The 144,179-nt window shown below is 46.2% G+C and overlaps 4 protein-coding genes and 1 long non-coding RNA gene across 7 annotated transcripts; 1 reads left to right on the top strand and 4 right to left on the bottom strand.

The window, feature by feature from the left end:
- Window positions 1-17,771: 17,771 nt before the first annotated feature.
- LOC142559640 (uncharacterized) lies at window positions 17,772-22,797 on the bottom strand. Its single transcript, XR_012823185.1, has 2 exons — window positions 22,697-22,797; window positions 17,772-18,090 (listed from the first exon to the last, which is right to left on the bottom strand). It is a non-coding gene; the product is annotated as an uncharacterized LOC142559640 (long non-coding RNA).
- A 5,195-nt stretch (window positions 22,798-27,992) lies between these two features.
- Window positions 27,993-31,793, bottom strand: LOC142559321 (post-GPI attachment to proteins factor 2-like). The gene is made up of 2 exons (XM_075670936.1): window positions 31,752-31,793; window positions 27,993-28,394 (listed from the first exon to the last, which is right to left on the bottom strand). Exons 1-2 carry the CDS (start codon window positions 31,791-31,793, stop codon window positions 27,993-27,995), a joined length of 444 nt encoding a protein of 147 aa, XP_075527051.1.
- Window positions 31,794-48,640: 16,847 nt separating this feature from the next.
- Window positions 48,641-117,932, top strand: LOC142560766 (uncharacterized). Of its 3 annotated transcripts, none has more exons than XM_075673094.1 (13): window positions 48,641-49,061; window positions 60,604-60,809; window positions 82,344-82,480; window positions 83,049-83,147; window positions 85,525-85,635; window positions 93,845-93,931; window positions 96,095-96,220; window positions 99,383-99,457; window positions 102,834-102,938; window positions 105,344-105,439; window positions 108,283-108,334; window positions 110,831-110,885; window positions 111,994-117,932. In XM_075673094.1, exons 1-13 carry the CDS (start codon window positions 48,871-48,873, stop codon window positions 112,001-112,003), a joined length of 1,350 nt encoding a protein of 449 aa, XP_075529209.1. In that variant the 5' UTR covers window positions 48,641-48,870; the 3' UTR covers window positions 112,004-117,932. The 3 variants fall into 3 exon arrangements, with proteins under 3 accessions (XP_075529209.1, XP_075529208.1, XP_075529210.1); XM_075673093.1 differs by having other exon boundaries at window positions 110,828-110,885; XM_075673095.1 differs by lacking the exons at window positions 48,641-49,061; window positions 60,604-60,809 and adding exons at window positions 74,056-74,352; window positions 75,660-75,787 and having other exon boundaries at window positions 110,828-110,885.
- A 6,291-nt stretch (window positions 117,933-124,223) lies between these two features.
- Window positions 124,224-133,013, bottom strand: LOC142560767 (tRNA wybutosine-synthesizing protein 2 homolog). The gene is made up of 5 exons (XM_075673096.1): window positions 132,616-133,013; window positions 132,043-132,193; window positions 131,601-131,710; window positions 128,296-128,453; window positions 124,224-125,490 (listed from the first exon to the last, which is right to left on the bottom strand). The coding sequence occupies exons 1-5, from the start codon at window positions 132,800-132,802 to the stop codon at window positions 125,152-125,154; spliced, it is 945 nt and encodes a 314-aa protein (XP_075529211.1). The 5' UTR covers window positions 132,803-133,013; the 3' UTR covers window positions 124,224-125,151.
- Window positions 133,014-135,913: 2,900 nt separating this feature from the next.
- LOC142560765 (uncharacterized) lies at window positions 135,914-141,820 on the bottom strand. The gene is made up of 3 exons (XM_075673091.1): window positions 141,615-141,820; window positions 140,462-140,740; window positions 135,914-137,781 (listed from the first exon to the last, which is right to left on the bottom strand). The coding sequence occupies exons 1-3, from the start codon at window positions 141,708-141,710 to the stop codon at window positions 137,578-137,580; spliced, it is 579 nt and encodes a 192-aa protein (XP_075529206.1). The 5' UTR covers window positions 141,711-141,820; the 3' UTR covers window positions 135,914-137,577.
- Window positions 141,821-144,179: the final 2,359 nt, after the last annotated feature.

The raw sequence follows: 144,179 nt of genomic DNA, 5'->3' as shown, positions 1-144,179 counted from the left end.
TGTGCGACACTGAATGAATGTACGGAATAGCCAGTACTCTTTTTTTTTTTTTGCTATTACTGGTTTCTGTAATTATGTCCGTCCGCCTCGAAACCAACTTCTTTAGGCGCTCAGCCACAGTGGCCACTGCTACACTAGGATAACCTGCTTCTAATAGGCGCCGGACCTACGCATTAAAACTTGCGCTCATTTTGTGCATGCAGGATCCGGTGAGGGAAGACTTAAGGCACGACATGGCAATTCCGTGTTTTAATACTTTGGAATGCTAGGATTGAAAATTTAGCAACGGCTTCGAAGATCTTGGGCAGTACTGCCAACAAATGTGATTTTGCTCGAAGACGAAGGAAATGTCAAGAAACTGAATTACACGTGGCTGAGGAAATTCCTTGCTAAACTTTAATCCTCCTCCATAAAGTTTAAATTGCTCATTTACTGAGGTAGCAGCGGAATCGAATTCTTCCCTATTGCAGAAAATCAGGTAATCATCAACGTAACGAAATATCTTGATAACGCTATCACCTAAGGCTTTCTCTAAGCAGCTGTCAACCTTACTCAGGTAAATATTGCTAAGAATAGGGGCAACCTTTGCGCCATGCCTGATTTCTGCAGAAAAACGTCATCTCTCCACCCAATCAGCGTCGACTTCAGGTACATAGAAAGAATTTCTAGAAAAGTTCCCGTGGAAACACCGCATCTGTCAATAAAAGTCGCCTCTTGCACTTGTTCTTTAATGCACTCATTTGCGGAATTTAGCAACCCGTCATGCGGCAAGGAATCATACAGGTCTTCGATATCCATACTAAAAGCTGTACAATCATCGGGATTTTCGTCTCTCAAATACTCAACTAGTATTTCCCTTAACTATTCCAGTGCCTCACTACCTATCCTATACTGCTGTTCTCTTCGCCCCGAGACTGTTAAACATTACTTTAATTTCCTGCAGATTAATTTTTAGACCCACCCTTCGGCTTTGCCTCTTCAGTTTAGTGCGCACGCATTGCAACTGATCCCCTGAATTACTAAGCAAGGCAATATAATCAGCGAATCGCAAGTTACTAAGGTATTTTCCATTAACCCTTATCCGCAATTCTTCCCAATCCATCATTTCCATCATTGTGTTCCATCATTTTACAACAAATTCGCGTTATGATATCGGTCGATAGTTTTCAACTGGGCTTCTCGCACAGTTTTTAAATATAGGTACCACTTTATTGGCCTTCCAATCAGTGGGCATCCGACCAGTTATTAGTGACTGCAGAAAAACGTGAAACAGAATGTTGCTGGAAGCCGACACTATATTTTGTAGTATTTTGGAATTAATATTATCGATACCTGTTGAAGTGGATAGCTCGCGGCTATTAATTAGGTGCACCATACCATCAGTGATCATGTCTATGAGTTTCATCTACTAGTAGTCTAGATCCGTAACCTGGGCGCAGATTATTGAAACCTTCCATCGTGAAAATGGATGAAAAGAAGTCTTTGAAAACTGCGGGACACTCGTTTTCTGGAAGACGAGACCAGTTAGCGTTGTGCAAGGTGATGTGATGATCGCAAAAATTAGGATATCAAATTTGCAGAATTTCTACCCTAAATTATATGTGAGTGATGTGTGCCGCGTGTGCCAGCGGGAGAGGGCCACCCTGACGCACATCCTATGGGATTGCACCAAGTTCCCCAATGAGGCTTCGACAAGTACAACGATTCCGCCGCGACTCGCGGCTGCGGCGGAATGCTACGACCACGAAAGTCACACCTGGGCTGTCCAGCAGGTCTCGGCGGCTCTTGAAAGACAAAGGCCGAGCGAAACCGACGGAACGTTGCCCCTCAGGGAGACCGACCGCGGGAGTAACACGCGCTGGAGTTGAGTAGAGACCACCCGCTGAGAAGACGTCAGAGCCCGCGTCACGGCGCCATTTAGTCATGGTGTCGTTCTGCAGGCGACTACATGAAGTTGTCTCTCTCTCTCTCTCTTGAGCTCGAAAGGCACGGACCCAGCGAGCCGGCAACGCCGAGCGGAGTCCCGCGCCGAGTAACGGCGACTTCGAGGATGACGTAGGCCCCGTCGGGGCGCGCGAGCGCCCAAGTGCAGGCATAAATAAAGTTGGCTCCAATCCAATCCAATTGGGGTCAGATTTGAGGTGTGAGGGAACACCTTGAGAAAAATGTTTACCTTTTGCAGCAGAAAGACCTTGGCAATAATTTTTTTGCGCAGTTGCTGTATTTTTCCCAAGATCACAGACTCTGCAAACGTTTTGCGGCTTCATATAAAAGCTTCTTATTTCGGAGATTGTGAAGATTTTTGGCTAACCATGAATTATTTTTGTCTGCTGTTATCTTTATTAGAGGCCCGTGTTGGTTAACCAACACGCATAGCTTGTCTATGAACATTAACGAGTTGTCCTCAATAGACCATGTGTAGAACGAGGGAAAAAGTGTACTTCTAAAGAAGTAATCAGGTTCTCAGTTAATTTCGCCTAATTTCTCATGTTGTAATTGCGCACCGTCTTTGTTGTAACTCCGACAAACTTTAGTGAAACTTTAATGGTTGTTTGGAGTAAATTTCGATCACTAAAGCCGTCTATATTTGTAACGTCCACCAAAGTCTCTGATGTGTTAGTAAGAATTAGGTGTTACAGGTTAGTGCCTCGAGTCGGTTGACGAATAATGTGGGATAAATTATAGTCTATAATCCGGTTGATGAAATCTGTTGATAAACTACACGAAGAATACAATTGTGGCCAATCACTTACATTGTACATAGCTTGTAAGAACCATTCTTTACCAAACAAGGTATGATTTGCATTGCGTAGATGTCAGTTCAATTTTTTTTACAACGTGGCCACTAGCGTTTCAATGGCAACGCATCAGAAAAAATGCGCGTACCTGTGCTATCATAAATGTGCTTACAAAGTGGGGACAATGAGGATGCAGGATTCGAAAGCAAGCAGTTAAATTGCTCGGGATGAACACTTTAAATAACATGTCTTTTGCGTTTGATTGCGAGCGCTAGTTGTTCATACTGTGAGCGCATTCAATTACAACAGATATTACACTTATTGTCTTGCCTTGCTTAATTTAAGCAACGTTTCCTCGAACCAATGCAAATATCATTTGGATCTATGCAGCTGGGCTTGTAAACGAGCTCGCGTACATAGCCACAAACTGTTTGGTACGCTTTGTCGCACTCATCCGTCATCTTGACTTTCGAATTCTAGACGTGCTGCTCGCACATGCTGATACCGCTCGCATCTGGAACAAAAGTAAAAAAAAATAGCGTCACATTTTTATCGTACTTTCTTCGTTTTCATAGCACGTAAATTACACTGCCAACCAATGCATTTGTGGTTCTCAAGCTCATTCACAGATCCATGTTCCTTGCAGTTTTAATAAGCTTTGACAATTTCACTTAGAAAGCTATGATTCTGCGTAAATGATGCGTCTCCTGCTGTGTAGTTTTCAAGCCACTGCTTCCTCAGAAAGATAATTAGTGATTTTCGGCAATGTAGATGGACCGTAAGTGAACAGACATAGCATAACTTGACATGCATGGATGACCCATATTGTTACCAACGGTGCCAATGAGCGTTCTGTGCACTTCTTTCTCGGATTACCGCCCAGCTGTCTTAACAAGGCGTGGTAGCGCCTTCATAATACACGTAGTGGCGAAGCTTTTAGAGTCGTGCAAGCGTTCAGAAATTGGCAGTTAATCAGTGGTTCATGGGGCTTAGTGCCATCCGTGTGAAGGTGATTCAGATCCTTTTCTTTAATTGTTACAGATGGTTACCAGAGGCGGAGCTCAGAGAAACCAATCGAGTACAAAGCCGCTTGTTGCATAACACACACAAAACTTGTAATGCAACTAGTGTACAGAGAAACACATAAAATAAACTGTAGCATGGCCATGGCGTGCTCGCAGTAACGCCAGACCAGTGAAGCACCAGCGTAGTCAGTAGAACAAAATGAACGTTTATTCAAAGGTGTAGAGCGTATTTGTAAGTAGCAGAGTGGCAGGAAGATAGGAAGAAGCACGTGTTAGTAGTGATAGTCCGAACTCTGAAGGGTCGCCAGATGAGGCAATAGAAAGGTGCGCGCACTTCGAAAACACGTGAAGTTGCCACATAAACACTCAATAAAACATTGACAGCAAAAGATGTGTACTCAGGGCTATGAAATTACCAACAGCACTTGAGTTCGGGACAGGCTATGAGTGCGAGCGCACGCAAGAATCCGACGTGGAGGGGCGGAGACGAGGCGCCAAAATAAGTGACGTCGGCATCACCACAGTGTCTATGTGCAGTTGAACGATGAGCCAGCGATCAGAGCGTGGCCGCTCTGTCTTCGAGAGGGAGTGCAGGCGGCTTCGCGGAATGGGCACACGGAGGTGGTGCCTGGCAGCTGCGCACAAACTTGTGCCCGTAACCTGACTGCTTACAATCTGCCTCCGCGTGCAGAAGTTCGCCGTCCTCGGCAGCGGTCCTTGCTCGGGAAGAGTAGCGGCGCCTGGAAACGGGTTGACAAGGGGGTGCCGATCGGCCGAAATCCTGGAGGCTCGGGAACCGAGAATCATGCCCCGTCTTCAGCTCCCGGTCCGATGGCCGCTCTTCACCCCTGCTTCGCTTCCTGGAACTCTCCGCCTCTTCTGCCAGCGCGCCACTGTTTTCTGCCACTCTGGCCGATTTTTCTTTGCCTGATTCACCCCTGGGAACTCCATGGACTTTCCCTATTGGGTCCCTTTCCATTTGTTCTATATTGTTACGGGGAAGACGCAGACGAAAAGCTATATAAAAGTATATTTACAAGCAAATACGCCGCACTTGGCCAAGAAGCAACAGCCCGCGCTAGCTTCTAATCGTCGTCGTCGTCGTCTTCGCACTGCTCGCCTCTTCGTCATCGCAAATACTGTTCCGCAGCACTACCCCCGGCGGCAAAAGCGCCGTCCCGGAGCTACTAAAGGCCGGACTCGCAAGCAGTGTAGTAGGCCTTGAGCCTACTGACGTGCACGACATCACTAGATGCCAGAGTAGAGGATGAGGTTGAACTCGCAGGAGCAATTTCGTACGTCACAGGCGTCACCTGGCGCAGCACGCGATAGGGCCCTGTGTATGCCGAAAGGAGCTTCTCTGAAAGTCCGACGTCACGAGAGGGCGCCCACAGGAGCACGAGCGCACCAGGCGAAAGCTGGCGCGCTGGAAAGGTGGCGCGCGTTGTACTGACGCTGCTGAGTGCTTTGCAAGGCCGTCAGTCGAGTACGGGCAAGCTGGCGTGCATGGTCGGCGAGGGCGATGTCGTCGCGCGCGTACTCACTTGTTGAGATTGCAGCAGGAGGAAGTGCCGTGTCAAGGGGCAAGGTAGGTTCGCGACCGTACACTAGATAAAATGGAGAAAATCCGGCTGTGTCTTGCCGGGAAGAATTATACGCAAATGTGACGTAAGGAAGGGTAATGTCCCAGTCGTGGTGGTCCTTGGAAATGTACTTGGACAGCATATCGGTAAGAGTACGGTTTAACCGCTCTGTCAGGCCATTGGTTTTAGGATGGCATGAGGTAGCGAGCTAGTCAGTTTGAGATGAGGGACTTGATCTCGCTGTTATTTTGTGACCCAGTTTAGGCGACTACAGCAAAGCGTAGGACGAGCCCACACCTGCTGCATCGGCCAATGACCGGAAATGAGGCACGCATATGGGTTCCACGAAGAGGGGACGCGGGCAACACTCACGCGTGAAGAGAAAGCGGATTAGTGGCTGCACCGTAGAAAAAGCACTAGAACTGCACCCCCGCTCGGAACAAAAGGGTAGAAGGGGAGATGCAAACCTGAAGGGGAGCGTTCGGGGAGACGAGCGTGAAGATGAAAGAAGGGGGCGCTTGAGGTCACCGCCACCACTAATGCCCATGCGCTCCCCAAATGTCCCGTCGACCGTCTCGGTCACGGAATTTGGGCGACGCGACGCTGCCCAGCCGGTTTGATGTTTGATGCTAAGGATTCCCGTGAAAATGGCGGTAGCTTTATCACTTAGCCGGCTACGGCCGAGGAATGCTTTTATGTGCTATTGCCATCGGGTCCCAATTATGGTGTTTGTATTTCAAGCGAACTGGCACACAGCTGCACGGGAGACAGATTTCTCAGTACTGGCAGGGTAGCCCGCTGCCCGGCGGATATGCAGTTAATAATCCGCGATATCACGGAACATTCTCGGCAGCTTGCATGGCGGCCGGTTGCAGGTGAAAGGAGGGAAGACATCAGGGGCCGATACTCGCAGCCCAACGTAGGGGAGAGGGAGGTGGCACGTGTGTTTGAGAAATCCTATCCCCTGGCGTGTTCTAAAGAGTGCCACTGTTTCCACCAATGCCGTGTGCGGCACGAAAGTGGTTGTGCTATTGGTTACACTGATGTGAACTCGCATGTGTGATTGGCTGGTTTGCGAATCCTTTGTACAACTGAGGGCTTAAAAAGTCATGTTTGGTTGTGTGAGAGAGAGCGGAGCTTCGGGCTTGGACCCGGACAGACGCTTCGGCGTTTGACTAAAACGTCACATCGTCGGACAACAGCTCTTCCTTCGCGCTGCCACCGTGCACTCGAATCATCGAGGGGCGCCGACTTCGGACCTTCATCACCTTCCCTCCTTGACTAGCGTTGAAGCTACGAGAGGACAAGGGAAAGGAAATTAACTGAACTTGTGTTGAGTGGAGCAGGAACGCACTATGTCGGCGATAACTTTCCAGAGGAAGTTACGACCACGGTCAGTAAGCACCTGTCACGGGGCGCCATGAAGTAAGATAATGCCACGCAAGAGAAAGTCCGCGACGTCAGTGGCGCAACTGTTAGGGAGAGCCCGCATGATAGCGTGTCGGGTGGCGTAATCAGTTGCAACGGCTACACATTTGTTCCCCGAGGGTGACTTGAGAAAGGGACAGAGGTAGTGTAATCCAACACGAAAGGACGGTTCCACAGGGACGGTGATCGGCTGGAGATGACCGGCAGGTACCATCTGAGGTGTTTTCCGACGCTGGCAGGGATCACAGGCAGCAACATAGCGTCGGACGGAGCGAGCGAGACCAGGCCAATAGAAGCGGCGGCGGAGGCGGTCGTACGTGCGGGTCACCCCAAGATGCCATGTAGGGGGTGCGTCATGCATCTCAAAGAGCACAATCTGTCGTAGATGTTTTGGCACGACAAAAAGATCAGATCCGTCAAGGAGGAGGTTCCTTCGGTGCAGAATGCCGCCCTGGAGGACATATCGGCGAACGGATGCACCGGTAGGTGTAGAGCGCAGACGCTCGATGAGCTCTCGCAGCGATAGATCTCGGTACTGCTCATCGGTGATGTTAGCGAAGGCAGACACAGGAAAAATACCGTTGGCGGTACTGCTGTCGGAGTCGTCAGGCTCGTCTACCGGGTAGCGAGAAAGGCACTCAGCCTCCTTGTGTAGTCGGCCAGATTTGTAGGTGACAAAATACGTATATTCTTGGAGGCGTGAGGCCCAGCGACCAAGTCTTCCTGTAGAGTCTTTCAGTGAGCATAACTAGCAAAGCACGTGATGGTCTGTGACAACGGAAAAGGTTCAGCCATATAAGTATGGGCGGAACTTCGCAACCGCCCAAACTAGGGCCAGACACTCACGCTCAGTGATGGAATAGTTGCGCTCCGCGGGCGAGAGGAGCCGGCTGGCGTAAGCGATAACACGGTCGTGGCCACGCTGGCGTTGTGCCAGTACTGCGCCAATTCCGTGACCGCTGGCATCAGTACGGACTTCGGTAGGCGCAGAAGGATCGAAATGGGCCAGAACGGGAGGCGTTGTGAGAAGGTCGATTAGATGCGAGAATGCAGAGGCCTCGTTATCGGCCCACTGGAAAGGGGCGTCTTTATTCGAAAGCTCGGTTAGTGGTCGTGTTATGGGCGCGAAATTTTTCACGAAACTGGGGAAGTACGAAAAACGGCCGATGAAGTTACGCACATCCTTGACACACTTCGGAATAGAGAATTGCGTAAGAGCATGAATTTTGCCTGGGTCCGGTTGCACTCCGTTTGCGTCAACGAGATGTCCAAGGACGGTAATCTGGCGAAGGCCGAATTGGTACTTCGATGCGTTGAGTTGCAGACCGGCTCGACAAAAAACGGCCAGGACTGCTGAGAGGAGCTCGAGGTGCATAGCGAACGTCGGGGAGACTACTATAACGTAGTCCAAGTAGCACAGACACGTGAACCATTTGAAACCGTGAAGAAGGGAGTCCATCGTGCATTCAAAAGTGGCAGGAGCGTTACATAGACCGAACGGCATCACTTTGAATTGATAAAGACCGTCGGGTGTTACAAAAGCAGTCTTCTCGCGGTCGAGATCGTCTACGGCAATCTGCCAGTAGCCGGAGCGAAAGTCAATAGAGGAGAAATAGCGAGAAGCGTGGAGGCAGTCAAGGGCGTCATCAATCCGAGGTAGGGGATACACGTCCTTTTTGGTAACCCTGTTAAGGTGCCGATAATCCTCGCAAAAGCGCCATGAGCCATCCTTCTTTTTTACCAGCACCACAGATGACGCCCACGGACTACATGACGGTTCAATAATGTTCTTGGCAAGCATTTTGCGAACTTTGGGGTGAATAACTTGACGCTCAGCCGGTGATACTCGATACGGGCGGCGATGAATAGGAGGGGCATCGCCGGTAATAATGCGATGTTTAACAGCTGTTGTTTGGGCCAAAGGATGATCGTTAAAGTCAAAAATATCTTGGTAGGAAATCAGAACGCGGTAGAGCGTACGAGCGTGTTCGGACGGCATGTCGGGTGCAATCATTTTCTGTAAGTCCGCGATGGTACAAGTTGCCGACTGCGATGAGAGAGGAGGATCGGCTGAATTGTCGTCTACTGCAGTAGACGATACTGAGTGTTCCTCGAATGAGGAAAGCTGAGCCAAGGACATCCCGCGTGGCAGCACTTGTGTCGTCAAGCCAAAATTGACCACTGGCAGGCAGACGCCATTTGCTGTAATAGATAAAACTGTATGAGTTACTGGGATGCCGTGTGTAAGGAGGACGTCTTTCATAGGAGCCGCGATGTAGTGACCGTCGGGGACTGGTGGGGATGATACTAAGTCAATGTAAGCCAGTGCCGAAGGTGGCAAGCCAACGAAGTCGACAGAACTGAGGCGACTGGTGTGTGGTTCAGCGGGATGCAGAACAGGCAGGTCAAGGCGGAGAGTACTGGCGGAACAATCGATGAGAGCAGAATGTGCGGAGAGGAAGTATAAGCCGAGGATGATGTCGTAGGGACAGTGGGCGAGGACTGTGAATAGCACAATAGTGGAGCGATCGGCGAAGGAGACGTGGGCGGCACACATGCCAATTACGGGGGCCATTCCGCCATCGGCGACAAGGACAAGAGGCGTCGTGGCGGGCTTAATTATTTTCTTCAGCCGGTTACGAAGGTCAGCGCTCATTACCGACAAATGCGCCCCAGTGTCTATAAGAGCAGACACAGAAACACTGTCGACATGCACGTCAAGTTGGTTCAGATGACTGGGCAACGTCAGTAAAGGTTTTGGCGGCGTAGGGAGTAATGCAGCGTCACCTCGAGGCGCTGCATCGTCTAGTTTTCCGGCTGGGAGCGGCGTCCGAAGGGAGACGGCGAATAGGGGCGACGGTGCTGGGGAGAGCGAGATTTTCGTCGTTGGGGCGAGGGTGAACGAGAATAGGGGCGGTTCGGCGCAGGAGAATCAGTGGCGGCATCATCGGAGCGGGCAGCATAGGGACGAGAAGGGCCACCTGGGGGGCGAGAGTTGGCAGTATAAGTATACCGGGTCGGGGAACTCCAGCGACTGCGACAGTGCCGAGAAATGTGCCCGATTCGACGGCAGTGAAAACATATGGGCTTGTCGCCAGCAGTGGGCCATTCAGATGGGTTGCGGAAACGTGGTGGGTAATAAGATGCGGGACGGGGCGGAATCGAAGAAGCCGGATGTGTATCAGGGCGATGGGCCGAGCAGATGGTGTGAAGGCCCATGTTTTCGAACTCCTGGCGGACAACTGCTTGGATCAGGGAAACGGTGACTGCAGGTGCGTTGTTGGGGCTGGAGTCCAATGCAGCCGGATAGGCGGCCTCGATCTCACGCCGGACAATCCTGGTAACATCGCCAGTGTTGTTGGGGCGAAGAGCGTCGGCACAGGAAGATGTCGCTGGGGTGTTGGGCAGACGGGCAAACTGCTGGTCGATACGTCAGCTTTTAGCGAGTTCCAGGCGGCGGCACTCTTTTATAACAGCATCCACCATCGCCACGTTGTTGAAAACGAGCAAGTTGAAGGCGTCATCGGCAATGCCTTTGAGGATGTGGGAAACCTTGTCGGACTCAGTCATATGTGCGTCAACTTCGCTGCACAGATCCAAGACGTCCTGAATGTACGTGACGTAGGGCTCCGTTGACATCTGCACACGGCTGGATAACACCTTCTGCGCGGCATGTTGGTGACCGTATGGGTTGCCGAACAAGTCTCGGAGCTTTTGCTTAAGCGAATCCCAACTGCTGAGCTCATCTTCGTGCGTCCGAAATTAAACTCGAGGTGTGCCACCGAGGTAAAAGACTACGTTGGTAAGCATGACCGTAGGGTCCCACCGGTTATTGCGGCTGACATGTTCGTACAGGCTGATCCAGTCTCGACGTCTTCCCCATCTTTGCCCGATAATGCGCCAGTATCGCGGGGAGCAGGGAGAGCGATGTAGGTCGTCGAAGTGGCAGCAGGTGTCGGAGTCAGCGGAGTAGAGTTGTTGTCGCCGGGAGCCATGAAGGTAGACTCGACGTACTGTCCACTGCGAAGCTCCGTGACGAGGTACTGGGAACGTCCACATCCATCAGATATGTTACGGAGGAAGACGCAGACGAAAAGCTATATACAAGTATATTTACAAGGAAATACACCGCACTTGGCCAAGAGGCAACAGCCCGCGCTAGCCTCTAATTGTCGTCGTCGTCTTCACACTGCTCGCCTCTTCGTCATCGCAAATACTGTTCCGTAGCAATATTTTTGCGCCATGCGTTCTCGCGTTTGACCCTCCTCGACGTCGTCGTCTACCATTCAGCACAAGACTCACCTTCGTGCGTCCACTCTTTGTCGTTCTCTTCTTTTATTCTCCTACCACGGCATGTGTCGCGCACTTCACACACCACTGCGGGTAGTGAACATTTTCGATCAAACTAAAATTACGCAGCAGTCACGCCATATCCAGAAAGCGATAAGAGTTACGCCATTTCTCTGAGCATTCTTTTTTTTTGCAGACTTGCGATTTTTTCGGTATTTTTACGCATCAAAGAACTCGAAACGAGTCCGCTCTTGAGTAGTCATCACAAATTTGAAACTACACTCGATGGGTGCTTTATGGGGATGCTGGCTCTTTACATTTAAAATCCTATCCAATTCGGAATCATGTCCATTAATTTAATTTAGACATATTGCCGTGCTGAGTATCCCGAATACATTGATGTCATAGGTCATGGAGAGAGCGGAAAACAGTGCTTCCTAGTGAAGTCAGAACAAATAGGCGGGGAGTCTACGGATAGACCACACCGCAAGGGCTCAGATTAGCAGGGATGGGGCACTAGCCGCAGTTGGAAAGAGCAGGGGTTTTACCAAAAAGCGAAGCGCTCTCTGTCATTCTGGTGTGCAGAAGAGATTGTGGGCCAGTCGACGGTCGGTGATGGAGAGTCAACCACAGGTGTACGAGAAAGGGCATCAGGGCTGGTGCTGTCGGCACATTGCACGTGAGGGATGTCTGTTGTAAATTCCGAAATATAAGCGAGATGGCGGTGTTCGCGTGGCACGTACTTTCATGAGTTGGTGCGGGAAACATACGTCAGTGGCTTAGGATTACGGTCAACACGCAAAACTGATATTCTTCCAGAGAATGCCGGAAGTGCTGTATCGCAGTCTAGATGGCTAGTAGCCCTCGGCCGAAGCCCCTGTAGCAGGTTCCAGCAGGAAGTAGCTTCCGATAGTAAAAAGACAAAGGTCTCCGCTCGGAGTTAATTCACTGTTTTAAGACACCACCGACGGCCACGCACGAGGCATCCACCATCACCAAGTTGAGGCGTTGCTGCGCGGATGGATAAGAAACACGGCGTTCGTGACTGCTTGCTTAGCAGCAGTAAAGGCGGCCTAGGCTTCTAATGACCAAGAAATGGCAGAGGAGGGGCCAGCGGTCGATCGAAGGAAGTCGGTAAGCGGGCGAAGCAGCTCCGCACAGGGCGGTATGAAGCGCCTGAAATAATTCAGAAGCCCCATGAATTGGCGCAACTGGTGCAGTGTTGTAGCCTGAGGGTAATCCTGGATGGTCTAAGCGTGGGACGGGACAGGGTGTATACCCTCGGATGATATGTGATGACGAAAAAACTCGAGCTCAGATGCGCCGAAAACACACTTGGAGGCGTTCACAATCAGGCCGTACAGCTGTAGAAGTAACAAAACACGTAGATGGTGCTCATGATCTCCAGGTGAAGTGGTGGCGATGAGGACATCAACAAGGTACGCGAGCGCAGTAGGAAGGCCCCGCGTGACCTCAACGATGAACCACTGCAAGGTTTCAGCCTAATTGCAGATCTCGAAAGGCATCCGCACGTACTCAAACCGAACAAAAGGCGCCATGATGGTGGTCTTGGGTATGTCGCTGGGTTCGACGGGAATTTGGTAGTACACTTTAACAAGGTCCACTTTGGCGCAGCCGTCGAGGCACGATGTAAAGTCCTGGATATGAGGCAGCGGATAGCTGTCGTGGACAGTCTTGGCCTTCTACGCTCGACAGTCTCCACAGGGACGCCAGTCACCCAGATCATGCTTGGGCACTAAATGCAACAGAGAAACCCTCGCACTGGGAGACGGGCGTTTTTTGCCGAGCTGCAGCACGTGGCTGAACCCCCGTTTGGCGATAGCTAGACGGTCCCCGAACAAGCGGCGTGGTCGAGCGCCCAATGGTGGACCACGGGTGACGATGTGGTGTATCACTGTATGTTTAGGCGACTGAGTGAGGTTGGTTGGCTTTACGGTAAATTCGCCAGCGTTTTCTCCAATGGAGAGAAAGGTATCAGCGTTGGGATACCCATGGAAGCAAGGTCGGACAGGCGTCCAGAGATGGAGAGAAGAGTGACACCGTCTGTGAGGCGACGACGTCACACGCTGACGTACAAGTCAAAGTATGAAAGGAAGTTCGAACCGATGATCGCTTGAACCACGTCTGCGATGACGAAGACCCGTCGAAAAGTCCTGCAATAGCCGAAGTCGAGGATGAGAGATTGGAGTCCGTACGTTGCTATAGACGAGGCTTTTTCACCGTGAAGCAACTGCCCTGATGATCTGGAACGATCAGCCTGAGTCGGCGGAGCTACGCCTACTTCCGCGCTCGTGTCTATAAAGGACCGGATGCCGGAGAACTTGTCGGTTACTATAAAGAGGCGGCTGGGACAACAAGTGAGACCATCGGCGGGCGTTTCTTAGCCACGAACAGGGAGGTGTGCCCTTCGTGGTTCGGTGTCAGAAACACCACTGGTACCAGCAGAGAGGCGAAGGGCTGGGACTCCGAACTTGACCTGTGCGCGGAAGAGCGCAGTAACTGAGACGAGGCGAACGGTTCTCCTGTGGGGGGCTCCTAAGTGCGGCGATTGAGGAGGCGAGCTCATCGATGCGGCCGTCAAGGCGCGAAATCGCCGGGTCTGTAGGCCGTAAGGCAGCAGTGACGGACAGAGAGGTCGCCTCATGAAACTGATGGGCAAGCTCCGCCAGGCGGTCGAGGGTGACGTCGCCGGGCGCTGTGAGGGCGAGGCGGATGGGCTGGGAAAGTTGTCACAGGAAAACCTCTGGAAGCAATGCTGAGTGGGTGGGGATGAAGCGCTCCACGAGAAGCTGTCGAATCCGGCGTAGTACTTGGGAGGGGCACCGGTCGCCAATGTCTTCCTCGGTAAGGAGCTGCTGGAGGCGGGTGCGTTCCAACGACATGAACCTCTCCATCACCTTGGTCTTGAGGTGCTGATATGTTGTGGCGCCCGTGGAGGCGGAGAGAATGACCATCTGCTACAAACGAATACCTATCCCACTCCGTCGCTTTTTCATACAATCTACCCGGATACTTACGCAGTTAGAACACATGCTCTGGCGGTGTGCGCGTTCACGCTCTGTCATCGATCACAGCTCAGCCAGATGGGACGCGGTTCTCCGCAGCCATCTTCGGGCTGACCAACTCTGGGCTGTCCAGCAGGCCCATGATGCGGCCGAGAGGCTTGGCCTTTTGGTTGCCACGTGGCAGTGGCTCGCTTCGCGATAGCTCACAATCTGAAGGACCTCAATAAAGTTTTACCCTACCATATCATACCTGGGGTTCTTTAACGTACACCTAAATCTAAGTACACGAATGTTTTTGCATTTCGGCAGTATGTCATTAGTCTATAGAGATGCATATACCGTGATACTGTTTTTGATATGTATAAAAGCGTAAAATTATTGTGTTCTCCATATTTGTACGCGTTTTTCATGTGGTGAAAGCATGACTGAATATTCTTTTTGCTTAAACCGTTCACCAAACTGCAAAGGGTCACAGGCCTTTGTCAGGCATTTTAAACGTATAGCCTCTGCCCCTTTAGCACGCTCTGCAACAAGTCTGTTGAAAACAAAGGAAAATTCAATATGTTCAGCACCAAGATTGTCTGTAAACTGATGTTACGAACACTTTCACCGTAAGGACGCTTTTGCAAATACGGGACAAGATCCAATATCCTAAGCAAAGAAATACGGTGATTTTTATGTCGTAACTTCCTCACACATTCAGAATTTCCTATGTAACGCTTAAAGTACGTATCTCTTGGAATGGTTAGCACCGAATTCCTGTTCTCCCAGTACTGTTGAAGCTATTAAAAAAGAGCTGCTCGATAATGCTTTGTTACCATATACTTGCTGAAATGCCCCCCCCCCCCCCTACGTTCTATATCTTACTACACGCTTTCACTAGGTTGTTTCTGCTTGGTTCTTGTGTCCATAACGTCAATTTCGATTTGTGTAGGTGTGCCAACAAGCCAAGAGTGGACTGATAAGCGCATGTCTCCCTCCCCCACCCCAGTGAGCTTACAAGGGATCTACTCCAAGGTTACGTCTGTTGTGGCGCATGCAAAGTGATACGGTTCCACGTATTTCTGGAATGCAAATAATTATAAAAAATGAAAGGAAATTTGTCCTTGAAGTTTTCACACGAAAGATATATTTCGCTCTTTGTAATGCTCTTAAACTTGAGCAAAATCAAAGCAAAATTAGTTTTATGTCACTGGCGTGTGCGTCCGATTCTTTTCACAATGAGATAACGAAACACTTAAAGTTACCAATTAGTTACCGTGCGGCACTCGTTCAAAGTGTCTGTATTGTTGTCCGAGTAACTGTTGAGACCGGAACCAAAATTAAGCTCAGCAAGCGCGAAAAAGAAATTACAGTCAGATCGATCTTCCTTGTCGTCAGTCCTTACTGCTTTGGAAGCAAAATCATGTAAATCGTGTAAGGTGGCGCGCTTAAAAATGTGCGCCGCGCTCCGAAAGCCACAACACTGCGCATTCGCGGTCGCGGAGAGCGGCGGGCAGGCGAGAGTCTCGCCCTCTCTCGAGATACATCGGGAGCCCGCGATAATTCCCGCGCGTCTCAGTTGGGCTCGGCGGGAACGAAGCTTGCCGAGAAAAGCCGGTCGGGCTCGCCGGCGAGAGCGTTGATCTCTAATTACCAACTCCGCCGCAAAGACGAAGAGGTGGTAAATAGCATCATCCGCTTGGCGTACAAGGCAGCAATGGGACTGCCCCAGTCCGCCAGCACACAGCGTCTCCTCCAGCTTGGAGTATACAACACCCTCACAGAGCTCATAGAGGCACACAAGGCTGCACAGATACACCGTCTTTCTCGCACGGAACGCGGCCGTTACATTCTTAACCGTCTTGACGTCAACCCTACAGGTGACATCCACCCCACTGCTCCCCTCCCGACTGGAGTCTGCAGTCGGCTGGTCATCAAACCCACGGCCAAGAATATGATGCCCGGCCGCCACGACAGGCGCCGCCAACTGAAGGCACAAGCCTTAGACGTCACCTACTCCGCCGACGAACATGCCATGTACGTGGACGCGACGAAATGCGACTCTAACACATACGTAGCCTGCGTAGCGACGCCAACCACCACTCTCATCAGCGCCGCTACAGTGCGCACACACTCCTCCACCGCTGCCGAAGAGGTTGCGATCGCACTAGCCATCGCGGATCCCCGCACCCGCACGGTTCTCAGTGACTCTAAACAAGCCATCCAAAATGTCTCAAAAAACTCACCTTCTCCCCCCGCCGCACACATCCTCCACAGTTGAGCTCTCGACAGAACTGTAAGCTTAGTGTGGGTACCTGCTCACGCGGGGAACAAAGGGGTCGACCGTTAAGCCCGAGGCCTAACTAACCGGGAGGCCGGCCCCTCGAATCCGGAGGCTCTCGCAGAGGCCCCCCAAATCCTATGGTGACGTTACCTACTTCTACAAGGAGACGAGACGCGTGTACCCGCCTCCCCACCTAGACCTCGACGGAGCGCGAGCCACCATGCTTCCCAGACTGCTGACCGATTCCATTCTCAGTCATTCTAGGCTTTATTTAATCACTGGCGGGGATTACGACCCCGTCTGTACTAAGTGCGATCATGGAGTGTTCGCCACTCGGGCACACATTCTCTGGGGATGCGAGGGTAACCCTCCCCCATAATGATTACTGCCAGCGCCCCCGAAGGGGGTTGGAACCAGCTGCTTACAAGAGCAGACAAGAAAACGCAACTCGCATTCGCCTCGTGGGCCCAAGACGTCGCCCCCATCTGGGGGCCGCACTAGGCCTACCTGCCCTAACGTCCTACCCTGCAGTGGCAAATGCAGTTTCTCTCTCTCTCTCTCTCTCTCTCTCTCTCTCTCTCTCTCTCTCACACACACACACACACACACACACCGCCCACGTGACGACTTCGGCGCCTGTGATTGGCTCGCTCGGTTTTGCGGAAACGCGGCGCCGCGAAAAAATGGGTTCGGGACCCATCCTCGCACGGCAGAGAATTCTTGCCGCAAAAGCGCCTTTCACGACGCGCGTTTGTAAAAAAAACTATATGACAACATACAAACGAAGCTTCAGCAACACTTTGCTTCGGAATGCTTGGCGCTGCAACATTATATCTGCACGAGGTCGAGTTCAAGAGACAACGCTAACAAAGCGAAATCGTAACAGTGAACTTTCCAGAAGAAGGTTATAGAGCCGAAAAAAACACAACACACAGCAAGCGAGACGGCGCCTGTCCCGTCCCGCTTGCTGTGTGCTGTGTTTTTTTCGGCGCTATAACCCTCTTCTGGAAACATGCGCCAACTAGCCCCCCAACAAGTGTTACTCGTAACAGTGAAAAACACCTACTTCCTTTCTCTGCAGCAAAGTGGCGCAATTTTGTGAATACTGAACATGCTGAAGTCTCTGCACCCTCCGGCGTAACCGAAAGCTGGAAGCTTGGGTCGGCAAATACAAGTTGCGGTTCCGCTCAGTTATGCTTAACTTGTTCAGCAATGCCATATATAACGCATGCAGCAGTCATCGTGCAAAATAACAGGGGACAAGTAGAGAACGTCCAACTGAAAACGAAACAGGAACAAAACAATTCAATAAAGGGTGTAGTTTTGGCGCTGTCTCGTTTGAAACGCAGCGAAAGCTCGGACGAGATCAACAAGTATTTACACTTCAATATTCTTTGTAATTCAATCTGGGGTGCTACTGACAACAAAAGCAAAGTTTATAACCCAAAAGAAACCTTTTCATTTTTATTCGTAGTCTACTAGTCTTGTCCTGCAATGTAACGCGGTTTTTGGGGAAATTAAACACAACAAAATGACTACATTCTCCGGCGACACCGGATCATGCGGGCGCGGGTGTCGATGATCACATTGGCCACGGCGCGTGGGCCACGCCGTCGGGAACGTCGTACAGGACGGTCAGGTCGAAGCCCATGGTGCAAACCATGAAGGCCAGCTCACTAATGCCGAAGAGGTCCTGCGCCGCTTGCACGTGCGCCGCCTTGTCTTCGACGCCGCCTGAGAATCGCAACAGAAATTTAGGTCCGAAGTCAGGACAAATATCGAGCAGCTGGAGACCTGAGCCTGGCTGAGCAGCTGGCGTGATACTCCAGGCTTTAGCCGAGAAATACGACAGACGTAGTGGCCACACACACTCGCAATAGGGGCAGTTGTACACACGGAAACGACCGGTGCGCATTAAAGCTATTCATAACGTCCAAAATATCCAGTCCTTAAAAGGAAGTTTTAGCTTTGGGCCAACCCCGATGCCGCCTATGCAAATAGATGTAAAACTGAAAATGTTTTTGAGAAAAAAGAACGGACTGAATTTAATACAATTTCTTGCATTTCTGAGAAAAAGCTTAGTTAGAGTGACTGTAAAGCAGAATTTTAATTCACGTTAGGGAATATCTTTATTAATTGCTGAAAACCAGTAAGTTTCAAAAATAGAAGTTATATATTTACAAATCCGTAGCTTTGCACGAAAACAGATATCGCAGATTTATAAAATCTATCAAATAGGGAATATAAAGCCGACCAATTTAATAAATCGCTGTACAACGTACGGGAATTTTTTACAGTGTTTACGAGGGTCTGGCAAATATCCTACTGACATATTTGGGGTTAGCTTCACGCCGATGAAAAATACGTTAACAGAACTGTGCTATCATTTTTCATTCTTGAATTACAAAGTTGTAAACTTGGTAGTCTTCCTTGTTCAGTGCACTGGCTGCTCAAAGAAACGATTTCTCCGTCTCCGTGTACTTAAGAGCTCCCAAGCTAAAGTGCCCCATCAAAGAAACAAGGACACGTAGAGTATACCTATTTCATTCCCCCGTTGTGTTTTTCGTTAGTCCGAACACCATTTCACCTAAGCTATCACTGCGATATGCGAGTTGCAAGCGGTGAATGTTACAAAAGGAATAGAGTAGAGTAGAAGTAATTTGCAATATACTAGCCCGAAAACACTTTCATAGCGTCCAGCTCGTACGTGTCGCCTGTCCACGGGCTGACAGCAACCCGCAGCTCCAAGTTCTAGTCAGGATGCAAATGTTCTGCGGCCTTATATGTATACCTGTCTCTCTGACAAGTAACGGAAGCAGTCACATGTCCAGAAATTTCGGACATTGCCCGTGCGGCAATCTGTTGAATTTTTCCCCAACAATACACCAGCATGACTCAATGGGTAATATCTTCAAAAAGATATAGTTCAAAAGGTTGGACGAGTTTCAAAAACCTTAAAAAAGCAATGTTAAGAGCGTAATATCTTCAAACGCACGCACATACGGACTTCGTCCTAACTTCGATGCTACATTATAGCAGTGTTCTAGTTAGGACCAAAACACCGCTATTACCAATTAGTAAGTGCAAAATAAGTGTCATAAATGCATATGTTTTTAGAAGGAAATACCCTCTTGACGTTGCTGACGAAAACTTGTTGAAACTAAGTCGATCTTTGGAATATAATTTTAATGCGTTTAGGATTCTCAGGGTACTTCTTGCACTTTCAGGGGACTGCTTATTCATCTGTTTATCTATGTATATATCTATCTATCTATCTACCTAAAAATTCGATTAGCATTCTATGCCTGCTTGAGGCGTTTTGAATCAGATATATATATATATATATATATATATATATATATATATATATATATATATATATATATATATATATACATATATATATATATATATATATATATATATATATATATTGGTCTACCTGTCCAGCCTTTTGCGCCGGACCTATGACCCAAGTTGTCCCCCGCTTGGGTTGGTCCTCTAGGCATGTGTGCGTGGTGGTAACGCCGTCGTAGATATTCCAGCGTTGTCAGTCCAGCATTGTCATCTCAACCTCGTCATGGCATCGTCGCCCCGCTAATATTGCCATACACTCATCGTGCATTCGCTGCCATGTCATCGTTATGAGGCCGTCATAGTCATTCCATCATCCTCACTCCAGCCTCCCTATTTGAGTTTCGTCACACCATCGTCGTCTTACAGACTTCTTGATGCACTTTTCCGCCATCTCGTAATACATTCGTCGTCAGCCATTGTCCTCATATAGATGTACAGCCATCGTCGTCATACCAATGTCATTGTGCCGTTGTTGTCACTTTGTAATTTCACCGGCTTCATCACTTCGTCATGTCGTCATGTCGCCTTCGTGGTTCCATCAGTGGCATTCCTTGTTTTTCATTCTATCGTAATCATGCTGTCGTCATTCAGTTGTGATTATGCAGCCGTTGTTAAACCAACATCGTTATTGCGTCGTTGTCCGGTTTTGGTTGCTATGCGTCCGTAATTATCCCGTTGCCGCCGCACCATCGTTGTCACACAGTCGTTGTGATAGCACTGCCGTCATGCCATCGTCGTCACGCTGTCATTTTCCCATCGTCATCGCTTCATAAATGTCATCCCATTGTCGTCAATTTGTTGTAGTTGTACCGTCTTCGCGCTCCATTAGCGTCACTCCTACGTCAACCTATCATAATCATGCTGTCGGCATTTAATTGTGATTCTGCCGCCGTTGCCATACCATTGTCTTCAATTCATCGTCTTCAGATCGTCGCTCACATTGTCGGCATGCCATTGTCGTAATATCACCTCAATCGTTCCATCGACATCATTTCTTTTTCGTCCTTCCATTGTCATCGCTGCGTCGTCGTCATACACTCGTCGTCATGCCGTCATGCTCATGATCGGCCTTGGCATGCGAGTACCATGGTAGACTGAGCCGATACCGGAAAGTATGTATGTCGCACATAGCCGAAGCAACCGAAGTCTCGTAATGTCAAGTACACATTCTCGAAAAACCACATTCGGCAATTCGGTGCCTGACTGCATTTTTTCAATGGTAATCATATTATAGTCGACAGTCAATCGTGAGATGTGTTCTGTCTGCCAAAATTTCTCTCTCTCTCTCTCTCTCTCTCTCTCTCTCTCTCTCTCTCTCTCTCTCTCTCTCTCTCTCTCTCTCTCTCTCTCTCTCTCTCTCTCTCTCTCTCTCTCTCTCTCTCTCTCGCTCTCTCTCTCTCTCTCTCTCTATATATATATATATATATATATATATATATATATATATATATATATATATATATATATATATATATATATATATAACTTAGGTCACTGGTTATGTGGCACTGGATATGTGGTGCTGTTCAATGAATGATTTTTTTATGCCAACTTGGAACTCTAGGTATGCGTCACTTGGCTTGTGTCGCTCTTCAGTGAACTTGACACCAACTTTGGGCACTGGGTATATGCCATTAGGTATGTGCTGCTGCCCAATGAGTCTTTTTGAGGCCTATTTAGGCAACTGAGCATGTGCCACTGCCTATATGGCACACTTCAATTATTCCTTTTAACCCGTTTCATGAAAACTCGCGCCTGAAACGTGCCAATCCTTGTGTGTCGCTTTTCAATGAACCTATTCCTCCCCAAGTTAGGTCACCTGGATGTGAAACTAGATATGTACCACACTTCGCGTATTCTATTTGTCAATTAGGCAATGAGTATGTGCCACTTGGCATGTGCTGTTCTTCAATTAACCTATTTACAACTCGGGTTGCATTGTATGTGCCAAAAGATGTGTGGCGCTCTTAAACTGATTTATTTTATCCTGACTTGTGTCTCTAGCTAAGTGTAACTGGATATATGCAGCTCTTCAACAATTTTTAGGCAAAATTTGATCACTGGTATTCGCTACTGGGTATGTCCCCCTCTCCAATGCCAAAAAAAAATTCACCGACGATTACGATACTCCCTCATGCGAAATGTGAGCGCAGCTCTATACGTGTTTTCATTTCGCGATTTATTGGCTGGCGTGGACAATCTGTTTTGTGCGGCACGTTCCAACGCGGGAGCGAAATGGCGCGCTAGTCGGCAGATCGCAAGAGGTAGCGCGTGGGCGACTCGTGGGTGCAAGCAGCCGCCGCAAACAGACCTCCGCTCGTGCAGCGCTTTGTCTCCATGCAGGCGATGTGCGCTACTCTGGCGCCACATCGCAGCCACCGTCGCCGCGTCGTCCCGGCGTGCGCGACACTACGCTTTTATTCTCACACTTTCGTTCCACCAACGACGAGAGCGGCCCTTCGTCGCGGGGAACCGTGCCACAGGTGTCAGCGGCGACAGCAGGAACATCACTCAAGGGAACGTCATACTGAGCCCGACTCGTAGCTGCTCTCCATCGCCTCTTGCAGGAGCATTGATCCCGGTCACACGCACTTGTACCGTGGACCTCTAAGCCTGGGCCTCTAAGCAGATGCCTCTGACAAGCGTAGCCCTCCCCACCTCTCGGCACTCGGCAACGGAATAAGCGTACTGGAAATGGTTTCACGACAAAGTACGCTAAATAATAGAGAAAGTTTGACTCGTCACGCAAGGACACTGGGCGAATGTCCATCAACGTCAGGCACTACGGAAGAGCGTCCGTGTGATTGTGTTCATCCATGCAAGGGCTACATTCCAAAGTAGAACGTGTCTCAACATACGCGAGTATGAGTGCCTCAAAAATTAACCAATGTGGTGCGATATGGTAACAAAACGTGTCACACTCGCAGAGTACGTCTCCTGTAATGGCAGATTAAGTACTTTCTTGCTCAGATACGCCGCTTACCCATCTCGGCGCAGTACCCTTTCTGAGCGGCGCCGAAGTAGGAGATCCCGATGCTTGCGGCTACCGAAAGAGCCAACAGGGTTTCCTTAAGGACTCGGGAACGGCGCATCTGTAGAGGGAAAAGTCTCCTTTACAAAAGAAAAACATTGCAGAAAACATCGACAATAATATACATGGTTTCCACCATTTGTCCATTCACTGTAAGTGAAGAGATAAATGCTGGAATTAAGGTGTTGTCATTATTTCAGAAGCAATGTTCTTAATTGTGTATATTTGCAGAAGGGAGGATATTTAGGCAGCATTCGTCGTTTCATTGTGTATTTCTGTTGAGGTCAGAGCCGTTAACAAGCAAACACGCAGTGGTAGTGTAAACGCTTTCATCACGTAGAGTGAGGACCTTCTCTCTGGACTACGGCGCGAGAGTACAACGACACGCGTGGCAGTGTCTGCAATGCTTTCGTGCGCGGGTTAAATTAGCATAGCCTAGAAAGCATTACGACGAAGACGCCCAGGAGGGCCCTCTCGTTTAAGAAGTGCATAGGTGGCTATACATATAAGCCTATTCGTCCTATGCAGTACGAGCGCCGGCATGGAACGTGACCCCCATGCTCCTCTTCGGCCACCGAAGCCCTCTCTCGCAACCGACACAAGGAGCCAAGGCAGCTGTTGAAGAACAAGGGATGCACTTCTCAAGCGCTCCAAGAAAGCATCTGAAGCTTCAAACGCCCAAAAGCAATCTTGCGCCGTAGCACGTGTCTCTCAACGATTTGGCGTTTGGATTCGGCCTTTGCATCGGCACAACTGCATGAGCGATGAAACCCGCGAAAACGTACGGAAGTGCCAAAGAAAGTTATTTCCTTTAAAACAGCATATAAGCACCTTCCTAGAAGAGGGTTGGCCCCTTAGCTGTGTATCTGAAATGGCTTCTAAAGGCAATCCTTAGCTGGTGCTTAAGTATTCACAGAAACTACATAATTATGGTACAAGTTAACATGAAGACTGTTGGACACAACGAGAGGGCTCTACACCACCTAATGTCATGCCCTCCCACTGCCAACGTTCCTCGTAATGATCAACTGGGTCGACTTTAAGCAATGTATATTTTTTTCTCATTGCATACTATTTTGTCTACTGCATTTCCCTTCCATTGGTACATACTTTGATTCTACGATAGACCACAGTTTGTCTGCTCTACGTCCCACGTGACCTTTCTTTTTTCTTTTTCTCTTACTTTACTCCTCTCAATGTTCGTTCCATCGTTCGTTGTGCTGCCCTGAGCTTCTCATGGTACTTCGTGCAGAAAATGTGTAGAAGGCTGGAAACTAGAGTAGCAAAGATTTGCCTTGCGGCAAGAAAAACACGAGATTGGTTGAGGTTGAGCAGATTCTCAATTTTTTATGCAAGCGCAGCCAGCAAGTACGCGAAAAATTGTCGCGCGACTGCCTGCTCGAGGCACTTTGCGTGTATTCGTGGGTTTCTTTCATGCTCGAAAAAACACTTTTATGAAGCACGTAATGAGCAAATAAAGCAGTATGGGGAGTGTGTGACGCTGCTCTACAATGTTCTCATGGACACTTTTCATCCAATTATAACACTTGAGAAGTTGAATTACAAATTAAGATTAAGTATGTAATGAAGCGGAATGCAAAAATTAATCTGAGTATCCTAAAGCGGCGGCAAAGAACATTACCTTGGTTTTGTCCAGCCACGTGGCGTTTGCATATTCTTAAACCTTGGCACAATTGACGGGGCACACCCTGCATAGGACGTGTTATTTAAAGGTCCTTCTATCCAACCCGTCGCTAAAACCTTCAATAAAGCAATCACTCGGGAGGCTCTCAAATCGTACATGTGGAAATGTTCCATAAGTGTGCGCAGGTGACGCTGTATGTTGACAATGTGTGTGCACAAGTTTAACTAAAGTCATTCTTGTGTCTGTTTGCTCATAATGAGGGTATATTTCTAACAGGTGAATAGATGCGAGCATACGCACAAGAAGGATGCGGGACGAATGCTGGACTTTTCACTAAGTTATAATCTGAAGACAATCACGCGACTCTCTGCCGCGCAAGCACAAAAAAATATCAAGACAGCGGAAGAGGTTCGAAGTTGAACCTGATGCCACAGATTTCGGACTCTCATCTAGCTACTGTTCACCAACTAGCGGAAAAGGTTCTGATGAAACAAAAAGACCGGGCTTTTTCGGAAGCTTTCGCTGATTTGTTGAGACCAAGAAACCAGTACTTTAGTAGTAATAAACTGAGCCCGTCGCAGTCCGACAAACAAGGAATATTTGTTGTTCTTCCAAGGATATCGTTCCCGAAAAAGCCTGTTCGGCCACTCAGAAGAACTAGGCCTCTTGATGTGCCGCTTAGGAGGGCTAGGTCTCGTGCAATTAAACTGCTCAAGAATCTGCAACTAGATTGGCTACGCAAAAGTGGCAAAGCAATGTGATAACTACGTTCTGCAGGTGTTCTTCGCTGCGAAGACTGACGTTCCGTTTAGTGTCATCACCACAGAAGAACACTCCCGGCGGATGTTGGTTGGTAGGTTCTTGCATCGGGCACTGCAAACTGTGGATCCCTTGGACCCATTTGCCATGCAAAGCTTCTTGGATGTCGTGGAGGGGTTGAAGGCTAACGAGCTCTGCGCCAAAGCCACGATGTCGGTCGTTATAAAAGTAGGGCGAGGTTGCCTTTACCATTCCTTGCTGTTTGTCAGTGGTTTCTTTTGTGGTGCTTCTCACGCTTTACTCATCAAGCACTGTCATATACTGCAACACTGGTCTCTTCATTCAAAGGAAAAGCACCTAATAGTTCTATTGTTGCAACGGTGTCGAGCCACATCTTGCTTAAAAGAAGTTCCACCGCAGTGTACTGCAAAGGCCGCAGGAAGAAGGCATTGTACGTGTTTCTAAATTTGCCGATTATTTATAGTGCCCTTATTGCTCAGTCCTGGTGACAAACAAGAAATGATTGCGGGTAAGACGTTAACTTGTTCTGAAGATTCTTCCCGGAATCAGGATCTCCTAAGAATTTGGTGAAGATAATTGCATTAGATTTCTTTATCTGCTTTGAACATATCAAGATGATAAAAGAGAGATACGAGCTTTAATAATACGCTTGAGATGTTTGCCTGGCTCAGCGTATGGCATAATATAATAAGCCTTTGTGCTGACGGTACTTCCAAAAGTCCAGGAAAGCGGTCCTTGCCTACGAATGTTCCCATTCAAACCTTGTGAAACGAATGCTTTAATTAAGAGTGCCGTACGCGTCATACTCGCCAGTTTTGAGGCGCAGCTACCCAGGTTAACTACAGCAGGCTACCCGGACACACTGTTGACGACTTTTGCCAAAACACTGTCCGAAAGAAAGGAAGAAGATCACTGTTATGAACTGCCTGCGGGGGCTGGCGAACTAGAGGAGAAGCGACCGACGAAACCTACCTGGCCTGCTGCGATGACCCACTTTGTGAAAACAACAATGCGCCGAGTCAACAGGCAAACGGCGCCACCATGTCTACTGCGGCGACTCGCTTTCTAAAGACGGCAATACGACAGTCCCCAACCAAACGGCGCCGGGATGTCTACGGCGGCGACTCGTTTTGCAAGGACGACAATACGACAGTCCACAACTGAACGTCGCCGGGATGTATACACGCAGTCGGCGGACCAGGTATTGTTAGTGGATTCGCCGTCACCGTCACAGTTTGTTTGAAGCGGTGGAGCTCCTGGAAGAAGGTGTTTTGCGGCGCCATCTCACCGGTCTTAAGAAGTCGTCAGTCAATGGGCAGACGCGGCGGCCACTGACTGCACGGTCAACACTGGAATAAAGAGGCGCCTACTGGGTTCAAGACCTCAGTCTGCGAGAACCCTCACACCTCGGTGGGGTTAGTCAAACCTGTGCGGAAGTGAGTTTGTAAACCCTCCCCTCAAAGGCGGGTCGGTTACGATAACTTTGGACGCTTCGAATTGGTCGACGGTTGAGCGGCAGTTTTCCCTCACCTAGGGAGCTAGAGAGGACAGTGTTTATAAGCAGCTGATACGCGGCTGCTCAGTGTGCATTCTCTTTCAGTCATGTTAGACTGATGAACTGTAACGTTCTCCATGTAGATACTGTAAATAAATCCCATATTCCTCGTTCTCGAGTAGAACAAGTCTCTCCCCTCAACAACGTCCTCAGCGTGGATAAGTTGGACGACGGCATGGGCCAGCTACCATACATGCCCGAACCCAACCCTTACAGTACCTGGTAAGAAAGCAGAAACCGTCAAAAACTAAAAAAATGACACTTGAGATGATGGCAAATTCTCATTGCCTGTCTCACAACCTAAGGCGTGTGGTGACCAGAACTCGCACAACGCTGATACTCTGCGAGCCGCATAGCTGGCTGGGTTGCAGAAACGCATCTTATAGGAAAAAGAAAGAAGCGACCACGAGGACTGTGACAAAGAACACTCTACGGATTTCAGAAAATGTACTTCTTCGATCTGATATAAGGGCATCCAATCACGCTACCGGCCCTATGTTAGCCATTGAGACCGATGTATCAACGTGTTAGCTGTGTAAGCACCGAAATCTGCTTGCCACGGGTAGAGGAGGAACTTCGCCCCTTACATTACAAGAGGTGTGGCCACAGGCCCGACTTTTCGCATGTGTCGATCGTGGGTAACAAGCGAAATAGACTGGAAATGCAGCTATGTGAAGTTTTCCGTATCAGAAAATGTGGCGCAGAAATAAGCGTATAGGTGGACCGTATGTCCACCTTACTGAAGAAGAGCGGAAATCTTTAAAACAGACACTAAAGATGCCCCGCTGAGCACATAGTTATAAGTAACCTATTTTCTTTTTTTTCTTCTCTTGGGCATTCGCGGCCGCTGATTCCTAGGATGGTCTTCGAATCAAAACTTAGCTGTAGATCCAACGTTGGTCCTGTGTTCTCCTTCTACTTGTGCTTGCGTTTTTTCATCTGCTAGATCTATCCTACCCTTATTACGCACGAACTCACCCAGCAAACCATCCTACCTAAACGCACATAAACGTGATCCTAATAATGTATATTTGATGCACCGTAAACAAGGGAGAAGCAGTGCTCCGAAGGGTCAGTTTCTTTTTTTTTTTTTCTTATGTACTGATCGGTGGTCCGTCTCTATGTAAAGCGAGTTCTAGTTAATTCTGAACTTATTTTTTTTTTTGTTTCGTCGCTATGTTTTCTTTTTTTTTTTGCCGAAACAAGGACTAGCATCTCCTTGTGAGTTTGTTTTTTGTAGTCGCCGTTCTTGTACCAACTAGGTCGCGTCAAAACTTTTTCGTTCGTACCAGGTAGCCGTCGCTCCGATGCTGGGACATGCGCAGTGCCAGGCACGTGCTGGCCATGTGCAGCAGCGACCACCACGTGCAGTTCACGAGCATCACGTCGTGCACGTTGGCGTGGTCGCGACGCGACGTGCACGCCATCATGAACAGCGAGCCCACCGAGGACGCGTGCACCACCGAGCAGAGGCACGCCAGAAGATCGAAAACGGACCGCAGAGGTGGCGCCACAAGCGCGGCGCGCCACCTCAGATACTGCGCGTAGTTGCAGACGAGCAGGAGCCGTGGCGCCACGTGCAACACGACGACCGCACGCCAGACGCAGCACTGTGGCCAGACGTCGGTGACGCTGCTCAACGATGGCCAGGAGTTGGTTACCGATACACCCTGCGACGAAGCAGAGTTATTCAGTTGTGCCTCTTACGAAACGACGCGGCGAAGAGTGCCTACGTGATCGGCGTGTCTGCACGCTATTTAATTCCGCCACCCGTATTGTCGAATTCGCCACCTTCTTTTTGTTGTTGTTGTTGTTGTTGTTGATAGCTCGTGTCGCTCGAGAGCATGACTGCGCCATCACTGATTAGCTCAAATAGCGACCTAGGTGGAGACTGACATCGCCGCAATATTGGATAGCGTCCAGCAGCGCTATACTGGACATCGCCGAATCCGGCCACTTTGTCTGCTCCTATAGTAACGGCACTTTGAGCCAATTGGAGAAGTTGTAACAGCCCTCTACGCTAATCAGAGCTGTTGATAATATGGCGGAATATGGCAGTGTCCCGAATAGCACGCCAGGTGTCAGTCTTAGGTGTGGAGATGTAGAGGAATAGTATATGATCTATAGCGATCATTACAATGATTACGATGTTGTTGACTATGATTATGATGAAGGCGTTCTCTTAGAAACGGGTTGGCTGCCTTTTTTTTACTCGTATGTTACTTTTCTTAAGGCTGGAAAAATTGCAACACAATATTCCAAAATATGCGAGGCGTTAAAGTGTTAGCAATAATTAGACCAACTGGACTGCTTTTTTTTTTTTACAGAATATTACAGAACATACAGATTTTACAGAAAATACTAGCCGGCAAATTTTCTATGACAGTGAAGTGAAATCTCTGCACGTGTCTTACTGAGCCAAGTATTGCGGCACCATGTGACAGCGCCTTTCGTTGCTTGGAACAGACACTAAATCAGCCTACGTTCACGTGTGGAAATTCTGCATTTGTCCAAACGCGGAATGAAAGAGCAGTACAATAGCTCATATTTAACACGCAGTAACCTCTTTTGTTTTATTTCGCGGTTGTAAATAACAGATTCGTGTCTCGTCTTCCACACTCTAACCTTTTCTTTTTTTTCAGAAGTTTTCTTATGCTATTTCTGCCACCGTAACTTCCCCCCTCAGTGCTACTGAAGGTTGTCCGTGAGTTTAGAAACACAACAGTTGACTTCAACAACACAAGAGAACAGGCTGGGTTTAGAAAGGGATATTCAACAATGGCTAACATTCACATTCATCAACCAGGTAACGGAAAAATCACCAGGACTATAAGCAGCCTCTCTGCACTGCATCCATAGATTACGAAGGGACGCTAGAGGCTTTATAAACGCCAGGCCCTACTGAATCGTTCCGTACGCTATTACAATAACTCCATATGTCAATAGAAACCTTATGGAATCTGTATGTATTAAATGAATATATTCCGTATAATCTTTATAAGTTCTGTGTGAAAATACATAAAAAAAATTGAAGTACATTTCGAACATTTCAGTAGGGCAGTCACAGAGGCATTTTGCAGACAATGAGTGCAAGAAGCATACGTAAATATGTTATCAAAGACCTACAAAGGCGTGACAATCACCTTAATTATTCAGGAGGAAAGCAGAAAAATACCACTCTACAAAAGGGTCAGGCAAGGTGGCACAATCTCTTCAGTTCTATTGACTGCATGCGTAGAAGTTTTTTAAGCTATTACACTGGGAGTGATTAACGAGTGAGGATCAACAACAAATATCTCAGCAACCTACAGTTTGCAAATCGCACTGTCCGTTTCAGCGACTCTGCATGTTACATGCAACGAATGGCTGTGGAGTTTAGTGCACATAGTCTAAAGTCAGTTTGAAGATTACTGAACAAGATCAACGTAATGAGTCTTGCAAAAGAACGGCAATTCATGATTAGCAGTCACGTCTAAAATGCGTGCAAGAGTACGTTTATCTAGGCCGCTTAGCAACAGACGAATCGGCATCGGGAGAAGGAACACTGCAGAAGATTAAATATGGGTCGGTAAACATACGGCAAATATAAACAATTCATAATTAGCCGCTGACCGATCTTTTTTTTAATGTGGTCATTTGCATTCTGCTAGCACTCACAGATGAAGCAGAAACTTGAGAAAAAGCTAAGGACTGCGCCAGCTGTAGCCTTTGGACATCTTACAGTTTTTTTTCGTCTGGATTTATGCTAAACAATTTTTATTTATATTAATTATTAACATTAGCATGAAATGAAATTCGTATGCGCTTATGTAATATTTGACTTAAGTAAATGGGTAAATGTAGCAGAACCCATGTCACGATGAGTGTTGGCTGCCATGCATTTAGATTTAGATTGGTTGAGAGGCAGGCCTGCAGTCTGGATTAGAGAGATTGAGAGATTAAGAAAAGGAAATAGAGTTGAGCGGGTCATGTAACTGCATAGGGCAATTAACGCTTGGTCTGCTAAAGTAAAAGAATAATTGCTAAGAGCATGGAAGTCTGGTCGAGCCCGGAAGGGCACTAGCACGATAACATGAAATTAAGAAATTCGACATATTGGATTGAGTCAGTTGTCGCGCGACGTGGGTAAATGGAGATCGTTGGGAGAGGCCTTCGTCTTGTAGTAGGCAAGGAATCAAGATGAGGATGATTACAACTACCGCGCTTATCGTCGTACAGATCCTGCTACCTTCCCACAAAACCTGCTCAATGATTTCGGACCAATGCCATTCTCTGTGTACGATCACAATCGGCGTGGGAATTTTTTTCCTACAATTTTGCGTTTTTAAACAACCTAGCCTGGTCATAATTAGAATTTAATTGACCTTTACATTACTATTTACAGCGGTAGTTTAGTCTCTATGGCGTTGCACTGGTGAACTTCTCAAGTTTGATGCCAGCCGGGGGGGCCACATTTCGATGGAGACGAAATCTAAAACGAGCCTGTACTTCATTTAGGTGAAAGTTAAAGAAATTCAGTTTGCCAACATTCATGGGCAGACCCCCACTATGACATGCCTCGTAATCATATTGATTTTTGACACGTCAGACTACTAGAATTTATTTACCAACTTTCTTAGGGGGTTCCTCCAAAACTTATCTGACCGATTTTTCTCTTTGCCGTTCAATACAGTTTTCTAGCCAGACCTTTTATTTTATTTTTGCCACTAACATTCAGAAAGTGTTGATACCAGAGGCGCGTCCTGCACCGAGCCCTAATTTGTAACCGATCAAATACGGTCACCAGAAAAAAAAAAGCAAGACAATGAATCCACGACAACAAGCTATCGTTAATATTACTAAATAATATGTATGGTAATATAGTGCTTCTCGAGTATCTCTCTTTAACGTTACTTCGGGTCGTTTCTCGACTGACAAGTGAACGGACACGATTGTTCCATTGTTAGCTTAAATACAACTGCTATTAGCAGTCAATTGCCGAATGCCTCCTCAAGCGCATACGTGTCAAAGGGTTACACTTGCTGTACCTGGCATATCGTCGTGGTGGTCTCGGCGCGCTGGAACGTCATCGCCGTTGCCAAACAGAAAGCCATGGTGAACAAAGGCAACCGAACTCCCAGGAGAAGGAGGCCGCTGTCGTCAGCATGCAGTGCAAGCTCTAGCAGATCCATTGAGACGTTCGCATATGACCGCGCGTTCTGAAGTCGGGACTTGTTCTTATGCTTGTTCCCAAGCATTGGAACCTACCCACTACTGGTGATCGGCAAAGAATCTTGTAATATGCAAGTAACAGCTGAAATTATATGTCAAAGTACCAGTTATAGCATTAAAGCAATGGCGTGCATAGTTTTCAGTGGGACTTTTCAAAATAAATTCTAGAGGAGCAAACTTCCACAAACGCTGCTGCGTGCAAATTATGATGATGCATACCCACTTAACTTTTGGGCACCATGTACTAGGAATCAGTGTTTGTCAGGCGTCCCAGTCCTGGCACCTCCCCCCCCACCTCCCTACGCGTGACCCTATCGTAAGTGGTCAAAACATGCAGATGGAACATACATGTTGGGATCTCTGTAAACAGAAGCTTTAGTATAGCGATCAATTAAAGGTTTTCTAACTACCGTAGATGCGTAAAATTTGCTTTCATCCATAGCAACGTGTGATATAATGCGATACTTGTGCGTTGGCAACGCAAGGATCACAAATGTATACTTATTCAATTTTTTATGTTTATTCACTGCATCGTTTACAAGCTATCCCGAAATTCAAACTCCAAATTAGGCGGATGACGTGTGAGAGATCGACGCGGCGATGTCGCAAGCACAAAGGCGATGCATGATACTTGTCGAGGGAAGAATGGGGATGACAGGTGTACGCACTGCATTGTACGACAGGTGTCAAACAACAACTAAGTACACTGTACCTCTTACGTCACAGTGGCACGTACCCATTCTGGAGGATTTTCCAATAACTGGCACACCCACTGGCACATACCGAATGCCTAAATCACAGAAAATAAAGGAAATAAAAAAAATCCGTCAAATATTTTCACGTCTTCTCTATGCCCACGGCAAAGCCAACCACGGTAGTGCGGAAGATCCGGAAACGAATACGGCTCTACGCTTGATCGACTTCTGGAAGATCCTCTTCGCCGACTTGGATTGGTCATTACGCTTCCTGTGATACTGTCTCTTGCTGCGTTGGGAGTAGGCCACTGCAATAGGAACGTATGTGATGCCATATTTAATTTTGTAAGTGAAACAACGATACCGCCGTGTGAATTTTATTGTTTTACTTTCCTCAATATCAACACAAAATTATTAACTTCAAGTTTTAAGATAATATAGCCTGAAAATTGATATCAATGACTGTTATTCATTTATTATCATTCTGAAATAACAAAATTTTATTTAAAATCAAGAAAGGGGCTGACAGATGGAATAGCACACTGTGGTATAAAGGCTATAAACAGGGATAAGGTGCCTCAGAAAGGATGGCCAACGTTTCAATAGGAGGACCTATCTTCGTCAAAGGCGGCCTCGTCATCCTCAGCATGCTAGCTTTAAAGGGTTAGTGCAGTGACGTCACGTGCGGTTGTTGTTGGTGGCGGCTGGCATATAACCTTTATAATACAGAGTGCTATTCCATCTGTCATCCCCTTTCCTGATTTGGGATTTCCATGCCAGCTGACGATGATGGAACAGGGTAAGTGCCTCTTGTTATCCTTTGTCCATGTAGCAGTCCTTGGAGATAACCAGTGCAGTTACCTGAAAGAACACTTTCCACCAGGCCCGCACGCGCCGTTGGGCGCAAACATCAGATATTCTCCCGCTAGTTTGTGATACGCCAGTTGACACCACGTACTTTATTCTCGATGTAGGCTCAAACGACCTCGGAAAAGCGCCGCTGAAACGATCGAGTTCATAAACGTCGTAATACGAATTATTCAAGCCGCTTGCCCAAACGCACGCATGCGAAATGCGAAAACACCCGTGTACTTAGATTTAGGTGCACATTAAGGAACCCCAGGTGGCCGAAATTTCCGGAGTCCTCCACTACGACCTGCCTCATAGTCAGAAAGTGGTTTTGGCACGTAAAACCCCATAATTTAATTTTTAATTTTTAAACGCACACATAACCGTAACAACTGCCGCTCCCCGTCTACAAAACAGACACCGCCCACTAATCTACCAAACATACTCATGTAGCATAATCAGGAGACTAGCAAGCTCAACTCATTCATTTTCAACTTAGAACACTTCCACAAGAATGTTGACAAGATGCACCGCGCAGAAATACACGAAGCACCGCACGAACACCTAGCTTGGGACGGTTTCCACTTAAACCACAGAGGAATACAGCTAGTTTCTCAACACATCAAATCCTTTCTTAAGGACAAGTACTGAAAAACACTCTTTAAATCCACCTCAAATATTACCCCCCCCCCCCCGACTCTGCCGACCGTGCCACCCCGAACAACACAACTGCGACAGTCACCTCAAGAACACTAGGAACAAGGCAGCGGAATGTGAAGCAAGCCACTGCAAAAGTGCAACAGTCACCTCAAGAACACCCGCCACACAGACAGCGGAATCTGAAACGAGCCACAAGACACACACTACTCCGAAAACGACATCAACGACAGTGCAAACAGACACAACTATAACAGACAACAGAAAATCCACTACCAAAGTTTTCACACAGACGCCCACACGCCTGCCTGCACGCGCACAAAGTCAAATAGAAACCGAGATCGAATTGAGCCAGGCATGCGATAATAAACCTGCCAAACAGAAACACGCCCCACGAAAATCTACCCGCAAAAAGACAAATAAGTGACAGACATCGCAAATCAATAACTCTTCTCTGCCACGAAGCACAGAATTCCTACAGGCTAGACAACTTACCAAAAAACATGTGAGCTACACCTCCCATCTGAAAACCTTCACAACCTGCACAGAAAAAATATAATTCCTAAAGGACTAAAAACAAAGGCTGTACCAGCTCTAGTTACAAACTGGCAAGAAACATTGCACAATGCCTCGCTTTTGAATATCCTCAAGGAACACTGTGAAGAACAAATCGAAAGTTTTACGCACAGACTTTTGAACATAGCTCTGACACCAGACGAGAAGAAAGATTTAGAGCATTATGACGGAAAACCTGTCTAGAAAATTGGTTCAAAAACAAAGGACAAGAGCAAACTTTAATCAGAAAACGACCTACCAGTCAAACAGCCACCTCAGGTCAAAAAGAGGGACCTCGCGTCTAGAAATACCAGACGTGACGGAAACTTCCACAAAATTAAACCAGTCGAATGTTGTAGACATTTCAAAAACATTGAGTAAAAAAGAAATGGGCGTGCTCAGCAAGGGCCTAAACTTTTCTGCCACGAACAACCTAATAAATGAAATCGAGCTTCACAAGGACCTCTCAGAATTTTCCCGAAGAATGCGTATCAGACACTTTTTCGCAGACAACACACCGGAAACCGGGAATACGCCACTTTAGAGCCCAATCCACTTGGACTCCCGAACAAGAACAAGCCATAGAACTTGACATATACCTTGAAACTGTCAGTAAATAAATTATAAGCCAATCCAAGACATCTAAGCGACCTAAAAACATAACTGCGTCGGAGAATCGTATCATTTCAAATCGTATAGTTGCCGGAATGACATTGTTATTAAGGAAGCAGATAAGAGTGGAAGTATAGTTATTTGGCCACTAGAAAAATACAAGCACGAGGCTTACAGACAACTAAACAACCAAGGGGCGCTATAACGTAAAACTATTCCAAACTTTTCTATTCCAATTCTGCAATCAGCCCTACGCGGTTGGTTAAGAACTTTTTTGGACCACCCCCACTTCGCCTTGCTGTCGCGGAACGTCACGAAAACCGCGATAGCTCCCCATCTGATATGACGAGTGCACACTGATTATGCATGATTTGACCGAACAAAAGCAAAATAGTTATTTCTAATTCGACGCCTTTTCGCCATTAGCCCTCGGCTATAGGTCAAAGGCTTTCGGGCTGCATCCACTTCCCCTGCCTTTCACGCGACATCACAAAACCACAAAAACTCACCGCGTCAGAGTGACGTGTATGAGTTAGAGATGCATTAATATGCCGAACAAAACTGAGTTTTCTTCTGAATAGCCGCAGGCTGCCCCGTTCCGAAAGAAATAAAAGATGGCTGCCGCCGACCGCCCAGGCACCGGCTATTCGCACCTATCGGGAAGCATGGGTTTATTTGCATACAATAAAACTTTTTGCGGGGTCGAGTAACGTTTTCGAGCACTTTCGGCACGTTTACTACCTCGTTCTGCCAGCTCTTCCTTGCTGAGGATCCATTTTAGTGTCATTCTGAAGCTTCCGTTACATGCCTCCGCAATTTGCGACCAACCGGCGCGAGTTAAATAAGGGAAAGCAGACTAATCACACACTCCGGCACCACCCTCTTCGTCCGGTTATCGATTTTCAGTGCAGTGGCTCGGCCCCATCAAATCCCTCTTCACTTGAGCGCGCTCCTCGTTTCTTGTCAGCCAATTAGATAAGACAAGCCGCTCAGCGTAGGCAATGTTATTCGTTTTCGAAGCAAGCAAAAGTGACCTCCTATAAACGAGGAGAGCGTTTGATTGGTCTGTTCAGACAACCCTGCGGGTGACCGAGCGATGCTTGTCTCGGTGGTTACGGAAATTTGACATCAGGAGATTGGAATAAAAACATTTTGGAATAGTTTTACGTTATAGCAACCCAGAACATTACCGTAAGCTAGATAACGATCCGACATTACCCTACACAGCGAAAATTACCAACAGCAGAAGTCACTTTTGGCTGATGAATTGTTAACACCGTCAGAGAACAAATTTCTTAAACTAAGCAACAAAACTGCCGGGCGCTTCTACCTCGTTCCAAATATTCATAAAATTCTATCCATTGAACTATACACCGCTATTATCCCAGGTCGCCCGATAGCAACAAACAACAACACCCCGACCGAGAGCATCTCCATATTCCTTAACCACTACCTTGGTGACTTGCCAAAAACACTTCAGTCATTTGTACAAGATACGCCCCACCTGCTGAGAATTGTGGAGGACATTAATACTAAAGGCACGCTACTCCACAACATAATTATCGCAACGCTGGACATCATGGCCCTGTACACCAACATTCCGATCCCCGATCGTTTATCTTCGATAAAACAAACGCTGTCGAAACACAATCCACAACACTCAACTGAAGTCGACTTGTCTCTCCTTGAATTAGTTCTAACACATAACTACTTCGAATTAGAAGAAAGTTACTACCTACAGATACACTTTACAAGCATGTGTACGCCTTTTGCACCAACCTACGCGAACCTATTTATGGGGATTCTAGAAACAGATTTCCTATGGCGCTGCACTGACAAGCCCCACACATACCTATGATACATAGAAGACATATTCATAATATGGGGACATGGTCAAGACAGTCTAGATAAATGTGTAGCATTTCTAAGCTCTTTTCATCCAGCAATAAAATTCACATCAGAATCTTCAACTGAGTGCATAAACTTTCTGGACACAACAATATGCATTTACAATGGGGCGCTAAAGACAACGCTGTACAGGAAACCTTTCGACAAACAACAGTACCTAGAATATACCCGCCACCATCCCAGACATTGCAAACAAGGCATCTTTAAAGGTCAAGCCACACGACTACGTCGCATTTGCGTTGAAAACCAAGACTCCATAGATAGACTCGATCACCTTAAAGAAACGCTATCAAACAGGAACCACCCAAACAGCGGCCTTCAAAAAGCCTACACCGCTGCAACCAAACTTGATCGAGCCGAGGTCCTCAAGCCCCGCCCGAGGATCACAAGAACAACAACGCCTCTTCTTACTACTAAATTCTCAAACGCACTCCCAAACGTGAACAACATATTCAGTAAATACTATCCAATTCTCACCAGCAACCAGAAACTTAATAAGATTTTCCCCGACCCACCCAGATTAGCCTACAGACGCAACACTAATTTTAAAGATATTCTTGTGCATGCCAAACTAAGGACAAAGACGAAGTTTCGAACCGGTCCCTAGGGCCGCCCCAGGTGCTCTACATGCAAACATATTCAATCTGCTACTACAGTAAAAAGTAAAGCGCCGAATTACTCGCACAAGGTAACTTCGAGTTTCACCTGCACATCAAGCAACGTAGTCTGCTGCCTAGAACGCGCCGCTTGTAGCAAACAGTACATAGGTGAGACTGGACGAAAAACTCATACAAGACTCAACGACCACTGCGCGGATACAAAACACAACTTACCTAAAGCAGTAGCCAGCCGCTTCAATGAACATGGTCATATATTCGACAAAGCAAGGCTCTATATGTTACAAACAAGTTTTTGTTCACTTAGCGAAAGGAAATATACGGAATCATAGCCCATACACAAGTTTAATTGCCTACACCCGACGGGAATTAATTTGGCACGTAGCAACTTGGAATCCTTAAAAACGATAACTTAAATCTGAAATTCTCATATCATTGCAACCATGGCACAAAGCACATTATGCCACCACCTAACCTTATTTCTTAACCTTACCTATTCCTCCATTTCAAAAAGAAATTTTCCTGCCTACTACAGAATTCAATATCCACTTTCATGTTCTTGCGTTTATATCGACTGTACGACCCCCTTTTCCCAAATACACCAGCCCCCGTCCGCTTCTGGGCACCTCACCCTCCTATTTGTTATTCCGGTTTCGGTTCCCAAATCCCTTTTTTTTTTTGTCTGTTTTTGTCATATATTTTTGAAACACCCTCACCAACACATTCCAAAGTCCCAGACGCCAGTATGCCTTCTTCGGCGCCTCAACAACACAGGGTATCGCCATTTCTGTATACCGCCGTAACGACACCTGCGTTGAGCTGCTGGGGCTAAGGAAGGAAGGAAAAAGTGGAGAAGGAAGGCAGGGAGGTTAACCAGTTTAGCCTAACCGGTTTGCTACCCTACACATGGGAGCGGGATGGGGGGATGAAAGATGGGGAGAAGATATAGAGAGCGCATAACACGGCACACACATCGTTGGTTACAGTCTGTCACTCTTGCGCGATACGTGACATCACTGTCACAGCCGTTTGTCCAAGCCCGTCTCCTCCATAAACCGAAGTAGTCCCTTCGTCGCCTTCAGCGGCGATGTCTTCTGTCGGCAGTATCGTCCCTTGAAAGACCATACCGCTGCCTTCCAGTTACCCCATGCATTACACCCAAGACTCCTTGTCGCCATCTTAACGCCTTCAAAATCGCTCGATGCATTGCTGCTACGCTACTAAAGTCACTCTTTCAACTGTTGTCTTCTTGGGTCGTTTTTGTTACTCGCGCATTGACCGCCTGACCGGCTCTTCTAAAGCCACAAAAACATGCTGCCAACGACGCCCATTAATGCTTCCTAACCTCTCGCTTCCCCAACACCCCCCCCCCCCCCATGCCCCTCTTTTTATTTTCTTGTTCTTTCATTTTTTCGCTGTCCCGCCCTTTTTTTCTCTCCTTTTCTTTCTTTTATTTTATCTGCGCCTTCCCACTCTCCCGCTCTTGTTCCCTCGTCTTGGGAACCACGCTCACAGACGTCAGGTGACAGCGCTCATTCTCTTTGAAATCTGCCCCTTTACAACCAGCCGCCACCGACAATAACCGCACGTGACGTCACTGCACTAACCCTATAAAACTAACATGCCGAGGATGACGAGGCCGCCTTTGACGAAGCTAGGTCCTCCTATCGAAACGTTGGCCAGCCTTTCTGAGGCACCTTATCCCTGTTTGTAAAATTTTATTTAAGAATTTCTCCCCTTTTACCTACTGTCACCCGATTCATGGCCGATCTCCCGCAGTGGGTTGAATCAAATCCGCAGGCACCAAACCAAACCAAGCTTATAAAGGCTGTTCTTGCGATGCATGTTCCCATATCTTGTTTGCGGTACATCCTGACTATATAACTCATCATTCCATTGGCAGTTTAGTGCGGCTTAGAAAAAACCAGTGCGCAGACATCACATGTTCAAGTTTTATGCAGGACTGTTGTTGTTGTTGTTGTTGTTGTTGTTGTTGTTGTTGTTGTTGTTGTTGTTGTTGTTGTTGTTGTTGTTGTTGTTGTTGTTGTTGTTGTTGTTGTTGTTGTTGTTGTTGTTGTTGTTGTTGTTCAGAACAGAGGTGCCCATACTTGCACTTTATATAAGCCCGTTGGCTAGTACTTTTATTCTGTGCTCATTTAACTTTTGTACAGATATCCAGAAATATATCAGCCGAGACGCTGAGCCACTCAGCCAGCAGGTACGCCAAACCCGGGCGGGTAGGCAAAGAAAGCTTCGCTTTAAAACCTCCGGAGAAAACACCAAGACCGAGGTTAGAAGAAGAGGTATCGTTAGTGTTGTGCGAATATTGGAAAAGTTCTATACAAATCAAATAGTTGCTGCGGTCATATTGGTATTTGATTTGGCACTTAAAAATACTAAATTGCCGAAAATTACTGTTTTTAATGTATTACATAACAATGCTTTGAGTACACAGGAACAAACACTCATGGAAATAGAGACTTTCATATTTCGTCTCACAGCAGCCGAAATTATCGTGCAACGCAGACGTTTTGTAGTAAACAAGCGGAGGAAATAAGTTGTGCTCTATAATTTCTAGTCATGAATATAACAAATATATCCTTTAGACAGCCTATAAATTTTTCGTCTCGATTGATGCTAAACAATTTCTTATTTACAGTAATTAATAACATTCGCATTAGTTGAAACTTGTATGCGCTGTTGCAATATTGCACTTATGTCCTTGGCTGAATGTAGCGCAACCCGCGTCACAATTTGTGTCAACGGTCGTGCATTTAGCGCTGACTCAATACAGCGACACAACGTATTGTCACCGTAGAAACGGGTTAAGTACGAGGCGCGTACTACAGCGGTATTCGTATTTCGCGCTTCCCTAAGAACACTCGGTGCCATCTTGCGGAGCCACCGCGAAGTCTGCGCGTGGCCTTTGAAATGCATGACGCGCCCGCGCGGGCAAAGAGAGAGAAAGAGTGATTGTGAAGAGGAAGAGGCGGTATCTTCTGCAAACGTTTTTAGGGAGCACGACTGAGCGACTGGAGCTTGCGAACGCTCAGAAACGCGTCATGCGGCAATAGGCGTTCTCTCTCTCGCGCTTCTTTCTGGACACATTGCGCCATCTAGTGGTACTGCCGAGAAGTCTGCGCGTGGCCTTCGAGACGAGAAGCGTGGCGCGCCGGTGCCTGCGAACGCTGCTAATTGCTCCTTCGCTGAGCTGCACACTCAGTGACACATCTTCAGTGACCCAATTCGGAGAGAGGTTCGTTGATGAACGGCACATGACCAGTATGGCGCAGCTCGCTAATGCGTCGGATTTTGCTCTCCTTGAGTAAACATTGTTGACGTGGGCTCAGTTCCGCTCAACATCGCAGAAATTTGAGGGCTCTTTTTCGGCATTGAAGAGCGGCATTTTCCCAGTGGCAAACACCTAGTTACCCAAGTAGGCGTCAAAGACGTTCATCGAAGAGCGCCACACACCTGTTGGCACATATCTAGTGAACCAAGTTGGCATTAAAGGGCCTCGCACCCGGTCCGATCATGTTGAGCTGACAAGCGCAGTGCATACAGTGCGTGCCAACGATCGTGTCTGCTAAGTATTACATCGCTACGCGGCGCGGAAGGAGGTCAAATTTTAAACACAACGCCGTTTGCCCTTCTTCACGTGAGCGCCACGCTCCAAGCCGAAGGGTTGACGTGCGTGCGTAAGTGAGCCCACGCACTTACGCACTCGCAGCTCGTGCAATTAAAGCCTCTCCAGCGACGCGAAAGTAAACAACGCTAAAAAACAAAGCGTCACTTCCACTCGGAACAGGAAGCTGCAGCTACGTAAGTTCCGCTTGCCGCCGGAAGCTAAGGGGGTGAGTGGGAGAGGAGCGTGGAGGAGGAGGGCAGGTTTGCGGTACTTAACCTGGTCGGCGGAAACGTGTATGGAGAGGCTTTAATTCCCATGACGGCACGGTGCCCCCTAACTCCCATAGACGGTGGCGCCAGATTTCCCTCTAGGTGTTATAGTGAGAAACTCTATGGTAACCAGCGCAAGAGTGCACACAGAACACAAGAAAGGCGACAAGAACAAAAGCTGACTCACAACTGGCGTCTATTACAAAGACATAACTATAATTTATGCCTTTTTGGCATAAATGTATGCCAATGTTTAGATTATGTTCAGATTCCCTAGTCGACTCGCCTAGGGAAGACGACGGTATTAGAAGCGGAAACTTTTCCTTCGTGCAGAGAGACAAACGGTCCTGATGTGAGCTCGGACGTTTATGGAGTGGACTTCCGTAACTGGAGCCGTGTAATAAGCTCAATGATCCCTTTTCCTTAATTCCTACTATTTGACGTATTCGTCGATGGGCTTGGTGGATTCCTTGCCCTAACGCCACGCTAAGCCGCAGCAGCACCTAGCGCACAACACAAGACAAGAGACAGTTTTAGTTTAGCGTACGCAACTTATAGCATACGCTATACGCTAAGTGTAGCGTACGCTAAGCAGCGCATGTTTTCTACTTTAGTTGGCCGGCGATATCTTCGAATCTCAGAGGCCATATGCCGTCGTTGCGGCTATTCGTAAGTACATAAGTAAGTGGTCCTGATCCCTTTTGACTCAGGGCAGGCGTTTGTCAGCGCCACAGGAGATGTTCAGAGTACATACAAGAAGGAAAGAAAGTAAGGAGAGAAAGAACATAAAACAGTTTTGTCACAGTCTGTGAGTCCATCTGTTTGGTCCGGTTTGTTGTATTCTAGGCTCCAGTCGGGGCCTCGGATTTCACCAAAGCCACGACAATCTAATCCGCCAGCGATGCCGGTTCAAGTCAGCGCGTCCCAGCTGCGTCGCTGCGTCGACGCCTGGTCGGCCGTCTGTATTTTAGGAGCTGTGTTGCTGAGGAGGTCGGCATGAGGTCGGCAGGAGGTTCTCAGCCAGGGGAATCGATCGAGATCGGGGAACTGCGGGAAGTCTCGGACATTGTTATGGCACGTGGAGAAGGGTTTCTTGTGGTGCACAGCATAAGTGGCACGTCGGATCCACGCAGAATAGTTCGTGTCGGCGTTGGTTTATGAGGAGAGCGCCAGTGCGGGCTTGACGGGCACGGTTCCGGCTTGTGGTGGTAATATAGTGCCAGGCTTTGCTTTTTTGCCACTGTCGTGCGCCAAATCGTTTTTTCAGCATCATTGATTTCCTTGATGACAGCCATGCGCCAATCTGCCTCCGTCTTAGTGTCGTGTTGTTTTGAATTTTCGCTGCATGTTGTGTCTAGGGACGTGTATTTCCGAATCCAAGCCGTCTTGATTGTTTTTGTATCTTAGGTGTAGGTACATTCTGCGACTGTAATTTGTGTTTGCCATGAATTTGAGTCTGCCGGCATAATGCAGTTTGGACCGCGCCTCCCTTGCCTCGTACGAGGACCAGCTCATTCCACCGCTTACTGCTGCGTTTGCAGTGGCTATGTTGCCCCCTAGCAGCCAACGGCCTAGTTCTGTTTGGTGACGCTGCAGGCATTTTATGGTTTCACTGGAGTGGGCCAGCACATCGTCTGCGTATGTTGTCGCTGGTACTGCTACTCCCTTCCACAGTGTGCGTCCGACAGTCTACGTACGGGTTGTATGAATGTCTGGCCAAGTGCCAAATGCGGCCTTTGAGGCGATTAGATTTTTTTACTGATGCATTTTGATGCGTATCCAGAAAGTTTGGTTGGTCACTGAGAGTTATGCCGAGGTATTTGTATTCCGATGTTTCTTTACGAGGTTCCCTTGGAGGGTGAATTCATTGTTAGTGTTGCTTGTACTTATCCCCATCCACTGTGTTTTCTCGGTGTTAAACCTTAGCTGGTCGGTTCCTGTGACTTGGGAGCAGATGTCGAGCTGGTGTTGGAGGTCAGCTGCTGATTCTGCTAGCAGCATAATATCGTCCGCGAATGCCAGACATGAAATTTTGGTGTATTCTTCTTGTTTGTCGGTTGTTATCGTGGACATGTAGGCGGAGGCCTGGTCCTTCATTGTCTAATGTTTTGAGTAGTTGTGTGATGTATATGTTGAATAATGTTGGGGACAACGGGCGTCCTTGTTTTAGTCCTATCTTGCTCGATTTTCTGTAGTGTGTACACAACGCCTCCTTTATATAAATAAAGGAGGCGTTGGTGTACACCATCCGCCATAGTGCAGCCATTTCGCGCCTGTAGCAATAGGTGGCGCTGACATCTCCAACGTTTCTTTCGTTAGGTTTTGACTCGTTCGAAACGAGAAGCGATCTCGAAAATATCACGAGGTTATCCATAATACTCTGTCGTCGAAGCGGCCTGAGACTAAGCGAAAGCCGTTTACACAGTCATTTGCTACGAACGAAGTGCATTTTACAAAAGCAACGCCAAATTCAATTCGAAGCGGGCAGCCGGGACCGCCGCCATGTTTCCCGCAAACTCCGTAAACCACGGAAAAACGCAAAACTCGTTTGCGTTGCGTACGCCCGCTATACCCGCTATTTCGTTTAGCGTTCAGCGCATGCGCAGCGACCACCCGCTATTTTTAGCGTACGCAATCGTATAGCGTACGCTATACTAAAACTGTCTAAGGACAAAGTGAAAACCAAAGAGGTTAAGAAAAAAATTGGAGGCTTATCAAGGTTAAGCCCAGTGGATGCTTCGCATCCACTGGGCTTAACCTTAGCGTATTCTTAGCGTTTGGAGGCATCTTGACCGCATACACGCCCGGCGCAAAGACGCTGGCGCGGTTGTGGGCACAGAGACTGACGCGACGGCGGGCGCGCGCCGCTTCATCCCTGGCGTGACGTCACATATCACGTGATGCAGCGATGGTGGCGCCGCCGCGTCGCGCGCGACGGCGCGAACCGAAGCGTGGAGGCCTCCGCCGGGCGACGTCCGACGGCGCGATATGAGGCCCCATCTGCAGCCGGTGTGACGTCATCACGTGACGTCACATCATGTGATCTCACTTCAGGGTCAATGGTGGCCACCGCCGGGAGGCGACCGACGGCGCGATATGAGGCCCCATCTGCAGCCGGTGTGACGTCATCACGTGACGTCATGTCACGTGACCCCACTTCAGGGTCAATGGTGGCCACCGCCGGGCGTCGCGCGCGAAGGCCCGAAACCTACGTTAATATGCTTCGCATAAAATTACTGGAGTGGAAGAGAGAGATAAATGACATATGAAAGGCAGGGAGGTTAACCGGAAGATAGATATCCGGTTTGCTACCCTGCATTAGGGCACCGTTTATAGCGGTGCATTAGGGAAGGGCCGGGTGAGGGCAGATAGAAAGTTAAAGAAAAATGCACACACATAAGAAGAGAGGGAGAATACAGAAAACATACACACGAAGGAACCCAGGAGTGTTACAGTCGCTCAAACAGGTCGCTTGACCGGCTGAACTTCGGTAGAGCCTTCATCGCCTTCTGGTGTGAAGGTCGCATCAGCCGGCACTCCGAGATCGTCGGCTCAGAAAGCGGCGCGGTCGTCGAGACGTGGCAACACCGTCACGAGCGACTGTCTCTGGGAGCTGTAGCGAGGACAATAACAGAGGATGTGTTCGATTGTATTTTTTTGTTCTATTATGGGGTTTTACGTGCCAAAACCACTTTCTGATTATGAGGCACTCCGTAGTGGATGACTCCGGAAATTTCGACCACATGGGGTCCTTTAACGTGCACCTAAATCTAAGCATACGGGTGTTTTCGCATTTCGCTCCCATCGCAATGGGGCCACCGTGGCCAGGATTCGATCCCGCAACCTCGTGCTCAGCGGCCCAACACCATAGCCAGTTCGATTGTTTCCTCACTGCCACACCTATCGCAGGCAGCGCTATCAGCCATTCCGATGCGACAAGCAAATGCATTCGTAAAAGACACTCGGCGCCCTAGTCGACAGAGAACCGGTGTCTCGATTCAGGAAAGTCCAGATGGAATGCGTAGTCCGAGGGCTGGGTAGAGGCAGTGCAATAGAGAATGCCGGAAACATGGCGTGTTCCACGTGGATCGTGTGACATCATGCGCGAGTATGCGAAGCTTTGTTGCTGCATCGCTTCTTGGTGGCGGGATGGGTTCCTTCCCAGCACTTTCGTGAGCCCTCCTGGCAGCTTCATCGGCATGTTCGTTGCCCATGATACCGCAGTGGCCTGGGAGCCACTGAAAAGTGATGTCATGTCTTTTTTCTGCTAGTTGGAGACATTGCTGCGTTACTTCCAGCACAAGTTGGTGTTGTGGTCCACGACGTAGAGCGGATAGCAGACAATGCAGGGCTGCCTTCGAATCGGGTAAATAGGCCCCATCTTCGTGGTAGATATTCATGAATCACGTAAAGTGCGCCGCGAATTGCAGCAAGCTCCTTAGTAGTCGACGTTGTCCGGCGAGAAGACACGGCTTTTTCGGGGGAGATCACGGCTCCTGTAGATCCTTCAACAGTTGTCAAGCCATCAGTGTAAATGTGAAGATGGTCCTTGCATGTCTCGCGCAGCATGAGTAGGGTAGCTGCTTGAGAGCTAGCGACGAGAGTCCAGCTTTCGTTCGAATTCATGGGCCGCTCTTTCGGCAGTGCAGCGAGGTGGTGAAAAGGGAGGCTGGTAATGTGCCTGATATACGTGCCCGGAGAACTTCCGATGTGATACGAGTTGTGACTGGGTAATCTTGAGCTATTGCAATCGTTTCTGATGTCGTTGCGCAGCGCAGCATTCCAAGACAAAGAGTGTCCTGCACCTGAGCACTGTCGATTGTGCGAATGTTGCTTCTGCAGATATTCCTCAATACAGGTAAGCTGTACTGGAGTGTCAGTCGCCTATACCGGCCTATGGCCTCGGGTGAAGCCGGCGGCAGTCATCCAGAGGGGGAAAGAAGGTGCCTGCGAAGAGCTTCGAATAACTGTTTGCCGACTTTTCCAGCGTTTTTCAATTGCAGTTCTAATTGCAGTTCTAATGCAACACTTTGGGCTATGATGCCAGCCATATTGGAAGTCTCCAGAACGCAGATATCCGAGTACTGGAGCATTTTTTTTTCCATTTTATCGGCATCGATATGCAGCTGCCCCAAGGCGGAAAAAATAGCACAATATTTAGTGTTTATTAGAAATCGATCGATCATGAAATTTGACGGAACAAAGAGGAATTAAAAACTGAAAATGTAGCGTGAGATTGAGTCGGTGAACGCGGCTTGCATGCTCCTTGCGGCGCGGCCATGCGGGCGCCGTATCTTGAAAGCGATCTGCGACGTTGGCAAAGTGCGCGGCCGCGCGGGCCTAATCTTCGAAGCGATTTGGTGTTTTTGAAGAGCTCGCGTAGTGCTGGTAGCTTCGTATGCACGGTGCTTTCGACGTTTCGTCCGCGTTGAAGCGAGAAATGTACTAAGGTCGATTAGCTCGCTGCTGCTGCCGCGATTCCTCCATCCAGCGCTTTGACAGGGAGTTTCCGCGGTCATTGAGCGAGATCGGTTCATGATTAACTGTGCGCGCGGGATACCATGAGTTTTTTTTTTCAGTTAGTAAGCGAATGTTTACGAGTTCATGCAGCCGATAAAACTACTCTCCTAACTTTGTATAGGTATCTACTAATTTGCTCTCGCAATCGGTGGTTCGCCTTTAGGGAGAAACTGCGACTGTTTCATCGCGATAGCAACAATATGGACACTCCAGGGGCATTTTTGCTGTCGCCTTCACCGCGATGTTCCTTATAAAGTCCGAGGCCGTAACACCGTCGCCGCGCGCCGTATGCTGCATACGCGAGTGAAAGCACGCGAGGGAAGCCGACGATCGCAGCTCAATCTGGCGCGCGGGAAAGAAGAAAGCGGGAAACGCGATGTCTTCCGTCACGCGATTGGTCGGGGGCGACGGGAGAGGGGGGCGGCAGGAACTGTCCTTCGGCAGGAACTGCGCATTTCTCGACCGAGCGCAAGGGAAACAGACCATCGCGGCTCAATATCGCGCGCTCTATATGTAGGAAAGCGGGGGAAGGGCAGCGCGGGAGGGAGAGGGGCGGCTTCGACTCCGCCAGCAAGTGCGTACTTAGGACAGCCGTGGCCTATCGCGCGCCCCGCATCTAGAAAGAGATCTGCAGACTGCCCATACCTTTGTGCGGACTGTGTTGCAGCCGCTCTTGCGTTGAAGCGATAATTGGCACGAAAGTCACTTCGCTCGCTACTGCTGCCGCGCTTGCTCCCACCAGCGCTTTGACAGCGAGCGCCCGCGCTCATCGAGTGTCACGTGTTCATGTTTGCTTGTGCGCGCTGACACCATGCTTGTCAAGTACTAAGTAAGCGAATGTTTCCAAGTTTATACGGCCGATAAAACTACTATCCTTACTTCATATAGCTGCCTACTAATTTGCTATCGTTTGCTATTGCTATTTTTGCGTTTGCTATTGCTATTGCTATTGCTATTTTTTATTTGCTATTGTTTCGCACTTCGGGCGAAACTGACTTCTTTCTTGAACCTCCTTGGTGTAAAACGACGAAGAGAAGTCCTTGTTTTGTGCTCTAAATGCAGTAATGAAACAGCAACATGTGCAAACTTACGTTATTTCTAGTTCCAGTAGGTCGTAATATACACTTGCGTTATGACCACAATGTTTTTAACATCACCCGGGTAGAAGGCATGTGTTCTCTAATGTTCCAGCACAAATTATTTTTCCGGAAACTCTATTGTGGGTGCTGTATTTACCAACGTTACAAGATAAGTGGTATTTACGGCAAAAGCTTTCTGTAGGCAATGATATACCGCGAAACATCATTAGTGCTTCATGCTGTCTGCGCCTCAAGATGTTTTATACGTCTACTTTGTGTAGCGTCAAACACTGACTTTGACTCAGGTCAACCCAAGTCGATCCAGACCGCACGACAATCCGATAAGGGCAGCGTATTTGTATTGTGAAAGTCTGAGAAGACAGATGTTGCGCTAGAATACGATGCAGTGCCCTCGCCTCGGGTGTTTGCGGATGTGTTTGTCTGTCTGTACCTGTCACCGTTGCGTAGTAAAATGTGCCGTGGTCTGACATTGCGACGGTAGCAGCAACAACGACGATCGCGGCCGTCCGAGCCCACTGCGACGGCATGTCCCAAGAGCTACCGTTTCAAGAGTGGACCAACAGCGGTGCGCCGACCACGGACTCAACGTTCCGACGCGATGGCCCCGCTCCCAACAAGAGCGAAGCGGCCAAGCTACTCGAGTTGTCGTCGGAAAGTGAATCCGAGCCGGAACCGCTCCAGCTTGTGCCGCCCAAGCGCAAAGTGCGCTTCCGAAAGTAAGTCGATCGGAGCGGGCGCTTCTAGAAAGCGTAGAAGTTCACACACGCTGCTGGTGCGTCGTGTAAACCTCAAGGTGTTCGGGCGATATTCGCTGCAATTTAGAAATACTGTCCTTCCGGAGTGAAAAGCCCTGGCATAGGTTCCCGTCACGGGCTTGATAAGCCTGACTCAATATTCGTTTGCTATCTCTGTACATAGAACTGCTCGTACTGCTTTATCATCGGCTCGAATCGTAGTTGTCATCTCCTTGGTTGTCTGGCACCTGTTGCGGTGAGCCATTCCTCTATGTGCAGCAACTCGTGCCTCAGGTCTGATAACTGCAAACTTAGTTTCGAAGATTGACCAATTCCCTCCTAGCATTTCCGAAAGAAAAAACTCTGAAGCCTGGGGCTTCTCCGTTCAAACAATTTGGCCTACTCGTTGGGATTCGCTGGGCACCTCCAACTGTTATATATATATATATTTTTATTGTCAGTGAAATGTGTTATCACAGTCCTCTTCTGCAACCTATGCGGCCTTCGGGCATTAGTAGAGCCTTATCGCCTCTCCAGTGAAATAGGGCAGGACTGTTGTTGTCTTGTGACAACAATACGCCCTTACGACGAGGCTGTACCTTTGAGATAAACTGAAAGGAGGTGTGCAACATTCACAAAACTTGTCGCGGGGAGCAAGAGGTTAAAATTTGGTGAATGCATGGGAAAATTTATCTGACGGGTACACGCCAAAGCAGGTTTAGAAAACATTACCTTCCAGGACGAACAAAAGCTAATGGACAACCTTTGTCAGAAACGTTCCAGCACAGAGCTTGTAAAAAAAGTCATTAATTCAACTTGCAAACTAATGATCCTGGGTCCTGTCATAGTAGTCCCCGTGGCCATTGGCATATAGGTGTCCTCATTTCTAGAGATCATGGAAGCAAGCAGAAAAAGCTTCATCTGGGTTGCTCATCAACTCATTAGGGGCAGCAGCTTAGGTTGCTGCCACACCTTCATGACATTTCCAATTCAGTGGCAATCTCGCACAATGAAAAAGACAAAAGAAAAGAAATCACACAATGGCAGGTTGGGTGAATGTAGGGGACATGGCAGAGCAAGAACATGATGCTTGGCCAGATATTCTTGGACTGATACAAAAGTGTGAGGTCTTGCATTGTCATGTAGCAAGAACTGTCCAAGTAATGATAAATCGGGATGCCAATGCAAAATTGGGCTATAGTACAATTTTAGCTCGTCAGAGTAGAAATCTTGGTTCATTGCTTCTCCTTCAAAGAGCAATTCAAGGGGCACTAAGCCTCTAGCATTAAAAATAAAAATGAGATCAACGTTTCCTTTCGTTTTCAGTGATTGTCACTTCACCTTTTTAGAGGTAGTTGAGCCGTGAACTCACTATTTGACACTTTGTCACTCTGTTTGAGGGTCATAATGAGAACTTATTCTTGAATTATCAATTTTGAAGGTAGTTTCACTCACGAAAATCAACACTGGACACATGCACATTAGGGCCTGGCAAATACGAGAAAGCAGTTCATTGGCTCTCTTGGGCTGAGTCTCGCAAAATCTCTCAGAAGAGAAACTATTGCCAAAAATGAACGCCTGAGTATACAACCCCTGGTAGTATTGGATTTCATCTCCAGCAGTAGTGCTAACCCAAGTGCGGGATCACTTCTGATGCTTTCCAAAAGTTTAGCAGCAATCGTTTGTCTGATGCCATTCTGTTCATTTGTCAGTGTGTGAGAGATGTTGTTCTCATTCAGTATTCATTTTCCTAAACCACTGTGTAAGATCTTGTGGCGCGCATCCCCGTTCAGTTAGTAACAGTAACTTGTTGATTTTCATGCAGTAGCTGACTCACACATTTTACATTTACAGTGGTATGTAATGTACACGGGCGGCTGACTCCGGGATCGTTTTGCACTGAATTTCTGCTCTTGGAAACCTTCGGTCCCATTCAAAGCCATCACTTCTCAATGATGCTTCATTGCCATACACTTTTCGAATCATGTTCCATGCCTCATTAGGGGTAATATCTAGCCCAACGCATAACTTAATGTTAACTCTCTGCTCAGAATTGGCGTCCATCGTGTCACTCCTGTAATGCTCAGCTAAATTGGCCAAGCCGAACGGCACATTGCTAAACATGGCCCTGCTGCCTAGGGAGTTCACGTGGAAACTCTTTTAAGGCCATGTTTTCTCTGAGCACATACAAAGGAACTCAATAATAACCATTCTTGGATTTATGTATCAAAGAAAGGGGAATGCGAAATCTGTCCTGTAGCATATGAGACCGACTTGGAAAGCTCCCCTGTGTGTGCTTCATTTGCCAAGTGTCATGTAGGGCAGTGACACGTCTTTCATAATCTTTTTCACTTTCATTGTCTCTTACTGCAGTGCATGGGTTCTTACTCATGGTTACTGTGAAAAAAGGTTTGTTGATATTGCATACATTGTCTCGCTACTTTCATGCTTTGAACTTTTTCACCCTTTACAACAGGGTCAGTGCACTTCATAAGTGACTTCATACTGCCACAATATTTCTTCTTGTGCTTGCTTTCAAATACTGCTAGCCATAAACTTTCCATGAAGCGTGCTTCTGCGAAAATGATTTGGTGTCATAAATGCCATCATATATTTTATTTATGTTTCGGGATCGTTGACTAAAAACTGAAATTGATTCTTAAATGTCAGTCAAGTCCAGCCTAGGTGAATGACTACAATTCATCGCAGGAAGCACGAACCAGCGCAGGACATGCGAAGTGGAGGCAAGTACTGTCGGAAAGGTTTATTCCAAAAGTAGGCAGTTTAACCCTTTGACTGCCACCCCCAAGTATGCTTGTTTTGTCATTTCACTGCATTCCCTGCCTCTCAAGAAGCAACTCACGTAAAAATGAATGCTGTGTGCCTGTTGTACAGTCTATAGAGAGGTTGTAAAAACACCTAATACTTAGTTAAATTTGCAATAGCAGGTGGAGCAAATGTCTCGGTGCTCTGTCGCTCTGTCTCAGCAGGACAGCCATGGCAAACCAGGTTGGCAGGTCCGTCTGCAGTTTGACAGACGAAAGGATTTGTAAACTAGTGGCGAATTCTGTGGCGGAATAAAGCGACCATGAAGAAGCAGTTTATGGGTAGCACAAAACGTCCACAAATCAAGCACAGGAATAAATCCGGCAGTCAGAGGGTTAAATGAAACCTTGAAGACATGAACTATTAAAAAAAAGAGCAAAGGAGAAACAACAGTAAGACATGACACTAAAACAAGTAAAAGTACAGTTCAGGTGATATTGTTTCCTTACACGTATGTAATGAACTAAGCCTAAAGCTTAATTGGGTGTGCTTTATTTCAGTGAATATTCTGCCGTAATGGAATAGAAAGATATGAAGACTGAGCTAACATTGGTTATAGTGAATCAAATACTAGTTCGCTCGGCAGCTAGAAGTATGTATTCTGATAGCAAGACTGCGAAATACTGAGCAAAAGTAACATGAAATGAGACATTCTGGACATGCACGGGCGTTTTAGCCAGTAGCTTGACACGGCTGTCCTGCAGCTGGGAAGCCAACATGCCGATCCCGCGTGATTGCACCAATCACATCTCTACATGTTCACAACAATGCAAAACGTGTTTGCTATTTAATGTCATTCATGTGGCATATACCGGCCTGGAAATTTACAGGAGACCTTCTGCTGGCCTGTCAGAGGCATCACAAACACTTGCATTTCTGTACACATATTTCCGGTTACGACATTTTTTTCAATGATGTCACTGGGTACACTTGTGGTGATTATGACATATAATAATGTTTATTTATTTATTTATTTATTTATTTATTTATTTATTTATTTATTCGCCTTTATATAAATGTGCTTACTTTGTGACTGTTTTATCATCTCTTGATGTGCATGATGTATATAGGTGTGTTGTTTGTGCAGTGTGCCTTATGTTTTAAAGCTTTTTGTCTTTTATGATGGCTATAAGAACCTTGGTGGGACTGACAGTTTTAATAAATAAAATGAAGCCATTTAGGTTAAGGTACGTACAGATGCAAGTAATACTTTATTTTTACGTGGTCAGGATTATAGGACAGTTTGTCTGCTATACCCTTGTACTGAAGTTTCGTAATTAAGTTTATTTATTTATTCTACCTGCCGGCCGTATTGGCAATAGAAAGGGAAGTGGGCTTGTAAGTACAAAATTAATGAACTGATAGCAGTTATCACAGTTACGTACCTTGGAATGTGCTTCTGATTAATTCATCTCGTAAAGCTACATTCACTTGCACTGGTAACATATCTATTGGCGATTCCAGGTTTATTCTGGATCGCCTCACATATTTAGCATCATGGTAGCTCTTTTAGAGAGCTGGCATTGTACGTGAAGTTTGGTGGAATGGTGCTGTGGCCACACATCGCAAGGCTCATTGAAGTTGGAGGAAGGAAGCCAAACTTTTTTTTTGTGTTGTCTTGTTACCAATGTGCAGTATTGGCCAAGCTTAACCCGCAGTGGATATGATGTATTTTCAAGGGTAATTAATAGGTAAATGACTTAATAATATTTGTTGTAGTAGAACAGGCTGCTTCCCAGGCACCACTAGAGTCAGGAACCATACTATAGTCAGTTACAATGCAGATACGTCGCCGTCCAACTCAAAAAGAAGTTATGTACATGCACTAGCCAATTATGTTTGTTCATTTCCACAACATCATAGCAAAGGCGAACTGCCTGCAGCATTGGTGTCTTACTAAAACTTTTTTTTTAATATGGATGCACAAAGCTCAGGTGTACTGTGACTGTGTAGATGGAACTTGTACTGAATTTTTAGGTTGGTGGTCGAATACATGTTCTGTGCCTTTACCTTCAAAAGGGGCGACGTAACGCTTTAGATTTCCTTTTCTCATTCCTTCTAAGCATTGGCTGATATGACAAGCTTAAGCTCATTTACATCAACACGATCACCTTTGCCTCACCTGTACGTACAGAGACCTGTGTTATCCGCTTAACAACTTCTAAGAAAAGATTTTGGGCTTACGGCTCCTTCATTCTTGCCCAAATGTCGCAGCAAGATAGCATTTTATGGTCCGGTTCATTCAGTATAACATGAAGCACATTTACTTGCCCGGTTTGTTCTGAAAAAAAAAAGAAGAATTTTCTTTTTTTGCCTTTATCCCAGCCTCTTGCTGTAAAAAATGTCCAAAACATGGCAGCTATGAGTCACTTGGTCACTTCTGTTGTCTGCTACATGGCAAAGCATAGTTTGCTGCTGCTTTGTGAATGCTACCAGTCTGATCTACCGTCTGGGACATAGAACAGGGAGAGAGAGAGAGAGAGAACTTTATTTATCCCATCTTAAAGGGAAAGGCGCTGCGAGAAGAAGGCGAGGGAGGTTATCCTACTCACAGTAGGCCTCCTCTGCCACCTCGGCCCACCTCAGGATAGCTTCCTGAAGTTCAGGGTTGTAGCTGTGCATGGCAGCCTCCCACATCTCCCTACTACTTAAAACTCTACAAAGGTTAGGGGGAGGGGAGGGGTTCTTGCATGGCCACATAATGTGGTTAAGGTCCACTCTGCTAGCAGGAAAGAACTTGCAGGCTGAAGTAGGGTATATTCCCAGGTGAATTTTGTGATGTAAGGCAGGACATAGAAAAGTGCGAGTCTGTAGTTTACGCCATAGTACCTTGTGCATGCGTGACGACCGAATCATTAAAGGAGGTAGGGTTAGGCGACCTAGGTGGTAATGCCCGCAAATGTCATGGCGTGTAAGTAATCTGTCTTTGGAGGTGAATGCTGGAGGGAGATTATTGGCATCTAAACCGTCCCCTAGTCTAGCCTGTGCTCGGTTCGTGAAAGCTCGAGCACTTGGGTGGGCCGCTTCATTGCTGTTTAGGCCTGTGTGAGCAATTGTCCAGATTAAACTCAGAAGTTGGGTTGGCGGATTGGGCGATAGAATGGCTAGGGCTGTCCTGCAAACCCTACCCGCTCCGAAGTTGTGTATGGCAGTTTTTGAGTCACTTACTATGAGAGAGTAATTGGGTATTGTTGCAACAAGTGCCACCACCGCCTCCTCAGCCTCCTCCTCCGAAGAGGGCATAATGAATGCTCCCATCGCAACACTGCCAGTGGAGTCAACGACTCATATGGAGAATTTGTGTCCACAGGGATACTCCGCGGCATCGACATAGTCTTTGTAGTTAAATAACTTTTTCTGCAGGACTCATTGTTGCCTTCTATGTTCGTGGTAAAGAGGGTGCATATTTTTAGGGAGAGGAGGGATATGAAAGTGCTCGTGTATCGGGTGGGGAATATTGAATTTCTCATTGGTCATGGGTGCTGGGGCAATAGTTGGGGAGTTTAGGATGTGCCTACCAGTGTGGGTATTCGATGAGCGCTGGTATTGAGCTGTCAGGTGGGCTTCTGCGAGCTCACTAAAAGTATTCAAGGTACCTGTAGCCAAAAGTCTCTCAGTGGAAGCTCTACTTGGCACTCCAAGGGCAAATTTGTAGTCTGTGTATCAGTGAGTTAACTTTATCTTCCTCGGTCCTAGTTAAGGGGACATAAGGAAGGGAGAATGTGATTTTACTGACAGAAAACGCCTGTACCAGTCTTAGCAATTCTGCCTCGTGGAGACCTCCGTGCTTATTGTACACCCTTCCTATAAGCCGTGTGGTGTAACCTGTGCTGGCAGTAACCGTTTGAAGTGTACACATATTGAGTCGGTTAGATTGAATGTGCATGCCAAGTAGACGGGTTTTGTTTACTACCGAAACTTGCTTCCCATTAATGTTAATCTGAATGTTGGGCGTAACCCGTTTATTTGCGGATAGAAGTAACAGCTCAGATTTGGCGGGCGAGCGCTCGAGGTTCATGGATCTGGCTCTCGTAGCCACTGCATCTGCAGCCTCTTCTAAAGTATCTTGAATGTAGCCATCCGAGCCACACTTAATCCATGGGGTAATGTTGTCTGCATATAGAGAATGTTGCAGATCCGTATTTGTGCCAGCTTCCCAGCAATAGACCTCATAGCTAGGTTAAATAGAAACGACGCGAGCACGGATTCCTGAGGAGTGCCAAAGCTAGCTAGGGTGATTGGGGGAGAAGTTTGATCATTGAGACTAATGATAGCTGTGCGATTGTTAAGAAATTCGCAGATGTAGTCATGTATTTTTCTACCACAGTTAATAACATTCAATTCACGTAAGATAGATCCATGATCTATGTTGTTCAATGCACCGCGAAGGTCGAGTCCTAAAATGGCTTGGGTGTCTTTACTAAATGTAGGAGTAAGAAGGTCAAGCTTGAGACTTAGCATGGCATCCTGGCAAGAAAGCGACTGGCGAAAGCCAATCATCTCTGGCAGAAATAACTGATTCTCTTCTGTGTATTCATTGAAGCGATTAATCATGACATGTTCGAGCATTTTGCCCAAGCATAACGTGAGGGAAATAGGTCTAATATTACCTATATCGGAGGGCTTATTGGGTTTCGGAATAAAGATTACTTTAGCAGTTTTTCATGCGTTCGGAAGAGAGCTGTTACCGAAGCAATGATCATAGTATTGTGTAAGGGCAGAGATAGATTTGTTGTCCAGATTTCGGAGTAATTTATTATTTACATTATCTATACCCAGAGCAGATGTAGTTTTAAGGGAAGCTAATTAATGTCAAACTTTTGTCTCCGTTATTGGGGTGTCGAGAAGTTCATTAACCTCGCCTTTATAATCTGAATTCTCATGAGTTGTGGTATGACGGAGGTGTAATAGTGCAGGCCCCTGAAAAAGATAGGGAATATTATCCTCGTGTTTGTACAATAATTGAGTGATGTAGCGACTATGTTGCGCGCACGAGGCCGAGAGATCAAGCATATGTCTCAGCAGTTGCCAAGTCGTTTTACTACTGAGATTACCATGCATGCTGTCACATACTTGGCCCCATTGTTGATTAACTAGTTGGGTCGCATATGCTTGTATGTCATCCTCAAGTCTAGCTACACGGATGCGGAGCCTGCGGTTATGGCGGCGTCTTTTCCACCGCTCTAATAGTGATTCCTTCGCTTGCCACATGTGTAGTAGTTTGGCATCAGCTGTTTGAAAAGGAGCATCAGGTGGCATAGTTGTATGATTGTCAACGTCCGTTTGGAGTTGACTGATCCATTGCTGTAGATCAAGTATGGAATCAGGAGCATTATTTGCATGAGTTTTCGGAAATTTGTCCCAATCCGTAAGTTTGGGAGGCAGAGTGGGAAAGGGCTTGGTGAGAGAAGGTAACAGAAATCTGAATGACGTAGTGATCGCTACCAAAATTGATATGAAGGTTTTCCCATTTAGTTAAGTTAACCCGAGAGGTGAGGGTGAGGTCTGGTGATGCGGGTATCTTTGGAGACACTCTTTCCTAAGCGAGTGGGTGTGTCAGAGTCATTGTGGAGGGTGAGTTGATGATCCAGAATGTGGTTCCATAAAGCTCGTCCTTTAGGTGTGGAAGTAGTGTGACCCCATAGCTGATTTGGAGAGTTAGAATTGCCAACAATGAGGAGCGGGTTTCTCCGAGCTTCCTGTTTAGCATGAGCAAAAACAGTAGTAAAACGGTTGTGTTTAGAGCTGGGACTGCTGTAAATGTTAAGGATGTAAATAGGAGCCAACCTGGTCTTTTTAGGAAGTATTTCTACGAAGTCGTGATCTATGTCGATACCCTCGAAATGAGAGCAAGAAACAGTGAAATGCTTTTGTGCTAGGATCGCGGTATTGGGACGTTCGCGTTTTCTGCATTGGAATGTGTTGTATCTGGGGGATTTAACATAACTATTTGTTTCTTGTAAAGCAACGACTGCGGGCAGTTGTGTGAGGTTGGCTATGTATTGTTGCAGACTGGCCTTCTTTTTCGAAAACCCCCTATAGTTGCAATGCCACACAACTAGGTTGGAGCGCTTAGGGGACGCAGCCATGCAGTCGATCGAGTCCTTCGATAATTTGATTGAATTGCACATCAATTTGGGTAAGTCGCGCGTCATCCTGGCGAAATTTAGCATATATATGGGTACTGAGCTTATGAACGTTAGTAGTGCAGGACTCAAGCTTGGCTTCTATGGCATCCATGCGTTTTTCAGGGCCTTCAAAAGCGATTGTTAGAGTTTCTAATGTGTGTGGCGAGTTCACGACTTAGCTTATCATGCTCCTCCCAAGTATCTCTCCCATCATCAATAGATTTGCGCTTTGTGGCGGTTATGGTAGTGGGAGGAGGAGTAGTGTCCATGGTTAGAGTAGGATCGTCAATCTCACTGACGGGGGGAGGAGTTACAGTGTGTTGTTCATCAGTAGAGGGTTGAGATCGAGTGATAGTAGTTGTACACGGAGAAGGGGTTTGGAGGTCGAGGTAGAGAAAACGATTTCCTTCCTGAAACTGCTGTAGGAGGGCGTAGATGGGGGCATCAGGTTGCTTAGCTTTAGGTAAGCTGGGGGAAGCTACCAATGCCCAGCCTACCTGAGGAAAGCTTGATTTGTTGTTAGAGGGAGCAGCGGATAGAAGAGGCTGATCTTCATCTTGTTTTTTCTTAGGAAGAGGTTCCTGCTTCTTGGGTGAAGGAAAAGACTTGGTCTTGGATTGAGGAGGAGTCTTGTCAGCCTTGAGGAGTGAGGTTTTAGGCTTATATCATAGTGCACATTGAATGGATCCAGTCTCATGACTTCCACTACATAGTACACACTTGGGAATGCACACATGATCATGCGGAGGATTCATAGTTCCGCATTTATGGCAAGTATCGTCAGTGTGCGTAGGGCACACGTCCGGTCAATGTCCAACTTTCCAACAGCGTGTGCAGGCCTCGATTCTTTGTCGAAAAGGCTGGCACCAGAGCATTGCCATTTCATATTTGAACCAAAAAGGAACTTTCGTTCCCAAGAAAGTCACGAGGATTGTGTCGGAAGTTTTTCCCATTCGTCTGGCTTCTAAAAAGTGCATTTGTGGGTTGCACTCACAAAGCATGGGTAGAATGTCTTTTTCGTAGATAACTTCTCCCAGGCATACTCTGTCGATGTAGATAATGCCTTTACACGTCTCGGAGTTTGAAACGCTGTAGGAGGTCACTTTCGTGCTCTTGGCCGTCGGCCGTGAGCGACTTGATGGCGAGATATTTCTTCAAGCGATCACAGCTTTCCGTGCTGAAGGTAACTGCGTTGGTGGTGAAGTTGATGGTAACGACGTCTTGTCGCAGCTCTGCAGTGGCTGGAAAGCCGGCTGCCATAGAGAGAAGCTTAGTGAGTTGTAAGTGGCTGAAGCGGGAGGCGTTGAAACCTCCGCAAATGTGAAAAATAGCCTTTTATGAGTCTTCAGGTAACTTGGGAGGCCTCACTTTGTCATTCCTGGAGATCATCTGTTTCCATACAGCGGCCTTGGCCGTGGCGGCGATGGCATCCTTGCGGAGTGAGTCTTGATATGCGGCGTCATATGTGTGCGTTTGTCACCACTTGAGCATCTTTTCCGGGGAAAGATCTTCCCCTTCTACTACCTCAACCTGGCTCATGACACCCACACGAGGCATGTCAACACCTATGGCATCAGAGAGCTCTCGTAGGCGAGGAACCACAAAAGTCACAATAAAAGGCGTTCTAATGGACAGACCTCTTCAAAAATAGTCTCTGAACGTCGCGGAACTTTTCACACATGTCGGGTGAAAGACCTACTAGGATATAACAAAAATAACGAGCTCAAAACTCATGGAGCCGATGAGACATGTTCACACGCAGCGACGCCACCTTGCGTTCCCCCCTAGAACAGGGAACTTTCACTATGTTGGCAACACCAACACTGGACTTTCTCTCCTTCCACTAATCTTTCCCTCCCCTTCCCTCCTGCAGGGTAGTCAACTGAGCCCAGTCATGGTTAACCTCCTTGCCCTTCATTTGTCCTTCTATTTCTCTCTTAAGCCTTTCAAGTAAATTCACCTGGTGGCTGATGCACACCTTTGGGTGAACTCGTGAACCTTAAACATCTGTAGATGGATTGCACCAATGACTCCAGAAGTTGGTTAAAATCACATTTTATGGTTGGTCTTGATTTTATATGACAGATGGCTCAACAAAGTTTACCCCCTGTCGGTGTTGTTCATATCTCTCGTTTTCTGACTTGGTTGAACAGTGCAAAAAAATCCACGCCTTTATTAACAATGCAGAAATTGAAGAGCTCCTTTTGAACGCCAATTCACAGGCCTTTGATGTTGATTATGAGGTCATGAGGTGACAAGGACGAAAGACCATGTTCCCTGTGGAACATTATCTGATAAAAATCATTAAGAAATATATGTATGTTCTTTTTTTACAGGTTTAAGTCTTTAAAAACTTGAGCAACATATCACCAATAGAAAGCATATGAAATTAATGTGTGCTGATGTGTTACTTTAACGGAAGTTGAATTCATTGCATTTCAGAAAGACACCCGGCACCCAAATGGTTAATAGGCATTCTAATTGTATGTGTGCACTAAAAAACTTCACCTACTCTGTGCTTCAGGCATGAAAGCACCTCTCATTGACGCATGGGGTCGCGATCTGTGCAGGCGGCTTCGTGGCGCCCGCGGCCTAGTGCTTACTGGTGGCCCGCACTCTGGCAGTGCGTGCTGTGGGGGCAGCAGTGACGGATGCTTATCGCTGGCCAAAGTTCTAGGCTTTCTGCTCGGGGTGGCCATCTTGGTGGCCCAGGCCTGGTTCCTGCTGAGCGTGCGCTCCCGCCTCGACCATCTGTACACAATCTACCGACAAAATAGTAAGTGTCCATGCTCAGGTCCCTCTGCTGATTGATGATGGTTTTGCAGCATGCAAGCAGCTGTGCTCCAAAAGCACTCTCGCGTGTGTATGTAACCTAAGTAGTGCTGACATGTATAATTTGAATTTGTAGAAACTACCATACACTTCTCACACATAAAAGGAGAACACTCAGCAAGTGTGAAGGGGAAGCACTTATATTTTACTGCAATGCTGAAGTTGGTCTCAAAATGTTATGACCTGGCATTATCGAAATTATTCGCCATCATGACACAGTGCAAAACTTTCTGGTGTCATGTTCGAATAAGGCCAGGTGTGATGATGTTGCTCGTAAAGAGTAATCAAGAGCGCCATGCACATTTTTTCTAGCTGCGCTTCCTTGTGTCGGCGTAGCTGCATCAATTGCGGGAACCGAGTGAGCAAGCGTATTACAACAGCATGACACGTCCACCTGCTGGGTACCGAAACGGAAACTACTTTGTAGAAAGAAGTCTTGCAGTAAATTATTCATGCAAAGCATTCTTCTCCGTCGACCCACTTTTTCTTGGGTATCTAGTATCTGGTCTCTTTCGTGAAGCAGCAAGTAAGAAGAAACTGCAGTTGGGGTAGGCTTCTGCCCAAGATAAGTTAAAGGCTTTGTGCACTGAAATAAAGGGCGTAGAAGTGCATAATTAACCATGACATCAATGCTCCTCTTGAGAACCTGCTTTGCATCAAAGGCTGGGCATCCCTTGTTCTAGATTTGAGGTCACACTTATAGTAATACAAGGGTTCACTCAAGTGCAGTCCTGCTCTACTCGGGTTGCTCCCAGTATGCTCTACTTATGCAATTTGCACACACTCCGCCGTTGTCACCTGCGAATTTCCCGAGATGCCGCTGGCTCTGTGGTATATATATATATATATATATATTACACGTAGACAGATCGCAAGAGCTGTAACACCTATATGATTCGTAACCATTTTCTACTAAACCAAGCACGCTTCGAATTATGTAGGTGTCAACTGGAGTTGAGTATGCTTAATATTTTAGGGTTCATCATTTAACACATTAAAGTGAGAAGTAGCATATGTCATCTCAGTAACCCTCTAAAGTGACAGGGAAAATACATGCTGAATCTATCTAGCATGGATTGATTGCCCTCTTATAAACCTCACAACTTTTGCTTTCTGCCAAAAGACAACTTAATTACAAAAGAAATCAGAACTGAAAATGACAATGCCATTCCTTCATGATTCAAATTAGCTCCCAATCAAATGGACTGTTTTGAGCAGCTCTGCTAGTCCCGAAGTTCATGCTCTGGTGAGCAATACTTCCTGCTTTGCTAGGAGGCCCCTACATAGTGTGTGCCACGCCTGTGTAGAGAGTGCCAGTAGGGCAGATAAAGAGGTGGCACTATTGAGTTTTTCTGTAGTAATAGGGCAATAAAGGTTACAAGCCACACTTCTTTTCATCCTCAAATGCACCATACAATGTTCAATTAAAATCGTGAATGGTGGAATACAATTTGTCAGTCATAAGTAGCACATACTACAACATGAGAGATTGTACTGCGCACTCACAGAGTTAAAGACTGATCCTATCTCACGTTTACATCATTTTTTTAACACTTAACAGATATTTTAACATGAGCAAATCATGTTTAACATGCTCTATTGTCTGTAAATATGATGATTTCGATATCTTGGAGCACTAATCTATCTCTTTAGTGTGACTTGATATTTCCATCAGGGTCCCTTCAAATTGTTCAAACAAGACTTGTGGATTTTGATCATTTACTGGGCTTATAGGAACAAATTTGCTGTGCTTGAGACCAGTTTAACTGCCACCTCATTCGCAGCAAATCATTAATCCAATCAGTCAATTTTATTGCAAAAAATAAGGAAGGGGATCACATGGGGTTTTATATTTTTTTATTTATTTAGGAATACTGTAGCCCTCACTTGAGGGTCATTGCAGGAGAAGAATTGTCAAACAAAAAGTAAATTTTGGCACCGGCAGTACAACATTATGCAGCATTGTCAAACGCAAATTACAGTGAGGATGAACAAGTGTACACATGTAAGGTATTTTAGAAATGCAAGAATAACAGTAAGCATGATCATTTCTTAATTATCCCATTGCCTGTAATACAATTCTAGTTGAGTATAAAATTTGTTAACATTTCGTGCTGTTACAGTGCAGTCCAGAAGGCCATTCCATATATTAATACACTGAGGAAACAACGAGTATTGAAAACCATCAAGGCTTACTTTATAAGGCTGTATACTAGCACTGTGGTTTAAACGCGCATTGTGTTTTAGAGGGTGGGGGGGGGGCAGATGCATGTTTGTTTGTTTATTCTTATTTGATTTCTGGTTATGTGGAAAAACAATTGCATTCATTGTTTTTCTTGTCGTGTTTCTAGCAGTTCCAAGTCTCAACGTGTCAACATGTGCGTTACAGAATTAGCTCACCGATAACGCAACCAAACGAAACGCACAGTGGCTCTCTGAATTTTTTTCGAGTTTATGTCGCAAGTACAGTTGCTGAGGGCTCCAAACTGGGGAGGAGTACTCCAAAACCAGGCGCACAAATGTTTTGTTCGCAATTAGTTTCAAATGTGTTGGTGCATGCTGCAACTTTTTTCTCAAAAAGAACAGTAAGCACTAGAGCAGACCTCCACCGGGAGGCGCCAGCATAAGTCATGATGAATGATCACCCCTAAGTACCTAAAGCTACGTACATTCAACAAAAAGTTTTCACCAGTTTTATCGTCAAAGGAAGGCGTGGTTTTCTTTATTGCTACATGAGCAAATGTCGATTTCGAATAATTTATTTCCATTCCTAATTTTATGCACCAGTCATGTAAACCTTGGAGGCATCGATTAGATTTCTTTTGGTCGGTTTTATCTGCCACTGTAGAATAAAGCAAACAATCATTGGCAAAAAGTTTTTTTAACAGGTGATTCCAGAACACTGGAAATACCATATTTACTCGCTTAATGATCACACTATTTTGTCAAGAAAATTTACTCAAATTGAGGGGTGCGATCATTATGCGCACCCACGATCAATCAATTTCCCACGAAAAGAAACATTTCCTTTTTTCATCCCGCATTTGCTGTGGGATGACACGCAGGCGGCTGCCGCTGTCAGTGCGGGACACCAAAACAAAAATGACGGCTGGAGGAGCAAACCGAACGCGCCGAACGCAATTTTTTTTTTCTCATGAGTACATTACATGCATTGAAACAATTTCTTCTGTATCAGTAATGAATATTATCGTTAATATCGGCAAGTTTGCGACAATAATGTAGCCATGTCCACTTTGAGGGAACAGAAACAGAGATGGGCGTGCTTAGCTGCCAGTGACATAGAAACACATGGCGGGCATGCTGCGGAAACTGCGGCATTTGTTTTCACTGCTATCCTAATACGGCACATTTCCAATAAGGGTGAGCGAATACCTTAGCTGCATTACAAGCGTCGGCATATGAATAGGGTACACTTCTAATGTATCAGTGTAAGCGTGGCCACTATCGTTGCCGATTGCGATTTATTACGTGCCCACAAGTGCAGACGAGAAGATTCGAAAGGCGCCCTTTATGATGTCGTTGAACAAAACCATAATGAAGCCTACAAATAATAAAGCCCAGGCAAGTTTGGTTGTAGCCTTTTTTTTCATGGAAGTGCAGAAAGTGATGAAAGGAATGAAATGGGGCATCTGCTTAAGTATGTGGCGTGTGCGCAGACCGCTTGGTATGTCTTCAAGAGTCATTTGAGTAGCATTCGACAGATGGTAAGCGCGATTATCATTAGCTAGACTTGGCACACGACACATCGCTGCGACAAGTGCAGGGTGCGATCATTACACGGGAAAGAAAAAAAATTGAATTTTGACGACAAAATTCAGGGGTGCGATCGTTACGTGAGTGCGACCATTATGCGAGTAAATACGGTATCATTGATTAAATCAAGAACAATAGCGGCCCCAATACTGACCCTTGTGGAACCCCAGACAGGACTTCTAGTAAATAAGACATTATGTTTTCAGTGCGGACGGATTGTACATGCCCGCTTTAATAGGGTGCAGTCCAGTTCACAATGTCTGGAGCAATACCTGCATTCTGAATTTTAAAAAGCAATTTACAATGCGGTACCTTATCAAAGGCCTTTGCGAAATCTATGCAGATGACATCAATTTGTTCGCAGCCATCCAGAGCTAGATAAAAATCATGAACTGTCTCAATGAGTAGCAAACTAGTGGATAATCCGCTTCGGAATCCATGTTGTGACGAAAAGAAAAAGTTATTGGCTTCAGGGAAAAGAAGGATATGCTTTGCTACGGCATGCTCTATAAGCTTACAAATCACAGCAGTAAGTGATATGGGACGATAGTTGCTAACTTGACTTTGACTGCCGGATTTAAAAACCGGAATCACAACAGTGCTGCGCCAATCTTGAAGTAGTGAACTGGTTTCCAAGGATTTTCTGAAGATTATCGTTAGGCAAAATGACACCCATTCGGCATATCTCCAACAAAAATTCACTTGGGATCCCGTCTGGCCCGCTTGCTTTCTTGGTATCAAGCATAAGCAATTGATGAAATATGCCTGCCTGAGTGATTTCTAGTGGGTGCATTTTGCAAGCGCCTAATTTACTGCGCTCATTGTTTCCTTGCTCTGTTCTCATCTTCGTAAGTACTGACTGGAAGAATACATTGAAGCAGTCTGCTGTTTGTCTTTTCCGTGATCATTTGAGATCTGCTTTTTGTCTATCATATCTCTTCTTTTTTCTCCCTCAAGTGCACCCAAAACTTCTGTGGTGAAGACTTCAGGAACCCAGGAAGCGTTATGTTAAAGTACTTTTTCTTAGATTCCGTTAACGCTACCTTTAATTGAGCACGCAAAGTGGACACCTGGGCTGGTTTATGTTTATTTTTGCATAAACCTTTTATTCTGCGTTTTATGTGCATTATTTCCCTAGTTATCCATGGGCTATGCTGCTTCGTTTTTTTCATGTGGGTAGGAATAAATTTATCTGCGCAATGCTTTACAATTCCCTTGAAACTTTGCCACAATTATTCTACAGATTCACTAAATGACCCAAGTTCGAGTTCACTAAATGATAGACTTAAGTTATCTAGTATTGTTTTATCGTCTGCCCATGCGTAGTCGTCTATAAGCTTAATAGCCGGTGATCGCCGGCGACTGAGCATATCGTTTGGTATATTGACGGATATCATTTTGTGGTCTGATATTCCTGGTTTGACTGACACACTATTAGCAGCTATTTTTCAAGATAGGAACACAAGGTCTAACAATGACATAGAATATAAAGTTTCTCGCGTATTTTCTTCAACGATTTGCTGTAAATTACGATAAATCATAATTTTCAGTAGTCTTTCAGCACTTGAAACTTCCATGTGTCCGGGCGAGAGAGTTTTCCAGTGTATGTGGGGTAAATTAAAATTTCCTGTCATTATTACCGTTGTACTATTATTCAGATGAGTGAACAAAAAAGTGTTTAATTTATCCAGGAACTCAGGCGTGGTAGCAGGGGCCCTGTATATGCCTCCCACTATGAACGCAACGCCACTTAATTAGATTTTGCACTACACTGCTTCTGAAAGACTACAGTCTATTCTTTTGGCCCTAACTGATCATTTCAAAACTACAGCTACCCAGGAAAGTGGACAGGGAAACGGCGCTGCGGTAGCTCAATTGGTAGAACATCGCAAGCGAAATGCGAAGGTTGTGGGATCGTTCCTCACCTGCGGCAAGTTGTTTTTTCATCCGCTTTCATTTCCATTAATTTATTGTTTCCTTATTTCGTTTATTAAGCACAAGTAATTTCCCTTATGTTGTTCTTGGTGTCAGTGTTTGTTGGTTTCTTATGATATGACTAATAAAAATCGAGCCCCTCGGTTAACCCCCTTTCTTCACGTTTATTACATAACGAGGGTCTCGAATCCAGCAACATTGATGTCTTCAGGTAGCATGTGTGGGTTTATTGACCGGCTGCCTTCACCCAAAAAGATCACGTTCTCGTGACGCCTGCGGCAGAAAGGATGTTCCACGTTCGCCACCAAGGTCTGTGAGTGGTGGCTCTGGCTAACACTCCCATGGTCCTACTAGGACACATAAATACCCAAGAAAGTGGATGGGAAAATGACGCCGCGGTAGCTCAATTGGTAGAGCCGCGCATGCGAAATGCGAAAGTTGTGGGATCGTTCCCCACCTGCGACAAATTGTTTTTTCATCCACGTTCATTTCCATTAATTTATTGTTTCTTTATTTCATTTATTAAGCACAAGTAATTTCCCTTATGTTGTTCTTGGAGCCAGTGTTTGTTGGCTTCTTATGACTAGCCATTAACAGTAACTCTTACCTGTACTGGTTAGCCAGGGAACCAGTGCACGTGTTTTTATAGAAATCGCGACATGGTGCAGCGAAAAAATGTTCAAATTCGCTGTCCATGCAGGGTAGTGGCCCTGGTACTTACAGTTAGTGTGGTATCAAAACAGTGTGCTTTTGCTGTGTTCTAAGTTGGACGTTGCTCTGGTGCCGTGGCTAAAGTCAAAACATTGTTTAACAATTTATGTATCCTGAAAAAGGCAAATCCATGCTATTTTAACTCTTCAGTGCTGACACATAAAGCACTGATGCATTTATGTGTCACCTCTATATGTGTTTATGGTACCAGAATTTCATTTAACGTATCACCTTAATGCTTGAGTGATTCCACGTTCTTAAACATCATTAAAGCTATCGAGCTGGTTTCGGCTATCTGGCTTATTCTGAAACTGTAGAACAGGGATATGTCCATCCTAGCTGTGCACGTCCCTTGTTCGTGTGTTTTCTCTTGTGCAGATGTCTATGCTCACATGAGCACAACTGCTTATATTTCAGCTTGCACATTGCATGACTAAGCTGGCCTACGAAAGCCATTATGCACCTGTCACTCTATAGTTTTACCAATGCATCTAGGGAAAGAAAAATCTTGAATGAAATGAAGCTGTAATGGCATAACGTAAAAAGCGGCAAGTCATGGTAGCATTATGAGGCTTTATGCATTCCTATCAGGTACACTTTTTTTTTTTCAAAAGAAATTAAATCATCTAGGAGCATTTAGGGTGGTAAGTCTTGATTGTGTCGTGTTGTGCGCATAGAACTCCTGATTCCAGAAGCAATAATTTGTCTCTTCAAAGCTTCTGGCCGATCTAAATGCAATCAGAAGCTAGCTTGGTGTCAACCACAGTTATGCATACAGCAGTCCAAGTTATTTTGACAAAAGCTGTACAGACATAAGTCTATATCACTGGATATTCCACTACACCAGCAGCAAGAACTTGCTTATAATTGCTGCATGCATTTCAGTCAGCTGCGAGAAACTTGCCATCGTCGTTACGAAATTTGATGCAATATTGATGTTGACGCATAGCATTAGGAGTAGTTAAGTGACACTACACAAAAATATGCTATTTGGACACCCTCCTTTCTGCATTCATTTAACCTTCGATTTTGGCCATGGCTTTCCGTGTCACATATTTTAAGTGCCACTTTTGAAGTGCTGCCACTTGTGTTTATTTTAACTTGAGTGAAGCATCTAGCCCCTACTTCTGATAAGAGCCAGATGTACCATTGCTTGGAGTTCTATGAAAGGTGCCTTCGTCACGATTCGCAATGGCACTATTGAGACCTTAGAGTTTTTTTATAATTACCTAGAGGCAAAACTGGTGCTGCGGTACAGGTGTAAGTATGGGATTGCCAGGAATTGGTGGTTCTGGGGTGGCACCTTTGTCTGAAAGACAGGACATCTTGAAGGCACATGTCTTACTAACAGCATTCTGTCTGTCACAATGGTCCACTTTTCACTAAAGCAGCATGCAAAATGCAGTTTTTCTCTTGCTACTATACAAAAAAACACTTGTTAATAAATTATGAGAACTTATGCTGATTCTGTAGAATTATATGAAAGATGAAAGAAAAGTGTACAGGAGAAGCCATGCATTAACATTGGTCCGACTTCGCTTCAGGCTGTTGACCATGCAACATTTCTTGGGGTTGAACTCGACAATCATTTGAAATTTACAACTCACATATCCTTATTAAACCATAAAGCAGCATATGTTATCAGAATATTAATCAAAGTCCGCCCCTATTTTCCTATACATATATTAATTTCACTCTACTACGCTTTTCTTCGCAGCCACATCTCTTACTGCATTTCTTCTTGGGGCAATACCTACGCAACTCACTTGGCACCCCTGCAACACACACAAAACCAAGCTTTGAGAATAATCACTTGCAGCCATTTTTCATGTAGTGCTCTGCCATTATTCCGCACATATAATATTTTGTCAGTAGTAGATTTAAATAAATGTTCTCTTAGTGTCCTGACGTGTAAATTCTGTCGAGGAGAATTACCAATTTCGTTGATAACAAAAGACCAAAGCTCCCATTTCACTGGCACTCGATTTTCACACCATAGGAACTACCTCCTACCAAAACCAAGGACTAACTACAGCACATTTACTGCGACCGTTTTGGCAACATCAATATGGAATTCACTACCACCCTCCATTAAATCATCTCCTTCCATTCATTTATTTAAGAGGAAAATTCGTCACCACTTGTTGGCAAAGTGATTGTGTATATTTTTTTATGCTTCTGTATGTCGAATAATACTCCTAGGATCTGCTTTTTGTGCTTGTACTTTATTGTTATTACTATGACTTGACTGTGTTAATACTTTCAGTTTCTAGGATTGCTACTGCTGTTGTTAACCGTATTAAGTGTACTTTTTCTATGTATTTATCGTTGGAGGTCCCTCCCCAGTCTTTGACTATGGGACCTCCTAGAGTTACTTCTTCTGCAAAACATTTCAAGCGCATCAATAAACTGAAACTAAACTAATAGTAGGCCACTAAAGTTCGAAGAAGAAACCAATAAGGTCTGTGCTTACTTGACCTCAATTTCAATTGTCTGTTTTGTTTGCTGTGTTTGCTTGCTATATTAAATGTGATTTAACAATAATGAGATATATTATGGGTAAAGAAGGACTTCCTGTGATGATTTCATTCTAGGAAAGCTTTATTTATGTATAAATGACGGCCTCAAGCCAAACCACGTGCAAGACAAGCCTCTCACATCCATATTGCAGCATTTATGTGGTAGCTTAGCACCCATTAGGGAATTCTCATAGACAGTAGTACCAGATTTTTTTCTAAATAGTATATTGTAAAAGCTTTATGATCGATACTGTCACAAGAGCTTTATTCAAGCTGTTCTGGGTACTGCAATTCATCCACTTGAAGGCATCATTACTGATGCCGGCTTCCCATATCACACCCAGAAACTTTGTTACCATCCTTTGCAGTTTCTTTCATGACTTCTCCAGTGAGGGAACACCAAATCAGTAATCAGTGCCTGAAAAAAAATGGCAATTAATATAAAACCGTTATTTGGAGAAGGGATGGCTGTATGACTTGGTAGGGAGGCTGTTGGATGGAGCTATTGAGATGGTTGCAGAAGTGCTGAAGTCTAGTCAGGTCAGTCCAGTGAGGTTAGTCTCTGTGGTAAACTGCCGTACTGGTATCGGACAGCATTTCTGCATTTACAGAGGGAGACTGCGGGGGGGAGGGGGTGAAGAGACCCCCTCCCCATAGCCGGTGGCGCTATATGCTCCAGTAAATTTATCTAGCGCATCTTGTGTGATGGGACAGTTAGCTCCAAAGCAGTGCTTGATGTTTGGTGTGCTTCTTCTGTGCGACATATTGAGCAGGATGTGCTAGGCTCCTTGGGTGTTTTTTTTTTTTTTTTTTGTCCTCCTCAGCACTGACAGACGTGTTCCTCCTTCTGTAAGCCCGCCATTGCACCATGATGTGGGGGTCAATGTGACGCCAGAACTAGGTTTTGTGTATTAGAGCATAGCAGGATCAGGGAAGGTTTTCTGGTAGGGGAGGGTCGGGAGTTATGACCATCTTCTTGAACCCTCTTGTTCTGGATTTATTTTCTTTCAGAATGTGTCCATTTGGTTAATGAGAACTATATCTGCAGAGGACATTGACATTTTAAGCCACAGGGTACAGAAAGCTTGTTGCATGAGCACAGAGTCAGCAATGCAAGAGGTGCCTGAAAAAAAAAAAAACTGCTCGTGAAGCAGAGTTTTCAAGGTGGCATTTGTGTAGGTTGCAGCTGAGGTTGTCAGCTGCTTTTGAGTTTGAAATATCTGGTAAAGCTACGTTGACGTGAGTTATACATAACTGGGGTGTTCTACTGGCTCAGTGAACAGCTGAGCTTGTTGAAATTGGCATTCTGGACGCTTGACTTCGTTATAAACAGCACGCTTAAGAAAGCACTTGACACAGTAAAGATGAGGACATACATAACATGCTGATACTTCAACTGTTGGTTTATTGCTAAAAGGCTTGCTTTCACTCTCGTTACCGCGAGAAATGTGCTCATTTTCAATGCTTTTATGATTTTGCATTTTATTTCAAGATGTAGTAGTCGCAACAAAATACTGCAATACATAAAATTATACCCTGATCGCTGGTGTTTTGAATGGTTCGTATAGCATATGTAGTCTGCCAGTCAGACAATGTTCGAGAATTCTTATGTGAAACATTAAAGAAGCGCCTCAAGGAACATAAATGAAAGTAATAATTTGCTATATTTAGTTTAAGTGCCGAGAGAATAAAAAATATCTGAAGTATACAAAATATCCACAATATGCAGCTGGTTCCTAGTTCCCAATTTTTGTAAGTTAGATCACAAAAAAAAAATTAATATGAGGACTTGTTGGCGTGAATACTAGCCATAGTAATGCCCGTGCTATGCAGGAAAGCAACAGCTTTGCAAATGTAAAAACTAATGAAGTTCCTGTTGTACAGGAAGAATTTGTTTTTGCTGCTTACAACAGGCACCTGGTTCCTGTCTTACTGAATTGTTTAGGCTTTCCAAGCAATGGTTGTCAGGTTAGAGACCACGCAGGAACCACATCATACTTGGTTATTTCATTCGATCACCTTTTCTGGGCAAGCAAGGTGGTCTCGTGTGCTTCCGGTTGGCGCTGGTGTTTCCACATGCATTGTTCTTGATCCTGTACAGTGTTATACAGTAATGTTGAATGTTGCACAATATTATATGCTCAAAATGGAATCAAATCTCCAAATCAAATAGCATTGTTTCTTTTTTTCTTATATGAATGTACTATCCATGGGAAAAAATGAGAATGAACATGTTTTCATTTCGGCATTTGGATGGGGTTTGGACTTTGTAAGGTTAAAGCAAGACTTTCTTTGTAGATCCGGATGGGATGTTGTGGTTTGTAGTTGGACTTGAGGAAGGATGTGGTGAAGAGGGGCTGTTGTGGAGTAGGGGGTGCATACCATCACCTACCACCGTCGTACGTCACTTACCGCCATTACGTAGTGGGCACATGTGCTTGGTTGGTGGCAGAAAGGATGCACCTGGCGTTGCATGATGTGTCAGGCAGGATGTGTTACCTGTTGCATAACACTACACGATGAAAGTGAGATGGCCATTTAGGATGAAATACAAACACAGCAGTGTGTCTGGCTGTCATGCCTGCACTAGGTTATGAGGTGCAGCTGTTAAACAGCCACATAAAATGTTGCTTCAAATAGGCAAGAAAGGAAAATGGAGAGACAAATGCAGTATGATTCAAAACAGTGTAAGCTTCGCTTACTATGACAATTGTCTTCAATGGTTTCTGCAGTCCTTTTTATCTGTTCTTTCTAGCATTTTTGTATCTTCAAAAGCACATGCATTATGCTTTTCTATATTCCCTTCTATATTAATTTCTGCATTGGGTTCACAACATATAATGCAGAGATGTTCCGGTCTGGCAAAGTCCCCGAAGGTGTGTGGATGACTCGTTATCAGTACCAGCTTCATGCAATGGGGTAAACATATCTACATGGAAGGTTGCAGTACTAAGGCTCTGCATGTGTATGCTCCACTGAATTGGAAACCAAGCTTTTGTCAGCCAGGAACCTTTCAATGCATGTGACTGTATGTGGAACCTTCAGTCAATCAATCAGTCAGTCAACCAATTCTTTATTCAGCAATGTTCCAAGGTGCTAGGAGCGTGGCAGAAAAAGCCAGCTGAAGCATTGGCTTGAGAGGTACCATGTCCCAGTTACAGTGGCAGTGGCATCATTATAAGTACACAAAGCAGGTGTCTTATGGAAAAGGAGTGTTGTCAGTATTCAGAATGATACAGTGCATAGGTTATAACAAATTATCAGTGATTCTTGAAACTTCCCTATTATATCAAACAAAAATAAATAGAGAAGGATGAAGCTAGCTCCATTTCAAGTAGACACTTTGCGTCGTGTTGTTTGAAAATCACAAGAAAGTTGGAACCTGTGGCATGTTGCAAGATGATCTGCAGATAGTGCAGTGAAATAGTTTTGTGATTCTGATGAGAAAACATGCGCAGTAGCCAAACACCATATAGTTTCTGCCAGTGATCGGCGTCCAGTGGGTAAAAGTACAACCGCAAACAAGATCTCATTTTGTGAAAAATGGATTGTAGATATCACAAAATTAATTGCAGCAAAACAGCAAGGTAAGGAACCACACTTTTTTTTTTAATTAACGACTATCAGCTTGCCTCGTAGCAGACGACAGGCACCCCTAGCGGCCAGGTGGGATAGTTTAGGAGCCTGGTTCTGTGTCACTTCCGGCGAGTAGTAATGACGGCGCGTTTATAGTTTCGGAATGAAAAACAAATTTTTGTGAGTTGCTTCTGATGCGCTCATTAGCGTTTCGCACGCACGCTTTCGCACTGAGCCCTCTCCATAGGAATACAATCACTAAAAACACCGTGACTGCAATGCACGCGACGTTGACCACGAATCAACGCGCCCTAGGTAGCATCCGCGCTCTCTCGCCATCCTTTCTCCCGTCCCGTCGCTCAACCGCCACGCTTCGCGCTGTTACCGGTCCGAAACTTGCGCACCTCTCTCTACAGCTTGTAAAAAAAAAAGGGGGGGGGGGGCATCTCGAAGGTGTTCCGCTACTGCAGCGGATCCAGGGTCGAAGACTCGTCGAGTCCGCAATGCGCCCGTCGTCACGTCGCTCGCGGTCGTCGTCCGCGCGTCGTCTGCTCGCGTGAACCGCGTGCCGTCTGGCCGCGACGCGGCGGCGTCGTCTGCCGCTGCCGCAATGGCGTCGCGGGATTGATCGTTGGCGCTTCGCGCCGTATCGATCTGCTGCCGGGCCGTCGCGGACCGCGCGTAGTCGTGGTCTCGAGGCGCCGCGAAGCTGGCGTGCCGTCCGGATGCCTGCTCGGGCCCGCCGTTCAAGAAGATGAAGAAGCGCAAGGAGCTGGATGCCCTGGTGTCGTGTCGTGCGACGGCGCCCCGCGCCGTCCTGTCGCAGCAACAGCAGCAGCACGCGGTGCAGGAGCTGCTCCGCAAGGGAGCCATCGTGGCCGCCGGCTCCAACGGCGGCCATGGCTCGGACTCGTCCGACGTCGAGACGTCATCGTACGCGGCCCTCGCCGCGTACCGGTTGCCCGCGGCGCCGTGAGTGCCCCCCGGCTGTCTCGAGGCGGGAAAGCGCGCGCGGGAACCCCCCCCCCCCCCCCCCAAGTCCGCAGTCGCCGTCTCTGAGTCGTAGCTACGCTATCTGCACTGTCGGGCATGGCCGGTAAAAAAGAAAGGGAGAGGTCGATGGATAGGATGAAGTAGATAGACTTGCGAGGTGCGAAAAAAAAAAGAAAGTTGTACCTTTAAATTTGGTGCTTTGCTTATGTGCTATGGGGTAAAGCAAGAAGAGAGAGAACTTAGAAATAAGAGAACCTGAACGCTGTCATTCCAACTTCCCACTTTCGTCATGCTGCATATTGTGGCATGAGGGCTGTCTGGTTCATGGCAGTCACAGATGGCTGAGTTGTTCATCTGTACAATGCAGAACCCGTCACAAAATATAGAAGGGTTATCTATAGGCAAGGACTGCCTAGTTGCGAAAGAGGTTGTTTCCCTAGTTTAACTGCTGGGACAAAAAACAAATGATTGCACGTGAAAGCATACTACACCGAGCAAGCATCATGCAAGAATTTATGAATCCGTGTTTATCGCTTGCGGGTCTTTGTTTGTAATTTACTGTCCACTGCTATAGTCCTGTCTAACCTTCCAGATTGAGGCGGGCAGAAAAATTATGGATGGTAGCTTTCTGTTTGTTTGTTTTTTTAGTCTCCTTCAATTCTTCTGTAATGTGTACATTAAATCAACAGATGAAAAATTGTATAGGTATAAACCTTCTGGAGTGCTAAAGTAGGTTATTGTCCTTTACGCCTGCCATTTCGTACACATAAAAGCAGGCATTTTATTTAATGCCGAGATGGATGTTTGAATCGTAACCTCCATGCCATCCTTATGCAGACCTCCGTAGCTTTATTGGAAATGGCCATCGTATTCCCCAGTTGTGAGTGCAGTAGACTTAAAGTTGGCTATCCCTTAAGGGTCGACCGCTTCAGGATTTAAGTCATGCATATAGATTCTGTGTTGTGGAGAATGTGGAGGGTGGTTCTATTGCTCCGTGTGACATAGCTAAGCTGATACTACACCCTCCTAAACAATTCCTGTGGTTTAGCTTTTTCTGAACAGTATCTTACAACTAGTGGCACCTAAGAACTAAATTTTATAGTGGTAGACATAATTCTAATTTCCTGTAAATGCTTCTTCTATATAGAGCCACTGTTGTTGAGATAACGTCTCAAAGCTACTTTCATTTAAGACGAGTATCAGGCACAAACCCATGCGTCTGCTCTGATTATCTTTTAATGGGAAATGCCAAGGTGGTGACTCTGTTGCCCCTTGATGCAACCCAGGCCGGTGCGATGGTGGGCCTGGCTACCTGTGGGGCTGGTGCTGCTGGTGGGGGCAGCGGGGGCACTGGTGTGGTTGCACCTTGCCCTGAGGCAGGACCTGGACAGTCTCCGGGCACACCTGCACCGAGGTAATACCGCCACGTGCATTTGGATAGTTTTGTCTTCACTTCTGCCCCAGTCACATTATGCACGTTCATTTACCATGCTCTGCAACCGGATTTAGAGTATGACCCAACGTCTCAGTACAAAGTTGATCCCAGGGTACAGGGGATGCATGTGAATGTCAGGAGGAACGAAATGGAATGGTGGAATGGATATTTTTATTTGCTTATTACTTGTCTTTTACGCAGAATATAAGTCTATCAAAGTGAGAAAACTTGTCTTGGCCTCATGTTTATTATTGAACACAATTTTGCCTTAGAAAACATTCATAAAGGTTATCATACTTTAGGTACAAGTTCACCTTGATTTTAGGGAATTGTAAAGTAGGCTGATGATGGTGGCTAATATCGATTTTGTCAGCAATCTCAAGTTCGGGACAATTTTGGACAAAAAGAACACTTTACAATATACAACATGCCTTACATATGTAGCAAATATGCAGCAACTCACAAGATGCTAAGGACATGAAAATATCTGCCATAGATCATAATTCATGTGCGAGGCACCTCATTCTAGCTCACCCACTGATCATTTTTATATTTTACTATCACCAAACTTTGCCAATAATTGCAAGTATTAGTTAGGTTTTATGTACTCTCATGGACAAAGGAACCACTTACAAGCAGGGTATCAAACTGAAACTGAATCAAAAACTAACAAAAACAGTTATTTACGGGGAAAACAGAACTGAATCGAATTCACTTACTTTTTTTTTCACTCCGGTATGAAACTGCAAAAAAAATATTAATAACAGTTTGTAGTTCAGGTTGGCCACCTTCCAGCTTTTTATCCATTCATTGCCTGCACTTGTGGCTCAACAACGTCACCTGGCCTATAGATGAACATGAATTTGCGATCATTTTAGAAGTGGCAGCATCATTAGTGCAGTTTTCAAAGTATCATATCTCAGTAGGCAGGCATTTTAGCAATACACTCATGAGTGTTTGATGTTGGTGACCATCAAATATTTCTTTGGCACTGGGAGACGTGTATAATAATAGCTGAAATAAAGAAGCATATCCTAGTTTGGCAGTTGCTTCTGATTACACTGGTACGTAAACTGAAGTAGGTGAAATAGACATAGAAATGAACTATTACTTTCGAGGTTGTGCTTCCACAACCTGATTGTCTGTTTTGACTGCTTGTAACTTGAAGAGCAGCATGTGTACCTTTTGTGGGGCCTTCCTGTGCAGCTTTGAGTGCACGGTTGTGTTTTTGTGCAAAATAAGCCCAACTCTTTTGCTGGAATTATTCTTAATTTATGCAAACAGACATAAACAGGTTCAAACCAGTTTGAACCGCTAATTTTTCTTATAGGAGTTATACCAGAATTTAATCACTTTCGCTGAACCGGAACAGAGAAAGTTTGTTTCTTTCTATGCCCCCTCCTTGTGATATTTGCATGGTTTCTGCTTGCACACTTATTTGAGACCTACACTACCTTTGGGGAGTGGACACCTACACCCCTGCAAAATCACACTTTGGGGTTGTTAGTACTCGTAAGTGGCCGTCTTGCACTCCTTGCTTTCCTGTCCGTATTTCATTTCTCCACAATTGAACCCAATGCCAAGGACATGCCATTCATGCCATATAATATTCTTCACCTCTGTCCTGTCGTGTGTCCCTTGCTTGTTGCACAGAAGTTATTTAAATGTGCGAGTCTGTCATTGCTTTGTCGCCATTACTCTAAAAGCCCTAACTCACTGTCACTGGCTATGATATTCTGCTGCAGAAGGCAAAGTTGCAGGTTTAATTACCGAAGGGGGTGGAATGTGAAAGCACTTCTGTAGTTTGATTTAGGTGCATGTTAAGGAGCCTCAGGTAGTCAAAGCTAACCAACAGTCCTCCTCCCCCCCATAAAGCATCTCTGATTGCCGGGATATTTCATTGGGATGTTAATATTAATTCGTCATTACAAAAGCCCTCTGTCGTGTTTGCAACATAAAGCCACGATTACCATGCTGAGTTGTGGGGAGACAAGGCACTGTGGGTAGCTATTCTTGGTTCCATTAAGCTCTTGCTATGTGCAACCCTCCTAACCTTTATTTTCCTTCACCACTGAACTGTTTGCCGAGCATGAGAGTTTATTAGTCTGCTTGTAGAATTCATGCTCCAATTAGATGGCTCTTTTGCAGTTAGGTGTGTTAATCTGCATTTGAAAAGCTAGTCTGCGCTTGCTAAATGAACAAGGTGCTTGGAATTGGTTGGATTACCTGTGTTACTATTATTTGGATATCTGTTAAAAAATTTTAGGCGCATTTGCAGATCACTTATTGTAAAGTACACTTCCACTTTTAGAGCAGTTGCTTTAGAAGACCATGCACTTTTCAGTGCTCGCTAGTTTTCTTCTTTTCTTTAACATTTGCTTCAGCCCCAGAACAATGTCAGAAAGCAGTGATTATAAATAACAAATTCGCTACAACAGCCAACGGCCTTTTTATTATATCTTAAAGCACCCTACCACAAGGTTGCCTTGCAATACCGCCAGTTGCCTTCCACTTCAATTTGTCTGATTGCGGCTCATGTTTTGTTAGTTTAGGTTACACTATGGCCACCTGACACTTGCCTTTTACCTTTCAAGAAGCTCTGTGCTCGCCTTTGCACTACCTCACTTATGGTCATTCCACTTGTCACGTTCTTAATATGCCACACGCTAAGCTGCTGAATGTGAAATAAGCAGCATTCAGCAAGTGACAACCTGCCATGGTCGCTCAGTGGCTGTGGAATTCCGGGGCTTACTATGAGGACATGGGCTCAATTTTCCCTGTAGTGACTGAGCCAGCATTCTGATGGGTGTGGAATGACACTCATGTATTATGTGGACATCCTTGTGGGTTAAAGAACCCCAACTGATAAAAGTCAGTCCACAGTCTTTACTATGGACTCTCTCACCAACTATTCTTTTACTTTAGGACATTAAACGCTGTCCATAAATACATAAATCGATGGATTAATCAAGCATTCAATCAATGAGTCAATCAATTATATCAGCATGTGGCACTCTCACTGCATGTGCTGCTAACTGGTATACCGAGAGCACAGTAAGGAGAGAGCTGGTGGTGCTACAATTAAAAGTAAGCCCAGCAACTCTGTATTGGGGGAGCTGATAGGCTTTTAATTACTTCTAATGATTCTTATCATTGTCATAGTAACCTGACGTGCACACCTAAACGCTTCCACTAATACAGGCCGTTCCGCAGTAATGGGCTTCTCCGCATAATGACTCGTAGTGCGGAGAAGCCAGCTTTAAAGTTACCCACAATTGCATTTGATGTAATTGAAGCTGCGTCATTGTTCGCAGGGAGTGTTTTTCCTCTGTAGAACGGATTCAATATTGCCACAAGTATTATTATGATGGAAATAAGCATAGTACAACGCTAAGCGTGGAGGTTCCATGCTCCTTCAGGGTGTCTACCAACCGGGAAAACCGGGAATTCTCAGGGAATTTGAACAGTCTGGAAAAACTCGGGGAAAACTCAGGGAATTTGTGCTTCTATCAGGGAAAATTAGCTGTAACTTTATTGGAAGGGAACGAAAGTCGTGGTAATGCTGGCTACAGTAACAGAGGAATCACATCGAATCGTCACTGACGCCGTGTCATTGCCGCGATGTACTGCCAAAGTAGTTAACGACCGATTTTCCAGACGCTTTTTCGGACATGCCCGATAATTTGCACGACTTTGCGACACCACCACGTACTCCATATAGTCAGTGTATATTGCCCTGACTGCAGGTCCGAAATGGCAATAATCAAAGCCGCCACCGCCGCCATTTTGATTATCTCGCCGCCTCGAACCGGCACTCTCGCACGCAGATCCGCTGGCAGCCGTAACCACCACCGCGGCAACGTTAGGCCTAGCTGTTTCTACGTTCGCTATTAAGCTTGTTTCCGTGCGGTGCCGTGTTTTTCATTGAAAGAATTCACCGCTGTCTACAATGGCACCGACTCCGCCTTTGTAATCCTCGCGATTGGCTTCGAAGCTCGCAGAGCACAACGTGTTGCGTAATGCCAGTCTTTGAAAGTTAGTTTCGCCTCAGTACAGCAGTGTTAGGCGAAGAAGCATAACAAGCGTGGGAAGGGGCAATTGTCGCGGGACATAGTATGTATTCCTTAATTATACACGCGTGCACCCCTATCTCCCGTCACAGTACGAGCACATATATGCCTAATAAGTGTACTGGCAGGTCTTAAAAGCTTTTTCGGGCCTGCCTGTCGCAATTTTAGCCCTTAAGGGCAGTTAAAGACATGCATTCATTGTTTTCGGACTGTCCGATTTTTGGGATGTTTTTGCGGCCCCTAGGGAGTCCGAAGAATCGGACGTTGACTGTACAACTGACCAAGAGGATGCTTCAAATTATCCATGGGGTGAAAGCGTGGCAGAAGGAGGATGAGAACAGAAGGCACTGACGCACTGAGGAATTAACGGGAAAGGAAGCGTGCCGCCGCCTTTTTGAAGGAGCTTGAGCTCAAAAAACAAAGTGTTGGCTGAGGCCGAGATACAGGTGTCCCTCATCCAAACCAAAATAAACTCTTTAAAGCATTGAAACCCAACACTGAGATGTTGTGTATGGGCTGAGAGTAGGACAGTTGCGGTTGACTTCCTAGCTCCTGAGAGGGAATCTTAGTTCTGACAAAGTTCAGGCCTCATGCCGATGAGCTTGCTGTCAGTTGATAGAAATAGCTCATGTTCATAAATATTTACTTATGTATGCATCTCCTTTTCATTCGTATTTGAAAATGTTCGACTCAATTTGGAATGGGTTTTACCATTTATTTCGCTGCGCATTTTACTAACACCTTCCTTTTGTTTTCTTTTTAAATAAGATAGGTATTACTCCTTACTATTCAAACTGGATTAAGTCACTTTTTTTGTTTCAACATGCTTACTTGAGAGTGACAGCATCGGGCAGCATGGTGTCAGCCTGTCTTGAAATAAAACAAAGTTCTGGCTCATTCAGGGAATTATGCAAAGGTGCTTAGGGAAAACCTGGAAAACTCAGGGAATTTGGAAATGTCAACTTGTAGACACCCTGTCCTGGTTTTGTTTTAGCATCAACAGACACTGGCACATGAAAAAGAGGCACAGGACACAACAAAGCACTCGAAATAAATCAGTTGGGAGTAAAACACTTCATGTGTCCTGTGCTTTTTATTTTTCATGCGTCCATGTTTGTCAGTACTAAAAAAAGTTTGCCAAACTCACAACACAACCCTGAATCCTCCTAAACAGCACATATAGTGCTCACTTAGTGTCATGTCATTGTTCCACACGCACTTGTGTAGGCACCATCTCTCTGGCAAGAGGTGCAAGAAGAACAAAATGAGTGAAGTTGTGGAGGGGATAGTTCCTCAATGTTCCTTTGAGTGTGATAATCACAGAGCACTTTGTGCCTCTGAACTTTGCAGCTCACCCACTAACAATGCTGCAACACTTCTTTAAACGAATGGACTAGACCTTCTATAATAGCAGCATTGTATTCAACATACTTGGAGCTCATTTAGTTAGGCCATTGGACAAATAAGCAGATGTTTTTAGACTTTGACTCACTTTTATTTTTACAGCAAATGTGTTTTTCTCCTAAATAAGGAGCTTAATCATTCTGCTGTATTGTCTACTGCAATGTAGTGACTGCACTTAATACAGTGTGCACAACTGACCCATTTCTGATTTGAGGCTCTGATCTACGCTTGGTTCACTTAACCTATGTACCACCTTATAGCCACAGTGCTCATTCTTGTAGCATTGGCAGCACACACCCACAACGATCTCAGTATGCATTGCCAAGAAGCATGAATAAAGCAGTGCGTCATTGCTGCATGCACAATAAAAATTAATGTCATGCATTGAAATGGGGAGGGTGACTAAGAACACAAGGGAACCAATGCAGAACTGCTGCTGGACTTCAAGCTACTGCTGGCTTTTGAGAATTTCTTCTCAACCATGGGTAACTGCACATACACTGAGAAGGACCCTGCAAGACAGAACCAGGATAAAGTTTGATGAAACAAACTGCAGTTAGCTACTGACGATTTTCTTTCGAGGAGTTCCTTCTAAGCAAGGCTAGTTGATTTGTATTTGGTGTCAGGTCAATTGTTAGCCACTTCTGGTGTATTTCTTAGCAATGCAGATTATTCTTGTAAGTCGCTCATGCCGCAACATCACTGCATTGCTAATAATCACGACAGAATGAAGCAGTGTGACACCTGCTCAAAGTGTGGGCTTAAGAGGTGGATATTTGTGCACTCTTGTTCTTTGTCATGGCACTATTACCGTGAAACTCTTGATCCATATGAAATTTCAATGTGGAACTTGCTGCATAAGCTGTATCTCTTGGTGCAAGTTTTCAAACCATGCGCTGGCTGCTGTTTCGAGTACAGTCTTTCACATTTTCCCTTTCCTTCCCAGCAGTGTCACTTTTTTCATCACTCATTTCTTGGTTTGGTATTGGTATTTTCAATTGGCACATCTAGCTTTCGCCATGCGCAGTCCATTTGTGCTCAGTGCCCAATCGTATGCGCAGTGGACGTGGATGGCAAGAAACTGCCGGCGCAGCTGCACGACCTCCACGGCCAGATCAAGGGCCTCGAGCAGAACCTGAGCAGTACAGCCACCGAGCTGCACCGAACTGCAGCAGACCTCGTGGCGCTAGCCAAGCAGGTCAGTGTGCATCACACACCATGGGTGCTTCTTCCGCCTCACTTTCTGCACAAGAACTCTGCCAATATGTCCCTTGGGCTCTAGGCCTCTAAGCTGTAAACTGTGCCTTCCAAGGCTTGGAAAACATCATGGGGACTACATGACGGTGGTAAAAGAAGCTTTAATGGCCGTAATATGAAGACCATACCACCTTGTTGGCAAGTGACAAAGTAATGGCAATTATGAACAGCCCCTGGAGCTTTAAGAGAAATGTGCGACATTAGGGGCTCCAAAAGTAACAATAAAGACATTTTAAAACACCAGTCAGATTAGCCAATTTTAACCACTTTTTAGCAGGCAGTGGGTAAATGTATGTTTTGTCTAGTCGTTAGCTGGCGGCATATTCATTAGCATTAAATCAATTAACCTTTCAAATAAAGGTGCTCGATCAAGCCCTTTGCTTGAAGCACAGTTTCAGAAGTGTTATGATCGAAAAACTCTGGCTACAAGCAGTATAAGCTGCCCGCATTGGCCATTCCTCATAAGCTGTCTGGCAAGATGCACATGTTTCTCCTGGTGCTGTTTGCAGGTGGCTGAGCTCAAGGCAACGACTGGCAGCTTGCAAGAGAGCGTGGCATCGGCACCCCAGATCAAGGGACTCCCCAGTGCCGTCACCGACCTCAAGCAGGTGCGTTTCTATGCACACTTCCACAGTAGTGAAGAGGGCATGCACATGCAACTGTTTTTCGTGCCATGTGTGCATTGATCTTATGTGAGAAACTAAACCGAGGAAAGGTACCTACGTCTGGTTGGGCAAGTCATTGAGTGACGGTATATAACAACCAGCAAAGAAACTTCAGTAAAAGCAGCAATGCTTACAAATTGTCTCATTGTTTCCTGGCCAACTGGGCTACTTTTTCAAAGGAGACTGCGATAAAGCAGAGATAGCTGCTTTTGTGAATTGCTCCTTGTTTTGCGCAATCGTGGGACTAGCTGTGTTTGTTTCCTGCATGATGATGGAGTCACTTGCATGGATCACTTATTGTGTTTCTAAACATCAGCCGCTACACACGTAGCAAAATTGAAAAGAGGCTAATTGAACTCTCCGAGTTAAACAGTTGTATTTGCAGCGTGGTGTGAAAATGTGGAAGAAAGTGTCATTATGAAGAGCGCACACATCCGCTGAAAGAAGCGCAAAGCAAAACGCAGCGTGAGAAAAACCAGACAAGCGCTGGGTAGTTTTGGCCTCCTGCTGCTGAACAAGAGGTTGAGGGTTCAATTCCTGGCTGAGGTGACCATATGTCAAGGGTGGTGGGATACAAACATGTTTCTTTACTTTAGGTTTAGCTGCGACTGAAGGGCACATCAACCTTGAACTGATGATAACTGTGCTCCGTTGTGAGCTGTTGGGAGACATTCCACTGATAAGCACTTTAAGGTCGCAGGTTTGCCACTGCTACAATGTTACGTTTTCACTGCCTCCACAGGTGCACAGCATTTCTGATCTGCAAAACATAGTTGAGATTGAACACTCAGATTGTCGCGTTTTACTTGTGAAGCGTTGTACCTGTTTCATATGTAACTGAAACATAGCTTGTGTTCAGCTGTGCACATTTTCCTATGTGCACATTTGCATATGGGGGTGTGGTTTTTGTGTGTGGGCTACATTGCGATCAATATGGTTTGCGGCACGGTGGAGTCAACATATGAGATTGGTAAACTAAATGCCAGTAAGTAGAATGGTGGTTAGTTCACCGTTTTCTTGTATTATTTGCTGCCGTGTATTCTCCACTAGAGTCCCGGCATAGACTCTTGCAGGGAGCCAGTCGCGCGTCTCTTTCCTTCGTGCCAACTGCTTAACGTGTAAGTCTTAACGCAGGTGAATTCTTGACGTGACATTGCAAATCAGGCAACTTAGTGGTTGAAGGCAACGCAGTGCATCAGCGAGGGCATTTTTTCATGGCACGCATACAGATTAAATTGAGTTTGTACAGAAACCAACAAGTAGTAGATGTAGCAGTGTATGCTGTTTTCATGTCGGCATTCATGTTGTTCAGTCTCTGATCACAGCCCTGGTTGCGTGCGTGTGTGATCGAAATCTCAACTACTGCTTGCAAGCTTGACATTATTCTCGGCGCTCGGCGCAGAGATCTGAAAAGCTGACAGACATTGCCACCGTGCATCAGTATACATACTTTGCATCATTTTTAGCAATCATAATTAGACATTTAGGCAGGTGAGTTTAAAAAATGAGGCACATAAATGTAAGCACAGTAATCCAAAACGTGAACTTGAGATGGGAAATCAGGTGCTACTTGTTACCTTTATTAAAAGAAGAAAAAAAAAACGGTGCTCCTGAGAGTGTCGACAGCACACATGCGGCTCCTGCGTGTGCAGAGAGTGGCTTTACCACACCGCTTTTGAACCCAAGAAGGCAGACCTTTTCGCAACTCTCATTCCCTGTGGGAGTCTACATGGGGACGCTAAGTCTCGGGTCCCTTGGACCATAGGTCGGCAGTATGTATAAGAGAACACTCACTCACCATTATTTCTTTAACGCTTGGTTCTCACTTGCACTCATACTTATGTCTACTCCCACTCAGTAGCACTCAGTCACAATTGCACTCATTTTGACTCACACAAACAGGTATTCACTCGAACTCGTACGTCCACTCACACTCACTGGTAACTCACTTATGCCCATACTCACATTGACTCATACTCACAGGCACTCAATCACTTTGACAGTCATGCCCACTCCTACACAGTCGCACGTACTCATTCACGTTCACACTCACATCCATTTGCACTTCATACTCATGTCCATTCACACCCTTCACCACTCACTCAATCACGTGTGTGAAGTCAGTCTTGAGTATGAGTGAGTACTCGTGAATACACCGACTCTTTCCCTGTACCATGGGCCCCATGTGGCAACTCATATTCAGTGTGACAATACATGTGTGCATGCAATTTCCAGTTTTCATTTGATATGACCATGTACCCAACTGGGATCAACGTTCAGACTCAGTGTGCCTTCCCTTCCCTCTGTTTGTTGTGTGCAGAATGTCGCCAACCTGGGCAGCCAGGTGTCCAGCCTGGAGAATGGCCTTCAGGCCCTCAAAGAGCAGCACAACAGCCTACAGGTGCTGCGCAAGGACATCGACCAGGTCAAGGTGTGCACTCCTTTTTTTTGTATACATATATTATTACGATATTATCGGGAGATACTCAAGAGACGAGCCGCCGCGAGAACGACGACGAAGTGGGTCTGTGCCCTTGGCGCGAGCGAATGTCGGCCTGGCGCTCTGGCTCCATTCCAGTGTAAATAGCCTGTAAATAGCCTCTTCCGTCTGTGTCTTTCTACACGTAACACTCTGGTGGAGGTGAGCGATCCCCGTCCTCGCCACGGAACTCCGGAGTGGTCGGTACATTGATTGGCCTCCCGGTAATGAGACCGCCTCTGCAACGGCTTCGGCTTTTCTGACTGCTCCAATCGTCACGGTTGCCCAACATCGCGACCCTGGTGTGTTCTCTGGCCTGGAGGGACAGGACGTTGACGAATGGATCAAGCTATATGAACATGCCAGCGCTAATAACAGGTGGGACCCAACCATTATGATCGCCAATGTCATCTTTTATCTCTGCGGCACCCCACGCGTGTGGCGCCAGACGCATGATGACGAGATAACCAGTTGGGACAGTTTCAAAGAAAAGCTACGGGAACTGTTCGGCGACCCCATTGGCCGCAAGGTTGCCGTGAGAAAGGCTCTTGCGTCTCATGTTCAGACATCTACAGAGCCGTACGTTACATACATCCTCGATGTCTTGGCTCTATGCTGCAAAGCTGACGATGCTATGTCTGAAGCAGATAAAGTGTCACACGTTCTAAAAGGCATCACCAACGACACTTTCAATTTGCTTATTTTCGGCAACGTCTCGACAATCGACGCCATCATTAAAGAATGCCGTCACCTTGAACAAGCTAAGAGCAGCCGTATCACACACCACATCATGCGGCTACCCAACACTGCTGCTATGTCGACATGTCAGGGTTGAACGCGTAGGCCACCCCCTGTGACGACGTCACCCGTATTGTTAGCCGTGAGCTCGAGGCTGCCTGTTCGCCAGCTTTCTCCGCGACGCCTCCCGATCCACCAGCAACCACGATTGCAGTGATTCAGGCTGTAGTCAGGCATGAATTTGAGAACATGGATAGGAACTCCGTATGTTCAACATCTCAAACCAGCGTTCCCTAGTTCTCTACCGGCCCTCCTCGTCCCCGGCAGTCTTTTTCTGCCATATCTTGCCGCAACCCGTCCGAATGGCGTATCCCCGAGGACAGGCCAATCTGCTTCCACTGCTGTCGCATCGGCCACGTCGCTCGTCACTGCCGCAATCAATGGCCACCACCTCCTCGGACACACGCCGGCGCTTATTCCCGCACTTTCGGACCTTCTGTTCCCTATGCCACCCGCCATGAACCCATTGCCGCTGATGCTCCTGCCCCGAACCTTCGCTACAGTCACTCGCCCCAACCCCGCCGCTTCTCTTCGCCGCCTATCGCCTACCAGACCCAGCCAGAAAACTAGGCACTGCAGCTTCTGGCGGTGAAGCTGCATTGTCGAACCTGCCCTCAAATCCTCTGCTCACATTACATACAAACCAAAGCCTTCTTGACGTTGACGTTGATGGCTATCCTGTCACGGCACTCATCGATACAGAAGAACATCTTTCTATTATGAGTACTGCCTTCCAACGACGATTCAAAAAGCTCCTCACCCCAGCGTCAGCACGTGTCGTCCGCGTTGCTGATGGCGGTACTGTGCCTATCATCGACATGTGCACGGCGTGTGTTAGCGTCGCCGGCCGCCACACTCCTGTCCTCTTCAACGTGATTGCTCATTGCCCCCACGACCTCATTCTCGGCCTCGATTTTCTCTCCGCCCATTCTGCTCTTATTGACTGCTCTTCCAGTACCCTTCGCCTTGAGTTGCCGATTCTCGCAGAACCTTCTCACGCACCCCAGTGCCGCCTACGCCCCACCGGCTTTATTCGCCTGCCGCCAAAGTCAATAGCCTATATTGAACTCTTGTCTTCCCCACCAGTCCCTGATGGCGAGTACCTCGTCACTCCTCTGCCCGACATTCCACTACAGTATGATGTTACCGTGCCTCACAATATACTTATTATTACTGTGAACCGCTTTTTCTTGCCTATATTTAACTTTGGATTGGCAAAGCAAATTTTACCGCAAGGTATTTGCCTTGCCAATGTTGATTGTCTCGGCGACCATCATGTGGCAACGTTATCAACCGATGGTTCTTGCGAGCTTCGCAGGCGCCTCGCGCCAGCCTCGGCCACCGATCCCAACATAAAGAAAATGGTTGCGACGGACCTTTGCCAAGTACTATCATCCTACCAAGATATTTTCGACTTCAACGATCGCCCTTTAGGGCGGACGCTCGCGGTCAAGCATCGGATTCTTAGTGGCGATGCTACGCCTATTCACCGACGACCGTATCGATTTTCTGCACCGGAACGCCGAGTAATTCAAAGTGAAGTGAACAAAATGCTAGATAAAAACATCATTGAGCCTTCTTCGGGTTCCTGGGCGTCACCTGTGGTGTTAGTTAAGAAGGACGGCACATGGCACTTCTGTGTAGACTACCATCTTCTGAACAACATTACTAAGAAGGATGTCTACCCGCTCCCACGTATAGACGATGCCCTTGACTGCCTCCTCGGTTCCAGCTATTTCTTTTCTATTGATCTTCGTTCTGGATACTGGCAGATTGCTGTTGACGATCTGGACAGAGAAAAAACCGCGTTCATCACACCTGATGGCCTATACCAATTTAAAGTAATGCCGTTTGGATTAGGCAATGCCCCTGCCACCTTTGAGCGTATGATGGAGTCCTTGCTCAAGGTTTCAAATGGTCCACATGCCTCTGCTACCTCGACGACGTCATCATCTTCTCGCCAACGTTCGACACTCACCTTGAGCGTCTAACAACTATACTTGATGTATTTAGAAAGGCGAAGCTGCAACTTAACTCGTCCAAATGTCGTTTTGGCCACCGTCAAATTACTCTTCTGGGCCATCTCGTTGACGCTTCCAGAGTACAGCCTGATCCCGACAAAACTCGCGCTGTCCGAGACTTTCCGGTTCCGAAGAGAGCCGCAGATGTCCGAAGTTTTCTAGGGCTATGCTCATACTTTCGTCGTTTTGTTCCAGATTTTGCAACAATTGCTAGACCCCTCACTAATCTTTAGAAGAAAGGCGTACAATTCTCGTGGGGTACTGCAGAAGCCGCCGCCTTCTCTCGTCTCGTCACTCTTCTAACCTCACCACTCATTCTCGCCCACTTCGACCCTGATGCCCCTACAGAATGGCGTACAGACGCCAGCGATCATGGTGTAGGTGCCGTCTCAGCCCAGCGTCAGCGTGACCAGGATCGCGTTATTGCTTATGCAAGCCGCCTCCTAGCACCATCAGAGTGCAACTATTCCATTACGGAACAAGAATGCCTTGCTGTTGTCTGGGCGGTTGCGAAGTTCCGTCCTTACCTTTACGGTCGCCCTTTTTCCGTAGTCACTGATCATCATGCTCTCTGCTGGCTCTCATCGCTAAGAGATCCTACAAGCCACCTTGGTCGATGGGCTTTGAGGCTACAAGAATTTTCATATTTCGTGGTCTACAAGTCCGGCCGCCTGCACCAAGACACTGACAGCTTCTTGCGTTACCTCGTTACCCTGACTCCTCCAATATTACCAGTGCTGCTTGCGTATTCTCTGTATCGCAGTTGCTTCATTTCGCCGACGAGCAACGTCGTGACGCCTACATTAGAGCACTCATCGACCGTTTTGAACACTCTGCGGCCGATGCCACTCTACGCCTCTTTGTCCTCTGCGACGGTACTCTGTACCGTCATAACCTTCATCCGGACGGCTCTGAGTTCCTACTTGTGATACCGAAACACCTCCGCTCAACCGTTCTAGAAGAGCTTCACGACGCACCAACGGCAGGACACCTCGGTGTATCTCAAACCTATGACCGTGTACGCCGCCGTGTTTTCTGGCCGGGCCTTGCCCGTTCCGTACGACATTACGTCGCCGCTTGTCAACTTTGCCAACGTTGCAAGAAGCCTTCCCAGCTCCCCGCTTGTTACCTGCAGCCGCTCGACATCCCTGCCGAGCCCTTCCATCGTGTCGGCTTAGACCTTCTCAGCCCAGTTTCAGAATCTATATCAGGAAACAAGTGGGTTGCAGTCGCAGCGGACTACGCAACCCGCTACACCGTAACCCGCGCTCTTTCGGCCAGTTCTGCAACTGATCTTGCGGACTTCCTTCTACACGATATCATTTTGATGCATGGTGCTCCGCGTCAATTGCTAACAGACCATGGCGGTACGTTTTTAGCCGAAGTCATTGACGACATAATGCGGTCTTGCTCCATACAGCATAAATTTACCGCCTCCTACCACCGTCAAACGAACAGCCTCACTGAGCATTTGAACTGCACCCTTACCAACATGCTATCGAAATACGTTCGGGACGACCATCGTGACTGGGACCTGGCTCTGCCTTACGTTACCTTTGTGTACAACTCTTCCTGTCTCGAAACTGCTGGCTTTTCCCCGTTATACCTCTTGTATGACCGAGAACCGACGCTACTACTAGACACTGTGCTTCCGTCCACCACAGCTTCAACTAGCACTTATGCCCGTGATGCAATCGCCCGTGCTTACCATGCTCGTCAACTTGTGTGCGTTCGTTTACAAGTGTCTCAAGACAAACAGAAGCAACGCTACAACCTCCGTCACCGTGATGTCCATTTTGTGCCGGGCACCCTCGAGTTGCTTTGGTCACCATCGCGTAAAGTTGGCCTTTGTTAGAAACTGCTTTCCTGTTATACAGGCCCATATCGCGTGCTCCGCCAAGTGACTGATGTCACCTATGAAATTGTTCTAGCCACGCCCACTACATCCACCACTGTGACAACCAGTGACATTGTCCACGTCACCCGACTCAAGCCCTACAACTCTCCACGCACCTTGGATATTTAAAAGCGCCGTGACGGCGCTTTTGCCGCCGGGGGGTAGTATTACGATATTATCGGGAGATACTCAAGAGACGAGCCGCCGCGAGAACGACGACGATGTGGCTCTGTGCCTTTAGCGTGAGCGAATGCCTGGCCTGGCACTCTGGCTCCAGTCCAGTGTAAATAGCCTGTAAATATCCTCTTCTGTCTGTGTCTTTCTACACATAACAATATGTATATGTGCCTTTGTATCAGTGAAGTTAATATTTGGAGCTAGCATCTTCACTGCTTCATCTGTTGCATTTTGTATTGTAGATAAAACTAAGAAACTTGAAGCATGGTGTACTGGATCTGCATACAACTTTTGGTCTTCACACTGAAAGCCAGTGTGAGTGGCGTTTCTCTCCGAGTTCGTTCCTGAGCCAGAGGAGTCATGCTGGGGTTGTACCATCGTCTTGCCTTTCTGAGATGTTCTCGGGCTCATGTGTGGCATCCAGACCCATGCTGCACGCTTTGTCAGTTGCAACTTTGGCATTGATTCTAGTGTATACAGCAAAACGTCTTTAAACCGTACCCGCTTAAACAGTAGTTTCGTTTTAAAAGTAGTAAAGTCAAATCTGCAACTCAGCAGCCATTGAACATAATGTGTTTTCTATCCGCATAAACCGTACCAGGTTATTGGGTATGTATCGGTCAACACATAGTGTTTCCACTTTTCGTCGCGCAAACACTGCGGTGCGTCGTCTCCATCGGGCCACCCGGCGGAACAACAAGCCTCAGAGATCAGAACGCCCTCCAAGTGCCCTGTGCGTTTGTGCGTGAATACACATCAACATCATTTCGGTGCCGTGCCAGAGAGCATTGTGGCATCGTGCAAAGAAAGACTCGCGTCATGCCGAAGCTCGGATAAAAAAGACACCGGGTGCTCAGCATAGAAGAAAAATTAGACATTGTTCGTGCTATCAAGTGTGACATCAAGAAGTTGGCGCGACAGGGATCTGCTGTTGACAACGGTGTGTGGCATTTGGAATGCGAAGGAGTTGCTCGGCAGCACTGCTGCAACCACGAACAGATGTCGGCTACGAGGTTTGACTTTTCTCCATCGTTGCCTATGTTGTTGCCCAAGTGTCGACTAGCGACAGTGTTGAGGACGACACAGAAAGCGACAGCACGGGCGGTTCAGGCCCGACAGTGGCAGAAGCTGCGCGTTACATCAGCCTCATGAATGCAATTGTCGCGACGAGAACAGCACCCCGCAATGAAAAAGGCACCCCGCGACTTCTGCAGTGCTACTGCTGCGTGCACGGAGAACGTGCAACGCCAACAAGCAATCTGCCATGCGAGTGTTTGCCGAAAAGAGGGAGCTGGCCGAAAAGCTGGCTCGCAGCTTCAGTAAGTTTGAGGCTGCTGTCGTCACTGCTAGGCCTCTGCGGCGTCAATCGAAAATAACACTTTTTGTCGCGCGAAGTGAATAAATACTGCATGATTTTTCCCTTTCATCGCACTCTCTCCGAGTTTCGTTTTTGCCAGGTAAGTGGGCGATCTGATGCTGTTTCGGTTGAGCAGTACTACCGTTTAGTACATACTTTTTCCAAGCTTCGGCCAACTGCGTTTTAATGAGGTCTCACTGTATAATGAACATGGAGCGTGAACTAGACTGCATAGCGCTCCAGCTTAGCAGAAAACTTTTTCCATTATAGTTCTTCATTCTGTTTGTGATGATGAAACCAGTATTAATAAATGTTCCCACATGATGAGTCCACATATCTCTGAATAATGATCGCTTTTTTTTTTTAAAGAGCTCTGATAAATAACTTCATATAAGCTCAAAAGCGTGGCAGTTTGGGCAAGTTGGTATGTCATTACTTTTTTAGCCTTGTAGCACAGCTCAGAACGAGCTCATTACCCCTTCCACCTTCCTTTTAGCTCTTTCTGAGCTGTGCTACAAGCCTAAAAAAATTCATATAAGTTCTTGGTAGATGTATTTTCACACTTTTTTTTTTTACAATTTGCTAGTTGAATCACTTGGATGCCAGTGTTGCCGATGACCTTGCATGTATTTTCGTAATCCTTACAAGATAGTTTAAACTTAAGGTGAACTTTAATTAAATGTACAAGTTATAACTGTGTCTGGTGTTTGCATGTTTACAGTTTCATTACTGTTTGGACCACCTATAGAAATGCATGACTGGGCAATGTAGGTTCTTGATTAAATGGAATAAAAATAAATAAATTGACTTGACAGCAGCCTTTGAACATTCTGCTCTGTTCAAGGGCAGTGATCACGTGGCTGTTTCTCTGAGGGAGGGGGGAGAGTGTCTATTTCGGTGTCTTTACTCCTTCAAGCCTGCAAATTACAGAGTGGTGCAATGCCCACCTGACTCCAATTGAGTTCTTCCATAAGTAACAATGTGTAGACAGGTAGTCGTGGCCACATACACAGCCAAGCCTTTAATTTGAAGCATTCTCTACTTCGTAACAGGCTTTTTGCATTTCACTGTCACACTTTGCATTTCACTTTCACACTTTGCATTTCATGTGTCTTCCGTTAAAAAAAATGTACGCGTCTGATGGTGGGTTTAAACTACGGTCCCTGAAAACAAAACCTTGATGCTCTATGTGTTATCATGATTGGCCACTCTCTCTCATTTTTCTTGACCTTTATGAATTTGGTCTTGTTTTACAATTTTGCCAGTGTTTCATCAAGCTTTACAAAAAACATTTGTAAAAACGTTTCGCTCGCTAGTGTCCGAACCTTAAGTTTGCTTCTGTCATGTTTATACAGACAATTTCCTGAAGCAGGCAAAATCAATTAGTGCAGCCGTGTCACCACAATAGTCACTGTGATGTAAAAAGAAATTTTGCTTGTCAGGTCTCTGCAGTTCTGTGCATCTTGCTGCTTGTATGCTGCGTCTAAACTAAATCATCATTAATAAAGTATGTATGTGTCCAACGAAAGGCATGTGCTCAAGGCAGTCCTTTTTTAAGTGTGCCATTACCATAAATAAATAATTAAAATGTGAATTAGCGACTTTTCTTAATTAGCCACCTGGAGAGTCCTATTAGTTGCTCAGGTACCATCCACCTCTTGAGGTAATACACCTGAACAGACTGAAATGCACTCTTGTTTTCCATGCCTTTCTTTTTTTTTATCGTTCAAACTAAAAAGAACATGGTATATTCATGTGTACATATTGTACTGCTAACAGTAAGATTCACTTCACTTCTAGGCTCAACTAGCTTAGCACTGCTGCTTAGTGTAACTCAAGGGACTGTGCTTAGCGTCGTGCGTCCTTGAGTGCCAGCTGCCACATTCCTTTTTCATTTTTTTTTTACCGCAGGAGCAAGTCCAGCGGATCAGCAATGCCTCCGCTGTTGCCGTGGATGACCAGAGTTCGACACACACCAGTTTGCATGACTTGGAACAGGTCAGAGTCCATCTCTCTCTGGCTTTTACCACTGTCTCTACGAACGTGCCGAGACTTGGCAGTGACATGAAAAGTACTCTGCACTGAAACCATTTAGCCAGATATTGCAACAGAAGCCCAAGGCAGAGAGCAGCGTGGTCGTAGGGCAAGATATTGATCGCAGCGCTTACTTGTCGTGTACAATGCACGTGAGTTTGTTTTGGTCCTTAGTTTGCATTAACATTCGTATACTGTAAGTGGTTTACTACAATTTGCCAGTAGTAAGAGACACGCGTTGCATCATGGGAGCTAGACTATCCACTTGAGCTGTAATATTTGAAGTTATTTGAGCCGTAGGTGGCGAAGGTTATTCTGGGAGTCTTCTGTTACAGGTGCCACTTGTAACTCAGCTGGGACTTTAGGACTTCAGAATGAACAAATCGGCCTATCACCTCCATATTCATGTGGAACTCATTTCCAACTATTATCAAATTATGTGATCATCTGACGCCATTCCATAATTTCCCTAAGTTAAACTTACGTGCACCTGCTTGAGCTATGATTTTGTCTTGCAGTCGTCGCACCTTTCTAATTTTATTCTGAATTTTTTTACTCCTTGTGTAATCATGGTGAAGTATAGAAGTCTGTAGCTGTTTTTTGTTTGTTTGTTTGGTCTGAGCAGCTTAACCTGTGGCGTATACAGTGAAACCTTGTTAAATCATAGTTGGCCAGAGCTTGGAAAAAGTAATTACTAAACGGTAGTACTGTTTAGCCAAAATAGCACGAGATCGCCCACTTACCTGTCAAAAACGAAACACTGAATGCAGAGAGAGCTGGCACGCGGCTGAAAAGCTGCGTGCCAGCTTTTCAGCCAGCCCCCTCTTCTCGGCAAACACTCACATTGCAGATTCCTCGTTGGCGTTACGTATCCTCAGTGCATGCGTGCAGTAGCATTGCAGAAGTCGCGGGGCACCTTTTTTATTGTGGGATGCTTTTCGCGTTGGGATGATTGCATTCATGAAGCTGACGTACGCGCAGCTTTTGCCGCTGTCAGGCCTGAATCACCCATGCTGTCACTTCCCGCGTCATCCTCAACACTGTCGCTAGTCCATGCTTCTGCAACAACAGAGGCAACGATTGCAAAAAGTCGAACCTTGTAGCCAACATCTCTTCGCGATCGCAGCAGCGCTGCCGAGCAACTTCTTCACATTACAAATGCCACACACAGTCGTCAACAGCAGATCTCTGTCGCGTGCCAGCGCCGACTTCATGTCACGTTCGACAGCACAAACAATGTCTAATTTTTCTTCTATGCTGAGCACCCGGCGTCTTTTTTATCCGAGCTTCGGCTTGACGCGAGTCCTCACTTGCACGACGCCACAAAGCTCTCTTGCGTGGTGCCGAAATTATGTTGATGTTGATGTGGCTTCACGCGCAAACACACAGGGCACTTGGAGGGCGTTGTCCCGATCTCTGAGGCTTCTTCTGCCAGGCCGCCTGATGGAGACGACGCACCGCCATGTTTGCGCGACGAAAAGTGGAGCCACTACGGGTTAACCGACACATACGCAATAAGCTGGTACAGTTTATGCAGATGCAAAACACATTATGTTCAATGGTCACTGAGTCGGGGATTTGACTTTACTACTTTTCAAGCGAACTACTGTTTAAGCGGGTACAGTTTAAAGAGGCTTTACTGTACTATGTGCATTTAAATAAAAGTTCGGAGACCCTCCCAATGTACAAATTGGATTAGTGATTTAGCAAACCCCTGAATTATCACCTGTACTGCTTTTTATTCTGTTATTTGTTTTTATTTACGTCAGTTTGTTTAAAGATCAAGCAAAAGTGGTAACAACCAAACAGGGTTCATGACAAGGTAACAACACAAGTTGGACCAGAGTATTTCACGGGTCACATTAACAATAGCGACAAGAATAAATACAATATTTGATCCGTTCGGTCTGTTCGACCTGTTTGTAAATTGTTAGCTCTTTACGCATTGACTTTGTACTTGCAAACTCCTCTATATTTAGTTAGATGACTTGCATGGCTAGTTTTACAGTAGGTACCTGCGGCAGTTTTACTTTGGGATCTCCTTTTGCTAGCCTTTCTGGTGCAGTTTATTGTAACATGAAACCGATGAATAAACCTGACCCGACCTGGCCTGAAATGTCATTGCAGAGTGTGCAACAGTGCCTGGGAGAGGTGCGAGCCGTCGTCGACCAGAGGCTAGTTGGCCTTGAGTCCGGTCTCAAGGAGGTGCACACCACTACCGAGAACCACACCGACATCCTGCTGAGACAGCAGGTGAGTCAGCGTTGCACGGCCAGTGGGATCGAATGAAATCACGTCTACCACATAGACCAACACAGGAGCTTATGCTTTCAAGTTTACAACAAGAAACTTCTGGGAACATTTTGATAGTTTTACAATATGCAATTTATAATATACACGCCACATACGGGTGGTTAACACTATCAAATATCTTGGACATGAATATTCTTCAATGTCATTACAATGAAACATGATATGACGAATACAGTCAGCAACTAAGTTTTCTGGCACCTGCTTTTTTTGGACCTGCTTGATTATTCAGCCTGAACCAGGGCACTGCCACTTACTCTGTAGAACCAGTGTGCAATGCGACCGAAATTTCTGGCACTGCGTGGCATGTTGCTGAACTTCAATGCTTAAGCATTCTAGGGCTACTTCCCTTGAAAATCTGTCTGTCTGTCTGCAGCGCGTGAGGCAATGCGGTCCATAGGTATACTCAGGGTCCTATGGAGGTATATATGAACATGCATTATGTCCGCCTACGACTACGCGATGCTGTATGACTACAAGCACCACAGGGAGTCTCTGCAGTAATTCTTTTCAGACTGACCTACGCTTTGTGATGTCAAAAACATGGCAGCTGCGAACAAAGCTGCTGCTACTCCAGTTGTCACCCATCCTCCAACTTTCGTTGTCGAGCTGGTTCCTCTGCTTTGCTAATGCCACCACACCGCCACTGCAGAGAGTTTCATCTACTTGGCGTCAAACCACAAATTTGCTCACAGACTCCCGACGAGGCAGCAATGGCTAGGCCTATACTAAGCGGGAAACGGGTGTGGCGGGGTGGCAAGCTGTTGCAGGAAACTTGCCCTCAATATGTTCATACCTGTAGACCGCAAGAAGCATGCAGAAGGTATGTGAACGGAAGGATGGGAAAGGCAGCACTTCAGGTCTTGACCAACACCGAGATAGAAACAGCACAAATCCTCTGGATGCTGTTAGGAACGGCCTGCAGAGGTGCCGCATGCAAAGTTTTCTCAGTCAGCTGCAGCTGCGAGTGGGGCGAGCTTCCCCGAAGAGACCATGGAAGCCTTTAACACCTGCCGGGGTGACTCGTTTCGTAGGGACCATGAGGTGCCGCATCAACACCCCCTCGGCGGCGCTATGACTAAACGCGATCGGCGGACCAACTATTGTTAGTGAAATCGCCAACGCCTTCACGGTTCGATTGAAGCAGGGGGATTTCCTGGAAGGAGATGCCTTGCGGTGCCTTCTCACGGGCCTTGGAAGATGCCAGACAATGGACAGCGGCGGCGGTCGCTGTGCGAAGTCAGCTCAGGGAATAAGAGGTGCCTCCTTTGGGCAAGACGCAGTTCTGCGAAGACCGTCTCACCTCGGTGGGGGCAGTGAAACCAGTGCGTACATGTGTGTGTGAGCCCTCCTCCTCCAAAAAGGTGGGTCAACTACGATGACGTTGGACGCTACGAATTGGCGGTGAACTGCCGTTTTCCCTCACCTAGGGATCTAGGGAGGACAGAGTGTTTATAAGCAGCTGTTGTCGGCTGCTAGGGGGTGCTTGTGAGCTGTGTGCTCGTGCTTGACAAGCGGTGTGCTTGGAGCTGTGTGCTGTATGCTTCGTCTTTCGGGCTGCATTTGGGAGCCACGCTAGACTGTCGAATGTATCTCTCGTCCTAATGTAAATATCTGTAAATAAACCCTGTACGCCTAGTTCCTCCCAAGTTCCTCCCTACGGCCTACAACTCCTACAATGCCGGGACACGAGTCTCTCGCGGGGAACCTGGCAGCACACGCCACGGCTCGAGATCATGCACGCCGAGCCATCCCTAACACGCAGAGAACACGGACCAACGACTGTGATGAGGATGATGAACGGATATCCAAGAAGTACTCGGATATTGTGGTGCACTACAGGAAGCAGAGGCATCGTTACCCGCCCGTGCATTAGACGATGAGTAGGGAACAAGCGGTAATCTGGAGAAGACTCCAGGCTGTAACCTATCCGCATGAAACACTGCTGCACGCCATGTATCCGGGCACCTATGGGCAAGACTGCAAGTTCTGCCCACCGGACACGCCCAACACCTTGCGCCATATGGTGCTTGAGTGCAAGAATAACCATGAAGTACCACTGTCATCATCACCACCAGGCGATAACATGCAGGAAGAAGCTGATTCATAGGAAGAATTGGAAGACCAGTGGGAGGCTCTGCTGGTGACGCAAGACCCTGACAACCAGCTACGGTTGGTGAACAGGGCTCAGGCAGGCGGCAGCGAGCCATGGCTACCTGGACTGAAGAGGCCACCCACCTTTGGGCTCAAGAAGCCTGGTCTAGCAATGAAGTTTTTTTCTCTCTCTCTGTAGACATTTATGCCGAAAATCAGGTAGATCGGGTATAAGATGACTCAAACGGGCTGGACTACAGTGACGCACATGATGCCAAGTTTGGGTTTATGGCCAATCAGCCAGCAACTGCCACAAGTGCCTGCTCACACCTGCTGATGTAAATCTCAGCGAGCAAAGATTACAATTCTGTCTCAAATAATACATGACTTACTGTTGTAGATGCCATGTTTAGACAGTAAAGTTTCTTACAAAAATTAATAGCAGAAAGCCTGGTGTCTGTGGGAGCTGGAAGCATGGTAGCTCAGCCGGCATGAGAAGGAGGATGGCTATGCGGCATTAGCCGAGCAACTAAGGAGGTGGTCCACAAGATGAAGCATCTGTATTGGAGGGCACAAATGGCGAATATTTTGCTGCAGGGGCCTGCACTGCATCGAAAGAGATGGACTCGGCTAACAAGGTGACATGTCCTCTCAGGATCCACCATTGTGGCCATGAGCAGTGACACACTTCTCGTGCTGCGCAGTCACAAGAACAAAAGGTGCTTCATCGTCATTGTCATGTGTCGTCTGCCACGCAGTAAATTGGCAGCTGCTACCAACTGCTACCAGGCGTCCAGAGACCGACGGGAGCCTGAACGATATCCGTTTGTCAGAAGGTTCTTGTGCAGAAGGCCGAGAGAGCGCTTGCGCTAATGAAACCGCAGAGGGGAAGCTTAGTTCAGCTTGTGCAGAAGGCAAATGAAGCTCTATGAACATTGCTGGTTTCAGCCTGTCGACCTCTTAAGTCTATAAAACCAGTATAAGGATGTACCATGTGCCCTTTCTTTGCAGACTCAGCTGGAAGGCGTACTCAACTGCACCCACAGCTGCCCGGCCGACCTGTCACCTGAGAACCTCAGCCTAGCCGTGAGTCGTCGCTTCAACCTTTTAACATGAGTTTGGCATTTGTTTATATTTGCAGACAAAGAAACTTGCTGAAGAGTGTACACTTCTGCTGCTGTCTCCTTTTAATTGATTTGTGTGATTGATATTGTAGTTAGTTTATTTCTTTTATTCTTTACAGTTTTTATTTTCTTTCTTCTTTACAGTTTTGTTCCCTTGCAGTTTGCCATGTCATTTTATTGCTTAACTTTACTGGTCGATTTATTTATTTGTGTATTGTGTCCTGTTGCATAATTTCTATATAACAAAAAGCTCACCTCATTTCCTTTTCTGTATCGCCCCCACCCTCTTATGTTATATATTTTCAAGGGCCTTTAGGTATATTGGAAGTGAATAAATGATACCAAAGATGCGGGCAACATGCTAATGATAAATTCTGGCAGAACCCATCTCACAATGAATGTTGACAGTAGTGCAATTGCCATTGAAGCAGTGTAGTGACACGACGTATTGCCGCCGCAGTGACGCGTCATGTATGAGGCGTGGATGCAGTAGGATTCCTCTCTCACGCTTTCCTCTGGACACAGCTGCACTAACGACGACAACGCGAAGTCCACTTGTGGAGTGTGTGGGAATATATATCCAGACAAAATTTTCTGAACGTACACGTATATGATGGGGGTTCAACTCTGCCGGTCGCCACATAATTTTTTATGACTTCTTTATCATTGAAAAGTTGCATATACTCAGTGGCACATACCGGTGAACTAAGTTGCCAGAATTTTTTTCTGCCTGGTTTCTCCTCAATAAACTTTCCTGTGAAATTGCGTGCAACCAAAGACTCGCCTTGTGGTCACACAGAGCCTAGTGCAGGTATCATCATCATCTATACTGTTACTGTTATCATCATCTATCTATACTAAGTACAACCCAAAACCACCGTGGCTTAGTGGCTGTCGTGTTGAGCTGCTAAGCACAGGGTCATGGGATCAAATCCCAGTCGTGGCGGCCGCATTTCGATGGGGGGGGCGAAATGCAAAAAAACGCCGGTGTCTTATGCATTGGGGCCACGTTAAAGATTCCTTGGTGGCCATAATTAATCTGGTGTCCACCACTACGGCGTGCCTTATAATCAAATCGTGATTTCAGCTCTTAAAACCTCAGAATTCAGTTCAATTACTTCAACCCTGACAGGACCGACTAAATTTGACCAGAAATAAGGTGAAGAAAAAAACACCAAAATGCATTGCTGATTCATTTGCAGTACTTGCCTGACTAGAACAAAGCTCTTGGGTCAAAGAAACAACAACGCATTAATGCAGATAATCACAAGGGCATTTATTGTACCTTTCATGCACCGATGCCAGCTAACCGAATTACTACCGATAGAACATGCCAATGGGCATGCACAAATTGAGAAAGTTTGAGTCACCGTAACAGGGTAGCGAGCGAATATGTTCGCGCCCACACTGGACAGCAATCCCTAATCGTTCACATGTACATTCACATGAACTGTGGTGCGTTTGTACAGTTGAGTTCGTCCATCCTGTTGCCCCAATGCAAAGCCTTTGCAAGATGGTCCTGCAGAGCACGCTGACAGGCGTGCAACAAAGTCCGCACACTTTGCCAATCTCGGGCCAAAGAGAAAGAGACTACTCCCTCTTGCGCCCGAGTAACACCGCTGTTAGGTGGCATTACCAGCGTCACGCTTGCGTCATCTCTTGTCCTATTTTGCAACTACACCGACCGCTGACAGCACTTAGCTAAGCGGCGAAGCCAGGTGACAGGAGATATGATAGCCATGTGGGGAAAACAAACAAGGGTGCATGAGAGTAGAGCGTCCCCACAACATATTCACACTGCTAACTGCGCAGATGTGCCAGAACACTTCTGTACATCTTTCTCAGCTTATGACCCTTGGCAGTGGGCCTTGATCATGTGGGGGCTAGAGAAACCTTGAACAGCTTCAGTTTCGATTTATACTTACTAAGTTTTATGGCAGCACCTGGTCGACAAAATATTTAATTGCCAGGTACAGTCGCTAGCAAAAGTCTGTGGACCACGGATTCTGCAAAAAAATTTATCTTTTTTTTTTTTTTTTTTTTTGAGGCCTAAGAATGCACATTAAATTTAAGCAGTTCAGTCTGTGTGTGCCTTTTCAACCAACGCAATCTACTGAGAGACTGTCACCTTGCGCAGCTGTAGTGAAAGAAATTTATATTTTTTCTTGGTGCCGTGGTCCACGCACTTTTGCTCCTTACTGTACTTGCACACCTATTTGACTACTTTCACTGTTGCTATAGCACTCACAATCACAGCTGCTGCAGTCACCTAGTTTGGTGCATAAATCAATGATGCCTAAAATATTTTTTAGTTGCAATCAACTTGCCATTGACCCTCGTCCAGATCAATGTGCGAGAATCCTGTGCTTTGATTCATACATATCTGCACAGAAAAATGTTTTCTGCAACTTTGCTGGTCGCAGCAATGGAACAATCGCAACCAACCAATGCTATTTTCATGCGTGGACCGCACGTTTTGTGCCAGATGACTAAAACATGTCTGTGCTTCCAGCGGTCACATGTATCAAAAGGACCAATAGCTGACTTGCGCCATACACGCAGACATTATGTTCTACTCAGCAATTTTGCCAACGAAATGCCTGGCATGATTTATGATCACCTATGGCTATCTGCATAATTCCCGATGGCAAAGACCTTTGCACAAGCACAACTAGCTTCATAACTCCAGAACTGGTCGAGTTCTTTTTTACTGTTGGTTGACCATGCCCAACTTCGTAGGCTTAGAATTTTTCACGTATAATGTTGTTTCTCTCTCTCTCTCTGCTTCTTTCTAAATTAATGCATTAAACACCTTCCTTTGTGGTCCGTGTAAATGCAATTATTATTATTATTATGAGCCGTTGCTATTTCGCCATCGTCAGGAACGACACTTCGGATTTTAGTTGAAGAAACAAACAATCAAGACAGTGAAGCTTGCAGTAAAAAGTTGTTCTCCACATCTGCTGCTTTGTCTGTGAGCAGCCCTGGCTAACATACCCACAGGTAATCTTGTGCACTTTACACAAATAGTAGGCAACACGATGGTCACCGCAGTAGCTTAGCTGGTAGAACACTGCACGTGTAATGTGGAAAACATGACTTTGGCTCCTACTTATAGCGAGTTATCTTTTCGTCCACTTTCATTTGCCTTTACTGTATTATTTCTACACTTCAACTGAACATAATTTTCTCTGTGCCTTCTCTCACCTCAGAGTCTGTTCCTTCGTGTCGTCGTGACTGACCAAATATCTTGCTCTTTGAATACTTTTAGTTTTCTCGCTCTTTAAAACATGTTTTGCTTGTTTCCCCCCCCCCCCCCCCCCCCCATGTTGCTGCAGTTGGACCAGCTGTTGTCTCCGAATGCTACGGTCAATGGCTCCACTGTGGATGTTTTGAGGGTGGCCAGTCACCTGGGCACCGTCTACCACGGACTGCAGGCGCAGGTAAGCCGAATGGCCGGACTGGCCAAGCTTGGAAATTGAGATGGTCGGTTGCAGCACTGCGTCATTATTTAGTCGTGGAACAGTTTATTGGTGAAGAACAGACATTTGGGACAGTTAGCGTGGATTTACAGCAGCAGCCTTTACACGGAGCAGAACACAATAAGAGGACAATGGCTCTACTTGCAACTCAAGAAGTTGCGAAAACCATGCATTTAAGCCATTCCCAAACAAGCCTCTCCACCCAAGTCATGCACGCACAAAAGAACAAAAAAAAAAGCAAGGTACGAAATAGTTGCAGACAGCAATGCTAATCATGTGCCTTACTTAATAAAGTCTGTCAGTTGTGAGTGGTGCCTAAAACACCACGATGTGGCAAGGTGGCATAAGATAGCGCCATGGAGATTGTATCCAAGGCATGGCCAAAAGGATGCCTTACGAACACTTGCTTTAACTTTCAACCTCAACTTAGTACCATTGGCTGTGGGTGTGGGCATCTAGTGCAAACCTTCTAAAACCTGTCCTTTCTGCCATCCAAAGTGTGCTTGGCATTGCGCTCTTACTGATAACTTTTTAATGTATTATGCAAGCATATTACCTCAGTATCGTACCAGTGATACTTAAAGCATGCTGTTTTATCATTTTCTTATTAGTATCAAGCTTTTCCCTGTTACTAGCACAATGCATGTGACGTACCTTTCTGCCTTTTTTTTCCCCTTTGTGATCAGTGGCTGTTCTTCCTTGTTTATTGGTCTTTTTTGTGAACTTGCGAGAGTCATTCTGTATGCATCCTTTATGAAGGCCTCAGCTGTGTAAGTGGGCCAGTGAATGAATCAGTAGCTCCTCATGCTAATCCGCAGTTTTGAATGTTAGGGGCACCAGCCGTGGTGTCAAAATACCGGTCACAGTGGCCACATTTTGATGGGGGTGAAATGCAAAAACATCCACGTACCACGCATTGCATGCATGGTAAAGAAGCCCAAGCGTTCAAAATTAACTCGGGAGTCCCCCGTTATGGCGTGCCTCATAATTATATCTTGGTTTTGGCACGTAAAACCACCGAATTTAATTTTAATTCATTTTTTTTTTAAGTTAGGAGGCGTAGGAAACTGTGTGAAAAAGATGTGACGGAGACCGGGGAAACACACGACAGGTCTCATTTGTGGCCTCCATCTACGTTTGTTGAGCTGCTTCCGACGCCTTCCAAGGTGAACCAAACTAGTACATTGTCGTACCCTTTTGCAGTTGAAAGTTGGACGTACGGCCTGTTGCTCCTGTATATTATTTCCATCACGATTGTGCCATCAGCGTACCGGGTGTCCCACATAGCACAGAGCAATTTTTTTTTAAAAGAAGAGTGAAGCCGTGTGAGAAGATAAAACCACTTGTGTGTTGTTTGCAGGCCTCAGAAGTAAACCTCCTGTATTTTATTGTGAAACTGTAGGTGGACGGCACCCACTTTGTAGGTATATCTGTCCGATTAAAATTAAGGGCCAATCCTGAAGTTGGCACAGTCTAACACAGTGTCTCACGGTGCTGGCAATCACGAGGGAAGAACGTGACAAACTGTCACGTGACACATGCACCATACGTTTCAAAGAGAGACTTTGGCACGAGAGAAGATCACGTGCTATCGTGGCCTCATGGGTGGAGCATCGGGCTGTTCTGCTGGAAGGCCGAAGTTCAATCCCATCATTGGTCACGCATTTCATTATAGCAGGATACGTGGGCTTCACCCACCTTGGAACTAAGATAACTGAAAACGCAACATGTGTTGAGTACACGTGAGCATGTCCCAGTGTTCAGTTAGCAGTGCCATGTTCTGGCCTTGCTTTCTTGTGTTCTTATTAACTTCGTAATTAGTGATTAATAAACAACTAACTTAACATCACTTGACAGCTAACTTGTCCATGCCCTTTTTTTTTTGCACTCTTCTCTATTTAAGTTATGTCATGAACCAACTAGCCCAGCACCAAGCCTTGTTAAACAACTAACTTTTCAATTGTGAACTTCATGGTGACAATGTCAATATGACATTTGTAAGTACATTTTAAAACACCAGTTATCATTGTTTGCAACGTGTTACTTCTTGCTTAGCTTTTCTTCCACATTTAAAAGAAAACTACTCTGGGCTTTCCTTTAAGCTTAATTAATCAGTATCAAAATTACTTTATTAACAAGAAAAAAAATACAAGAGGCTTCTTTGGGGGTCACCAAACAACATAGAGTTGGTTTCATCTGCCCAGAAAGCTTCTCTCTTTCTTTCTTTCTTTCTTAACTTTCTTCATCTTGGTTGGGACAACTAGTATAAACCGAGGTGCTGTCCTCTGGTCACTTGTGGTGAATGTACTAAAGTTACATGATTAATGCCTCTTTTCTTTCTTTCTCTTTCACCATCTTCTTGGCAGCTTGGTGTCAATCACTCGGCAAGCGACGAAGTTGCTGAGCTCCTACAACAGGCCACCCTCTACGCACACTCCCCGCCATCACATCATAGCACCCAGGTACCCATATACAGTGTACTTCTTGACTCCAGTTACTTCAAGCTTTCAGTTAGTTTGATCCTGACCGAAGGTCCTGGTCGGTGCCCAAGCATTTCTGTGGAGCAAAACTTTCATTATTTCGATCCTAAAATTGGCCTTTGCTAAATGATTCGAACGTGACCAGTGATCACTCACGCACCCGACCCCTATGGTAATTTCAACAGCGGCCACTTTAGTGGCAGCGTCTCTTTTGGCGGAGCTTAAGGGACAGTGAGTATGTTGACACGTCGTCTCCCATTGAAAACCTGTTTTCGGCCTGTCCCAGGAAGATTTTTCCAGCAGTGGCCGCAGCTCACAATGTACGATTACGGTATTTGCCCGACTCTAGCGCGTGCCTCTTTTACTTTTTTCTTTTCGGGAAGATTGGGCTGAAAATTGCGTGCGCAGTGCAACCAGATAACCAGCCAGAACTGCCGTCGCGACGTTTGTATGCTTTACCGCATAACAGGTATGTATTGCGGCGAAGCTGACTGAAGCTGCCGTGTGGCGAAGGTAACTTTAGAAAACAGGCTGCCATTAGCAACACATGACCCTCGCCTTTTCTTTTTTTTTTTTTCTAAAAATTGGGCACGCGTTAGATTTCTACTTTGTTAAGGAGCTTTAATCACATTTCTACGTTGGACACATGGAAATTTGGCATGCATTTGATTCGGGGCATGCTAGAATCGGGCAAATACTCTCAAATAAATTAGTGGTGTGTTATGGCGTTTTTTCTGCATCTTGTTTAATTCTACCCACCGGATAATTCGATCAATTTCGTCGGTCCCGTCAGTGTCGAATTAACGCAAGTCGAGTGTATTGTGCCGCAGTCTGCTTCCCAAAAGAAGCAGCAAAGCGACAAAGCATGTTTAACTGCGCCAAATTATTTTATTGCCTAATAGGTGCTGATGGACTAGTCGGTGATCCATGACTTTGGTGAAGCAGCGCACCTGGAAGAATGATGTCCACACAAACATGATTGATTGTCGACACACGCAGGCACCGAAGAGCAACTATCGGTTTATTGCTCAGATGCATACTTTCATCTATGTGTTACTTTTTCAAGCGATTCGCAGTCTTAGGGTACTGCACGCACTCTCGTGGGGCTAACTGTCTTATCTACCTGTTTATGGCTCCAACCATTTTTCCTGCCAACCTGGTTCACTGCGTAGGCCATGTTAGAATGGCTAAATCATTGCGCTGCTGTGCTGTAGGAACAGAGCTCGAAACCAACTGTCCGACTAACGTGGGTCAGCGGGCATGTGGCATTGTGTAAATATGTGCCACTCTTCACTGAACCTCTCTGTTTGATGCTTAACTTCGGTCACTGGGTGTGTCTACTGAGCATACGTCACTCTTCTGACGCCAGCTTGCGTGACTATGTGCCAGTCAGCATGGCAAAATGGTCTTCAATAGCAAAAAAGTGATTTAAAAATTGCCCACTGCTTTGATGGAAACGATCCGGCGCCGCTGAATGATGCAGCACGTTCACTGGGAATCGAGAGAGGAATGCGATTGCACACACGCCTCGTACGTAACGCACCTCTGGGGTGGCAACGCAGCGTATGGACGCGTTGCTTCAGTGTTAATCGCAAGTAATGTCGACATTCATTGTGAAATTGGTTGTGCCAAAATTTTTGTTATTTGTCTTCCTCGCCATGCAGCTGTCCTGACGTGTGTGCCTACCGAAGCACTCACTAAAAGAAGTTTGTCTTTGAGCAATAAATCAGTAGGCGCAGTTTAGCACCTGTGTACGTCCTCGTCATTGATGTTTGTGCGAACGTCTTTTCTCCGAATGCACTGCTTCGCCAAAATATTGTACTGCATTGTATTTTTTAAAATATATTGCTTTTTTTTAATGTGTAAGCTACACTAAAGCATTCAAGAAACTTAATGCTGGCGCTCATTATACACAAGTTTATCCTTTGGGCGCAGGTTAGTGTGAGTGCAAAACACATTGCTGGGGAACGAAGCTGCAACACAATTCAGCTGAGACCATCCATGCAGGTGGTGTTGGCTGAACATGCAAAACATGATTGTTTCTGGAGCTTTTGCCTTGCACTGACAGTTGTGCTGGATCACCTTCATGAACATTTGAATGTTGCTGTATGTAGTTACCGGCACAAGTTATGCAGATTGTTTTCATTTCTCTTTTTTTTTTCTAAGAGGGTTGTCCTCGGTGATCCAGCTTATATTCAAGGGAATATTTCACGTGTGAATATCCCAACCACACCTATAGCAGTGGTTAAATTGTGTGCAACTATTCATGTCAACTCCAAAGTTGAACAACCATGTTTGTTTCAATATAAGGCGAGGTATTTTTTTTTTCTCAGAATTCTTAGTCTTGAAGTCACCCCCGACCTCATACGTAATTTTTACCTTTAGGTGTGGCTTCACGGCAGCGCGAATTTCGCCTCATAGTGTGATTTTACGGCAGCAGACACTATAATGCTGTGAAGCCACACTGTAAGGCAAGATTCGTGCTGCCGTGAAAGCACACCTAAAGTCAAAATTCGCATATAATCCCCACTCTGTGTGTTGAAGCTCCTTTTCGCTCTTTTAAAGATCACTATCTGGCATTTTGACTCTGTCAGTAATTCATTATTTTGGGATATCCTTGCCAAGTCTGAATAACCCTTTGGCTACTCCATGTCACTGTACCCTCGGCACCCCAACTGCACCCTCGCCTTATAATCGAACAAATGCACTATGTCAGAAGAGGGGAGAGGTTTCACAGCATATTCTGTTGTGAGCAATTTTGTCATGAATGAATTTGCTGCTGCACCAAGAACAAATGCTGATGCATTCGCAATGTCTCCTTGCAGCCGACCGCCGCACCTGTTCAGCCAGCTGTAACCAAGCAGCTCAACTCATCAGGTCAGTGAAATTCATCCTGGTAACACTGTATTCTTATTTCAGTCAGTCCATCAATCGATCTTTATTTTCGCTTTATGCGTGCACGCTTTCTTCAACACAAGTTCATCTATACCCTCAAAATCATTATAGATGACATCTTGCAACAGTGCGGTGTATGCATTAGGAGCAACTTTCAATAGCCTTTGGCCTTTTTTCCTTTTTTTTTTCTTTCATTTCTTGGTAATTCTTGCAAACACGCACAAAAATGCGCATCGCTGTCAGCTGTCTACAAAGCATGCTGATAGTTTGTCATACTTGGTAACTTCTCAGGGCTGTGTCCAGTCCACTCTTTCATGCCCAGTTTCTGCACTGTGTCTTTTATCGAGAAACTGCACCATTAATCTCAAGTTCAGGCACTGTTCTAATTTCTTGCAGTCAGCTTCTGAACTTTGCAGTGTACATTTACAACACGCAACGCCCTGTAAACGTTCCTCGATAATTTATGTCCTGTGCAATTTAGGGGACGTGGTACAGTGGAATGTAATCAATTCAAACTGCCAGTTTAGTTTAGTTATGCATACTTCAGTGTGCGAAAACGACTGGTAATTTGGACACGTGAGCATTTGCGACGACTAATCCTAACACTTCGCGCCACCGACCATGCACCCCAGTAGCACAAACTCAGGCGGCAGCATCTCTGACCTGGCAGTCCTCCTGCTCCCACCTTCCATTGGAAATGCTGTATTCTGGCGCAACAAAATTTTTTTTTAATTTAACAGTAAAGTCGGTGTGCGGATTATATGCCAAATTCGCCTTGAGTTGTGGCTCCACAGCAGCAAAACCTTTGCATAGAAGTGCTAATAAGTACAGCCACCAACAGATTTTTCTTGCACGGAAAGGGGTCGCAGAATTTTCCAAATTACTGGGCAATTGAAAAAAGTGAATTGCAATGCGAAAACAATTCGTTTTGATAAATTTGATAGTCGGCAACGAATGATATAGTTTCATGCCAGGTGCGTCGACCATACCTTCTTGGTGGTATGAATTAAGCGAAGCCAGCCTCTCTATCGCGTGCACTCTGCCCCGACAATGGGGCGACGCTATCAGGAAAAGTGCCGGCAGTGGCGAGCGAATGCTTCATCTGCCTCTCGCTCGAGCGGGTCACCGAAACTGCAGATTACGCAACCTCCTATACTAAATGCGGGCCAGGACAGTTTACGTGGTGCCACGCCGCCTCGGCATGCCCACTCCTTGCACACGCGGCAGATTATATCTAAAGTAGAGTACGCGGCTGCATATGCGCTCAGTCACGCTTATAGCCATGCGCCAACTTACGCCACACTCCTCCCAAGAGGTGCGTTTGCAAGCACCTGCTTGTAATTCAATCATTTGACCATCTGCGTCCACGGAAGTTTCCATTTATCGTCTTGGCATTCCTTTACAGCATCATTGCAATTTCGTTATATTGAAATTGCATTAAAACGCACCTTGTTATATTGAGGTTCTAAATACGTGGTGTCCTATGAACAAGAGGTTCAGAAAAGTTAAATACTTTGTTATATCAAGAATTTTGTTACGTTGAAGTTCGTTATGTTGAGGTTTAACTGTACATCAAATTTGTCCACTTCAGATGTATTAATAGGTGCAGCTTACAGATGTGCAACATTGTTTTTCATTGCCGAGTTTAGAGTTGTAAACTTGAGAGTGGTTGAGTTTCCTGACATGTTTGCAATTTTCAAGAATTTTTCTGAAAAAGTTGGTGTCTTAATTGGTGCAGTGGTAGCCGAGTAAGATGATTTCTCTGGTCCCATGTTTATGTGGTAGCTCCCAAGCTAAAGCTCTCACTTAAGTGTGTACACTATTTCAACTTCTTCCACTCGGACTCGTGTCAGCCAATCAGCAATGAGAGCTCGCTTCGTAGTTCAGAGAACGGGGAAGATAACTGATTCTTGGTTGCTGCACAGAGGGCGATCAGTGGCGGAAAAAGGGGGAGCCCTGCTTCTGGTTTTCTGTTGCGATTGGTTGACACAACCTGTAGATTACACTGTCCGGCCAGAGGTGGCAACACGGAGTTCAGGTGCATAGATGACGTGATGTTTACAGTATATTTGCCTTCCGAAACAAGGGTGCCAAATTGCATTACGTAAGAATAAAAGTAATCAAAAACAGCAACTTCGACTAGTCCTAGTAGCCATGACAAATAAAAGGCAGCAGGCAGCGTGGAGTGTAAAAGAAAAGCAGAAATGAGAAAGCTCCAAAACTGTATGAGCAATTACAAAGCAGCAGAACAGCAATAAGAAAAAAAAAGAAGGAACGAATATAAATGATATACTGTTACCATAACGCTGGTAAAAAGTGTGCATTAGGTAGTACATTGAGCACTGTCTGTGACAAAAATCGAGTTCAACTAAGGGAGAAAGACATGAGACTGTGAAACCTGTGTTAGCCAAACTGCACATTGTTTTGGTTGTCATTGCCTCTTGACTTTTGTGTTCATTTTCTGTTTACTTTCAGCAGAGGCCAACACTGGCCAGAAAGTGGTTCCAGCAGTGCCAACCAACGTACCCACCAAGTGAGTAGTCAAGTGCTTAACCAGCCAATTTTGTTCCAAATTTGGCAGTACTATACCGCCATTCAAGTAGCGCTATCAGTAATAGCAGAGTCGGAATTCGCTGTTCAGCCTGCCAAGATGGCCATGGCATTCTGTTGCTGGGCGTATGGTCAGGGGTTAGATTTACCGCTGCGGTGGCCACACATGTACGGGGATGGAAAGCAAAAGTACTCGTGCGGTATTAAGCTCTATCACTAGAGTAAACTTGAACCTGGTAAACTAGCTGCCCTGAAGCTTTGCTTAGAGTATTAAGCCTAGGGAGCAGATTAAAAGATCCGAGGCAACCAAAATTAATCTGTAGCTCTCAACTGTGGCATTCCTGAAAGCACATAGTTGCTGCTGTAAAACATTAACTACTCTATTAGTATTATTATTATTATTATTATTATTATTACTATTATTAAAGGAGAAGAAAGGGGGTTAATCGAGAGGCCCGATTTCAGTGTCAGTGTTTGTTGGATTCTTATGATATTATTATATTAGTTACTACAGTATTGCCTGCCAGGTGAGATAGAGCAACATCATTGCTATATATATATATATATATATATATATATATATATATATATATATATATATATATATATATATATATATATATATATATATATATATGTGAGCTGTATTTGCTTTGCTTTACCTTGTGCAAGATTGTCACTCCATGCGCAGTCTGCATAAAAGGCTCGAGCTCTTTTGCTTGTGGCATTTGTGACCCAAGATGCCAATTCATTATACGAAAGGCTGGTGAAAAACTGTGGCTGTTTTGTCTAACATTGGAGACAGTTGACCTCGGTTCCTTTTTTTTTCTTTTTGGGTAGGAAAACATATTGTCATTGTGTGATGTCAAGAGTTTATAGACACTAAAACACTAAACTGTTAGTTAAGTAGCAGCATTCTATACTAAATATAGTTATATGGAAGCAGTAAGTACTTTAGCTACATTTTAGCCACCTGATTCTTCATTTGGCTACTTCCGAGCACTTCTTGCGAGGAATTTTCTCAGTTCTTTTCTTGTGTTCTTTTTTATGACGCTATCCCAGAGTACAAAGTGTTCACACTTGTGACGCAGGCAGCCGTGACAAAGGCACCTGATGGCGGCTGGCGTGAGTGAGCCGACGTGAGCCCGATGTCCCCGAAGTCCGTCCTCCGTGGCGCACCAAGTGGCGTCGGCAGACCCTTGAGCTAGGGCGTTGGCAGCACTCCTTCCCGGATCACGACTGCCTTACAGCAGTCTAGAGCAAGCCATGCTGAGGGAGCCAAGGCCGTATATGGAAAGCAAGCTGTGATGTTTGCTTGCGTTAGCGCACAGAGTAAGCAACACCTAGGAGGAGGAAATTTGTTTCCCGGCATGCTGGCACGAATGGATATTGTCGTGAAACCCTAGGACGATGGTTAGAAGTCATCCGGAGCCATTCCCTACGTCTCTCCTCTTAGCCCCAGTATTTGCTTTGCGACATCAAGCCCCACGAGTCAGTCGAACAATCAGTTAGCCAATCTGTCGTCCAGGACTGAAACTGTAGTATGCTGCCACCTGGTGGTGACACAGGCAACTGTCCCGGGCAGTTGTTGTGGTTGCCATAGAAACCTAGCATATTGGTGCAACTTCGCATTCTGCACCGTGAGACGGTACTTGTAAACGTTACACCCCTTTAGGCTTTTCCATCCCATAGTGTTTCTTTTTCTTTTTTTTCGTTAGTTTTTTCTGCCCACACTAACGCTGCCAGGGAATTTCTCCTCCTAGGTGTTACTTGTTCTGGTGTCTCCCGATTCCCCTGCAGCTGTTTCTAAAGGTCTATTCCCGCACACAGCTGCAGATGCAGATGTTACTGGAATGTGCATGCGAAATCTGGCCGTTCCACTCGCCCAAGCTCGAACCATTGCCTCACTTGGTCGGCAGATGAAAGCAGTGAATCAGACACGCAGCCAAAAGCTGGGGATGCAGTTGGATCTGCTTTCTGATTGCGCGAAACGTCTGACGTGAATTGGTCGTTGTATTATTCCAGCCGTCTAGTGCAGAAGTGCCCTAGACGTGCACTAGCAACCATTTCTCTCATTTGCGGCTGCAGCAGTTTGGTGGGAATAGACCCTAAACATGGCCACTTGAGGAGCTTTTGCGCTAAGCTTCATCCTCCCATGACATCTGGGTGCTGCCGCTGCCCTCTAGTGACTGAGGTGGGATGCGTCACTTCTAGACTCTAGAAATATGGCTGTACTAGGCACGGCAGTGTCCCTTGGCCTGTAAGAACCCTGTCAACGTAACAAATCACCAGACATAGATGATAAGGGGAAGAAGCGTTTGGCAGCTCACATTTTGATGAGCTATTTTCCTTTTCTTTTTGTCTTCAAAGGGCTAGTGACTAGCTTTTCATACGGCAGTCCCAGAGGACTTTGAATGAGGAGGATCGCATCGTGTCGCACAGAAAGGCTGCCTGCCATTGACAGCTCAAGCGAAACTCCCAAAAGCGGTATGTCGTGACACTCGTTGGAAACTTCGACTGGGAAATGACTCCACCAGCCTGTGTGTCGGCAGAATGCTGCACGCATTTCTATTCCGGCAGTGTACCCGGATTCCTGTTCCTCAAGCTCTCGTTAGTGTCGCCCACGTGCACGACTCGGCGTTACGTGGCGGTTGGGCCCGAATTTTGCATCTCGCGAATTTTGACTTCCAACCGCGACAGCAATCATCCTCTAGCTAGCAGCATTGTTGTGGGTGTCATTGTCGCACCATGTTCGCTCGTCGCCGTCGCCGAAGGGTAGCTGCTCTTTCGTTTTCCCAGGCTTTGCCCCGGTTTCGATTCGCTTGCCAGTCTCGTGAATCGCAATTCTGAGGCATGTATTCAGGCAGGGCCGCCCAGGTTCCAGAAAGTGTGAGAATGCATAGTTTGAGGTGAAATCAGTTGCTTCACCTTTTCCAGGCCATTACCTGTGTACGTGTTCTCCTCGCCATAACCGCCAGGGCTTGTGTTTGTCTGTGTGCTTGTCTACAGTTGACTGTTGCCATGGCATCTTGTCGCGCCGCTGTTAACGAAAGTCCAGATTCTGCAAGGTCACTGCTGACAGCGCAAGATGAAGCTTTGAAATGCTCATAAGTAGTCAGAAGACCATGTAAGTCAGTGTACAACTAGGCCATCAGCAGTCAACCCTATTCTTAGGGTGCGGCAACGAGTCTCATGCATTTTCGTCGGGGCATGGAAGTTCTCGATCTATGTATAAAAAAAAATCCATGCCACTGAATGTCAAAGAGACTGGCTCAAGTTTCACACGTCACACTGATATCGAGCGCAGGTCATTTGGGATGTGTGCTGAAGAGTACCTGCAAGTTTTCGTTGCGGCGCCGTTTAAAGTTATGGCAGTTTGTTCTTGTCCACATGTGCGTTGACTTGAACACTGTGACCATGCAATCCTCTCCTTCGGATTGTCAGAGCAGGCATGCCTGTCTCTGCTGCTTATAGTATCACATACATTACCCATTCGCAGACAAAGTCGGACTAGTAAAAAATATGCTGGCATGTTCGCAGCCCGAAAGCACAAGATAGCAATAGGCACAGTTTGGGTGCAGGCTGGCTCCTTAAAATGTTGGTATCTTTCAAAGAACGCATATGAAAGTGGGGGCCAGCTTGGGACACTGTTGTATTGGTTTGGTATTCTTGGTCGTCAGTCGCTCTTTTTTCCTGGCCCATTGTGAACAGGAGACACGTGAAAGCTTGGACCATCGGTTTGACTCCTCTTCATTTAATTGCCAATTGCAGTTCTTCACATCTCTACCGCACGTATGAATTAATGCATGCCTCATGAATGGTCTAAAGAAGCCCGGTAGCGTGTTTTTTTTTTTTCTGTGTATAAATTCCCGAGGGAAACATGCTCGAGGTCTGTCCTCTGACTGTTGTTCGATATGATGCTGTAAGAAAACAAAGAACACATCTTGTTAGCCCAAAAGAACCTAGCGTTTGCTTAGAAGAAAGGGCCCCGTCACTTGTTATCGAAGCAGTCACTCAATGTTTGGCTTTTAAAGGTGCCATAGCGCAAGCTTCCCGAGAGTCCGTCGCTGGGCGACACACTTTTGCGTCCACGAAAGCTCACATTGCAACCGCGCCACGTTGCCGTGCGGCCCAGCTCTGTCCACACGCAGTTGCGTATCCAACCCAGATTGTCCGCGGGAATGTTGTCTTGCGAGTGAAGCGTGCCATACTTTTCAAGCTATGGCAGCCACGAAGGTGCTGTTTCTTTGGCTGAATGAGTGTTGTTTACGTGCACGTCGATGTATGAAAAGAGGACGTCAGAAAAGACAAACTATAAAACAGAGCTGCCCTTTTGAGCGTGAGGTCATCAGCTGCACGCTCAAAAATTCCGGGTGGTGAAAATTAATCCAGACTGCCCCCCCACTATATAACACCTTTCATAGCCAGTGTGTTGAGAAGTTTACGTCCCATAATTCAATATTTAATTTGGAGCCAGTTGAATATTGTAGTAAAGCTTTAAATACTGGCCTACATTACCGTTGCAGCCTAAAAAGCTGAAACACAGCTCCGCGTTAAGGAAACTTGGAAGAACTTGTTTTGTGGCCATGGAGAGTATATTCGTGCAATGTAAGGAATGAAATGTTTTCCAAGTAAAAATACAGTATAGTGATGAGCTTTCTTAACTATCCGCAATTGAAATCTCACTCCAGGGTATCAAAAATTCTGCCACAGGGTTTGTTGCACTAAAATCTGATATATCTGAGGTACCAAACTCGGCATATCAGAAACTCATGTTACACTTTACAGGGTTAGAGATCCACTTGAAGGTGTCACAAGATAGTTAACAAAATAGGCCCATCTGTTTCGTGATTGGTGACAGTCTAAATTACACATGTGTGCCCTCGCTTAAATGGAAGTGTTGGCTACACTGCTTAGCTCCTCATTGTAGTTGCTATCCAAAGGATGAAGCCAAGTCACAGAAGACTGCGAATCGACGTATTTCCTCGCACAACCCCCATTTCTCTGGTAAAACCGGGGAGCGGTGCATTGTTCAAGTCATGAAGCGGTTATATGTGTAGGTGTAATCGATAGTGAATCAGCAGTCACAGCAATGCTCAAAGAGCGGTTATAGAAATAATCCGCCATTTTTCTTTTTTTACATTAAATGTGGCGAAAGCGCCGACTCACACTGTGCTCTTTTTCCAAGAAAGCATTCCGAAATAAATTGCCCTTGATTCCGTTCTGCATTTCAGCATTCTGGGTGTAGTAGAAATGTGCTATTGAGTGCTGCTGTATTTCTAAATGTGTCTAAACTTGGCAAGCATTTGTTAGGGTCATAAAAAGAAAACTTTTTTTTTTTTTCCATTTTAGAGGCCTGTGGAGATGAACGCGTGGATCATAGGCGATTTGTGTCTGTTTACATTCAAGAGAGAGTGTGAGATTAATTTCCAGGGATTACCGCTAGCTTACGGTGAATCCCACTGATTTGTCTGGAGAAAATCTTTTTTCATCCACCTGTGGCAAAGAGTTTGTTTCCGGCAATTTGATTTAGAGTATCTTCGAATTTTCTGCTAGCTGTTTTGAATCGTGTTCTATGACTCGAGGAACAGGTTCGACTGAAAGTTCTAGAGTCCGTAGCATTGTGAACAAGGAACCTGTATGCGTTCCGATATGTAGAATAATAAGACTATTTCTTCAGTCACCTTTTCACTTTTTTTCACTTTTTCACTTTTTGCATAGCATCACTTCTGTTGGATGCGTGCGAAAACTTCCACCGTGATCGAGCGCACACTGTCACATTTTTCCTTTGTCAAATTTGCATTTTCAATATCCAGGTGCAATTCATCTGCTCACTTAAGACACCAGGTAGTAGAATTCACTGTTAGATTCCTTTTATTTGCTGTAGATTTTTCATGCTGTGGGTTTTCCCCACGTGTAAATTAATGCCCTCTTATACGTTTCAGCATTTGCCAGTTTAGAATTGAGCTTCTCTCGTTCGTTAAGCCTAACTTTTGAAATAAAATTATGTGAGCCAGTCATGTCCATAGCTACCAGGTAACTCCAGAGGTTCAGTGCGTATGTGATGCCTTGTTTGGATGGAACAGGCATCAGGCATCACCCACTTCAGCTGGACTAAACTGATGCCCCGAATTAAGGTCACATTTTTCTCATTTCTTTAGATCTCACACGAGAGTGTGGAGCCATGCAAGCATTTGCGTTGTGCATGTGTAGGTTGTAATGTTTTATTGCACTGTTACTGTTTTATCATTTGTCATCATTCCTGCTTTTACTGCAACAAGCCTCTTTGAATTGCCCACACCTAAAAGGCAAACTACTGTCTACCTCGAAATAACAAAATTACATCCGGCACAAAAATAGCTTCGTTGCATCCAGTATTCGCTATTTACACACTGATATTGCCAAGAAAGCATTTTGTTTACTGTGTTGAACTTGATTTGTTATATCCGTTAGTTCTTTATATACACTAGTTCATTATATCCGGGTTTGTTATATAGAGTTTCAGCTCTACTGCTGTCGCAACATTTTTCATCATTGCATTTACTAGGACATTTGCAGACTGAGAAGTTTCACTAGTTGGTCTCAGCGATCACTCATTCTGCTTGCTGAACGATCACGATGTGTCATTGGACAGTGTCGTGCTTTTTCCACTACAAACAGACTTTGACAAAAGCTGGCAATTCTGAGCCCGAAATTCGCACTTTCGCACGTTGCCAAAAGCGTCTCGTTAAAAAAAACAAAAAAGACTTTTTCTTTTTATTGTGGAGGTACGGCAGCTCGGGCTAGACATCTGTCCAGTGGCACGATTAATGAGTGTCTCTCCGCACGGCTAACCTCGTTGAGCGCAGTTTCTCAGTGTTGCGGCAGGTTGTTGTGTGGCCGTCCGCACGTCACAGCTTGCGTCCAGCATTTGATCACAATTGTTGCTGCTCCGTCGTGAGCCAGCAACACGTGTGAATTCCAGTGCAATGAACCGATGCCGGCCATAGTGCTAAGTGAACAAAACAATAAAACATGCTTTGCCAAAATATACCTGGTGTATGCGTGTGTCTTGTTTGTGTGTTGACAGGGCGTCCCCCCACTTTTGGTGAGACGCTCACACTTCACCGACCTGAGCTCAAACTACAGTAAACCGTCGTTATAAGATAATCGCTTTATCCAAACTACTGATTTCTACAAATCTTTTTGTTGTCCTGCGTTACTGACTGTTCCGTAGCTCATCCGCTTCTATAGTGAAGTCGATTTCCCGTCCCAGTGACATTGTTACAACGTAGGTGTCCACAGGTGTTACAGGGACACTAAAAAGAAAAATAAGTTGATCTGTATTGGCAAATTAGTAATTACCCTTCTAAATTACCCTAAAGGCCACTCTAACTGCGAGAGCATGTTTGGTAAGTCAGCAAAGGCACGAGAAAAGCAGGATGGTCACACTGCTTAGAAGTTCCTGCAACAACTTGCTCAGATGTCACGAATTTGGACGAGGCCTGCTACGACCTAGTTGATTTTTTTTATCGATAAAGATAGACTACTTTGCATCACAAGGAGCCACAAGGAAGTAGTTTCAAGAACTTTACTGTACCGCCAAAACAGCCTAAATATATAAGAATACATATATTTAAAAGTCCATGATGTCGCATTAGCTGTGGTTTTGGCATAAAATTCAAAGATTTGAAGTTTTCCTTTCATTTTCTCTTCCAGTAATCAATCTCTCGCAACAAAATAAACAAACACTGAGTTTTTGACCATTACATTTATCAATCTAAACGGTTTCAGTGTTTCTGTTTAGTATTCCTTTGAAGCATAGCGGCTGTAATCATCAAGTTACTATTTTCTTACGTTCTCTTGCACAGTCTCATTCTGATTCACCGAACTGCGCACCGACACATCAATTATCGTGGCTCAGAAGAAACTGTCTCGCCTACTTATCACTTTCGCAGACGCCTCACTGTTAGCTTGGTCGCTTGCATCTGTGCTTCTGTAGTGGACGATCAAGTGAAGCAAGGCTTGCCTAGTTTCACAGCGAGCCCAACAGCTTTTTTTGGTTCATAAGTATATCTTGGATACGTAACCTCTAAAACAGCTTGGGCCACGTCCATTTCGACCTATCACGGAAGGCTAATTGTGGATTTGGAGTAAAAACAGATTCGAATAGCTTTACATTATCCTGGCCCAGCGTACAGTGAGTGAGTCAGGGAGTTGTGGGCAACGAAGCCACAGAAATCTGCTGTCGCATTATTGTCGGCTGACGTTACTAGTTTCGCACAGTACTGTGGACAACCTTCATGTCATGTATGCACAAGAAAACGAGCTAAATATGCGAGTAGGTGGGAGAAGAAAAATTTCAAGACGGGCAAGCTGAAGTGGAGTGGATTCGTAGCTGGTATTTGGGTAGCGCGACAACACGAGAACAAAGAATGAGGAACGACAGGACTACTTTTAAGTGGCATTTCTCCTTTTCAAATGAAATTCTGTTAAGCTACCTCGTGCCACTCGATCCTTGGCCTATGCCCCTTAGTAAAATCAGGAACTTCCATCATCACCAAGTGAGTGGGGACATGCATTGTTAGAACAATTTCATCTTATTGATCACCAAACACTTTAATACTCCTAGGACTGGTGAAAGCAAAGTTAACAAGACCATAATAGATTCAGGAACACATGCTTTCTTTTGCGAGTTGTCGGAGCAGCACATGGCGGTCCATCATACCTTCTTTTTTGCCCTCATGTCATGGCACTACCAAAACGAAGTGAACTATACGCACAATGGCTATGTTGCTGTTACTGTATGCCTCTTTATGTTTGCCGCACTCTAGATTTAAAACAGCACTTTGGGCTGGTGTAATGTAACACTTCTTTTCACACAATTTTATTTTTTTATATCATTTACCACGCACAACCAGGCAGATCGTGGTCCACTGACGAAAAGCGAAAAGTAAACGAATTCGGAGTAAAATTATCACTACAGTATCCCGGCCCCAGTCTCACTCCCAACATGCCGATTCCTTTAACGTACGCTGGAGCTGACATTGCGAAGCCTTGCATTTTTGGCGAGCTGTGAAACCAAGCTGCCGAGCCCAATGGCAGTGCAAGACATCATGCCAGAGGCAGTAAGTCTGTTTGAGGAGGAAACTGCATCTTCTCTTTCCTGGTACAAATTAAGCATAATTCAGAAATTGGCATCGCTGTGTGTGTTGTTCCCAATGCAGAGCCCTTTGAGCGTAGGGTACGGCTCGGGAAGTGTTTGGTGCAGTAGCAGCAGTTTTGGAACTCGAATCATGGGTCGTGGGGATGTTTGGAGGCCAGAATGCACCTCGATTTAATGAAATTTTCACTCCTTACGAGAGTGACGCAGTTAAGACAATCTGCAATCGGTTTGTAAACAAAGTAAAGTTGTGTTTATGCTACTGACCTTTCCAGGAAATGCTGTACTCTGCACGGTAAGTGCATGTCATGTCATGCTGGAAGCTAAACAATTTGGCAGAGTTACGTTTTCTGGTTGGGCTAATGAATTAGGTATTTAACAGTTATAATAATAATAATAATAATAATAATAATAATGCAGGCAGTGGCAAGGACCTACGTTTGTGCCACTTTCAACACAGAATATTAACCAGTAACTGTTAATGGCATGCTATAAACAGGCACAATAACAAATAAGGAATGTAACAGCAAATATAGTCATTTGTCAGTAGAGGTTAGTGATTAAAATTAGGATCTAATTACAATAAGGACAATATAATACAATGAAATTACAGTAAAGATAGAAATGCCTGACAGTAGCAAAAACATTTTTGCAATAGAAGAGTGTGTCCAACCTAATAGTTTATTTATTAAAACGAGACGTTTCGAAACCAACTTGCTTCCTTACTCTGTGTTAATGATAGAGGGTAGCAAGGTGCAGCCTTTATAAAAGTCTACAATAATAGGGGTAGAGGAGTGAGAGCTTCGTTAGGGATTGTAGCGTGTTTTTGTTTTTGTAGTGTTCTTGACCGACATGGAAGACGAGAAGGCAGTGCGGGTGAAGGGAGGGGCACGTGGACTTGCGCACGGAGGTGTCGGCACTGGAAGCAGGAGGCTGTGGTTGATGCTTCCATCTAGATTTCTTGTTTCCCCAATGTACGCAGCTGGACAGTCGGCACATGTGATACTGTAAATGATGCCTTGAGCTGTCTCTCTTGGAATATGGTCCTTCGGTCATGGGGAGAGGCTATCAAAGTGTCTGTTGGTTTGTGGGCGACGTTTAGGCCTCTCTCTTTAATATAACCAGCTGGTCACTTCACTGGTGCCCTTAACGTAGAGGAAAGATACTCATTTCTAATGAAGGTGGGCAAGGGTTGTAGTTTCTGTAGTTTAGCTTTCTTCTTTTATTTGATGATTTTTTGAATGGGGAAGTCACTAGACTAGCCATTCCTTCCGAGTTCGCAAAGAACTGTTTTTCTTTCTGTCAGATTCGAATGTGCAACAACTTCCATTTCTCTTTAATAAAGTATTTACAACAGACATCTTGTGGCTTGCTGGATGGTTTGAATTGTAGATAGCAGCCTGTATGGGTTGGTTTATGGCAGACACATTCTAGAGAGCCGCTAGTTTGGTTTACTTGTATATCGAGGAATGGGAGGGACCCTTCTCTTTCTCACCCATATGTGAATTGAACATCAGGCTCTATGAAGTTTGGGTAGTTGAGAAGGTTCTTGAGGTGATTATCATTCTTAGGGTACTTCACGCACTACCTGGTGGCTGATTATCGATCTATCTGTTTATTTATTTAGTTAGTTATTTAACATCCCAATTGCAGACATACATTCAAACTGGAGAGGGTTACAACATGAGTACATGCAACAAAAAGTAAGCGTAGAAAAATCCACATCACAAAAAAGTAGTAACGATACATTGACAAAACATACCAACATGCGGGTGCCGCAACCAATTGGAATTTCCAGGTAATGCATTTCAGTCACTAATTGTTCTCAGGAAAAGTGAACATTTAAAATACTTTGTTCCTGCAAATATGGGTTTAATACAGTTGCTGTGTTTGTGGCGGGAAATTGTAGATGTGTCTTTGGTCATATAGTTGTACTGTTGTACTCTATGCTTTGGGAAGAAAAGTCCGCAAGAAAAATTTTGTCTGGCAGTTTCTCTTCTGTCTGTTAGTGTTTGCTGTTTGCAGCATGCCAGTTGGAGAATCACGTCATTTATAGCGTTTATAAACAAAGCAAGCAGCTAATCTTTGAATTTATTTTTCTACTCATTCAATACCCACGGCTGTCTGCGGGCCCCCAACGACACTAGAATATTCAAGTAAAGGTCTAATGTATGTTTTATAAGCAATTAATCGTAATGAACATGTGGAGTCTCCTAAATTAAATTTTAGAAATCCTAGCTTTTAACGGGCTGCGGAGGTTATGTTGTCAATGTGAGGCATCCAGGACATCACACCATTCTGCCAATCTATTCAAAGTGGCTTCCAGAAAAATCCGATTGGAGACGGACCAAATGGTACTAAAAATAATACAATCATCTGCAAACAATTTGACATACACAGGTACTTCCACAATTCTAGCTATATCAGTAATGTAAATATTGAATAGCACTGGACCTAGCCCCGATCCTCGAGATATACCTCAAGTAACCCCTAAAGACCGGGAGTGTGATTTACCTCCACGTACTGCCTGTGGCCAGGCAGATATGAAATTACCCATCTAATGATATGTAGAGGTATTCCGAGACTTTTCATTTTGGTTATTAGCTTCGAACGCAAGACTGTCGAATGCCTGGAATAATCTAGGAAAATAGCGTCAATCTGACCGCCCCTGTCAGGTACTGAAGCAAAGTCATGGACTGCGACTATTAACTGTGTTGTAGAGTATCCCAGCGCAAAACCATGCTGGGTAGCAGTAAGTATCTTGTTTCGTTAAGGTCGTTAAGATAGCCGTCTATGATGTGTTCCAACATGTATTGTAACACATTGTAACACACATTCCAACACAAATTAGCGCAAAAAAGACAACTCACACACTGATAATTTTCCCCGTGAAGAATCTAAGACCAATTAGGCCAAACAATTAATTCCTCTTTGAAGCCAGCTTGGGTAACCGTACATATGTGCCGCACTTCAATGACAAAAAAAGATACTTTAATATTCCTCCAGTGCTCGGCAGAGTCGAACCATGGCCTCCGAGATTCATCGCGGTGCGTGCGTTTCGAAAACGTGCGCGGGGGTAAATCTCGGAGGCCATGGTCGAACCCGCAAACTGTGCGGCATCGCAGCTAGATGGCGCAGCAGGTGCAGTGGGAAGCGCGAGAGCACCCTGGCTGCATACACGTGTCAGCACTAGTAGTACGGTGTACCACCGCATTGCCTCACTGCTAATTGCATTACGTCGACATTCATCGCGAGATGGGTCATACCGAAATTTTGATTTGTAATGTCTTTACAATGCGGATGCAGTTGTCCATATACCTGAGAAAAACTTTTGGCTTAATGTCACATGTACCGAAAGTTCTTCCCTCAATGATTCTGCACAGGGTAAGTTGGCCATCATCACAGAAATTGATGCCCCCCCGTGGGTGGTCCTTTTCTCTGCCTGGACTGTTCGCCTCTTAAAGAAAAGCAGGTACCTCGAGAAGCAGAATTCCAGGAGGGGATAGATCTACACTAAGGGGGGTTGTTTCGTTGAGCACATCGTCACATTCCGGGGCGTCTCGAGCAGCAGTCGCGGCCAACTTTATGGCCACTTTAGTACACAGGGAGACTACACCAAAAGAGACTAGGCATTCATTGTCTTCAAGACGCGCCTCTGGTGCCAGCATGATGAAGTCCTCGGAGATGCTCACGTGGGTCATTGTCTATCCGGTGAGTGGTAGTAGTATTATTGTGTGTTCTGTGATCACATTGGAACGCATAAGTCCACAATCAGGCGTAGGGGAAATTCCGAGTTTATGGATTTTCGGTAGGCAGTAGAACGCTAGTGCCGGTCCGTTTCTGCATATCAGCTGTAGATAGATGTTTGAAAGATTTGGGTGGCTGTGGGATATTCCAGCCAGTGTCTTGCTCAACACTGACTATGGTCTTGTGGTGGGGTCCTTCATGTTTTTGCATTCTTGGCTGTTCAGTAAAATCGACACCTTCTCGTCATAGTCCCACGTGTTGAAAACAACGGTGGTGTTGCCTTTGTCCACCGGTAGAATTACCATACCTCTGCCCTTCTGCAAGTTTTTGGTTGCTTTCATATCGTCGAAAGACCGGTCTCCTTCACTTTTACAGTTGTGAGTGGAGCTGATGATGAAGCTGATTTATAAAGGAATGACTCGGTGCCAGCGGTAGTTTCCAGCACAGCAACAGTTTAATCAAGTCGGTTGCCCAGCAACTGACCAATATAAACAACACTGCGCATTCCAAATAAAGTTGTGGTTATTGCATATTTTACAAATGGCCTGCAGGCACCTCAGCAGAAGGCAAATATAGAACATCACAACATTTACACATTTTGTACAAATGTAACAATTGAGGCACTGTTTATGATAACAAGTCACGACCCAACGGGAGGCTGGTAGGTACAGGTCTCCAAGACGTTGATAATCTTGAAGCAGCACCGACCAACACGACGGTAAATGCCAGGTCGCGAAGCGCACCTACGAAATTAGCAACAGCAGGCACATTCGCAGGAAGTATACCCTCGTCTGAGCATTGTGTGCTAGGCTATTCTGTTGAGCTCTGCATACCCCCTGCAGCTTTATCCACTTCCAATGCGAACGAAAACGCGCACGTGCACACAATGGTTATGTGGAGGTCGTCGTGAAAGCAACCATGGCCACACTTATTATGCACTGCAAATGCAAAGGTGTATGAAGCAGAAAAAAAACTGCAGCTAGCCCAGGAGATGATCAAGTATCCGCTCACGATAGCCGCTCGCATGGCTGTACTCTCCTTCGTCGGCAGCACGGTTGATGACAATGCAACTAGTTAGACTGAGCAGGTGCGAATGATCAATGAGCTGATAAACAGCAAGGGCTACATTGGGTTCAATGCAATAGCTTAGCAGACGACGCTCAGTCACTAAGATGCTCTGCACACGTGCCTACCCTCACTACTTTTGCAGGTGCGCTCCATGACGCGGCACTGACCGACAAGCTAGTCAACACTCCCGTGGGGGTACTGAAATGTTGGAGAGCTATACAGACTCTTGAAGTGGTGTCTTTTTCCTGGACGCAATCAATGTTAACCACACCACGGCAGGTAGGTATGCTATTCAGCTGGCCACCGACTGATCAAATCTCAAGTCCATCACTACATGGTCAACGTGGGGTGCGTACGACTTGACACGCTCAACGTGCGCGCACGTAACATTCCAGTTGCGACTTGAATGGCACTGCCTCATGAGATCCGCCATGGTGGCGCACACTTGATGGACACGCTCTTCCAACTGCTCGGATCCTTTTGCACCAGGCTTCGACTCCACATTTTCATGGACATGCATCCAGCAGCTCTTGCGCTCTGGGTTGAGTGCCCTGCAGGCCGTCTGCCAGCCCAAGGCAGACGACGGGATGAGGCCTAAGTTGACTCGATCCGCCACACCTTCGGGGCAGACCTGCGGCAGAAGAAAGGGGCCCTACACATGTCTACAGCTGCTTGTCACTAGCAGAATCTTGATATATAATGAACTATCAGATATATAATGGATAAATCTAAAATGTTACAACAAATATAAGGTATAATGAGGTTATTTTTGCATCGTTCACGACTTTGTTACAACAAGGTTACTGTCAGTACGGACGTACAGTCAAAGCTCATTATAACGAGGCCACATCCGGCATAAAAATATCTTCGTTATATCCGATATTCGTTATAAGCATAGGTTCTTTAGAGGTTAATATCAGCGGGAAATGTTTCAGATTTACTTTGCTATATCTGGTAATTCATTATATCTTTGTTCTCTTACTACAGAGCTTTGACTCTATCAGTACTCATCAGTACTGTCAGCTTGCCAATACAGTACAACTTGTACCACTGAACCATCGCTTGTGTTCTAATAGCTCGCCTCTGCATTGTTCATAACTTGTGACATCAAAGAGCTTAGGTAATAAACGCTGCTTGCATGCCTGACATACAGTTAGTACTATATACCAGCGCGCAGTCACTGTTATAGACAGATTTCCATAAAGCGAAAATGCGTGATAAGACGGTGTTTCTCATCATAAGACAGACAAAAGCTGACATCGCCGTCAACTGTTCATTCACTTGCACTTGTCAAATACGTGACAGAATAAATAGTTAGTAAACTGTAGTAAAAAAATGTGGTCTCCGACCCACGCTGTCAAGGTGTTTGGCGGCGAAGCTGTAAACAACTATAGAACTATTGCGCATTGCAACATATGCTGAAATTATTCACGCGGCGACATTCACATGCACTTTACCTAATTATTAGCCTAAGACATTTCGACGGCCTGCAACTTGGCTTGTGCCACTACTTCGTGCACCTACAAAGCATGGACGAGAAATTCGCTGCATCTCGTATGCACGCTGCTGCTCTTCAGGAGTCCGCACTATACGTGGCCTTCCCGTAGCACTGTCACAACACAAATCAGTTGCTAGGCAGGTTCTTCTTTTACGTACGAAAATGTAGTTATGTCAGTCCCTGCTTCGTATGCTACAGTCACGCTGCCGTCACCGCGGCAGATTACGCAACAGTAATCTTTACCAGGAAACGTATGGGGGGAGCGCTACGTGCTTCACATTGCATGTAGGCGCAGGAGCGCCTTATCACCAATTATGTGGTTTGGGTGCTTGTTTTGAGCTTGTTGTTTATTGAAACATATGCAGTTTTGCATGTTGTATGTGTGATTCCAAATAGTGTATGCACTGTTCGCTTCACTTTCCTGAGCGCTTGTAGCCTTTGCCTTATGGGGGTATGAGCCATTGCATTTGGGGGGTGTAAGCCATAGATGATGATAGTTTTCTGTCAACGTTATGCCGCAAAGAAATCGTGGGATCCTTGCCATAAACAGTTTTGCTGTAAAAGCATATCACAATGACGTTCCTTCGGAAAACTGCACCCAATATGACTGTCCTTTACATACATTACCTTTGTTCTCCCTGAGGCATGGATAATGTGACAACACGGTTGGCAGTGAGGCACCTCACCATAAGATGAGCTTTTGACAGTCTCTCTGTATTTTGTACACGAACTGAGTCAAGGTTTTATCAAAGATCAGATAACATCCACAATGAGCACAAGGTAAGATTGACAGAATTCCAGTTGAATTAAGATATTATGTACCTGTGTTCTCTTACTCTTGCTATTGCAGATGGTCTACCTTATTCCCAAATGTAAAATGCACCTGCAAACAAGGTTACTTGGCAAACTGATAACCATGCCACGCACGACCAGTAGTGTGCAGGCTACAATGACTGAATGCCTTATAATGTCCCAACTGATTTAGAAGGCTTCTGTTTATGAGGCTTCTACCAGTGGCAACAAGGAAATTTTGGGTCAAGCATGGCAAAACCAATGGCCCCGATCTGCCTGCAACCAGCAATGCGCTGTAGCATCGCAGATGACTCTACAAAGCATCATATTCGCATGAAGTGTGGACAACTAAGAGAGGAAGTCAAGATTGCTCAACATTATGGCTGCCCATACAAATTGACATGCAGCAACTAGCTTCGTGGTACTGCCGCCAGTAATGATAAGTAATGAGCTGAACCTTCCGCATGTTAAAACTTTCAGAAATAATTTTGTGAACTGTTGTTTTGCACATGTTAAGGTGTTTTGCAATTAATCTGATACTCAAATGTCAGTCGGAGTGGAGAAGATTTTTTACTTTGGTCACATTTTCATCCAAACCACTCCTTGAAGGGTCCCCAGATCACTCCATGTCTTCAACGGTCTCCCGTCCATTCTCGAACTCACTGACCCACCGGAACACCGGGGCCCTCGATAGGGCATCGCCTTTGTAAGCCTCCTTAACGAAGGCAAACATCTCGGAAGCGGTTTTGCCCAGGTGAGAGCAAAATTTAATTGCGTACCGCTGTTGCCATGACAAGAACTCGGAACACAGATTTTGTGCCACTTCAGATCCTCACTGCATCAGAGCTCAGACGCAGCTGCAAACGTAGCTTACGTCGCATTATGTAGCTTAGAAACCCCATCACAAACCCCACCTTTGGGGAGCATGCTTCTGGCAACTGCAACGCCAGGCAACAAGTAGTCTTATTACTTTACAGACAAACCCTATATACTGAGGTTTGTCCGAGTAGACTCTATTCCAGCTCAGCTGTTTAAGCTATATGTGTAATCTACTGGTGCTTGGTGTGCATCAGCACACATTCCAACCTCCGGGGTGCAATTGCACGGTGGTCAGCTCCTAGCTATACACAGTTGGTGCCAGCTCACCTCTCTGCAGTCACCAGCATGGACAGTGCATCGGTCTTGCACTCCATTCAGTTGCAGGTTCCTTCGCAATGCATCTAGGGCGTCGGGGTTCCACTCGCAGGCATGCACATGGGCTGCTCCGGCATGCAGAAGGTACGGCAAGGTGAAGTAGCCGATGCCTGTGTTGGCCAGCAAGAAAAACAACTAAATCGATGCCTGGGACATAAACATTGTCAGAAAGAAAGAAAATTATCCTCAGCAGCACAAGAGCCAAAAGCCAATGTAAGTTTAACATTGGCCCTGGCTCCATGATATGACCATGGGCCGTGATACCATATCTGCACAACAAGGGGCTGCACTCATGACTTCGAGCACGCAGCAGTGTTGTTCCACCAATACCCTTGTCATCATCATCCTCTGTCTCTCTTTCATTTCCCCCCCTTCCCCAGCACAGAAGTAGCAGGTCTGGGGACACAAGCTCAGGCCGACCTCTCGGCCTTTACATAAACACAATACTCTTTCTCATCATTGCTCCATATTGGTGTCAAGATGGGCCGCACTGGCGCAACAATGAGCCCACGTCCCACTTTTTGAGCTACTTGGGACAAGATCTGAGATCTTAACACCGGTACACACAGTGAGCTATGAGGGATGCCGTAGTGAATGGCTTCGAATTAGTGATCTGACCTACTGACATCCTTCGTGTGCAGCTCAGCAATGCGAGCTTTTTTGAATTCTGCCTCTATTGGGACATGGTGACCAACACCAGGGATCAAACTTGTGACCAAAGCTCAGCAGCACACCAACCGAGCCACCGTGGCAGGCATTAGAGAGAGACTATGGATAGAATAGAGACTATGGATAGAAGTCTGGTGAAAGGCAACATATTGGAAACTATCGGCCAATTTCACTCACGTGTGTGTGCTGCAAGCTACTTGAACACATAGTTTCAAAGTCAATCTACACCTACCTTGAAGACAAGAAAGCTTTTTTTCCCAACCAGCACGGGTTTAGACAGCACCTTTCGACTGTCACACAGTTGATAGAAACGATCAACGATTTTTCAGCTTCCTTGAACAATAGAAAGCAGGTCGACGCTATATTTTTAGATTACTCGAAGGCTTTCGATCTGGTTGTACATAATGAATTAATTAAAAAACTGATGGAAATGAATATAAATTATGATGTTGTTATGTGGATCCGCTCATATCTTACAGATCGGACACAATACGTTCAAATAAATGGTAACAAATTAACCAATTAAAAATAACCTCAGGCGTTCCACAGGAATCCGTTTTAGGACCACTTCTTTTTCTAGTTTACATAAATGACATTGCTCATAACATAAGTAACGACATAACCATCCGGTTATTTGCAGACGATTGTTTATTATATCGTGAAATCAATAACCAAAGCGATCAGGCGTCACTTAGTCAAGCCCTTAAAGCTGTAGAAGTCTGGGCCGCAAAAAATAAAATGAAAATTAACGAATCTAAATCAGTCATGCTCAGAGTTACAAACAAAACAAAGCATGTTATTGAGTGTAATTATGAGATGAACTCAACAATTCTTACCGAAGCTGAAACGATAAAATACCTAGGTTTAACAATTTCGACAGACTTAAGTTGGAAATCACACATAGACAGAATTTGTGGAGCTGCAGAAAGAAAGTTATGGTTCCTTCGCCGAAAATTAAAACTAGCAACGACACCCGTCAAACTACTTGCATATTTAACTTACATTAGACCAACGTTAGAGTATGCCAGTGTCATTTGGGATCCGTTTCAATCCGGAATTATAAACCGCATTGAGAAGATACAGAGAAAATCTGCAAGGTTCATTCTTTCCCGGTATTATCGTACTGACTCTGTTTCCGAAATGCTTCGGTTGCTTGATTTGCCTCCACTGGCTCAACGGCGGAAGTTAGCTAGACTTAAATTTCTTTTTTTGTTGTCGAAAGGCCACTTCAATATTGAAACCACGTCCTATCTTGCTCCCAGGCAGGCTAGAAACGTCAGATCAAGCAATCATTGCATGTTCTCAATTCCAAAAGCATATCTGGACATGTACGCACTCATTTTTTCCGCGAACGATTAAGGAATGGAACAGTTTGCCAGCGTCTGTTTTGCAGTCGAGTAGCATTGAAATCTTTGAGGAACACGTTAAAAACCTTTTATGAATTTTAATCTTAGTGGTGCTGTGCAAACATTGTCACACTATTCTAGAAATACATACAATAGTCTTTCTTTCATGCTGCTTCCAATATCACTGTCACAATGTTAGAAACATGTATTTCTTAGCCAAACTATTGTTTTTGTATTTCATTATTTGTTTCGCATTGTATTTCCAACATTCATTGCTTCATGTCCAATTTACGTTTGTAAAGTGTTTTCATTTTTTTTACGCTATGTGCAAACCAGCTGTACCCACCCTGTTACGGCCAAGACGGCCAACAGTATTTGGAAATAAAATAAAATAAAAAAAAAGAATATAGTGTCGCACAAACATTTGCTGCAGATAAACACGATGCCAGAGCAAGACAACCACAAAGGGGCTCATTTAAACAGCGTGCAAGTACCTGAACGTTTCCTGAATTGTGGTAAAGTTGACAGCAAATGTGATTTTACTTTATTATATTCACTGTGGCGGCACTAATTAGTCATCACACATTTGCCGAATGGCAAAGTTACATCGATTAAAAGTCTGTGTATTGCTATCGAACAGTACTTAACAGTTCCAGCAGACTTTGTTATGATGATCAGATAGGTAATTATATATAACTGTGAACATAAACAGTGTGTTTCTTTATTGATGTGCAATGGGGGGGGGGATGTTATAAATCACTGCATGCTGCATAACATGATGGCACCTTTAAACAAATGCTTCTACAGCATATCACAATGCAAAAATAATGTTATTTACAAGTTGCAGTTGAGTGAATGAATTCAGCCTTATTTGGGTTTTTCATCTTGATAAAAATTAAGAAGCTTCACTGAACAGTGGAGGCTTCTCAGACATTAAAACCACTTCTGGACAGCCACTTTTAATTACCATTTGAGAACTAGAGAACCAAACAATGGTAACATTATTGTAGCAAGTTTTCAGTGTGACAACATTACTGCAATGAGATGAAAGTGCAGCGCCTACCATCTGCTCAGATGCCAAGTGGTGCTCACGACAAGCCATGAACGAGGAAAGATAAAGATATGCACGTGGGCATAATCTCACTTATCAGTTCTGCAACCTATATGTGTCAGTTGCCTTTTGTTTCGAGCTCTACAATAGCAAACAAGAGTAACTGCAGTTTAAAAGGCTCAGCAACAGACCTGCAAAGAGGTCAACGACGACCTCGCTTCGGCAGTCCATGTTGGAGACCCGGAGCTTCTCTGTGACATTTCCCGCACTGAACATGCATTTGGTCACGTCAAAGGTGTACCTGCAATTGTGCAAAACAATAAATACGCATGTGTCTGTAAGCACGCGTACCGATAATACCGATATTCTACAGGTTTGGCACACCACGTTCCCCCAACCGACTATTGGCTGCATATACTCGGCATAAAGAGACTACTGTTACGATAACCCAGATTGGAAATTACACTTTCGGCATTGCAAACAGGACGTCACATAAGCGGCTGTCTACGCACACTATCCCTCCATGCAGCACGTATCAAACACACATTTGAAGGATGACAACACAATGCACCAAATCTGGCATGCACAAGCTTCGAAGCGAAGCGCAAGAACGTGCAGACCAGCGGCACGTACTTGATCTTGTTATCGACGTGCACGACCCAGCCGTCCAATCCGCGCACCAACTCCACCTGGGGTGTCCGGTGTCCGTCGTCTGCGATCCTGCCTGACAGTGCTAGCCTCTTGCAACGAAGGGCATCGCATACGACGTCCCACAGCCTTTCCCCTACAAGCCAAATGTGCCGCAATTACACGCAGAACGCCTCGGACAGCATCGTGTGCGGCACAGTGCAGCAGCGCTTCGGAGGTACACTGCGTCCTGTGTAATGCGAGCTCGCTTTGTCAAGTGCCTATATATAAAGCGGTGAGACACTACAAGTTACAAGTGCTCTCTGTTGGGACAACGAGCACTGAGCCACTGCAGTATGCATTGTAAGCCCTGTACTCGTATGAAAAGCTCGTATTGTAATACCACTCTCACACGTCCACTTTCAATCGCGATCGAGCCCAATCCGGATCGAAATATTCCACCGCGACTGGCTCCCTTCAGCAGCTCGCGCAATGGACCCGATCGCCGCCGACAAATTCGATCCCAATCGGGCTTCATGGCGATCGAATGTGTGCCGTGACGCCCGTATGAACACTTACGGACAGGGTCCCAACGGCGATCGTCAAAAGCGTCCCGTTTAAGGATCACCAAGTCCCCGTGTCTCTGCCATCGCTTCGGCACTTTCTCGAGCAGCTCCTGTACATCATCGTCGGAGTAGCTGGTCGCCTTCAAAACGTGCTCAACGCTGCGTCGCAGTCGCTCGGGCTCGCTTTCTGTTCGGCCCATCGTCGAAACGCATTTGCCGTATTCGACGCTGCAACACGAACGTGCCGAGCAAACCTTCACGGTTACGACGCCTTCGAGTCGTATTTGAGAGCACGGATTCAACCTAATTTTACCATCAGGCACATTTAGGAAGAAACCAAAACCGTGCTCTAAACTGTGGCATGCTGTTGCCTTGAACAAGTAAACAAACTCCACGCGTGGCGCCTCGCGATGGCGATGCGGCCGAGCCATACCGAGGAGTCGCGCGTTGTCAACATAAGCAATTGAAACCGCAAATTAATAGGAACGCGTTTTCAAGCAGTATTTTAGGGCTAACATTTACGCCTTTCAGAAGCTACGATATGTTTTGCTTGCACCAGCAAGAAATGCAGCCTTCAAAAATTGTAGGTGGGCCAAAATTGTATGCTCTCATGCTGGCCGTAACAAACCGCAGGAGTATACCCGTTTACGTTTTGTTAAAACTCAAGCAAGTTTGGAACGTTTTAAATGTAATAGCATTGTGGTAGCATTCTGTACACTCTTAAGCAAAATTGCACCCTTTTGCCACACTACGATAATCGTCATCTGTCTTGTCCGTATTCCTTTTTTGAACGCGGCGAGCCCGGTACTTTCCAGTAACGAACGGCATGTGCGTTATCAGCCTGATATAGCGTTCCCGACCGGAAAGCAGCGGGCGCGGCGTTTTCAAGAAAGGAAACGCAAGTAAGGCAGATGACGATTATCGTTGTGTGGCAGACATACACTCCAAAGAGTGTACCCTTGTCTACACTCTTAAAACGGGTGCACCCTTTGGGGTGTATATTTGTCCCACAACAATAATCGTCATCTGCCTTGTTTGCGTTTCCTTTCTTGAAAGCTCGGCGCTCGCTACTTTCCTGTCGAGAAGCTGCGTCACACTGATAACGCGTATGCCGTTCGTGACTGGGAAGTACTAGGCTCGCAGCGTTAAAGAAAGGAAACGCGGGCAAGACAGATGACGATTATTGCTGTAGGACAAGATACGCCCCAAAAGGTGTACATTTTTCTAAGAGTGAGTGTTACACTCTTAGAAAAAGTTACACCCTTTGGAGCGTATTTTGTCGCAACAATAATTGTCATCTGTCTGGCCCGCGTTTCCTTTCTTTAACGCTGCGAGCCCGGTACTTCCCAGTCACGAACGGCATGCGCGTTATCAGTGTGACGCAGCTTCTCGACGGGAAAGTAGTGAGCGCCGAGTTTTCAAGAAAGGAAACGCAAGCAAGGCAGATGACGATTATTGTTGTGGGACAAATATACACCCCAAAGGGTGCAACCATTTTAAGGGCTCTTAAAATGGTTGCACTCTTCGGGGTGTATATTTGTCTCACAACGATATTCGTCATCTGCCTTGCTTGCGTTTCCTTTCTTGAAAACTCGGCGCTCGCTACTTTCCTGTCGAGAATGCTGCGTCATGCTGATAACGCGCATGCCCTTCGTTACTGGGAAGTACACTCTTATGCAAAGTTACACCCTTTGGGGTGTATCCTTGCCACGCAACAATATTCATCTGCCTTGCTTGCGTTTCCTTTCTTGAAAACTCGGCGCTCGCTACTTTCCTGTCGAGAGTGCTGCGTCATGCTGATAACGCGCATGCCCTTCGTTACAGGGACGTACACTCTAATGCTAAGTTACACCCTTTGGAGTGTGTGTCTGCCACACAACGATAATCGTCATCTGCCTTGCTTGCGTTTCCTTTCTTGAAAACACCGCGCCCGCTATTCCTAGCTGTCGGCAATGCTATATCATGCTGATAACTCGCATGCCTTTCGTTACTGGGAAGTACCGGGCTCGCCGCGTTAAAGAAAGGAAATGCGGACAAGACGCATGATGATTATCGTTATGTGGCAAAAGGGTGAGTCGTCGTCTGCCTTGCTTGCGTTTCCTTTCTTGAAAACACCGCGCCCGCTACTTTCCTGTCGGCAATGCTATGTCGATCATGCTGATAACGCGCATGCCGTTCGTTACTGGGAAGTACCGGGCTCGCTGCGTGAAAGAAAGGAAATGCGGCCGAGACAGATGACGATTATCGTTGTTGGGCAAGATACGACCCAAAGGGTGTAATTTTGCTTACACTCTAAGAAAAATTTACACCCTTTGGGGTTTATCTTGTCCCACAACAATAATCGCCATCTGTCTTGCCCGCGTTTCCTTTCTTTAACGCTGCGAGCCCGGTACTTCCCAGTCACGAACGGCATGCGCGTTATCAGCATGACATAGCATTGCCGACAGGAAAGTAGCGAGCGCCGAGTTTTCAAGAAAGGAAACGCGAGCAAGGCAGATGACGATTATTGTTGTGGGACAAATATACACCCCAAAGAGTGCAACCGTTTTAAGAGTGTACGAGTGTAACATCTGCCATTGGGTACACTCTAAGAACAGTTTGCACCCTTTGGAGTGCCCCTTCTGCCACACAACGATAATCGTCATCCGGCTTGATGCGTTTCCTTTCTTTAACGCTGTGAGCCCGGTACTTTCCAGTAACGAACGGCATGCGCGTTATCAGCATGATAGCATTTCCGACAGGAAAGTACCGGGCTCGCAGCGTTAAAGAAAGGAAACGCATTAAGGCAGATGACGATTATCGTTGTGTGGCAGAAGGGGCACTCTAAAGGGTGTAAACTGTTCTTAGAGTTTATAGTGTGCTCCGTAAAACATTTGCGGCACTTCTATGCAGTCAATGACGATTTAGTTTTGAATGCGAAAGATTTGCGTTAGCGTTACGTCACACCATTATGCGGTTCGAGGGGTCCAGGTGCATGCGTATTGTGATGTAAACAATTAATTCCTGTAATATTTAGTCTCACTATGCAAGGTCCTGCATATTTCGCTGCGCACGCTCGAAAAAACGCTTTGCGCTCACCGCTGCACTGTTCTTGCTCAAATTTTGCAGAAAGATCGCATTTTGGAGTCTACGTCGTTCAGTATGACAATTGGCATAGTTCATTATACCTGCTTTTTAACAAAAAAGTGCAAATTTTCTTGTTACGAGCTGCTGCCGCAATGGCGCAAGCATAAGCAACATAAACGCTGGGCATAATCCTCTCACGGCCTTCCAGCAGCTACAGAAAGCAACCTTTCAGGAAGTGCAGTCGCGTGTTCCAACACAGGGCAGCCGTTTTGAAGGCGCTTAAGCTACGTAAAAAAACTTTTAGGAAAATGCAGATCCAACCCACATGTTGGAATGTGAGAATCGAAGCTTTCGTGTAGCCGGTCAAATTACTATGCCATACTACTGAGTATATTCTGCAAAGCGCTTTGCACCGTAAGCATTACAACTGCGTGCCAGTGGAGACGGCAAGACACGGAGAACCCGCTATCGCGTGACCACGCATTATACTGTCTCTGGGATTGGCCACCTATGCTACGACACTGCATCCAGGGTCGCCGTGCCGACTAGAGCAGACGAATCCTGTAGACAGTGCAACAATAAACTGCGCTTTAGTTGGCAAAACACCGACGAAGCAGATATGCACCAAACCCCAAACCCAGGAAAGGAACCATAGAGAGGATTGATTTAATAAAGAAATTGTGATCATAATGACGTATGCTTGTTTCAATGAAGATATATTTGCGCATCATTTGTTTCCTCACTGAGTGATTCCGCAGAAAGCAAGGCGAGCACCACAAACACCTGAAAGGGTATCGTAAAGGTGGCAGTGCTGTCCTCCGTGCGAGCTATTCGTCAAGACAGCAACATCGCAGCCACGGCCAGGAAAGTCCGTGAGGTTTCGCAAGGAAAGCTTAGCCTTAAAAAGCGAGACGCAATTTTTTTCAGCAGTTCAACCCAGGGAAAGACACGTCGAACAGACGAGAAAGGTGACAAATCAGCTCTTCCGCGCGTACAGATCGGGTGTTCGGGGCCATGCACAAGTTTCCGGGATCAAGCTTCCACCACTTCCAAAATATTCTCTCGACCTTGGTACAGTATAGGGAGATAAGGGAGGGCGAGGCGGTGTAGACGGTGGCTGCGCAGATAGACACGATGTACAGGGTATCTGCACAGGTAGACCTCCACCAAGAGGCGTTTTGCCTGTGGGACAAATAGGGAACTCGTTCTGCTCGGTGCAAATTGGGGAGGAAGTATGCTATTTGACCCTCTCTCTTGCTTTTGTACGCTTCCATCTCCCGCTCCCCTCCAAACACATTCCAATAAATATTCCCCCCTCCTCCGGAAGGAGTTTTGCAGGTAGGTACTTGGTACGTTCGTGCTTGTGAGCTAAGCAGAGATGATGTTCGGCCGGACGCTGTCGAATTCCACCACGTTGAAGTTTTGATCCAATCAGAGCGGCGTAAGCAACCCCGTGAGCCAATCAGAAATGACAAGATGGCGAACTTGACGATATCGCACGGGGCTGGATTTGACAACGTCCGCGATAACACTCGAGGACGCGTCTAGCTACTGGCACCGCCAATAAGGGCAAACTAGAAGCTGGAACATCACTGGTTTGTAAATCGGGCACGAGCACAGACATACGGTATACAAACAGACGATATAGCAACGTCAGACAAGGACAGACTTATTTTCCTTGTCTCGATTTCACCAAACGACCCGCGGGTTTCAGCGCAAGAAGAAGAATTGTATTTGGGGCAAAGTGCGGTCAAGGTGGGCGGATGCGGACGAGGCGGCCTCGACCGGTGGCGAGACAGACGTGGCTACTTTCTCGGAGAAGTGCGGGACGACGGACGCCCTCCACCGACGACCTCGCTCGACGCGTGGTCCGCCATCAACCACGGGTCGGCGGGCGAGGTGGTCCCCGCTACTCGGTGAGGCAGCTGCCGCCGCCCTCGCTGGTCAGGTCGTCGGCCAGCAGCTTGGCGGCGGCCCGGGCGTCCTCCGTCAGCCCCTCGCCGCGTTCTCGCCGCAGAACGGACTCGTCGGCCACCCGCTCCTTGTCCGCCTCGCCGGCGCACTCCAGCGTCAGGCGCATCATGAGCAGCTCCGGGTTCAGCGCCAGCTCGTCCTGCGTCGTGGCGAACGCTCGGTCAACTCGAGTGGTACACCGTGCGTACCGCCAGCTAACGCTAGTCGTGCTGTTCGACGAAAAAATATATTTAGAGAACACCGTGGAAGGTATAATTATAAGGCCTACGATGTCCAGCCGTTAGAGGTCCGACGTCCGAACACCGTAGGTGTTCAAATCGTATACATGGTATGCACATGACGTCACATCCTCTGCTGTCGTCTGCTTCCGCCATCTTGGGGAACCTTATCATCAACGTTCTTAGACATACGTTGCTTATCACGAGACGCGCGCATAGGCCACCAACATGGCGCCGCCGTAAACCGGAAGTCGCAGAGTATCCTTGAATGACGTACGTGCATACTATGTCGTTATTTTAGTCTTTTTATTTATTTTTTAGTGGAACAGGCGTGGTAAAGTTACCTGGGACACCGTATACGCGTCCTACTATACCAAAGTTCGAATATGGGTGTAAATATATTGCTTGTGTAGAAACGAATTGTCGCGCCGGAACCTCAGAGCCGTTACGTCAATATGACGTCACGTATGGCAATGTATAGGCCGTGTGGTTCACTAAAAGTTCTTGATTCCTAAACTCTTTTAGAACGCAATATAATTCATTATTACCGATAAAAATAATCTAGGGCCGAAGAGAGCGCATCGAAATCCATGACGTCACGGCTAGCCGGTGGGCGAATTTCAAGGCGGCGTCAACACCCGTGTTTATTTATTTATTTATTTATTTATTTATTTATTTATTATACCTCAAAGGTCCCTGGACAGGACATTACATGAGAGAAAAATAATGGCATGTCAGGTTAGGTAATGTGACTTGAAAGATTGTCTTCGATGGCAGCTTTGAAACGAGATATGTCAGTGTAAGGGCGATGTCAGAAGGAAGGGTATTCCATTCATGGTCTGTGTGTAGGAAAAAAAAAAGAACGTTGATACGTAGTGGAATGGGCGCGTGGCAGATACACACCATTAGGATGCGTGTGACGGGAGGAACGACGTTTATCCTTTTTGCGTCTTTTCTGGCTTGTCAAGCGTCTTCTTGCGGTAAGAGTGGCTTTTGCCGGTATCGGTGTAAGGCTAATTTGCTGACACACATCAAATGACTTTTCACTTTAAGTATAAACTTCGTGCAAGCGATCCTGCCATCGGCATGCGACAAGCGACGCGGTGGAGATGGATGGCGCGTCCACACGTCGCCTACAAATCGAACCCTACGCGAGCGACAACTTGGAGCGACGTCTCCCCGGTGTTGTCGGTATGAGGGCAGCAAATACGCGCAGGGAAAGCGGCGTGTCGCACGCTTGAATAGTTTAAGTTCATTTGTTTTACTGTGCAGAGCAGCACAGAATTTTTATGAAGGTCTTGCAGTACTTTTTTTCCCTCCTTGCACGTATCGAAATTGGGTCGTTTTCTCGTTCCGTGCGACAACCGGTAGTATGTTACTGATGTAGTACATCCTGTTTCGGGGGGGGGGGGGGGGGGCTTCGCGCTGCTGGCTAGTCGCTCATAGCACTTCCGGGCGATGAGCGACGAATTATAAATTTCAAGAATTTCTAAATATACAGATGAAAGGGTGATCCCTTCGCGCGATAGCCTGTTTCGTCGCTCGAAGCCGTCGCTCGTCGCGCGCGTGACTTTGGCTTCTCCGCACAAATACCCTTATTGCGGAAAAGCTAGCTTTAAAGAATGAAGTAGCTGCACGCGCATGGGTAACTCTCTAGGCAGGTCTCGTGCCTCGCACAGGCTGTCAACTGTAATACGTTGGATCCAATCCGTTCAGTGTGTCGCCCAAAATCTTTTTTTAAGCAGGAGGCTCGCAATAGTGTGGGAAAATTTCAGGGAAATTTCGAAAAACAAAGTAGCACTTACGCGGTGTGTCATTACGGTTGAGAACTTTTTTTTTTCTGTATTTACATAAATAACTCATCAGTATAACGTCAATTATAGACACAGTTATTCATTCAATGGCCCAAGTGTAGGTTGGAAAGTCGCGTTCACTCGATGCACTTGTTTGACTGAAGTTCAGACTAGACTCCCAACGAACTACCAACATATTTAACAGGCTCACAACAAACTCTGCAAGAGTCACTGAAGAGCAATATTAACCAGGTACGCCGTATGAGCAAATCACGCTTCCGCAATAGCGAAACGGTCGCCCTCACTGCGAAGGGAGGCTTGGCAGGGAGGGGAGGGTAAACAAACAGGAGGTGGCTGCGCACGCGACTAGTTTTTGCTGATCCAAAATACTACTTGCTTAACACTATAGGTGGCAGGTCAAACACTCGACATAATAGCGCATCTAGCCTAAATCTAGCTTAGTGTTAAACTATAATATTACGACAACTAGAAGCTTCATTTTGCAAACGATGAAAGCCGCCGTCCTCGAGGATGGACACGCGAGGGTGCCGCATACGCTGTTCTTCAGAACATCGGCAAAATTCCGCCACATTGGTGGTTCGAGCAAATCAGAGAGGCCGTATAGCAGCAGCAGCGTGAGCCACTCAGTAGTGACACGACGGCGAGATCAACGATATGTCAGAGTTTGGCAACAGCATATCATCCCCAGTCTCGTTCAGGAGAGTATAGGGCGCGATAGGTGTTCTCGAGGACAGACGTCCGCGCTGTAGTCACCGTATACATTGGAGAGTTGCACGGCACAGCGCACCTTGTGCTGCGGCGGCGCCGGCTCGTGCGAGGAGAGGCTGGTCTGCGAGGCAGCGCTGTGCGGCCGCGAGCTCTCGCCGTGCTCGTCGGGTGGCGTGGCCGACACGGCGCAGTCGGTGCGCGAAGGCCGCGGAGTCGGCGCGCGGCCCACGATGGGCTTGAGCTTGAGCGGGTCCACCTCCGGGTCCAGGTCGGTGGCGATCACGCGACGCTTGCCGTCGTCGAACGACACCGACCGGCACTGGCGGCCCGGGTGGGGCTCGTGCACGGCCATGGGGCCCTGCGTGCGACGTTCGTTGCGCGCCCCGAAGTTCCGGCAACTGTGTGCGTACGTTGCGCGAGCTGTACGCGTGTTCAGAAGAAGGCGACATTTAACCTCGTGGGGCGCTTTTCTCGCGCGCCGCCCCGCGGCGCTTCGCGTCGTCTCTCGGCACCGATCGCCACACCGTCTTCGGTGAGCCGGTCACTTCACGTTACCTCCTCCTTTGTAAGCGCAAATTCGTCACGCGGAACTGCTGCTTATCAGTTTTGAACTAGGCAACGTAAACCACATGAAGCGTTACCTCACGCGCCGCCCCGGTGCGTCAAATCTCTCAGCATCGCCACACCATCTTTGGCAGCCGGTCACTTCACGTTACCGCTTTCTTTGCAAGCACAAATATAATTCGTTACGCTACACTGCTGCTTATCAGTTTTGAACGAGACAATGTTAACCACATGAAGCGTACGTTTATTCAGCTGTCGACCTGGCGCTTCACGTCTCAGCATCGCCACACCACTGGCTAGTTGGATCTTCCGTAGCCGGGATCTTCACGTTACCTTCTTTCGTCTACAAATGCAATTACAAAACGCTAAACTGCTACTTAGCGGTCGTCAGTCAACAGGCCGACGTCGCCGAGGCCGACGTGACAGCAGACGACGCGACTCAGCCGCGGCGCGTTAAAGACTCTCCATGGAGGGCGGCATGCTCCACGCGTGACCCGTCACGACATCGCGCGTCTCTTCCCCGCGATACTGTAAAGGGACGCGGCTTAATTGGCTGCCTCGTGTGGGAGGTGCCCTCCTGCGCGGCGTGATTGGCAGCTGCTTCGAGCAGCGATTCTGCCGACGGCGCAACGTATACCGCGCCGCGTAGCGTCTCCCGTTGGACTCACGTCCAGCCGTGTGTCGACGAAGTGGGCTGTGTGCGGGGCAGGTAGCGCTTGTCTCCGGCGGTCCGTGGAACGCTCGGAGCTGCTGCCGATGGCCATCGGCCTCCCCCTGGGCCGGGCTGTGGGCCGCCGCCCGAACCGGCACCGCTGATGCGCCACGACGCGAGGTACCTGGCTCGCGCTCGTCCCGGCGACGACGATGATGATGTCGACGGCAATTGTTTCAAAGGGATTCTCGCAAGTTCTTAGTGCATTATCCCAGTCCGTTTCCACGTGACACCTTTACCAGTTTTTGTAATGCGCCAACGTCTTCCTAACGTCATCAAAATCTCGCCCAATCCCCCCGCGCAGTGGGTACGCGCCATCGAAGGAGGGTGTCCCATCCCATCCTTAAGCGCAGGGTAAAGTCACTCCGACGTATCGATGTGCTTTTGAGCAACGTGTATATAAGCATCACGATAAGGAGGATCAGTTGACGCAGGATTCTTTCCGTCAGACAAAGCGGAATGCTGCCCTTGGCAGCAATAACCGATCCTCCTCCGCAACCATCGCGATAACTGCACGTGGCAACAGACACACCCACACTTAGTTTAGTCTGACGAGATATTTCTTTTTTCGTTATTCGATTTGTGTTTGTTTGACGGGAAAAGATGTACCATTAGCGGAGGAATGGAAGCGCAAAGTTTTGTGTTTTCGAATTTCGCGCTCTGTACGCAGCGCCAGTACGTTGATATGACGTCACTGAATTCAAAGTAACTTCTCACGGTGGGACCATTATTCGTAAAAAATTATCGAAGCTTCCTTGGTAAAGCCTTTGCCCTCTTTAGAGTCCAATATAGCCTTTGTTTATCGATGAGCCATTAACTAGTCACGAACCCGAGTAAGCGCAACGCGGGTGTTGGTAGGGCGACGTCCAGACGTCATGACGTCAGGTCAATAGTGCGGGAACTTCAAACCGGTGTATCATTTTTTTTTTTCTTTGTCAGCAAGAGTTCGCTCGCGGTAAGGCTGAGAGTTCTTATATATATTCCCGATTCACCACTTCAATTTAACTCAACATCCTGAAGTCTGTTGGGTCTGTCATTGTCATGTTTCTTCGTGAAAAAAAAATGGCCAGAAAAGAAAACACCATTGAACGTGTGCGTATGAAATTGTTAGTGTTCAGGTTCAGCAAATGTCATATCTGCGAGACATTGCTTCTGAAAAAAAAAAGACCAAAAAGCTGTCACGTGCGAGCAAGTCTATCGCCCAGTTTTCCGAGAGTGACGTCAGTCGTGCCGGAAGCGCTAGCGAAGACCAATCAGCGAGCGCTTCCTCCTCCTCTGACGTTCCTATGGCGCTGTGCCCTTTTCCTCCGGCAGGACACCAGCTGGCAAGCGGCGTCCAACCAAACGAAACGGGGTAGCCAAAGGGCTCTGTTCACTTTAAAATGTGGAAACAATTGCAATATGGCCCGTCCCACGGATTCCAAAGGAATGCATGTTGCTGCTACGCGTGATATATGGCCAAACTTGGTTTAAGGGTTTTATAACTGGTATGATTTAGCATGTCTGGCATCTGTACTTCCAGGAGAGACAGCGAGAGAGGAGAGAGTGATATAGCAAAGCGTGGTTCAGCTCTCTTTTAATCCCATATCTTGCACCCTGCTGGCGCTGAGCCGTGCTCCCGCATGGGTTGCAGAAAATAGTGCTAGCCTTTCCTTCTTCCCCACAAGAACCACTTCTCTCTCTCTCTCTCTCTCTCTCTCTCTCTCTCTCTCGAGGAAAGTGCGTCCAGCCAGGCAAAATACGGAACGGGAAGATTTGTGAAGGCGGGTGTCGTTGGCAAATATTGTAATTAAACAACTACGCTACATATATTCTTGTCAGACATGAATTTCTTTCAAGTAGGTTCTTATTATACCGACTGTTATATCGCTTCGGAAAGGAGCCTGCGCCCTAAGTTCCCGTTGACGCCTTCGTCAGCATACACAGACACACAAAAATAAAAAAACTGGGATTTTACGCGCCAAAACCACGATACTATAGGCACGCTGTAGTGGGGGACTCCGGATTAATTTTTACCACCTGGAGTTCTTTGACGCGCACCCAATGCATGGTAATACACGGGTGTCCTTGCATTTCGCCGCCATGGAAATGCGGCCGCCGCGGCCGGGATTCGATCCCGCACCCTCGGACTCATCAACGCAACACCAACGCCACTACGCCACCTCGGTGGATTTGCTAACGTTAACAATACTAGGACGTGAAGAACGTTTTATATCGATTGTGAAAAACGGCCTGTTGATTATTCGGAAAGCATTCGGAATTCAGTCGAATTGGTATTCGTTTAGGTTTCAAAACTTACCATTCGCACACCCTTAGAAATTGCTGACAATTTTTCAGGAAAGCTGTCAGCAAGAAAATGCCTAAACCACGGCCACACGGTTCCGCGCTGATGCGACTTTATGACTCTATATCCGGGATGAACATTCTGCGTATAATCGAATTAATATTGGAAAACAATTGCCGGCAATATCCATTACAATGTGCTAGAGGTCTGACAAGGACGTAACTCTAAGGGTCACCT

Source organism: Dermacentor variabilis, chromosome 10, assembly GCF_050947875.1.
Source record: "Dermacentor variabilis isolate Ectoservices chromosome 10, ASM5094787v1, whole genome shotgun sequence".
NCBI classification, from domain to species: Eukaryota; Metazoa; Arthropoda; class Arachnida; order Ixodida; family Ixodidae; genus Dermacentor; species Dermacentor variabilis.
The sequence above is the reverse complement of the archived record's forward strand: the minus strand, read 5'-3'. Positions and strand labels throughout refer to the sequence as shown.

Bases quoted from the DNA above. Each gene is read 5' to 3' on its own strand.
- LOC142559321 (XM_075670936.1), bottom strand. From the start codon at position 31,793: ATGACGTTCCAGCGCGCCGAGACCACCACGACGATATGCCAG. The intron at 28,395-31,751 runs GTACAGCAAGTG...GCTTCGTCGCAG, and splicing joins CCACCACGACGATATGCCAG to GGTGTATCGGTAACCAACTC.
- LOC142560766 (XM_075673093.1), top strand. From the start codon at position 48,871: ATGTCCCAAGAGCTACCGTTTCAAGAGTGGACCAACAGCGGTGCGCCG. The intron at 96,221-99,382 runs GTGAGTCAGCGT...CTTTCTTTGCAG, and splicing joins ACATCCTGCTGAGACAGCAG to ACTCAGCTGGAAGGCGTACT. The intron at 108,335-110,827 runs GTCAGTGAAATT...GTTTACTTTCAG, and splicing joins CAAGCAGCTCAACTCATCAG to CAGAGGCCAACACTGGCCAG.
- LOC142560767 (XM_075673096.1), bottom strand. From the start codon at position 132,802: ATGGGCCGAACAGAAAGCGAGCCCGAGCGACTGCGACGCAGCGTTGAG. The intron at 128,454-131,600 runs GTCTGTTGCTGA...TGGCCAACACAG, and splicing joins CGTCGTTGACCTCTTTGCAG to GCATCGGCTACTTCACCTTG. The intron at 125,491-128,295 runs GTGAGCTGGCAC...CTTCTGCCGCAG, and splicing joins ATGCTGGTGACTGCAGAGAG to GTCTGCCCCGAAGGTGTGGC.
- LOC142560765 (XM_075673091.1), bottom strand. From the start codon at position 141,710: ATGGCCATCGGCAGCAGCTCCGAGCGTTCCACGGACCGCCGGAGACAA. The intron at 140,741-141,614 runs GTGAGTCCAACG...CGTCGCACGCAG, and splicing joins TCGTCGACACACGGCTGGAC to GGCCCCATGGCCGTGCACGA. The intron at 137,782-140,461 runs GTGCGCTGTGCC...GCCACGACGCAG, and splicing joins CGGCGCCGCCGCAGCACAAG to GACGAGCTGGCGCTGAACCC.